The sequence below is a fragment of the Pyxicephalus adspersus genome, chromosome 6, assembly GCF_032062135.1.
Source record: "Pyxicephalus adspersus chromosome 6, UCB_Pads_2.0, whole genome shotgun sequence".
Lineage (NCBI taxonomy): Eukaryota > Metazoa > Chordata > Amphibia > Anura > Pyxicephalidae > Pyxicephalus > Pyxicephalus adspersus.
Window position 1 is genome coordinate 75,075,714 of NC_092863.1, and position 144,179 is coordinate 75,219,892.

At 36.7% G+C, this 144,179-nt stretch overlaps 3 protein-coding genes across 11 annotated transcripts; 1 reads left to right on the plus strand and 2 right to left on the minus strand.

The window, feature by feature from the left end:
* Positions 1–2,350: 2,350 nt before the first annotated feature.
* Positions 2,351–33,311, minus strand: LOC140334086 (V-type proton ATPase subunit S1-like protein). Of its 9 annotated transcripts, XM_072416194.1 has the most exons (9): positions 27,760–33,116; positions 20,519–21,063; positions 15,428–15,585; positions 13,615–13,661; positions 12,766–12,827; positions 11,679–11,923; positions 8,377–8,427; positions 4,575–4,818; positions 2,351–2,951 (listed from the first exon to the last, which is right to left on the minus strand). In XM_072416194.1, coding segments are annotated over exons 3-9 (978 nt in total). In that variant the 5' UTR covers positions 15,430–15,585; positions 20,519–21,063; positions 27,760–33,116; the 3' UTR covers positions 2,351–2,624. The 9 variants fall into 9 exon arrangements, with proteins under 9 accessions (XP_072272295.1, XP_072272294.1, XP_072272297.1 ...); XM_072416193.1 differs by lacking the exons at positions 15,428–15,585; positions 20,519–21,063 and having other exon boundaries at positions 27,760–29,788; positions 30,985–33,116; XM_072416196.1 differs by lacking the exon at positions 20,519–21,063.
* Positions 33,312–33,428: 117 nt separating this feature from the next.
* Positions 33,429–37,788, plus strand: RPS23 (ribosomal protein S23). Its single transcript, XM_072416203.1, has 4 exons — positions 33,429–33,563; positions 35,457–35,616; positions 36,468–36,588; positions 37,596–37,788. The coding sequence occupies exons 1-4, from the start codon at positions 33,560–33,562 to the stop codon at positions 37,740–37,742; spliced, it is 432 nt and encodes a 143-aa protein (XP_072272304.1). The 5' UTR covers positions 33,429–33,559; the 3' UTR covers positions 37,743–37,788.
* On the minus strand, positions 37,609–112,994 carry ATG10 (autophagy related 10). The gene is given in 8 exon segments (XM_072416202.1): positions 37,609–38,000; positions 49,581–49,670; positions 50,872–50,960; positions 68,283–68,380; positions 72,318–72,456; positions 91,318–91,434; positions 106,220–106,350; positions 112,914–112,994. Coding segments are annotated over 6 exon segments (651 nt in total). The 5' UTR covers positions 106,340–106,350; positions 112,914–112,994; the 3' UTR covers positions 37,609–38,000; positions 49,581–49,582.
* Positions 112,995–144,179: the final 31,185 nt, after the last annotated feature.

Sequence of the window (144,179 nt, forward strand, 5' to 3'; positions counted from 1 at the left end):
TTCTGGAGGTTATTAGGTATTTCTCAGAAGGAGACATGTTAGGCTGTCTACTGAATCCTGTATGGTGCCATATCCATCAACCCAGGCCATACGCTCATTCATAGCAGCTACACATACCATCTTGTTCCTTATGTTAGGGTGCAGAGGATGGCCAGAAGGAAAGTAAGGAGAATCACATAATAGATAAATAGGAACAAAAAAATCAACCATGTGAATACAAACTTTTAATTTTTAACTATTAAACTAATAAACGAATGTAGAAACTATACCTAGCATATCAATGAGTCACTGCGAGAATGCAAGTCTCCTTTCCCTCATCTTCCCATAAACTTGCTACTCAATACTTTTCTTTGACAAAATCTGTATAAAAGTGGTGTTTTGTGGCTTCCAGCATCATCAAAACTGCCTTTATAAATGACTCAGTTTTATATCTTTTTCACTTTCTGCTTTACTTTTGTGCGTGTCCTGAGTTTTTTTCCCAATAATAGTGCTTGAATCCATTTCTTGGTAATAAAAGAGTTTTAGCTTTTACAATAAAATAGGAAAGACTAATTCAACAATGTCAGTGGCTCTGTAATTGAAAGAACATTCTAACACTTGCATGCTATTGCCATCTTGTGGTGTCATTTTATAAAGTGTCTTCAGCATGGAGGAAGCTGAAATGATATTATAAGAAAAAGTTCTCAGTAAATACATGTTCTAATAGTAGACTAAACCTGAATGGTAGGTACATATAAAAGATACAAATGAATGCAGTTTTCTCATCATTTATACATTCCTAATTATCCTATTTTACTACAGACAATGGATTTGACCTGATATCAGCCTCTTGCAAATACTTGTATACAGGTTTAAAAAATGGAAGGAAAAAGCAATACAGTTCATGCACTGACAAGAAGCATGCTGATTGGAAGAGAAAGCAGAGTGACATAAATGAGCTCCTCACTGTGCTGCTTCTCCTTTTACTGTCCACTAAGCACTGGGGCAGATCAAGGAGAAAATGGGCTCAAATGAATATGTTTACATGACACTGACCATCAGACATTTAGTGGCTGAAAATGTACTGTAATGCAGGTCTCTGGATCAAAGCTAGACCTAAAAAGCTAAAATATTTCTCTTTAATAATTAAACAAACCCTCTATTTGTGTGTTAGTATAATTTTCATTATTAGTTTGATTGCAGCAGATGTGAGACTCTTGTTAAGGAAGGAACAGAAGAAATCTTGCAAGGAAGTGGCAGTCAGAAATTATGGTGGGGGCATCTTCTGTATTCCATGGGTCTATTGCTGTCTACTGTGCAATCTGTACAGCAGAGCTCAGCGATTGAAAGGGATTCAGCACAGGAAGCCAATCAGGTGTGCTGCAGAGTAAGAAACATGTTGCCCTATTAAATGTACAACGTTGCGTAATATGTTGGCACTCTATAAATACGGTTTATTATTAAAATAGGGGAAGTGACATGAATTACAGATGAATTCAGGGATGATTACACTCAGGTATATTTTATGTCATTGACATAAAAAAAAATATATAGTGAGTGAAGCCAGAACTCCTTATCTGCATTCTTTGTTTGGAGTTAAAGTTTTTGATTGATAATCAAGCATTTTTAAAAGGAGGTTAACAATGGTAGTCAACACAATTCTTACAACAACACAGTTCTTCATAAAGGAAGTCACCATTGACTTTTCCCCACATAAATACACAGATGATACACCAGCCCACCATGCTTTGATAGCATATAACTAAAAGATTCGTATTTGTATGGTAAGCATGATATCCTCTCTCCTTACCTGGTAGGTGGCGTAAACAGGTAGAGGGGTTTCATACCCCATTGTGAGTTATGCAAGCAAGTATATTTACCAAAGTTACTGGATGAAGGGAGATTATTGATCAAGTACCCCTGAAATATAACTCCCAGTACAGGAAGTGGCCGTATGGAAGGTATGCTGAGCAATATTAACATTGTCAAAAGATTTAACCCTTCCTTTAAATAAAGAAATGAGTTTTTGTCTGTGTCCTCATTGTAGGTATCTCCTACAAGTTCTCCTTGTAGCAAGACAGGACAACAGGTTCACAGATGGCAATAAAACTTGGCAGAGGCCCTGCTCTTTCCCTGCTGTATACAAACTAAATATTAAGCTGGGTTTGGCTTTAATGTCAATCCTACAACAATAATTCTAAGAAAGGCAAAAGTTTTTTTTTATGGGAAATAGTCTTGTTTAGGGATACAGACACAGATGCTGCGGAATTGTAACTGCATGTCTGATCGTACTGTAATGTCCATGGCTAGCTTTATTAGTGAAACAGTTTGAATGCTGAGATTAACTGAAACAAAAAACATGAGGTCTGTGTCAGACTTGATTACCTTTACTGTTAATGACTCACAGCCTAACACATCCACTACATACATTGGCCAACAATTATTCAACATGTTTTGGTGACAGAACCCTCTGCAGTTTCACAAGACTGTTCTAGGGTCGCGGGTCTCTGGAGTGACGGTGTTGCACAAGAGTTTATTTTATAATGTCTTTATCGGAGGGGGGGGAGTCATTTCTTGGAAACTGTGTTTAATGTGAAATCAAAATAACATAAATACACAAAGGGAAACAATGGTCAATTATAAAGCTAATGAGAAACAGATGCACAGTGCTGATTGCTTAGTCTACAGTACTCTGGCTGCCTTAGTTCATAGAACTCTTGTCCGCAGCCTCTGAGGGGCTCCCTCTCGTCTTCCAGATAACTGTCTTTTGTTTTAGGGAAATAGGTGGCAGAACATTTCCTCTGGTAATGTCTGTCCATAGATTTTAGATAAATGAGCATGTGTAGAGCATAGGCAAGGACTAATAGAAGAATAAGTGACATGACTAAGCCCATAAGAATAGCTGGAGAAAAGTAAGTCATACAATCTTTGGCATAAGAAAACTCTCCTTCTTCAATGTGAAATCCTTGTATCTGCAATAAAACACACGCAATATTATAATATTTTTATACATGTACCCGTCAACAGAAAGAAAGTACTATCATAGGGTAGATTTTTCTTTAATGTGTCTAATAGCTGCAATGTATATGAGCAAAATATAAGTGCTTATTCTTGTATTTGGCTGCTTCTTTTCTGCAGGTCACACCTGAGCAAACCTAAGATAGGAAAACAAAAATCTCACAGGATATCATGGGAGCCTTCTGATTCTGATGATGCATGAGTTGGGCAGCCAATCAGTTTATTTAGTGAAATGTTTGGGAACAGACCTATATCTGATAAATGATCATTTTCAATTTAGTTGCTCATTCATTGCAAGTTAGTTGCATCACTCACCAAAGTGGTAAAATTTATATTTTGTGATATCCAGTTTTGTTAAGAAATGTGCAGTTCCACACCCTACCCTTCCAGGTAAACTTTATATATTGAAAGGTTTTTAGCAACATTTATTGCAGATACTTACCTGCTTCTCTTCTGGAATACTAAGCTAGTGTATAACATTGCATGTTAAAGTGCATGAATGGTAAAGTATTTGTTGTAAAAATATTAAATTGTTTTCAAAATGAACTATTGTAAGCACCCAAATCTGAATATTACCTGATTACAATCTGTTGTAATCAACACAAGAAGTCAAGTCAGGTGTGCTGTGTGAGTATGTGCTAACAAGAAACATTTTGACAGATGGAGAGAGCATATTAGCCCACTGCTTTTTCTTTAAGAAAGAAGCTCTGTTTTCAAAAAAGAATTTAAAAAAAGAAGTCAGTTCTGGCACAAATGTATCTTAGAAATGAATAGACAGAAATACAAACTTCTTTACTTACATTTTATATATATGTTGTTATTTTACATTTTCTTTTCACTTTTCAAGCACTGCTTTATCATGTGATCACTGTTTTATGATAGCAGTTCCCATCAGGGTGATTGATATGTTTAGTTCCAGCACCTTTTCCTTGACCACAGCTGACACCAGCCAGTAGAAGTTTATCCTATGACCAACTCTTTATGCATAGCCAAGTTTATCTTTGATGGCACATTGAGTTTCTCTTTTCTTTCTTTTGGTGCAGGTCATATGCATGTTACTAAATAATGCCTTCAACATGTCTTATTGCAAAGAACTGCCCTGTTGACTCATTTCTCTGTTACTGTAATCCAGCTACACATAACCAATTAAACTATAAGTGATGTACACATGTGTTTCATTGTACAAGGGAAAGGAGGCTTAGACTGACAAGCATCAATGATTGTCATTTCCTGAAGAAATGGTACAGCAGCAATCAAGGTAATAAAAGACGTGGAGGCTGTAGCAGAAATGTCCGTCATTCATGATATAATTAATCTGAAACTCCCAGGTCATTTAGCTTTTACAAAAGAAAGTACATATTACCCAAACCTACACTTTCTTTTTACTATTACCGAAAAAATGTATACGTCTATAAACATAACCCAACCATCTTGTGTTATTATTTTTATTAAACAGTATTTATATATAGCGCCAACATATTACACAGAGCTGTAGAATAAATATGGGTTGCAAATGACAAACAGATACAGACAATGACACAGAAGGAGGAGAGGACCCTGCCCTAAAGAACTGTTACCTGAAAATCCAGGAAGGTGACATCCCAAAGTGCCAAGCTGTTATCTTCAGAGGTGGGAACTAACAGAGCGTCATATTTCTGCAGGCTGCTCACATGGCGACAATGGTAAGAATAGCTGATTGGAGCAAATATTTTGGTGCTGTTGAATGTGGCTTGGACAGTATGATTGATAAGGATCTGAATGCTTTGCAACTTATACCAATTTTGTACTGACAGTTTGTAGTAACTTTTCACCATTACAAATCTTGAAAGATAAGTGAGAAAAAACATTTAATCAAACACAACAAAAAACAAATGTACCATAATAAATTAGACAAGTCGGTCTTTAGTGTGTACCTTTGACCAGAACATAGACATTTTAGTATAATATATTCTTAACAAGAAATAAAAGGCGTTATACAAGCTTACCCTGGCCTTGCTAGGTGCTTTTATTGTGACGTTTTTGAATTGCTAAGATCCTCAAAATAAACAATCTAAAGTAGGGGTGGGCAAACTTTTTGACTCAGGGGCCACAATGGGTTTTAAAATTCTACAGAGGGGCCAGTTTCAGCTGAAGGGTGAGTGTTTGTATGAACTGATAAAAAGACGTGTAAAAGAGGGCTGGATTAAAAAGCCAAACGGGCCGTATATAGTCCACGGGTAGTAGTTTGCCCATGCCTGATCTAAAGTCAGGTTTAACAGATTTCTAGCAACATGTTGCATTAAAGTTGGAACTTGATGCAAACAAACTCATGGCCTGCTTCTACCAGTGCACACCAATGCATTGTGTTGCTGTGTAATGAATGTAAAGGGTGTCAGGTAAACTAGCTTGTGCTTGTGTTAGGACTGCATTTGGCAATGCTGCTCTGCTGGTGTGAACAAGTTTTAACTGTGTTCTTAATATTGAAAACTACATTTCTCCACAATGCCTACAGATACAGAGGTTATGGCTTGTTTTTAAGGGCTTTTACTTCTTGCCATTATGACTGGTAGTACTTCTAATTGCAAGACCAATGAAATACTAAATGATTGTTTAAAATCTGACTAACGTCAGGTCTAACCTCGATGCCATTCCTGGTTACCCACAAGGCAAAAGTTTATAGCCAACATGCTACAAGCATGGTTTATTATTGTTATTTTAATTATTTTTATGTTTTTATTTTTTAATGTTATGGTAAATATTGATGATTTCATGAGCACTAGGAGTGCTATGCTATTTGCTTAATGGGCAGAGCTTTTTGCTGGGCTATACAAACCCTGGGATAATGGTCATAGGACTTTTCCAAAGTCATTCTCTCCCCCCACCTTCAGTTCTGATGCTGTAATTTGCAGTGACCTGTAATATTTACTTTGCTTTAATAGAGAAATATTAGTACCTCTGATAAGTATTATTGTTGGCTCTTGAGATGCAATCTTTCTAATTGTTCTGGTGGTTACTGTGATGAAGACTGAATGGGACAGCTAATCCAGAGTTTTGAGTTGTCACCAGGACAACTACCCTTACACCCCTTGCTATGGCCTGTGTAGGTGGCTGCAAAGGCCTCCAGTGTCTCTCAAATGCTAACCATTCCTGTGCTTCTCAATGTCTCTGCCATTGGTGGCTGCAGACTATAGTCAATGCATCTTCTCCCTGCCACCTTCAATGTTCAACCTTTACAGAGAAAGGAAGCAGGTATAATACAATGTGAGGACATCAGTTTGCTGGTAATGGTGCTGACAGAGTCATGGAGCAATACAAGAATGCTTGGCACCCAATCCTCTCCTGCCCATTCCTGGGTCCCCCTGTAGGTGTTGGCAGTGTTCATTATGCTTCTGGGGAGTAAAAATCTACCAATGGGACTCAAATTCCAGTGAAAACTGCCAAAGAGGGCCTTTTACCATACGTAGGAAAAATTTCTTTCACTTTCTGTTAAAAAAAACGAAGGGATTTTAACAGTTCTATGTGCTAACCAACATTTTTTGGCTTCACATATATTTTAAACCTAGAGATTTACATCTAGGAAAACAAGGAGATCTGCATGATATAACATCGAATATAAAAAAATGTAAAAGTAAAAGACAGCCTTAACTAGTAGGTCACAATTTACAATGAAATTAGAGCAGTTACAATTATTTGGCAGCAAAATGTCACAGCAAGCTTTTTCCAGCATTAAAATCTCAAGAAATTTATAATATATTAGATTAATTAAATATTGAGTTGTTATAAGATTGGCAGAAGCAGTGTTCTCAGATCCAATAATAATATCATAGCCTCAAAACCATGCAAAACAAAATTGGCAGTTAGCTGCTCATTAAAGCTTGCTGTGCTACAACTGAAATCACTTGAAGAAAAATGTCATAGAAATATGATGAATTATTGCCTAAAAGTCTTCTGAAACATAAAAAATTATGAAGCTAGTTATATATGTCAAGTGAAAAAACGAAAACCTCAGGCTTCCGTTACATTTCTGACTTATCAGTGGGCTAAAGCAGAATTTATACTTATTTATGTAACTATCCATGTAACATGGGGTTCATACTTTTCAATTGCAATCCTGCTGCTTTAGCATTCTTGTAGTGAATCAGCAGTAATCTAGGTTACTGTACAGTGCTGCGTAATATGTTGGCGCTATGGAAATCCTGTTTATTAATAATATTAATATTAATAATAATAATCATGAATAAAACCTGATGTTGGCTAATCCTGATTCTGGAAATAAACAGGGAAAGAGAGTCTGCCTCAGTATCTGATGAGGTAGGCCATGCCAATACAGACAATTCAGATGGGGTGCTTTTTCTGTGCATATCAATATCAGTCAAAGGGATGTGAGTGAAAAGCTGCTTCCTTGCCCAGGGAATGCATTGTTTTATTTTTGCAGACTCCAGAGAGTCCAGAAATTACAATAATTGCTTCTGATTCCACAGCCCTAGCTGTGTTTCCTTTACAGTTTTAACTGTAAGATAAAAAATGGTGTCATGCACTTTGCAGTTCTGTTCGAAAGGACTATATCAATCTCGGGTGTAATGAAGTGTTCATATACTAACAAGAGACATGCTAACAGATGTAGAGTGCACTTTGGCAGATGAGCATATCAGGCCAACATAAGCAAGGAAAATACCAAACTCTATTACTGTATCACAAAGCGATATGTCCAAAACGCAACGGGTGTAAACAGTCCTGTATGTTCAGCAAAATAGTTTAAAATATATTATATAAATAAAAGAATAATATAATTATTTGGTTCTTTTCATGGTAGTACATGATACCTTATCCAGCTCCTCCCATAGCAATTCCCATTTGCCCATCATTGGGGCTTTACCTATACAACTAATTATTTAGTGACTTTGATTCTACATCATTGAGTAGTTTTCTTTAGTCCCCAGAAGTAATGAAAAGTTGCGAGAGGGGCAAATAAATTTATCACACCACTATAGTTTTCACTTTGAATATCACACAAGTTACAATCATATCAAATCATATAAGCTGCCATTTCTGACTTGGATCTGAAATATGCAGCTTGCCTGGTTGATGTTCAGATCCTCTGCCTTTAATACCTTCTAAACTACTAAATGAAAAAGATCAACTTTACACCCAGGAAATTATTACTCAGAGTGAGTTGAGCGATGGGGGATTCAATCCCTCCCATCCATTCCTTTGGTGAGGTCCACTTTAAGAAGTATTTTCTAAATTACAGTTTTTATTAGCTTTTTTCATTTTTTTCCCAGCACAACGACTAAATATTTGCCATTGTTTATTGTCATTAAAGCTACGATAATATTAAATATCATTATAATTACAGTGTAAATGTTTTGCCTGTCATGTCTTCTATTTTGTAAAACGTACCTTAAAGTAAGCTGCTTCAAATGTTCAGTGTTACGAAATGTCAATGAAAGTCTACAGACAGAAAAAAAACATGAATAATGCATAACCTTGTTATTCCAATCATTACCATTTTTCAACTGTCACATAATCCTAAAAGACAAGCTTGTAACAGTGGTATGTGTATTGGTGAAGAGTTATACTAATAAGAGAACAGCTGCTGCTCTTGCAAGTCAATGGTGCATCATTACAATGGCATCTCCTTCATAATGACTTTGTTAAAGCAATGGTATTTTAAAATGAAACATATTTGTTGCTGATAAGAAATAAAAATCAATGGTACTTGCAGTCAGAGGCAACAGTTACAGCTGTGCATTACACAGGTAAAGATCTTACCCTCTTACATAATGCAGCACAGTACGGTTGGACGCATGCTGCAGGGTTTTAAAATAACTGTAATATAGTTTAATATTATCTGCAAAGTACAACTAAAACCTCTTGTATTAAAGCTCTTAGAGTGGGTGTAGAAATCAACAGATTCTTCAAAATGTTCACATTTTGTTGCTTTGCAGCCTGGAATAAGGACACACACAATGCAACTGAAAGATATCCCCTCTCCTAAATAAATGTAAACTCAGTCAGGTGTAGCTACTCTCTCTTTGCCCACCAGGCTACATAATTGGCTCTCATCTGTGATCATTTGTAATTATTTTGATGGTTCAGCATTAGAACAGCTATTCCTGGAGCATTGCAGTGCTTGGTAGTGCGACTTAGGCAAACAGTTAGCTAAGGATGGTAAGCTCAAAAGAACTCAGAAATAAAGTTGTGGGCAAGCAGAAGTCAGAAAATTGATAACAAAAAATTTCAAGGCTTTACCAATACCTAGGTGCACAGTAAAGCCTATATTTTAAGTGGACAGTGACTAACTGGATAAAAGAGTAAAGTAGAAACTAGTCATAGGCCACCAAAAGGCATATGACAAATTTGAAGCAGTTATCGAAATTTATGGCAAATCATTGTGTTCAGGTGACAACATGTGTGGTTTGTATGGCTGGGTTGCAAGAAAAAAGCTACTCCTCAAGAATGGCCATATATTGTGTCTTGCCAAAACGTACCTTGAACACTCTAAAGGCAAGTGGAAAAAGGGGTCAAATAAGTACAAAATCAAAGTAATTGGCCCTAATACCAAATGGTACATCTGGTGGAAAGCCAATTCAGCTCACCATCCACAGAACACTGTACCTACAGCAAAGCATAGAGGTGGCAGATACTGTTTGGATAGAACAAAAATAGATGGGGCAAAATACCAACAGATTCTTCTAAAAAGTTATCAGTGGGACGAAGTTTCAACTTACAGCAAGACAATCACTGAAAGTACACAACAAAAAAAAACACACATTGGCTTACAAAGATAAGTGAAAGTCCTTACTTGGCCTAGCCATAACCAAGGCTTGAATCCAAATCCTTGAAAAATTGTGGAGTGACTTTGTGGACCACCAATGGTAATAACCATCCAATTTTAGGCTAATTTCAGACTTGTGGTTGACTGCATGGGGCTGATGTGGGCTTAACTGTTCTCCCAAATGCTTCCATTCAACTGAGATGAACCAAAATTTGTCTTTATCCATCAACTTTGTTAAAACCACCCTCCACCACATGACACAGAGGTTGTATGTGGTTGAACTGCAGTTGACATAGGAGTTATTACAGGGATATAGCACATAGTACTGTAGCTGTGGGAGGTTTTCAATCACCAGTTAAAAGGGACCTTATTTTGCTTGAACAGTTTTGTAAAGAAAAATGAGCAAATTTTGCAGTCTAGATATGAAATATCTCAACAGATTCAAAGCTGTACTTTCACAAAAGTAATGCTTTCACAAAATAATGACATTATCTATTCCTTTATCTATTCCAAGGATTCTGTTTTATTTTTTTTTTTTTAACTGTAGTTATTATACTTTTTATTTTGATGTGATAAGTTGCACCAAGTAACTACAGCAGAATAAATTACTTTGTGTGTCTTTATTTTAGGCTGCAAAGCAACAAAATGAGAATATTTTAAAGGAGACATTTTTTCTATACCCAATGTAATTATAAGGTAATTTGCATTATCAGTCTTTTCCCCACAAAGTTCCGCTGTCCTCCCTGCTGATTCACAAGCCTGAAGCTTGTCAATCAGCTTCTGGCCATAGCTAATACCACCCACTGCTTTTTAGATTGGTAGTACTGTCTTTGATGCTTTATGTTTTTTATCCTGTGTTTTGGTGCATTTTTTTCAATTTTAGTTGCACTTTTGACCTTCATTATACTAAGTTAACTATTTAATGTCCTTATGTACTTTTATACCACTTATAGACAAGAGCAATATTTCATTGCTCTACCGTATTATTTTTGCTAAAAAAAACAAATAATAACAAAGTAACAATATAATACATTTTCTGGGTGTGGTGGAGGGCAAACTAGGCTTTTATTTTTGTTAGTACTGTTTTGCAACAATGTTTACATGTCTATAAAAAATATAGTCAATAGTCTGTTTTTGTTTTTTTTTTAACGATTAGGTTATTACAGTGTGCAGCCTGTCATATTCCTTTGTGCATGTTTGTGGGGATTAGATGAGAACCGCAATCAAGCTTACATCCAACACTAGTTTTAAAGCTGCAAACTGTGGAGAGTTCAGCTGTTCTGTCACTAAATAAAGTTATAAATTACATTCCTGGAACAAAGCAGTTATTTGTAAACAGATGAAAAAATATGAGGTCTGTTTTTCAATATTTTTTTACACTTTCTTTTTTTATAAAAGAAAAGTTACTAACAAGCAAACAAACAAAAAAGGGGAGATAATGGTAAAAAAAATTACAGCAAAAAATAAAGCTAAATGCAAAAGGGTTAGAAATAATTGTGCAGGATTAATTAGGGTTAACTAAAAACTAAGAAGGGTTTAAATACTAATACATGTTATTTTTTTTTTTTTTTTTTTTTTAAATTAACTTTCTAAGTCCAGCAGCCCTTTTTTAAATTTCAGTAAATAAATACTGCAAGTAGCAGCAGTGATCATTCAAGGAAAAGTCAAAAGCTACAGCCCACATGCAGGGGAGCATGCATCCACATATGCTTTATTACAGAAGTTCTGTTGTCTAAAGCTTAAATATTCACGTAGCTGAAGCTTAAATAAAGTCTCAGGCACATGAATATACTGTACCTGGACATGGGATTTTTAGGCCCATGTCACAAGAATGTACTATATATGTATATATACCAATGTTAGTGAATAAAAAAAATTGGCATGTGTCTTCAATTCACAGTAACAATAATTCATACTTGCTTACGTGGTATATTCTTCATTACAGCTTGAGTCTTCTATGTCCACCGTATCATACAGACTGAAGTTTGAATTTGTTAAATCCAGCTGAGTCTGATTCTTGAATTTGATTATAATTCTTTTAAATGCAAAGAGAATACAAGTGCTGCCACCTATGGTGACATTAACAGTGTTCCTCTGAAGCAAGTTATTTTCATGGATTACTTCTTCTTTGGTAATTGTTTCCTTTTTTACTATGTTGTAATATAATTCCTGCAAAAGAAAATTAAATACATTTCATAAAATATTATACCATATTATTTTAAAAATATGTATTAGAGATACCAGACAACATGACTGCATAAAACATTCATAGTATTCAACAAAATTTGTGTTTAAGATCTCTACTTGGGATTATTTACACTATACTGCAGTATTTCTCAACCAGGCTTCCTACAGAGGTTATTATTATTATTATTATTATTATTAATAAACAGGATTTATATAGCGCCAACATATTACGCAGCGCTGTACATTAAATATGTTGCGAGGTTTATTGAGCAAGGAGCACTTTCCAACTCTCAAGTCAGTTTTACTGACAACAATATTTTTTGGTGACATTTTTCCCACTTCCAACTGACCACCACACTAATGTACTGTGAGCTGTGGATATAGTAATTATAGCAAGGGTTCCCTGAAGACCTGAAAGTTTTTATCAAGAGTTCCCATATGTTAAAGGCCAAGAAACACTACTATACATTAATTACGGCAGTGTATCTTTTCACGTGCTGAGTCGCATTGCAGAACCTTGCAGTTAAGGTGGTTTTTAAAGGTGCATTGGGTGTCTGTCAAACTGAATCAATGAGCATACCACCAGACCCAGCTACATGACTCCAATTAGTTTTGAATAGTTTTTTTTAGTGATATTCTAATACTCCACTGGCCTCCAAGTGGTATTCTAGCATTCTTTTGATTGGTCACCAATTTAGGAGTTTTTTCAAGGGTTCCAAAGGGGTAATAAGGTTGAGAAAGGCGTCATCAGATGGTATGCCCCCTACTGCATATTCATTAGTTTATTGTCTGAAGATATGAGAATGTAGTATAGACATGCCTACCTTTTTCAGCCCTGCTTGCTGTAAATTCAAATCTTGTCCCATATTATGATTATTGGGGTATCCTGAAATGACAAAATAAATGACACTTTAAATAAATATTCATCTAACTACTAATAAGGTAATGTCCAAGCAAACAGCTAAATACAGATAAAATACATATGGGCCCTGATTTATTAAAGTTCTCCAAGGCTGGAGAGAATACACGTTCATCAGTTAAGCTGGTTGATCCAACAAACCTGGAATGGATCTGGTCCAGAATTGAAAACATTTGCTAACAAATAGCTTGACTTTTAAGAAATTCATTCATAGTTTTGCTGGATTACCCAGCTTCACTGATGAAAGTGTATTTTCTCCAGCTTTGGAGAACTTTATTAAATCAGCGCCATAGTGTATGGGAGCCTGTATTTCTGTCCATTTATAACCATTTATAACACCATCAGATGACCTGTGACTACATCATTACTTGATGCATTTAAGTAACATTGCTTGGTCACCAAACAACACCCGACAGCAAGGAAGTAGCAACAAACTGTTGTGTTTTATTTTAGTGAAATTTGTATGAACATGAACATATATTATCATGGGAGACCCTGGTTGATCCAGCAAACATGGAATCGATTAAAACATTTGCTATATAATAAATTAGATGTGGAAAGAGCATGGTTTAGCAGGCAGGGTTTACTTCTGCTACTTCTAAAATCTTTGCATTACATGTATATAATTCACATGGTGAAGATTTGTTTCCCAACATTACTTAGATACACTTTATGATAATTAGCTTAATATAAAGCAACCTAATGCTCTGGTCTAGGCTGAATTTTGTGGATATTTTTACACAACCAAACTTACCAAAACTCCACACATATTCTTCACTTGAAGCTGATTGTAAATGATACCTGCCATGAAATACATAAAAGGATAAAATTACAAATATGTACATTTTTGTGTTACTTACATAATTAGTGACTCTCAGGAATAAACAGGGTATACAAAGCTTTGTCACAAAATATCTATATACACAGCGCTGTACAGATCTGTCCTCTCCTCCTGTATCATTGTCTTTATTAGTCTGTCATTTGCAATCCCTATTTAATGTACTGCGCTGTGTAATATGTTGGCGCTATATAAATCCTGTTTATTAATAATAATAATAATAATAATAATAATACAAATACCTAACTGTAAAATGAACATGTATTTGTACTTTATTGAAATCCGTCCCAGCTTTCACATATTATAGTCTAAACTTTGTGTCACTCTATATTCTGCCTTACAATCAGCTTCAGATCTGCAGACTATTCCACTTGTACTATTAGACAGCAATCCTAACATGTGATTATGTCCTGTAGCGGGAAACATATCCAGGCATTTGTCACAGTGAAGCCTGAATAAAAGCCTCGGGATGTTTTCATCATATGTGTAATCTCCTGCTTTTCTTTTATTAATTTTAGAGACAATGCTGAATTAAAGCATCTGTGCTTACAAAATTAACCTAAAAAGTATGAAAAAAGTGCTTTTCATGTCTATTTTGTACAACGTAATTAGTTGATTGCTACTGAATCTGTTAGTGGATCCTGTTTCCCAAAATCCATAAATTATATTACACCTATGCTACACAGCCATTTGACAAGGAAGCTGGTAAACCTACCAATATATATATATATATATATATATATATATATATATATATATATATATATATATATATATATATATATATATATATTATATATATATATATATATATTGGTCCTGAAAAGAAACACATGAAAACATGCAAAGAGCATAGAAACTCGATGATCATTGTGTATTTAACATGAATCAAACCCCCAGTACTAGGGCAAACATACAGCCACACTGGTTTAATACCAAGTGTCATCCCTAATGTATCCACTAGGTGGTGTTGTGTTTGTCTTCTTACACAAGCCTTAAAGCAGAACTAAAGCCTTTTTACACTCATCTGTCCCTGTTCTGTTGCCAGCGCTGCCATTTTTATCTATTTTGTGTTCAGTTTTGATCTTTTACGATCTTGATTGGAAGGTAAGTATGTTTTATCATACTGTCCCTTTCCCCAATAAAGCCCTGCTTGGCAGACCTAAACTCAAAGTAAACAAAACTCACTAGGAGGTAGTGCTAATTGACAAAAGACACTGCAACTTCTCTGTTCTCAAAAAAAAAAAAAAAAACCCTGGGTCCTAATGGCTTTTTGCTTTAGGTCTACGTGTAGTGGTGCCACATACGGGGCCAGCTGCTGGGGACTCCTGTGCAAGCGCTCTGCATTCTGACCATGTTGAAACAAAAAAAAAGTCTTAAAATCTATTAAAGACATTGAACTGTCATAACACTATGTGGCCAGCCTTTTTTAGAGGAGGTTTGCAATAGCATTCACTTTAAATGAATAAAAAGTAACATGTTTTTTTTTTTTTTTTTTTTTTTTAAATGCCCTACCCCAACCAAAAAAGGTAATAACTGGTACTTCCAGGTATGGAAGAGCATGTAACTCTCACCCTGAGCTGGTGTTTGGCCCTAAACATGCAACAATACATTGACCATAAGAGGTATTGAGATGAAAACATTCAGTAGCATCATTCAAGCACATATTCACTTTATTAGTCTTTTTTATATATAATCTGCTTCAGTTTCTGTAGATAAAAACAATTACATTATTTGGTGGGTGAGGAGGCCACACACATGGTGTCAGAGAGTCTCAAATCTTCATATCAAATGCTCTTCATCAAAAGTTAAATGTTTATGTGAAGGTCCACATTATAATTCTTCATTTTAATTTCATGGAGTTCCACTTTTGCACGTAAATATTTCCTGATCATAAAGTAAATATTGCATTTTTTATTAACAACAATTTGTGATATATATTAAACAAGTTATTTACTTTAAAGAAGGTTCTATACAAACAGATCTCTTGATTATATATTAGTGCCAGCCCTTTTCTATCAAATTCAAATATATAATGGAAATTTGCATAATCAGAAAGACCCAGCAAAGAATACCAAACTGCAGTGGGAGGTATATGAAGGAACCTTTGGGTACCTATGCTGAGTATTATTACATTTTCTTTTAAGGTTTTACAGGCAGCCATCTATTTTACAGACAAAACATATGATGGAAGAATGGTCATAATTTACCTGAACTGACACACAATGCTATAGTCTCACATTTCCTGCAAAACGTCCTGGAGCTTCCTTGTAATATAGGGTCCCTAATAGTCAGAGTGTAGGAACATCTCAGCCCCTCACCCAAATTCTACAGTGTGCACAGACACATGAGATTTAGGAGTAGAGGGTGTGTTCCTTTGCTGTGTCTTTCATAATATCAGTATTTGCACTGAAGTATTGGGATTAGGGGTGCACTGCAGTGACAGATATGAAATTAAATTCATCCAGGTTAGCCATAAATGTTTCTTGCATAATTAAACTCTATTCAAACTTGTGGAAGATAAATGGTATATGCTTTACAGCCAGGTATCTGCCATGTATAAATAATAATGTGATTACTATTGCTAGTCTTGTTTATTGCTAATTAGTGTTTATAGAGGTGTTAGGCTCCAGGTTTGAAGATTACAAAGCGGCTGTTATTTAAATTTATAGTTAAAATATTTCTCAAAGCAATTGAATATCATTCTTTAGTTTGTTTTTTAGAATGGGTGGACAGCCTTTAGATTAGGAAGTAATGAATTTGAAAACATTTAGTCTTTGGCTTAAATAGAAGCAGGACTTCACTTCATCAGGACGTAATTTTTTCACTGAATTTTAGATATATTTGGATGTTTCTTTTACTTTTATATTTGATTTTTTGACTGCTGCTGAACTTGAGATGTTGTTATCCTTTATTCTTCAGGCTCTTTTTAGGGATTATATCTTCATCTCAATTAGTGTCAACAGAAGCAGACCTACAAAATAACTTTATTAGCTGACCCTTAGTTTCGTAAGTTTGATTTCGTAAAAATAATTTTATGTTTACATGTATCAATCAGTTATAAATAATATATGTGTAAATCATTTTATGTATACAGTTAAAGCAACTTAGTTACTCATGAAGCATAACACATTAAAGTAGAATAAACTAAAATATGCAAAATGAAGTTTAATTTTTAACAAAATTAGAAGAAAATCTTCTGTATGTTTCTGGCTCCTTTACCATGGAACCAATGTATACTGCTGCTACACATAAAAACCATGGTTCCCCCTATCATTCCACACCGCAGTGCATAATGTCAAGGCCCAGGGGTCAGTCACCAGGCCTAAGAGATATTTAACAGCTTTCATTTCCAAACAAATTGCATAAGAATCTAAGATCTCAAACTGATCTCAGATGAAAGCCAAATTAACCTGTTGTAGTCACATATCTATACAATAAAAAGTATATCTATACCCCAAACTTTTTTCAACTGCAGATAGAATAGATAACGTTTAGAACCCTTCTAGGGCTTTACTATTATATGGGGCTTCATTAGAGACATTTCACTCTCATCCTTAGCTAATGGTAACACAACAACCTTTTTAAAAATCCTGAAAACACCATAAAGGAAGTGAATGAATCTCTCTAATAGAGCCTCCTACAATAGGTAAATGCTTTCTTACAAGGTATAATATACCAAGACATTGCTAACAGTGATAGTCAATATATTTTGACTATTTTGTCTTTCTTTAAATCATTAACAAAATAACTGGAGAAAAAATATGTCTGGACTCCAAACATTGAGCCTGTATATTTATTAAGACATAGAAGCAGTAATAAAAATACATTATTTATATGTAATTTATACATATTTATTTAGAAAGCACTGCAATGTGCCGTAGAGAAAAAAAAAACACAACAGCTCTTTCTGGCAAACAAAGCATAAAAACTTCATGATTTTTGGAAAGCCTGATCATGTAGCCTGTCAAATCACGTCTGGCTTTCCTCTAATTATGCCACTCATGAAGCTCTTTTTGTTAGTTTCAGCACTGGTCATCATTGGTACTGTTTGCACCAGCAGTCTTCTGTATGTAGACTGTACCAAATATGCATTGAGAGTTAACTTTAGAATAGTTCTTTTGGATTCGTCAAACAAAGTTCCAGAGACGAAGGGGCTTCGGAATAAAGGCAGAGGGCCCTGATATCAACTTAAGTAAAATAAAAGAAGGAACAAGAGACTTCTGCAGACTATCGATTTTCCTCTCAAGCAGTCCTTTTTGGCCAAAATAAAATATGTTTGTGACAACCAGGGGTGATAATCATGAAAACAAGCAACTGACTTCCACCATGTTCAAATGTTATCATAAGAATTTCACTGCAGAATGTTTTTAAAAGAGTAGTAAATCACTAACTGAATTTCTTTTAAACATTCTTCTATACGTTGTTAGCTATTTTTTAAACGCGGTAATAATTTCTTCTTTAGAAATGTGCCTAAACATAGTCATTCAGAGTTATTCCTGATGATGGCTATTCTTTCAGTTGGACCATTTTTGTTTTGGTTCTGTACTTGGGCCCATTTTACTGATGGGAAAGTAATTATCAACATTAAAAACCCTACAGCTCTTCTTACCGTTCATTACTATTATGCTGCTTTAACCGTTATTAACAATCATTTCCGTTTATTACTATTCTGGAACTCATCCCTTTAATAACAATATTATTACTGCTTACTAATATTGAACAACTTTCCCATGTATTAACAAACAAACTACTACTTACTGTTATTAAGCTACTTTCCTCTTTTAATACCATGCCTATTAAAAGTATGAGTGTTTATTAATATTGAGCTACTTTCCCCTTTATTAACAAACCAATATTCTTTAACAATATTTTGCCACTTTACTTTATTAACAATCTTATCACTGTTTGGTAATATTGAGGTTCTTTGCCTTTTTAACAATCCTAATTCTGTTTAAAAGTAAAGATCTACATTACCCTTTATTAACAACTTTAATTCTCACTATAATTATCAAGCTACATTGCACTTTATTAACAATCCTATTACTGTTTTTTGAGCCACATTACCCTTTATTACCAATCCTAATCCTGTTTATTAACTTTGAGCTACTTTCACCTTAAACATTCCTATTATTGTAATTTACTATTAAAGAGGTTTCTCTTAATTAACTTTTTTACTACTGTTTATTAAAGCTGACCATCCCTGAAAATGGAAGGTCTGCTTTGCTTTTAGTCAGTCGTTATCCAAACAAATAAAGGTACAAATATTGTTATAATAAAAATGTTACAAAAAATACAACTCAGCTTGGTTCCAGCTTTTAATGCTGCCTCCTGGGATAGCTAAACACTCTAAATTGTGCATGAATATGCCCGATGCCCATTGCAGGAGTGAACACTTGTGGGATTCCAAGTGCCAGGCTAGCAGGAAACTGGACCTTCCTTTTACATATAAAAGTGGACCTAGCACTAAGAAATTTTGTAAGTTGCAAATGCAGACCTGGTTCTAATACTGCTTATCTGGTTAGTTTTCTGAACCTTGCCTTTGATCCTTTCTGAATCACAAACATGAATAAGTATGCAGCTCAGGGGTTCAGCTAATTGTCACACAGTATCTGCAAACTTGTTTAAGGTGGGTCACTAAAATACAGATACCCAAAGATCAGTTTCACGTCCAGGCGATTAGCATTTTTTAGAATAGGTTTAGCAATAGCTGCTTCCTTAAGATATGAAAAATAGATCCTCTTTAACCTTTTTGAAGTACATAGGACCCTTCAACTTTGTGTATCTATATAAATGCCCCTTTAAACTGCCTGGAGTCAGCACCACAATGATTAATCCTACAGAATAATTTCTTTGTTAAATAGCCCTGTACATTTCAAACTTTAAACAGAGCCATAAAAATTGGCCTCGTTAGATCCCTATTCTAATCCTAGTAGTAAAAGCAAAACAGAGAAAGCTTTTAAAAAGCTAATTTTTGGCTCCCTCCCATTTACCTCTATGTGATCGCTGACACAAAGGGCCTGGTTTATTAAAGATCTCCTGGACTAGAGAAGATACACTTTTATTAGTGAACCCGGTTGATTCAGGAAACCTGGGATGTATATGATCCAGGATTTAGAAATTTTGCTACAAATAGCAAATAACTTTTATGAAATGCAATCCAGGGTTACCCAAGTTTAAGTGCATCTTCTCCAGCCTTGGGAAGCTTTAATAAATCATGCCAAGAGTGTTTATGTCCCTGGCTGAGTGATGTGGACATTTCTTATTGGCTGTCCAATTATGGAGGGTCCTATCAGGATCAGGTGACTGCAGCTTTCATTAGTGTGATAGGGTTGTCAGGAAATGGGTAATGTGGACACATCTGCAAGGGCTTTGTATTTTTTAAGTGGACAGTACAATGTTAAAAAAATGTCAAAGAAAATAAAACATAAAATCCATTTGTCGATCTAAAATAATAGATCTGTGCAAGAATGAAGAAGGATTAGCACTTGGGGAATTAATGGTGTACTGTAATTAGGTGAAATGTATGCATGGAGGCACTGCTTGACACAAACCTGTAATTTTAAAAAATATAATTACTTTATGATATGTAACAAATGTCTGTTACATTTTCTTACATATTGTACTGTAAATTTAGTAATAAAAAATAGGTAAAGCAGACCATATCTTAAGCTTGGATAGAATAGGGAAAAATTAGAACCTAAAGGTTTTATTACAGTCAGACGTTCCATTGGAGAGATGAAACTAAAACAAAAAGAATTGCAAATATACTTTGAATATTGGTTAGTTAATCTTCAAAACAAATGTAAAGCTTAAGTACCTTTGTCACCGTACTCATCACTGTCCAGTTTTTGCTAGTTCTTGTAGACAGCGCTGCATCAATCTTCCCAATTGTCTTCCACAAACTTGTTTCAATACACTAGAGATTTGAGATCAGAGCCCTGGTGTGGCCTGGATCTCAGCAATTAACGTGTCTACATCCACATGAACAGGTAAATAGGCTCATTTGCTGAATTGTATCTTGTTTTTAGAAAGTTCTAAATGATTGCAGACAGGATACTTTGTTGTCAGAGGATTTATTACCGTAGGTAGAGTTTGCAGACTGGTGAAAGTTCCATAAATCCAGATTATAGATGTAGTTTGTAGAAATGCCAACCAAACTATTTATGTTGGTTGAGGATTAGTCGAATTTTGCAACGTAAATGAGTTGAATGTCAGCAGAAATTGTGGATTGTCTGGAACTGATGATTTGTTCCATGCCAACTCTTTGGGGTTTGTTTATAAAGCAGTGAATCTGACATTTATTGAAACATTGCCTGCTGGATAACCTGCCACGTCCACGTGTTTCAATGGCTGTAACTGATTCTTCATCAGTTTCAGAGAATGTAAGATTGTAAGAATGTAAGACAAAAAAGAATAAGACATGGCATATTTAGCTTACAGTGCTCAGTGGTGTCCCCTGTTCGAGCTGAAATATACACAAGTATTTTTGGAAAAAGTAGTAAGTAATAGCACTGTTTGCCAAAAATTGGCAAGGTATAGGGAAATAATTAGGAAGTGAAAATCTAAAACATAATGAGCCACACGTAACATGTAAAATTGAACTAATAGATTTATTAGACACATGCTCATTAATGGACTGCAAAAAGGAAAAAAATAGGAAAAAAAAAATAGGAAAACAAAATCATGACAGAAAAACATATACAGTAATTTTTACATTGTTCTGAACATTCCATGGCTTGAAATGTACTGTAGCAAAAGGGTTAGCATAATAGCTGGATAACTTGTATTAGGAAACAGCAGCTTCTTTATTTCTCTCATGATCCCAATCAATACTAATTAACAAGAATGCAGTCCCATGCACATTTGCTTCCCCAGCAAACAGTTTATGCCCCATCTCACATCCAACACATAGCAATAAATGTAATAAATGATAATTGTATATTATAAGAACACAGAGTCTTCCAGCAGATGGTGCAGCCGAAACACAATATATAATAGCTGAAAGCTGAATAGCTGAAGTGTGGGTCTTATCCAAATCACCCTAATCGCTACACCGAATCTGGTTAGGAAGGCTTATTAGTCCTATTAAGTGTCAAGTCGTACTAATTAGGCTGTGTTATCCATTAAGCAGGTTGGTTTTGTAGCTTATCTTATTTCTGAACTAGAAACCCTTTAAGAACAAGAGGATTTAATTTTTTTATTGAAGTGTTTCTAAAACACTCCTCAATAACACAGTAAATACAAGATTGAACCAAATGTACTCCTAAAGCATGATATAAGTTTATGATCTGGTTAAGGTTATTTTTTTTTATGGAACTTATTTGTAATAGGTTCACACTATCCTACAGTTACACACTATCTCCCGTATCTGCAAAGCAATGATGTCCTAATAAAGTCCTAAATAAAGTCCTAATGAGGTGACTGCTCAACACAAGAGGGACTGAACCTGTTGCTGATCCTGAATTCTATGAGATATGAAAATATCTTACAACTAGATAGTGAGCATTTACCAAATACAATCATATACTCCTAAGCATAAAGTGTATGTCAATACATAACCAATTGTCATGGGTTATCCCTTTACAGATCCTGCAAATATGGAAAAGAAATGCCAAAAATGAACTGAGCTCCTCAGTACGATTGTAGGCTGACAACACTCAGAATGTTTGTGAATTGGCATGGAATCACTCCTGACCAGTTGTCTTTTTTAAAACTGTTGAAAGCCTCCCAATCTCCTCACCTTTACAACATAGAAACAAATTATTCTGTAGTCAAAAAGAAGTACTAAGCAGGGTACTAAGATAACACAGGAGGTGTAACCAGAATTTCTGACCATAGCAGGTATTATTATTTAACTTATTGCACTGATATAACACATACTTTTTTATTGGTAAGGGGATGTTTTTTCTCAACTAAAAAAATATAGTCATGGGAACAATAAGGCACATTCTTCTTCAATTCTAAGGCTTTACATATCAGGACATAATAAAAAAAATGATCTGATCCTTCCTTCCAAAATTATTTAAGGTTAACCTCGGGAGTAAAACAACACACATAACAGATTCCACCATGTCATTATTTGTAGGCCAATTATCAAGACGTGCGAAAAGCAAAGTACACCTCATGATTTATTAGCTTGTAGAACCACTTTTAGTAGCCATAACTACATGCACTTGTTTTCTGTATGACTTTATCTCGCATAATTGTGGAGAAATGATGGCTCAATCTTCTTTACAACATTAATCGCAGTTTTTCATGCGTAGTCGTTTATGCATAACCCATGCTAGAATTTCGATCACTTTAAGGTCTGGATTTTGACTGGGCCACTGCAACTTTGATACTTTAGCAGCAAATCCGGTGTAGTTTTGTTGGTGTGTTTGGGTTCTTTGTCATGTTTGCATGAACCAGTTTTGGTCAAGCTATGGTTAAGGAACAGATGGCCTCACATTTGAATTTAGAATACTTTGGTATACAGAGGAGTTCTTTGCTGACTCAATGACTGCAAGGTGCCAGGTCCTAGCACTACCTCCCACTACCTATGTATCATCTTTCAGAAATACATGATAAAGTGTAGTATATCAAGTGTTGATGTTCATCTAACGTATTTGCCCAATTGTAAGACCTGCTGAAGACCAGATGATTTTTTTTATGATATGCAAAACCTTGAAATTGAAAGATGGTGTTTTTTTTTTCTGTATGTATATGATCTTCCCAGGAGCAAGATTTTTCACATGTATACCTTTTCACGCTCTCTCGATAGTCTCAATCAGCAGAGTCTGTGCTAGTAGATAAGCACAAAATGATTCCCTACGCCTGTCCCCCTCCTTTCTGTATTTGGTAGTTGTTCCCCTTTTACCAACCACATGAATAAACATTCCTTTTAAACAGAGGTGGGAGCTGTGGCTGGGATGGCTGTGCACATGTTTGGCCCATCCTCAAGCTACAGGAAAAAGTAAAGATTGAGGTGCCCACTTTAGGAATCCAGTAGTTTGTTCCGGAGATGAATCAAAGCACACTTTAATAGTCCTCCTAATTCAGAGGAGTATAGGAGATAAAACGGGTAGTTAAGATTGGGGTTTCCAAAGTTCAATTTTGCTTTGAACATTACAATTTCAACTGTCATGGAAATATACTTTGCTAATAACTCAGGGAAACATTTTTGATGTTCTACAATAAGTACAAAGGTTATGGTATCTATTGCTAAAGATTTCCAGAATATTGATTCAACATTGCTTTGATGTACTTGTACAATAAAAATTGTTAATTTTAATTTTACTGTATCATTAGTTTTATGACTTCCACAAAATGTAACAATGTTAATATGGGAAACCCAAATAAATGTCATATAAACCTGATCAATGTTTAGGATTTATTAAGTTGCAATTGTTCCTTCATCTATATTAGACAATGATCCATTTAAGTATATTAATATATAAGGAATAAATTAAAAAATAAAAATTACCAAACATATATAAAAATTTAATATAGGCATATTGCTTACGTGCTTTAAAATGCAGGTTAGTAGATCTTCAATTTTCTCAATGTAGCAGGGTGGATGACAGCTCTGAGGCTGTATTTGACGTGCTTTTTGTGCTGTTTTTGTAAGAGTAGCAAGTTCTAATGTGAATTTTGGATAAAGGCAAACTAGTTTAAAAATGTTATATTTGTAGAACCTGTATCCTTTCTTACTAGAAGCAGAATCACCATCACCATTTTCCTTTCAGTGCCCCAAGATCCCAGAAACATAACCAAAATAGTACTTGACTCCCACATCACCATGAAGAACAGTACAGAAAAATCAGGTTTTCTGGTTGATGGAGTTTACCAACTCAGAGGCTCTTAAAGCATTACTCCTGGACTAAATCTTACTCTTCTGTTAATCAAATTGGCATGTGAACCAGTGGTTCACAACTAGGCCTCATTTAAATCTGTCAAATACAGGCTGCCTAATGTTCTGCTTGTTAGATAACTCTTGGAATAACTATTTCAGATGTCTTTTACTTTCTGTACGTGGTTGACTTGGCATTCTACATATTGTATGCCTTCTTTTTTGTGAAACTACTGCATAGCTCACTTGTTAGGATCTTGGTATGGTTTGTATGTTTACTTGCACTTTTTCTTGTACCTGTACAACAAATGTATTTCTATGTTGTATGGAAATAGTTGAAATGGAAATTATTCATACCACTGAATGTAATATTTTTAAAGCAAGCAGTGTATTTGGTTTTTAACTGGTATCTTTCTTTTGCACTCCGTGTAATTCAAAGCACAGTCAGAGATTAAGGAATGTAAGAGAGCACAGTGAACATAAGTTGAGGTTATGCCAGGAGGCTCCTTCCATTGTTTTCATGGATGTGAAGGTACATTTCTCCATATATGGCAGCATTGTTCCATAGTCAAACACTTTTTGATTAAAGTGTATAACCATTTGCAGTTAAAGCATACATTGGGGAAAGATTCTTGGGAAGCCCTTTTGCACTGGCCCGTCTCCCCCCTTCCCAAATTTTCCCATAAATTGGCCTCCTCTGTTTTTTCTCTACAGAGCAAACGATAGTGGCAACATGGAAAAGGCACTCCCTAATTTCAAGTCGAGTTACTGAGATTATGGTTTTGGAAAGAATGACTACTATATTACGTGACCCTGTCACTTTTTTGTAAAGTTTTGGTCTCCTTGGTTGCAAAACCATAGCTCCCCAGGCATTGACCAAAGATTTTGTATTTGTAGATTCACATTGAAGATACTATACTTTTGTGGGAGTTTCTTACACTAATGAGACCAAGGGTTTACTTCTTAGTACAATTTTCTTCCTTACCTGAATTTTCATGGTCAGTTTCACATATGACACCGATAAGATAAGTGTCTGTTTACTCCTTCAACCTAAATCCAAGTTTATATGACTTATGGCTTCTCCTTTTGTTGCCCATTGAGAAAAAGGGCAATACTTGTTATTGTAATTTAATTGCAGCAGAAAAAAATAGGTCTCGTGTGACAAAGGGATGTGCTGTGTGGAAATGCTGTGGAAATGTCTTGCCTAGATGGACAAAAATATAAATCTTTAGGCCAGGAACGAAGTTCATCTGTATATTTGGCTGTCTGCATGGAGTTCAACTTCAGAGGCTAATTCCCCTAATACATATATTTAACTTTGAAAACTCCACACAGTTCCACACATTCTGCTTACATAATTGTTTTTATACAATTATAGAACTGGCTCCCTGGATGCAATGTCCAGGTCAACTAGAAAAGGCCCCTGGTAAGCAAAGCATTCTGTCTATAAGCTTCAACACTAGAAGACCTACTTCTTAGTAGGACCTATCTTACCCTGCACCATATGCTATGTGATTTGTGGTCAACTTCCTATCACAAGGTAGCTGTGGACTAACCACCAGCAAATAGGATAAAAACCAAAGGTTTTAAAAGAACTATATTAGAGATGGTTATTTCCCAGTGTCTTTCCCAGGCCTTAATATTTTAGCAAGTTCTTGTGATTGATCGAGCTTGTAGGTGTGAAATTGTGTAGTTTATAATAAATTCTGATGATTGTAGTGTGATTTCTGATGGATCAAAAGTGGAAACTGACTAAATATTTCCATGTGCATGGCCAGGTCTAGGTATATCCAATATAGATATATATAAAAAGAATTGCATACTTCCCACACTTGTTAGCAGATTTGCTCTCTTGTGGGGATTTAACCAATTGTTCAGGTTTACAATCTTTTCTAACATTACTAGAAATCAGCCTGAATCTGCTTTAGTCCTCCAACTCTAGAACTGGAAACAAATGAACACAGTGTAATAAATCACTACACATCGAACAAACTAATAAAACAATTGAGAATTATTAGCCAACAGATCCAGTGCTCTCTTCTCATATACTTCCTGCCCCACACCTTTCTGATTCCTAGCAAATAGTAGCAAGGCAGACAAGAATGAGCACAGTGTGGTTGATGCAAAATCCAACATGGCGATATGTCTGACTGACGTCAGAAAACTTTGGCTACGTACCGTACACATGGAGATGTTAGAGTGAGCCTTACTGTAATGTAATCATGTAAGAAGCTTTTCTTTATTAACTTTAGAATAATCATCTTAGAAGTCTCAGCTTCATGCTTCAATATGATCATGGGATTCTGATGTGACCTCTAATATTCTTTTAGCTTATAACACGAGGACTGGATAAAGAGGAATCATTTCTATAAATAGATGTATATTTGAAACCAGCATCATTGTCACTGTAGTGAAGTGATACTCAAAAAATGTTTAACAACCATGAAAGCTCATCATGGAATACTTACCAAATGTTACATTTTTCAGTACTCCGACCGCTAGTGTGATGATGTAAGTTGGAGAATAACTGTATATATTCATGTTACTTGTGCATCATACAAAATAAAAAGCTACAATGTCACCATTAAACTACCAGTAAATAGATGCCGCAAGCTCTCCACACTTCCTTGCTCTTACATGTCTATTAAGCAGGTTTAAACAAACGCTAATTAAAACTGTGCTGGATACGCAGCGGCAAACATACTGAAGCTTTTATCCGTTATTGACCCAAAGTCGTCTTAATAGAGGATTAAACAAATCACCACATGTCCACTCTGCCCTATATCTACAGCTCTGACTCCGTGCTGTCTGTTTCTATGAACACATATTCCAATATACACATAAAAGAACCTTGTGAACTGTAATTCAACACAAAGAAGAGATGTGACCTAAGCTAATGCAGCAGAAACATTACGTACATCAGCTGGTGTTAAATTCAAAAACTGTGTGTTACAAATGAAGCAAACCTGTACAAAACTTATAAAATATTCAATGGTTCGGGAAAACTGCTATCCTTTAATCCCACATAATACAGCTATATTTTAATTAAATGAAACTACCAGAAGGCAATTATGAAGATAAGTAATATATCTGCTAGCTGCAGTGAAACAGTTCCCAGAGACACATTCACAAGTCTTTACACGTGAACTCTGTTCTCTTAATAAAAAATCTAATATCTACCACAGCCTTAGAGCAGAACACATTATCACAAGATGATTTCTGCTGCTCACCTGTCCTCCAGTCCTGCAGATACCCATGCAATGGAGCGAAAAAAACCCATCGCGATAATAGCTACAATAAAACACAGCCGATTCCTTTCCATTGAAGAAAAGCAGATCTTGTCAGATCACGTACATTTGTTAATCTGTGGTAGCAGAATGAAAGAAGTGACCTTCCTATCACGTGTGACAACACACACACCAATAGGAGGCAGTGTGTGACAGGAGTATGACATAAAACTTCTAATCCTCATTAGTGCCACCCCCACACTTCTTCACAGCTACACCGAATTCACTTAGCACTTTTCAGTCGCACTTCTGTTCTGCCATCATCACTGTGTTCATCTTTATTTATCTTTACAGATTTCATTAATCTTTTCGGAGAAAAGAAACTTGGCTATCCTAAAAAATCCTAACTGGTATGTTTCATGTCTTGCCTAGGTTGGCTATACATTTTACCAGGATATTGCAAGTCAACAAACACAAACCAAGTGCACCAGATATTGTTATTATTACACAGTATTTATATAGTGACGACACACAAACATGGGGAGAACCTGCAAACTCCATGCAGACAGCGTCCAGGCCGAAATTCAAAGCACTGCAAAGGCCAAAGTGCTAACCACTGAGCCACCATGCTGCCCCATAGGTGCATTTAAAATATGTATTTACCACAAACACATTCTGTTTCATCTTCTAAGAAGATTTTATGTACATTTTAAAAAATTGTAACTTTAACATACAACGACCCTGAAACTGCTGATTGGTGCCACCATCATGGATGGCTGCCACTCTGATTGTACTCTATAGCAGTGTTTTTCAACCTTTTTTGAGCCACGGCACATTTTTTACATTTGCGGCACACCACAAATCAAAAATGTTACAAAATGACACTCTATAGCTAATTCCCTTGTCTGGAGACAAGGAGAACATGACATGGAGAAGTATTGCATTACTCTGCCAGTCACTACAGCACAGACACTGGAAATTATAAATTTTCCCATGGTACACCTGACGATCCCCCATGGCACACTAGTGTGCCGCTACACAGTGGTTGAAAATCACTGCTCTATAGTATTCCTCTTCCCCCAAGCTTTACAGCTTCATAGGGGTTATGTAGGTAAGTAAATTGCAAATGAGTTGGGTCAGAAGATAGTAATTAGACAAAGAAAGAACAGAAACACAGAAAGACAAAGAAGAAAGAAACCTTGTGCTAGGTAATTGCCTTTTGATGTGGTCAAATTTCCTAGCAAGTTCAAAGGCAGATTGCAAGTAAATAAAGTAATTTATGGAAATAAAAGCCCCCTAACTTTTTAAAGCCTGCACTTTTATGTTAATAACAGTATATCTTTAAAGTGCAGAACACATTGGGGTCCATTTATAAAGCAGTAAGTCTGTGTAAGTTTACATTATTCAATAGTTACAACCAGGCTATTGTTTAACACTATTGTCACAATAAGGGAACTAAAAGTGAAATACAACAATTCCCAGTTGGTGATAACCATAATTTGATACTAATTACATGAAAAAGCAGTAATCAAGTACTATTCAGATTTATTGTAAGGAACAATCAATAACAATGAGGAAGAAAGTCAGATCCAACCACAGTAGAACCACAGATAGCAATGAAATAGGTCTGTTTAGTAGTGTGGGAAAAATATAAAAATGTCAGATTGTTATTCCTCTGTCCTCTTTGGGGATGTCTCTTGGCTTAGGAAAAGATGATGAATGTTGAATCCCTTCAACACAAAAAGACATAGAAACCCGATTCTTCCCTACTTTATCCAGAAAAAGAGAGAACTCCCTTATGTTAATAAATCTCAAAAGAAATGTCAGTTTAAATCAGCTAAATCCAGTCCAGGTGCAAAAATTGGATCTCCAAAATCCTATATTTTGCTTTTAGAAAGCAGCAAAAACCGAAGTAGAAAAGCCTGTCCCCTGCCAGTATTAGGACTGGAGTTTTCCAAACATCGGGGGAGAATGAACTTTGCAGATTGCAGAGATGTTAAACAGAAAAAACACTGTTTCCCCACAAAGTCTCCTAAATAAATTAAAAAAAAGTGTTAGCTGATTTAAACTGAACATAGTGATATTGTCTGCTGTCCATCTAAAAAACAAAAAGCAAAGCAAAGGGCTGTGTGAGGATAACTGTTTTCGTTTTGCCATTTTTTGGGGCTTATTAAAAACAGAGTTTCCTCATTGCCGGCCTGCCATTTGAAGCTAATTTTCACAGTTGAAAGAACTAAAATTGAATGGATGAAAGTGGACTAGGCTCATTTAGGCTAGGGAAAAAAATGCCAATCTCACCCATACAGTGAGATCGACAATCTTTTTTCCCTATCTACATCACCCAATCTGGCATCTGCACAGTTCATGATCAGGTGACGTACAAAGAAGGTAAAACACTAAAGATGGCGATGCCTGGCCCTTTGTCCACGCCTGACCGAAGGAGGGTACCGGGACGACACAGGACTGTATTGAAGAAACCACCTGATGGATTGACAGATCTGTGTGCTTTTTTTTAATTTTTCATTTAGTTCTAGTTTAATAACACTGAAATTATGAAATTGAGTAGTTCATTAAGAACAAATTATGTCACAATGGTCAATGGAAACCAAGATTTCAAAAATTTCACTGAAATCAAAGACAAAATTTTAAATCACAGAATGACCAAACTTGTGTGTTCTTAAACCGTACCTAAACTCAACATTTTTACTACGTCACCCGATCTCGCACCAGCACAGTGAATGATCGGATGATGAAGAAAGAAGACCGAAGAAGACAGAAACGAAGATGGCAGCAGAATGAAGAGAATTCCAGGACGATGCGGGACTGGATCGTAGGAAGGACCAGCACCATCGAGGGATGTTAGATTAAAGGTAAGTGTAATTTGTTTGTTTTTATTTTAGTTAAACTCTAAGTATTGTGTGTGATCCCCATGTGCCTGCATACACCCCATCAACTTCTGGGAACTGCTTCTGATGAGACAGCGGATGGGGCACTAGAAGATCTCCTCCAAGATCTGAATCAGATCATCAGTGTGATCTCAGACAGGTTACATAGTGAAATCAGTTGACTGATTCATGTCCCAGAGAGTCTCTCTTGGCTTCAGGTTTGAGAATGGCATCAATACCTTCCTCATTCAGAAACTGCCTACACAGGGGTGGGTTGTTATTGCTGACCTCCCCTGAGGATATTATTCACCTGAACAGCATCACAACATTTCGAGTTACTAACCTAGAAAGGGTGTGTAGACTTTTGTCTTCACCTTTATTTCACTTTGTTCTTCCAGGTGAAAAATAACCAAAGCCAGGTAACTAGCATTTGTGAACGAAGTCCATCAATGCACCAGTCTTATCACTGGGTACCTCCATCTTCTTCCTTCCTCTCTTGTAAATGATCTTCTTGCCAATCTTGATTGGCCGGATTGAGATGAGAACTCCTGTGCAGGTGCATGGAAGTTCCTTCATTACAGGCAAGTGCAGGTGAAGCCGGGATTTCCAGGTACTCTGGCAACCAAATTTGGGCTTCACATGCATAAAACAACTTTTTGAGTTTCTTTCAGAGATCAGGCAGGTAGGAGGAAGGGACACCACCTGTCCCTTTCTGCAATAATTTTTCCTGATTGAATTTCTAAATGTGAAACTTTAATTCAACTATAAGAGATCTATGTAGTAGATTTAGGTGTGTATATTTTTCTTCACAAGTAAAGAAAATGCTCATTCCTGTGGAATAAATTGGAGGGGTAGTCAAGATATACAACTTGTCCAAACATATTAAAGCAGGAGGGTTAGGCAGGAAGTATAAGTGTACTTTATACAATAAAAAACAAATTAGCAATGAAAGGGTCTAAATTTGTCTTCTTAAGAAAACCTCTACACTGTCATTCTTGTGACTTGCATTAAACAAAAGTTTCAACCCAGAGCTCCCTTTCATATCTTCGAAGAGCGTTAATAATCACCGCATTAAAGCAGGTGGTGGGTTTCCCTAAAATGCATGTTTACAAAATAATACATGGTGTATTGCAGCGGTCACCAACTCGTGGTCCAAGGACTTTTGAAAGAAAATTTTGGTAGTCCACAGAAAACCCACCCTTACCATTACACATACAATTACCCTTACACAATCCCCTTCCCTGGCACACCCACCTACATTCCGCTTACCCATTCACTTCTCCATTCCCCTCCTCTTTTTCTTCTCATTCATTATCATCTTTTTTCCATCCCTCTATTCATTCTTCAATTCCACACCCTCTTCATCAATACCATCATACTAGCTCTTCCATATTAAATCCTCACACATCCTTCTGGGCAGGACAGTGGCTCAGTGGTTAGCACTCCGGACTTTGCAGTACTATGTCCCAGGTTCAAATCTCGGCCATAGGTCCCAGGTTCAAATCTCGGCCAAGACAACTATCTGTATAGTGTTTCAGGTCGTTTGCGTGGCTTTCCTCCCACATTCCAAAAACATGCAGTTAGGATGTCTTCCTCCCAAAATTGACCTTAGACTGGAATAAAAACATGTGACTATGGTAGGGACATTAGATTGTTAGCTCGAGGGACAGTTAGTGACATGACTAAGGACTTTGTATTTTAAATAAATACTGTGTAATAATAATCCTGCATTTCTTATCCTGAAGCACATTCATTTAAGAACCCCCCAGTGATTATGTCTCCTGTATGGACAACTTTTGTTGTATCCCCAGACCTGCACTATTCTCACCCCAGGATGTTAAGCAAGCAGGTCTGAGCCTGCGATGGGAGATGCGGGTTCTTGCATCACGTCACTCTGGGGGACGTTTCTTCCCCTTTTAGTAACATATAGCTCAGCAATCATGCGCGGTCCACATTCTGGATCTGGTGCATGCACATTCACTTCTGCTAAATGATGTATTTAGTCGTCCATGAGGTACGAAAGGCTGCAACCACTGCTGTATTACAACATGATAAAACACAACACACATTAACATGCATTTCATTGGAAAATACATAACAGTGAATCCCGGCTGAATGGCCCATTCACAGTTTTCTGTTCCTGTAAATGGTGTTAATCCACATGTAATGTGTGTTAAGGTTCTCCAGCACACAAGTTGTGTTAGTGTGAATGCACAGGAATCAGAGAAGCTTTGCAGATGCGTTGGGTTGGCATTCCAAATAAACCTCAATGCATTAATGTGTCTACCCAACATAAACATAGGCCTTGGTACCTTTAACATATAATACTGTTGTCAGGGTAGCACATACGGATAGCCTGCTCACCACGTAGCTTCCAATGGAGTTTACAGGCTGGGCATAGGGATTTAACACAAGAGAGAGAACTGCACTGAGACCTCCCCGTCCACACAACTAACTGAGGACAACTAATGTACAGCGCTGCGTAACATGTTGGCGTTATATAAATCCTGTTTATTAATAATAATAATAACTCTCAGCTCCACATGCAGCACAAACACGCAAACATACCATGGAGCCCGCACAGTGGGCGGTGTCTCTATTAGGCCCCCAGGGACACAAAGCATGTCGGGATCTGTAGTTCCTTAAATGACCAGAGCAACTAAATGCCAGCGCCGCTCTAATCTAACTGCGGTAATTTAACAAATTAAGCACCCGATTTATATCTATATAGTGTTATATTCTCGGGAGTCCCAATATTTTCTTTCCAGTTTTATCCAGAAGGGACTAGCTGCGGTAGAAGCTGGTTTCTCTAAATCAGGCATGGAGTAAGGCAGTCTGGGCGGGGTCCTAGCAGTGGCTGTGTGTCTCGGTGGTTTCTGGGAGTCGGTCTTTCCGCAGTCGGCCCTGGGACAGACAAGATGGGTGAGTGAGGCTGTGTGGAGAAGGGAAGGTTCTAGGTTATGGGGACAGCCTCTGACGGAGCAGGAGGAAGCTCATTAGTCTCCCTTACAGCCAGCTTACACAGCCTGGCGCTACTTCAGCTGGGAATGGTGCGGGCGGCGACGTGAATGTAAAGCACGAGGCTGCTCTGTGGAAAGGCATGGCGCCATGACAGGCCCAGCTATTCTGCCGCGGCTTTCTTCACATTGTGCGGCCTCCTTATGGCTACTGATGGCCGCCCTGGTGCTTCTGCACTACCCAATGTGGGTATAACTGAGATCCGGAGTATACAATGTGCCCTGACCGTGTAGGGCCGATCAATCGAGGCAACAACCCGGGGCTGTGAGATCTCCATTCACCATGGGGGCAGCTATTATATTTCCTTATTATATTTCCAATATACTAAATGCATTTATAGTACATGTGTCTGCAACGTGCAGCTAAAAATAAAAAACAATCTAATGATGTTTAATGTGAAGGCAATCTGAGGCCAAAGCTTTAATTTAATAATATTGGATGGTGGGGAACTCAGCTTGGAATGTGGTCTGTGCCTGCCGGGGGTTGGGGTGCTCCCCCTCCGAATGTCTGCTGACCACCTGAAGGAAATAATGGGAAATACAAGTTTAGTTGTCACTGGGTAAAAAAGGACAAATCTTCTATTATGGACACAGTGACTTTTAGCAGTGTACACTTGTTCTTGGCACTTGCAAAATGTCTGAGATTAAAACAAGCTTATTATTTTCATAGTTGCTTTTGGTTTGCAGTATTAGATATCTACAAACTTGTGCAAATGTTGATGTGAAGTAGCTTAGGACTGGTTGTTGTTGGCAGACTTTGTATTGTCCTCAGAGGTGGATGTAAAATATCTGATAATTAAGTTTATCATGTGTAGAATTGCTAATTTAATCCTATTGGAAGCTTGTTATCTATAGAAATGGTTGTTGATCTTTCTTTGCACCTGTAGCATGGAATAATGAGCAGACTTTATGAAGGGGTGATCAGGATGTTCCCTGTTGCATCCTATTCATAGGACAATGTGTCAGATTGCTGATCTACACCATGGGGAACTGATGTACTAATGTTAGATGTCACCTGAGACTATTACATCTCAGACAACATTGTATCATCTGTATGGGGAGATGAACAATGACAGCTACTGGTCTGTACTGACAAATCTAGGCCCATGCTGGATACAGATGAGCAGAATCTACTTAGTTCAGGAAACTTTTTAGTGTGTGTAAAATTCAATGGGTTAAGGTAGCATATTTTTATTACATAGTAAGTAAACCCAACAAAATACACTTAGCTTCAATCCCACAGAGCAGTCGATCTGTCAGGAGGTTTCTTCCATTGGGTCCCGCATCATCCCGCTATCTGTCTTGGGGCCAGGCACCCCCATCTTCTCCTGTGTTTTCTTCCTACATCACCCGACGCAGGTGCAAGATTGGGTGACGTAGATTGGGGTAAATTGCCAGTCTCACTGAGCATATGTCATGGGAAGGGTCAGGACTTCTTTTAGCAGCCTGTACTTGGTTGAAGAAGTTTACCCGTTGCTTCCTGTCCAAAAGGCATATAGTAAATGTCACCCAGAAAGTTGTCCCTGAAACAGGTGTTGACTATTGCAAAGATGACCACAAAAATGTTAGATTTTCCCTCCTTTTGTTTTTGGTACAGCAGTCATCAGGGCAAATAAAGGAGATGAATTGCCCCATAGACTTGAATCAGTGCATTGCACCCACAGACAGTTACAGGTGGTCAGACTTGGTCTGTACAATGTTGGAGGTCTAATGCCAACACTGTACAGCCATAATACTTGTTTTTTCAGTTTTTTTGTATCTGGATCTTATTTACAAATATTTAATTTTCACAATACAGGCAAGTGCCGTGGTCTTCGTACAGCAAGAAAGCTCCGTAACCACCGACGTGAGCAGAAATGGCACGACAAGCAGTACAAGAAGGCCAACTTGGGTACCGCTCTGAAGGCTAACCCTTTTGGAGGTGCTTCCCATGCTAAGGGAATTGTCCTGGAAAAAGTGTAAGTTAATTTTCTTTGATAAGGAGTTACAAATCTGAATGGTTAACTGTAGATTTGCTCACTTTGGGAACCAATGGTTCTACTACCAACTTCATATTGGCTGAATATTCTGTCCATTGGCTGCAAAGATTTATCTTTTTCTTTATAACCTGTAATGGAGGAAGTGAACTTATTAACCTGTATGAAGACCATGTCTGTATTTGAGTCTATAAAGAGGAGCTGTGCAATTTGATGCACCAAGTGACGGGTCAGTGGGTGGTCTGAGGTTTTTAGTAAATGATGTACACAGGAAGGGAAGTGAGCTATCAGACTTTAAGTATTAATACACAATATAATATTGCATTGTTTATTTTGGCATAATCTAGTGTGAGGTATTAGGGCATTTTACTGTGTTTGATTGGCAAAATAAAACATTTAGATAAACTTGCACATTTCTTGGAACACTTAGGGTCTGCACCTCCACCTTTGGAGTAACATCATAACATAAAGTGACCAAAGATTCTTCCTCAGAATTGTCTTCTTTCCCTAACTTCATATTAGTGAGCTTTGTACATCTTGGGTCATAAAGGCAATATTTTAGTCTTGGCTAATCAGTCTTAAAAAACATAATTTTCAATAAATGTCTAAACATTCTTTCACGTTTTCCTTTCTTGCCTAGTGAAATATTTGACTGGACAGTGAGAAGAGGAAAGCTTTTGCAGAACCCTGCAAAATTAGAAATTAGCTTTAATCCTTTTCCACTAGTACATAACTTTACACACAAGATTCAGATAATCTGTGATTGTTGCCAAAATTAAACTTGATTATCTTTCTATATTCCTTTTAAAATAAACAAATATTACTTTTTGCAGTGGCGTTGAGGCTAAGCAGCCAAACTCTGCCATCAGGAAGTGCGTCAGAGTGCAGTTGATCAAGAACGGCAAGAAAATCACAGCTTTCGTACCAAACGACGGTTGTCTGAACTTCATTGAGGTAAATATAAATTAGATGTCGGATGTACCAAAGCTTTGTGGGTGCATTGATTAAAAGATTTGATAAACGGATTGCATCGGGCGCTGCCATTTTCCTTCTATTATTCCGCTTTATTTGGTCATTTGATTGGCCATGCTAAGATGACATTACTATACGCTATCCTGGCACACGAATGGGAATGCCGAGTTTCTCTGGCAACTAAAGCCGACGCTTCTCAGCTTTTAGCCTGAAACACCTGGTAGTAAGTTGCATTATTGCAGATGGGACTTTGCTGGTTGCTTTAAAGGGCAATGTTTATAAAAATTAATATATTGATTTTAAGTAGACATCAACAAGTGCCTACAAACACAATAGTTATGCTTGTGTTAGTTGAGCCTATGGTGGTGCTTTTATATCTTGTGCAGCAACTAATTCAAAGCTGCCAAAAGCACAGAAGAGAGCTGGGCACCTTGGTGATGGTTTTTTGATACATGGATTAAGGTACATTTAACTTGACAATTCTTGATATTAGTTCATTCCAGTGTGTATGATGATATAAAAGTAGACTTTTTAGAATGGATAATGGCATTTATATATAAGATAAAAAAAATAACTTTTAGATGGGGGGGGGGGGGTTAACATAGACTTCACTCTTCTTGTCACCTGCCTGATTAGGTTTCCTATCACTTTCATGTAAACTGCATGAGTCATGGCCAGTGTGGGGGAAATTTTCTCCATTGGATGATTTCTATTCTGTCCCTTTGTTACTACAAAAATAAATTTGATTTACCCTCACTTATTAGGACTAAACCTGACAGATAGTGAAACATTCTGTTCTAGTTCTTCACTATGTTTTTAGCTGTAGTTGATAAGCAGAATTTTTAGTCTGCACAGATAGTTAACAATAAGACTGTAAAGTGTTTACATTGCACATATTGTTTGGACTCACAAAATTCTAAGCACAGGTTTTGGTTTTCCTCTGGTTTTGGAAAACTTGCATTTAAAACTCCTTACCTTTTTCATTTTAGGAAAACGATGAAGTGTTGGTTGCTGGATTTGGTCGTGCTGGTCATGCCGTTGGTGACATTCCTGGTGTGCGATTCAAGGTTGTCAAAGTAGCTAATGTTTCCCTGTTGGCCTTGTACAAAGGCAAGAAGGAGAGACCAAGATCATAAATATTTTCATGTAGGTCAAAGTTTAATAAATCCAGTTCACAAATTATATTGTCTGCAAGTCCTTTCTCCTTTAAAACTGCATAACATTCCTGGTCATCTGTAGTGTACAGGCTACAAAAGTTGAATACAGAAAGGGTTGATCAGCTTCATTTTGGAATGTCTAGGAATGCCATCTGTGTCTAAGAAGTTCTCTGAAAAATAAGTCATTTGGTTTGGAGTTCCTTTGGTGCCTTCAGTCTTTCAGCGCAAGAAGCACTGCTAAGGAAGAAAGAATCAACAACTAGCACAGATAGAAAAAGCAGCAAAAAGTGGAAGTGTTTTAATCATGGGAGATTTCAACTACCCTGACATTGACTAGAGTAATGGCACTACAGGAACAGCGAAAGGGAGGACATTCTTGAATTTTATACAAGATAATTTTATGGTACAGTTTAAAGAAGCCCCAACTAGAAATGATACCCTGCTGGACCCAGTTCTTTCTGACAATGCAGAGCTTATAACAAATGTGCATATAAAAGAGAATCTGGGTAGCAGTGACCATAATATGATTTCATTTAATATAGGTTGTAAACAGGAAAGAAAAAAACATTTTGAGAGCTGGGAGACAATATTATCCTCAAAGAACAGTCTGTTCTACAAAAGCACACTGAAAAATATATTCCAATGGGTAAAAAGTTTGAGGTTAAAATTAAAACCTATGTGGCTCACAGCTGATGGTAAAAAAAGCCATAAGGAACATGAAAAGGGCATTCCAAAAAAGGAAGGATCACCTTCATAGTTTGAAAACTATGAAGAATATAACAAAATCTGTAAAAAGGAGATACAATGTACAAAACTTAAAAGTGAAAGACATTGCAAACGAAATAAAGGCAAACCTCCAAAAAAATGTTTAAATTATTAATAGCAAAAAGATCAGATCTGAGCATGTAGGCCCCTTAAAGGATGTTTCTGGGTTGGTAACTGGGGATAAAGAAAAGGCAGATTTTCTAAACACTTTTTTAGCTCTATACACAGAGGAAATTATGGAGCCCAAGTCCAAATTCACAATAGGAATGTCACTGCCTTAAATGAGTCACAATTGCTCAGAATGGATAAGATTGAGAAACAGTTGGGCAAAATTAAGGTTGACAAAGCACCAGGACCTGTTGGATTACACCCATCCATGTGTCCTCAAAGAGCTGAGCTTGGTTATTTCAAAGCCATTATTTCTAATTTTTAGAGACTCTTTAGTCACTGACAAGGTACCGATGGATTGGCGTAAGGCCAATGTGGTTCACATCTTCAAAAAGGGAGCAAAAATACCAGGTAACTACAGAGCTGTTAGTTTAACATCCATAGTTGGAAAGGTACTAGACAGTTTGATAAAGAACCACATTGAGGAGTTTCTGCTAGAAATAGTATTACAAGTGATAGTATGGCTTCAAGAAAGACCGAAGTTGTCAATTTTACTCTTTTTTTATGAGGAAGTAAGTAAACGGGTAGACAATGGAATAGCAGTTGATATAGTGTACTTGGACTTTGCTAAAGCATTTGACACTACCCCACAGACGGTTAGTATGCAAGTTGGTGTCATTGGGTTTAGAAAAGTGAATCTGTAAATGGATAGAGAACTGGCTTAAAGACCGCATCTAGAGTTGTAATTAATGATTCATACTCTGAATGGTCTAAGGTTATTAGTGGTGTACCCCAGGATTCAGTGTTGGGACCTTTACTGTTTAACATCTTCATAAATGATATAGAGTTTGGGATTAAAAGTACCATTTCTGTGTTTGCAGATGACACCAAACTATGTAATGGAATTAAGTCCATACAGAATTTCTATAGTCTACAAGCAGACCTGGATGTACGGTTTGATTGGGGAGCCAAGTGACAAATGACATTTAATATAGATAAATGTAAAATTATGTACTTGGGGGCTAACAACATGCATGCTTCATACTGTCTAGGGGGAATACATTTGGGGGAGTTAGAAATGGAAAGGGTTCTGGTAGATCATAGACTTAACAGCTTTCTTGTATTAAAAGAGGAATAGACTGCAGAGATGGACACATTATCCTGCCTCTGTGCAAAGCATTGGTCAGACCACATCTGGAATATGCAGTCCAGTTTTGGTCACCAGTTCACAAAAAGGACATTGTGGAATTGGAGAGAGTGCAGAGAATGGCAACTAAACTAATAAAAGGAATGGAGGTGCTCAGCTATGAGGAGAGATTAGCTGAACTGAATTTATTCTCCCTTGGGAAGGGTCGGGGGGATATGATCACCCTGTATAAATGGTCCATATAGAGAACTCTCTTCCCAATTATTCACTTTGAGGTCATTACAAAGAACAAGAGGGCACTTTTTGTGTCTGGTGGAAAAGAAGTTTAAGCTCCAGGTAAGGAAGGGATTCTTCACTGTAAGGTCTGTGAAAATGTGGAATCGGCTCCCTCAGGAAGTAGTTTCAGCAACTACCGTATTTTTCGCCCTATAAGACGCTCCGGAATATAAGACGCAACCAATTTTAAAGGAGGAAAATCTAGAAAAAAAGATTCTGAAAGATTATTCCCCTTCTGATCACTTATGTGCCATTCATACCGGTATTCCCCTTCTGATCACTCATGTGCCATTCAAATTCCCATTCTGATCACACTATGCCATTCAAACTCCCCTTCTGATCACTCTGTGCTTTTTTTCCACTGTACGGCAGTTAGGACAGGGAACAGCAGGTGGCGCTGTGCCAGCTTCTTTCGCTCTGCTTTACAGACAGGAGAAGACACGTGCTGCTGCCAGAGAGAAGAGACAGACGCTGCTGCAGCCAGAGACACACGCAGGATCGGGTATCGGGCGAGTATATTATTTTAGTTATTTTATCACACCTTTGTCGTATAGGACGCACTAACTTTCCCCCCCCCAGTTTTGGGGAAGAAAAAGTGCATCTTATACTGCAAAAAATACGGTACTATAGATTGCTGGATGCTTTTCTAGAAATACCGAATATAACTGGGTATTAAGAATTTAAAGTAAAGATAACAGACGGTTGATCCAGGGAACATCCAATGGCCTCATGGAATCAGGAAGGAATTTTTTTTCCCTGTTAAAGAAAATTGTACCAGGTTTTTTTGCCTTCCTCTGGACCAGCTATGTCTTACAGGGTTTTATATCTGGCATATGTTTATTGCCCTAGTGGTTGAACTTGATAGACTTATGTCTTTTTTCAACCTAACCTACTATGTAACTATTTGAGGTCTTACTGCTCTAACACAGTGATTCTCAACCAGGATTTTGTGGAACCTCAGGGTTCCTTCAAAAGTTACTATCAGTTTCTTGAACACTGAGCATCTCCTAATTTTAATTAAAAAAAGGTTAGCAAAAATTTGATTTGACAGTTCTCAAGTGTTGGTAAACACACATTTTATATTTCTTGTTAAAAATATCAGTTTTAAGGTACACAGGCTTAGGGAAGTGGCCAAAATATCTGCCAATTGTATAAAATTTTAAAGGACTGTTAGTGCTGGAGGCTTATGCAAAGAGGTTTTGTACTGTTATGGCCTTTTCAGTTTTTTTTATATGATCTAGTGAGACTTAAGTTTTCAAAATGGGGCATACACACCTTAACCTTGCACCCGGTATCCTATCATGCTGTGCAATTCCAGCACAAACTTTCATTTTACAGGACTATAGTGACTATGATGTGTACATTGTTTACTGTGGACTCAAGTGTTTAAAGTCCATTTTGATTTGTGTGATAATCAAAATTGACCCAAATGTTTAGAAAAGACAGAAAATTTGTTATATGGGACAAAGTGTGATAACTACTGCAATAATCTTGTAGGAGCCTTTTTTTAGTTTTGGATAGAGTAGTCGTTCAACACAAAAACTCTGATTATGGTCAGATTGGTCCTTTGTATTTTTTTTAAATGAGACATATACTTCTAAAGTATAGTACAGCTGAGCCTATCCAGTCGCCTGATAATGACCACTTTCCTGCTTACACTGGAAAATCAATTGTCCAGAGAAAAAGTGAACACTACCATGAGTCCTGTTTCATGCCAACATTGAAGAATCCTGAGACAATTCATGTGTGTGGTTGCTTCTTGTCCAATGGAGTGGACTCACAATTCTACCCATGATTACCTTCTCCCAACAGTCCTGGTTATCCAGCATGATGAAGCACTGTCACAGGGCAAAAGTAATTAAGTGGCTCAGCGATTCTAACTGAAACAAAAGTACTCCCCAGTTCTTTATCCAATTGAGAACCTGTGGAAGCAGGAGCCCACAAATTCTGATTCATTCCAAACATTACCATGGCAAGAATGGATCACCATCAGACAGGATTTGGCACAGAAGAGCAAACTGCAGAAGTTGTATGTAAATACTGACTGCAAAAATTGTATGTATATAAGCCCTTAAAACTTATGAAATGGTTATAATTGTTCTTCAGTATACCAAAGAAATATGTAAACAATCCAAAAATTCTGAAACAACAATTTTTGCAAAATGTCACTGCCAATACTGTAATGGCTGATGGGAACTTGCATTGCAGAAATTACTAAATTCAATCCAAGTTGAAATTAACACCAATCAGAACTATCCAACCACCAGTGGTACTGCTGTCGTATTATTCTACTCCATAGGGTTACTTTATGTCCAGTAGAAAAAAAGTCCTAAAAAGTATTGGCTTTAATTCAAAATGACCCAATTATTTAGACAATCATAGCTTTACTGGTAGACGGATAGGTCTTGTTTGATGGAAATGAAAAATAAATGATCTTATTCTGCTGCTGCTCCCCATTATGTTACAAGCAGACTTTGATGTTGACCAAATTGTTCTGGTACCACAGTAAAGGGAAACTACAAAGGTGGCTACAAAAACTTCAACTTAAATGTGGAAGTGTTAGACATAAAACCCGGTATAGCTATTGTATTTTTTTGCCATGCCTGCTTTAGACTTTCTTAGAACCTATCATTAATGCTGCAGCCAGTCTCATCCATCCTTCCCTCCGCTCCTCTTCTGCTACATCTCTTTGTAGTTCTCTCCATTGGCTTACATTTCACCTTAGAATCAAATTCAAGCTCCTGTGCTTTGCGTTCAAATCCCTGCACAGTTATTGTCCCACTTACATTTCTGACTTGGTAAAAAATACTCCCCCAGCCGCTCTCTCCGCTCCTCCAATGACCTCCTAATGTCTTCTCAGTCATAACGTCATCATACGCACGGATACAAGACTTTTCTAGAGCTGCCCCAACTCTCTGGAATGGTCTTCCTCATCCTATTCGGCTTGCTCCTACTTTCTGCTCATTTAAAATAGCAATCAAAATGCATTTTTTCAAAATTGCCTACTCATCTTCTTCTGTCTTTTGAAACCATCACTACTTCCCACCACTACATATCTCCCATCCTTTTGTGTGTGACATTCCCCCACCTACTAGATTGTAAGCTCTTCGGGGCAGGGTCCTCTCCTCCTCCTGTGTGACTGTCTGTCATTTTCAACCCATATTTAATGTACAGTGCTGCATATTATGTTTGTGCTATATAAATCCTGTTTCATAAAAATAATAATAAAGAACCTAATATGATGCCTGCATGTTTTCTTCCTCCACCTATACTGAGTATTTTAATTCTGAATTGCAGAAGCAACCAATGATTTCTTATTACATTATGGTTTTCTGGGCTAAAAGTTTAAGCAATGGTCTGAAAGTTTTAAACCTAAAGAGGGGAGAAAAGTAACATCTAATACCCTTATTGAACACAAAACATTACTAATTACTTTCATCAACCCATCAGTAGGAGAAATGTGATGTACTACCTTGAACAGACAGCTTGTTGATATGATATCTGCCTATACGAGTTACAAACGTACACAAATAAAAGATTTTTCCATTTCAGCAAGGGAATGATTTCCAGGAAATGTAGTTCAGGGAGGCCATGCTGACAAGAAAATATAATGATTTAACACATTTCAAATACCCTCCTACTGTCAGGAAGATTGGATGGAAACAATAGGAAAGCATCTGTACAGAATAAATGAAAACACTCAGTGATTTCAGGGTAAATGCATATAGGATATATACAAGAGTCATGTTGATAGTAAAACTCATAAACCTCTTTAATGCCAGATCTTAAGATTCCAAACAAGCCGAGCAATAAAGTCTCTGACACAGGACATGAGAAATGATCACAGTCCTACATTAAATGCAGGTTAGATTTATGGGGATTAGAAGGTTAAAGGTGAAGTTTTAACTAAACGGTAGCTGTGATAAGATGAAGAGGTGAATACTTCACAGATATTGAGAATACGATGTGTGAGAAAAATGTAAATGTGCTAAATCCATAAAGCTGCAAGTAAAATCATAAAACAACTTTTAGATCAGAGTACACATTTTCTAAGGTGAATAAAAGACTCTAACAGGGGGCCTATAAAGAGCTTTCAGAGACTTAAAAACCAAGAATAGTCATGGTTATGACTTTATCATAGGATAGGTATGTGACTGACCTATATTTATAGTACATTGTTTGTCGGACATTCGCAAGGTTTTCATCGTTTATAACAAATGGAATGTGGACGCTGGTAAAGCACCAGTAAATTAAACTGTTTCCTTAATCTGAAACCCAGCAAGGACTGAATAGGATGTGCCTTGTACCTGCTAAACCTGATTTTAGGGGTACAATGCCTGCGGGCAAGAAAAAAATTCATCAATCAGCACTGCTGTTTTTAAAAGAGCATTTACCTTTTAGGATCAAATGGTATTTAAACCAGTGCAGATCCAAGTGGTATCATACCCAAAATATCCCTTCTGTTAAAGTTATGTTAGGATTTTAGGACTACAGGGGAGGGTGAAGAGTTTTCCTAGCCCAGCCAATGAAGATGGCCAAAGATCGTAACCAGGAAGAGAAGAAGAAAACAGATGGTGGCACCCATGGCAGGACAAGGTGAGTGCATTTAAAACATTTCAATCAGGCAGATAAGTTTATTTTATTGAAAAAAGGACATTGCCTGCTCCTTCTGCAATAAATGACCTGGTTGCGATTTTTTATTTTTAGATTTGAATTCCACTTTAATGTCTTTTTTTGCAGTATTGCAAGTATTGTCAGTATGCACTAATAAATCGTTATTTATAATTACACAATTAGACAATACATTCTTTTCACTACAAGATCCTGCCAAACCCTTAGCAGTGTTTTCAATGGGCCACATTTTTGGTAGATGATAAACCTAATATAACCTAGCCATTACGTTTAATTGACATCCATGGTAAATTATAGGTAGCTTATCGTGGAGCCACCAGGATTACTGCATGCCAGTGAGAAGGCTACATCATCTGCATTTAAAATTTCTAGTTATACTTAACTACAAGAGGCTAACTTTTTCAAGAGTACAGTTTTGAGGTACCCATAGGCACTAAAACACTATTGAAATTGAATCAGACACCTTCAGATCCTTGCAGACATCCCCAGCGGCAACCCTTAACAGGAGGCAGCTACCAGCTATATTGGATATCCTGGCCACCAGATATTCTAAGGTTATAGCTGTTGAAGAAAGAGGATTTTACAGTACAACATACTGGACCTGATCTGATTATGTAAATGTGCATGATAATCCACTAATCGGTAAAAACAATAATAATTTAGCAGGCAGATAATGCAAGCGCACCATTATGTCCCCTAGGACAACTTAAAAGTAGCAGTAAATGTGATAACTTATAAACATTTTATGTCCAATAATTATCCAGCACTAAATTCTATTTAATCAATCGGTTTAATTCCTGTTTATTCAGGATGATGAATATAACATAATAGATGTTTGCATGGCTCTGGAGTCTACATCATAACATCTGTTGTACTTCATTTAGGTTTAATCCATTGTTAAGAGTCCAGAGTGGCCAAGTTTTTTTCACAGCTCTGTTTGCAGTTTTCTGTAAAAACATCCACAGTACTCTTATCAACATGCTGTACGATGATATGGTATACAGTGTGAGCTGATTTCCCAGGAGTTGGGTTTAGGCGTAGAAGGATGAGCAGTCTTTTAAGTGTACATGGATGGCGGACCCTGGAACAAACATTGGGGTAATGTTAGGATATGTACAAAATGTACAAGAACAAACTGAATGTAGTCATATACTGTAAAGCCAATATAGGAAAGAAATACTGAATATGCCTTGTATTCTGCAATGGTAAACAATATCCAAAGGAAACTGGGTTTATTAGTTCCATATGTTCTGGCAAAACATGGCCCCAGACTTTGCCAAGATAACTTCAGAGAAAAGCTCTGCAACTCTTAGCAGGAGAAATAAGGCTAATTGAATCCATTATGTTATGTTTACACTTTTACTCACAAAGTCTATCAATTAGGCTAATAGGATCTAAAACCTAAAGGCTAAGGTAGGAGAGAATTCAGATCCATAAAGTCTATAGAACAAACGTCAACAAATTGTTTCCTACGAAAGAACAAAGCAAATATCCACACAAACACTGGAAGCAAATCAAAGAACAGAATCTCTCATTTGACAATAAAGAGTAGAGAAACCGCACAACCAAGTGGCATTTATTAGTAAATTATAGCAGATAATAAAAAGAACGTTTATGGTTTTAATTTTAACTAAAGTGCAGTGATTGAAAGGTTAACTCATCAGAAATTGATATATTAGGTCTCATTTTGAGCAAATGTGTTGTTATTTGTTTGGCTTCAAGACTGGAAAAAGTATGGACATCCCATTTTATTATTTTTTGGTGCCTTTTACAGCTAGTGCATCCCTTGTGTATTGAATCCCAGGCCATACTGATGTCCACAGGTTGCTGATACCCCTATGTTACTATTGAACCACTACAATGGACCACTTCACTAATCAATAGGAATGTGCAGGGGTCAGTAAAGGGTGAACGGTTCTTGTCAATGTTGCCCCGTGTTGGGCTGTAAGGACAAAGTTTTGGTGGCTATTCCAGGTATGTGCATTCATTTAAGTAAATATGGCCATAAAAAGGCCAGACTAGAGAGCAACTTTCTGGGGGGTAAGCAATGAGAAGAATATCTGCAACCTGTTATGATCAACTAATAAACTTTTATTTTTAATAAGAAGCTCGCAGCCTCCTGGAATGCTCCACACAGGAGTGTGCATGCATCATAAGAGGCTTTATTATAATGTAAAAAAGAAGTTCTGATCTCATGCATGCACAGTGAGATTGGCACTTTTATTTTTACATTTTCAGGAAGAGACGTCACCCAATCTTGCACCTATGCAGTTCGAACTTGACAAGAGCAGGTGCCGGAAAAAGAAAAAAGATGACCATGTTCACTGTCCCATCTAAGCTAGAAAGAAGGAAAGCGGGCACGGCTCAGGACCTACTGGATTTGGTTTGCCGAGGGATTGAGGGCTTGTCCCCAGAAAAAAGAAGTGTTATTTCTGCTTTACCATAGCAAGGTAGGAAGTGCAGGTTCAGCTTCACTGATGAAAGTGTATCCTCTCCGGCCATGGAGAGCTTTAATAAATCAGGCCCATTACATCAGACATTAGAGAGTAAATGACCAAAATCTTAGTCATTTACTTTATTACAGCAAAGGAAAGGCTAGTTTAATCCATGGTTTTTCTTTACACCAATAGCTATAGTTCATAATACACTTTAGTAAAGAATATTGGAGAAGCATTAGAAAGAACAAGCTAGCCTGGATCCTACAACTTCAATGTAGCCATTTGTGAACCATCGCCACATAATCTAAACAAGTTCTAAACATATATTATTACACATATTAAATATATAAACATGAATATACTGTAAAAATAGAAACATGTGTTTGCACAGAAGCAACAATCTGACATGCCGATCTACTACCAGCTGCCAATATATACCTTGCATTGAAATACTGTATTTGACAGAAGGTAACTTTCCCAGGCTGAATAACTCTAAAGTGGTCTCTGGAACAGAAGTGCAGGCTTCATCTCAATGACCCCAGACTCCTGTGGAGCACCTTTCATTTTTTCCTCTGTAAATTTCATTAAGTTAGATTTTGGGCTCCTCAAGTAAGAGGCTGCAAATTTAATTATCACTGAGCCACTCTTCTGATTTGCTGCCAATCATTTCTGGAGTTATAGGTCTGTAATCTGAAGCATCTCTTCTACTATTTCAAAGGGAGGTAAAGGAATGTGGTAGTACTGAATCAAAGAGGAATATTTAGTCAGGCTTATTTATTACGCCAGACAGCAAAAATCAGAGTAAAGTAACCTTTAGCAGCCAATGAAACTTCAATAATTTAGATCAAACTTCATTCACATATTGATTGGTTACTAGAGAACTATTACTTTCTGTACAATACTGTATTATAAAACACTTCTTTATATTTTTGAAAAACTAGCCCCTATTTATTGTACAGCGCTGTGAAATATGTTGGTGATATTTAAATGCTGTTTATTATTATTATTATTATTATTATTATTATTAATAATAAAAAAATAATAATAATAGCCATGTGTTTTGATAATGTGCTATAATAATCTGCAATAAAACTAAAGGAATTATAGTTAAATAATACTGTAAAAAATACACTAGTATATGATAATTAAATGGATGTAGTTAAGAATAAATTCTGTAAATATTGCATCTTAAAATAGTCAGTAGATCCAAAGATATAGGAATCTCTGTCTTCTTATTGGTTGTTTAAGAAGACCTTGTATGAAAACTCTAAACGGAAGAGTTTAAAACTGAAGCTAAGAAGCAAGTTTATGTACAAATTTATGCTTTTAATTATGTACAGATATTTATTTTTCTTGCTGTCAGCACCCTGCTAAAGAAATTTCTCCTTATTTTCTGTCCCAAAGACAGTAGAAAACAGAACATCTTTCTGACGTAGGGTGGACATGAAGTGTTGCAAAGTGTGGCACTCACCAGGGCCCTAGACCCTCTTCAGCCAGCAGGGCCCCCCAAGAAAGTTCGTATGGGGGGGTCTAGTCAGTTTTGTACATTGGCTATGACTGCCACTGTTCCAAAGTGAATACTTTTTTTTATCTAGGAGTCTCCAAAACAGGTGTCCTAACTGGAGAACTTCCCCTCAACTATTGCTCTGAGGACAGAAAAAAGTGCTGTTTTTTTCTATTTTCTATTTCCTAACTTTCTATTTTAGGGACAATGGTCACAAAAAAATAAAGAAGGTGAATCTCCCTAGCTGGGACAAAGAAAATGCTCTGGTGTGGACTGGAGTATTGGAAATACTATAGAATATTACTTGAATGACAGCTCTGAGTCTGCTCTAGGACATTGCATCCAAGATAGCAGTGTCCAACAGGGCTTTGGGATGTCTACACTTAGGAGGTTTTAACAAACGACATACATTAAATATGTGATTGTGTTAAAGTCAATAGTCAGATGATGATCTTGGGCATGCACAGAAGGAGCTTCTTATTCAATGGAGGAAAAATGCCAATCCCACACATGTGCAGTGAGATCGGCACTCTTTTTTCCTATTTAGATCAGGCTCCATCACCTGATCTGGACTGTACAGGCGCAAGATAGGTAGGAGCCGGAAAAAGAAGAAAGAAGATGGCTGTGCTCAGCTTACTATGTGCCGGGACAAATACATATTACAGGACACATTCCAGAAAAGCCCTGAAGGCTCACTGAAAAAGTGGACAATGTATACTTGGTCACATAGGTAAATGTAAGCATTATTTTTGACCATAATTGAAAATGTTTAAGGACTAGGAAATAATAGAGAGTTTGGTTTAGTGTCTGAGACAAACCAGAACTACATTGTGTTTGTGTTCTCTGTGTTTATGGAAAAAAAGCACTTCTTAGTAAAATTACATATTAGGCTTGACATTCATAAAGTTTGGTATATTGAAAGAAAATCCATAATAAAAAAGATTTACCTTTACACAGTTTTTCCATAACTTAATGGTAAAGATAATCCAACAACAGGTCCTACTGTACTTAACCATGTTGTGATGTAATTTCCTTGTCTGGAAAATAAAAATGAGATATTTTAACCCCCAGTGTATACATAACAAAGGCATCATGCCTGACAAAAAACAAACACAGTAGGGCTTTCTTGAAACATGGGGCATTTTCAGCTCTTCCTTATATCACAGGACTAAAAAACACTTTGTTTAAACAGAATAGCAAAGCGTTAAAACCTGTCAAATGTTTGGACACATCTTCTCATTGAATGGATTTTCTTTATCCTTATTATGTTCTACATTAAAGATTGTTATTGAAGATATAATTCAAACTACGAGGAAACACATATGGAATTATGTTTTAAACAAAAAAGTGTTTAACAACCAGAAAATATAAAAATAGTTTTATATTTTAGATTCTTCAAAGTAGCTACCCTCTCCTTTAATTTCAGTTTTTGGATGACAACAGTTCTGGACTTCCCGCAATGTTTGCAACTTTGCAAACCCATGGAATGTTTCCATGATCTTTTTAGAAGGCTTTCTTCTGGCAACCCTTCCAAACAACCCACAATTTTTAATTCTTTTTTAACTTTAGGCCTGTACAATAGGAGCTGTAGCTCTTAGGTTTTTCATAATTTCTCTCAGCATTACATGATCTGACCTTGGTCTGCTGAGACAATCTTTCTTGCAGTAGAATGTTGTACATCAGATTGTTCGGACAAGGCCTTTTATCTTCTTAGATTATTGATAAAATCACTGCTAATGTCTTTCCTCTTAGGCGTTGAGTTAACACACATCTATCTGAATGCTCCAGACCAGCAAACTAGCAAAACTTCAGCTTTTGTACAAGTAGTCATACTAACTGATGATCAGTTAATCAAATGTAATTGCATTTGGCTGCTATTTATTTTCTTAATTCCTATATAAGTAGTAAGGGTTTATTCTATTTTAAACGGCCACTCACTGGATATTTTTCACTTTTTTAGCCCATTTTCTGTAAACCCTAGAGATGGTTGTGCTTAAAAATACCAGCAGATCAGCAGTGTGATTGGCTAATTAGACATTTGTGATATCAAACAGTTGAACAGGTGTACCTCATGATTGGTGGTAAGTGTGTGTGTGTTATATATATATATATATATATACACAAGTATATGATTACCTGATGTGTCTTGAACAATGTGAAGTTTATTTCCATTATATATACAAACACCAACATATATACAAACACAACACATTGATGGTGGTCCAGTTCATTCCTTACCTGTCTGAGGCTCCTTTAACAGAAGTCATGAATTTATTGGTCCGACATGGGTGAAGCATAAAAAATGGCTGTCCAAGTATTGGATGTTCCTAAAAAGAATGTATATAGTTCACCAACATTTAGTATTGTTTCAAAAAATTCTATTAACAAATATATAGAAGAAAAAAAAAGAAATATTGCCTAATATTCCAATCTGATGTTGGGTTTCAACCTGCAGTAAATTTAAAAATTGTAAGTTAATTACTTTTAAATGCATTCAGACATTATAACTTTCCTTAACGCAGAAAATCTTTCCTGTGATTATGAGTGCAGACTTCATTCAGGAATCAGTTTGAAGAGGACTTGGTAAAACAAATGACTTCTCTCTTTGAACAGAGAAAGGTATAAAGTGGCTACAATTTAACATTTAATGGAGCTGGATCTATGGGCCATCTTAGACCTTACACATGTGGAGAACTTAAGGGTTTGGGTGCCAGTTAAACAGGCAGATTCCAAACCAACTATTCTCAACCAGAGATTCATGGAACCTTAGAGTTCCTTTATTACTTATTATTACACAGTATTTTTTTAGCACCATCATATTACACAGCGCTGTACAAAGTCCATAGTCATGTCACTAACTATCCCTCAAAGGAGCTCACAATCTAATGTCCCTACTATAGTCATATGTCAATAATATAGTCTAAGGTCAATTTAGGGGGAAGACAATTAACCTAACTGCATGTTTTTGGGATGTGGGAGGAAACCAGAGTACCCAGGGGAAACCCACGCAGACACAGGGAGAACCTGCAAACTCCATGCAGATTGGCAGTAAGTTCCTTAGGTGTGTCTAGGGGTTCCTTGTGCAGTGGTTGATTGACCTCCCAACCAATGGTGCCTGCATAATTCTAGATCTAACATAACTCGTCAGAGATAACATGATAACTGAACTTTTTTTCCTACCTGCAGGTGTAGCATTTTTTAAAATATTTCAAGAATCATTTTTGGAATGATAAGACTGAGAAAACTGTTCTAAACCTCAGAAACCTAAAATATAGAAAAGGTACAAATGATCATCTTTTATTTTGTGTTGAGCCAAAGTGTTTCAGGGATACCAAAACCACCCTTATGCAGAGCTTGTACACAAGACGGGGCTGTGTAAAGTACTGCTACTGCAAGAATAGGAGTGTGTCTGCATTTCTCTCACTAAAGTCTTGGTTTTATTGTGATTGCAGTGCCAACAATAATCTATATTAGATTGTTACCTTGTCATAATATTAATTTGAGGCTTTAATACCAGAACCACAGACATACACCATGACATTTGCTATAGCAGCTTCTCCTAACACTATTCTGTACGTGTAAAGCAGGGGTGTCCTGCTCTCCCAAAATATGTTGACCAATAACTTTTGACAAAAGAAGCTCATTTTTACTTAACTTGTTTATTGACTCTTTCTTTCTGGCAGTGCTTTTGTTCTACACTTTATGCTAGACGTACATGCAGCAAAATATTTGTCAAGTTGTCAGCAGCTAGAAAGTGTTATCAGTCAGTAAAATTGCTTTAATGACATAAGATACTCAAATAAGGTTGATGTTAACAAATAACTAGTGTACAACAGGTAAGAACATTAAAGGAATCTCACTGGATAGTGCTTATCATTGAGTGAGTGATAGTCATTGAAAAAAATGGGAAACAAAATCTTATAGGCAAAGAAGTTTTGCCAGACAACAAATAAAAAACATTCCTCAGTATCTGCTCTTAGGACTTTTTTTAAACTTACTTAATATTTCCTCTGGAATAATTATTCCCAGCCAACTTACTTGTTACTAACTTCGTTTTATTAATCAGTGTTAAAAATAGTACTCAGAATGTGTGTTGTCTATAGTTTTATCTAAAAAAATTTCCTAGCCTAGAAAAAAGTCTAGTTATACATGGAAGAAATGTTCAAGTGATGCAATTAGTTCAGGTCAAATCAGGCAATGCATAAATTAATCCCACAGCAATAATATGCACGGCTGAATGTTAAAAGCACACAAAGATTTTCCAACATGATGAAAAATCTCTTTTTGTTCTTTTTCCCACTGAAAAAAAAAATAATGTCTTCTGTATGTTTGCCATTTTTAAATAGGACTCAATAAATTGTATATTTCACCTGAATTATTATATATATATATATATATATATATATATATATATAAATATATATATATATATACACACACACACACACACACCAAATATCATGTGTTTTTGTAAATGAGAATGCCCATTTTCTGGCATGAATAAAAGAACTGCTGCTCTAAGATTGCTCTGCCTGGGGAATGTGGACTACTAGGAGCACTATTGTTTAATTGCTTGTCATTAGTGACTACAAAGAGTATGTACATTTACACATCTTCCAAAGGGGACAATATGGCAACAACTAAGGGAAAATGAATCCCACTTTGGATAGATTTCACTTAATCCTTCACTTTTTACTGGACAGTAAATTTACGCAATGGGGCACAGATAGCAAACAAAATGCCCTGGCATGGGTTGTAACCAGCCCGTTTTAGCTATAGATATATATTGTCATGTTAGGGAAATCAGCACATTTCAGGACATTGTAGGATGTTTACAAAGTCCATTTATTGTGTAACAGGCATAAATAAAAAATGGCTTCATTTCAAAATAACGTAACAAAAAACAGGTTAGTCAAGCAACACTTAACATAAGGCCCAGATGGTCAGCAAAATCAAATCCTGCTGCCCAGGCTGCCACACCGAGATTGGACCTGGCACTCACAGGTAGCAAATGTTGCAGCTTCCAAGTCTTTGTTCCAAACAACATGGGCTGCTCAGTATTACTGCCTTAAGCTTCATTGCTTGCACTCAGACTGATCTACCCATTTCCTGACAGCCTCAGGCATACCCGTTAGTCAAGTCTAAAAACCTGGCCTGTACTGCAGTGGGATAGGAAGGCCCACCCAGAGTCTTCCCTCCTATCCCAGAGCCTGTAATAATTTACCAGCCACCGGCCGCTTGTCACCAAGCCAAACTTCCTGGCCTATTTTTGTAGTTATAAAGGTATAAAACTGAATGTGACATTACTTACTATCTTAGCTAACAGACCTATATGGTGATCATGTTTGTGAAGCAAGGCAAGTAGACATATTCCCAAAACTCAGGAAATGTAGGGAAATTTGTTTAGTATATCTTAATTTATCATCAGGGTTGAACCTGAGAACTTTAAATGAGGGCATTTTGGTAGTGCTAATATTACGTTTACATATAAAATATACATTAAAAAAAGTAACATTTTTTGTTTTTATAGGATAGAGATGGAGGAATGGGAATACAAACAAGAAACAAAACAAGTAAGATTTGCCAGGTTGGGATTATTTCTGTAATATAACAGTTACATTTTTTGGGAACCCAGAGTTTAATTTGCACAGGAAATAGGTAAATATGGTAATATAGAGCACCCTGGTCTGTGCAGCTTTATCATCGGGTTCAAGGTTGGAAAGATAGTAAATAGTTAAAATGAAAAGTGAGATTGGTATTTAATCATGAATGTAAAATATGTAAAACGTGAAGATGTTTATCCTCTAGGATAGTCATCCGTTTCTCATCATTCAATCTCCAGCTGAGACTCTGACAGTATATTCCCTGTAGGTCTTAATCAAGTTTTTGAACACTGAATTTGGCTGAGAAAGCCAATTTAATTAAGTTAAATGTTTTCCTAGTTTGTATATCGTAACAGGCATTAACACAGAACACTATCAACTTTTAATTCAAATTTAGTAAATAAAGCATCCACCTTGTTCAAACATCCTTCCATTGTGATTCAGAGTACTGAAATAGGCAGTTTTGTAATCAGGCTTCATTTTCTATATCGTTTCATCATTGCCATAAAAGTGATGGATGTTTCAAAGATTCTAGTGCAAAACATTTGCATTTCTTGGCTTCTTGTTACTGGGAGACTAGAAACCAATTTCTATAAAATACTCATGCAATAGGATATAGGTAGTTTTATGTAGATGTGTTTAGGTATGGCAAAGTATATTAATGTGAACAAACTCACAATTTGCAATAATTATTCATTTTATGATGATGCTGATCTAAATGAATAGATATATATTATATTGTCATCATGTGTGATGTTCTACTGAGGACATTGTGTATGTGCAATGTAATAGTGCACTCCCATCCTCATCTTCATTAATTTCACTTATCAAATAAATGAATTCACACTGGTATCTGATGTCTTGGTGAAATTAAAAACTGCTACATGCAACATTCCCTTAGTTACAATAGGTTTGTAGATTTTTTTTTCCTATGAATTGCTTATTAAATTTCCCCCAACATTACTATTTGATTTCTTTTTTTTGGACATTGCATGGACTTGGTAGTGAACATTGGGCTCATTTTTGAGCAGAAAGACCCACTTTTGGACAGATAGTCTCATATTCTCATGGAGTCCCATTGGGCATTCATACTTTTTTTTAAATAACTTCATATTTCTGTGGTGGCATGCAGCATGTACCTTTTTCAGCCAGGACACCACAACCCAATGCATGGGTATGAACTGAGACTCTTGAAATTCATTTTGTCTTGTTTCTGCATTTGGGTCCATTAGTATCCTGTTTTGAGAATGTGATCCGAGGTGAACCTAGGCATTTATGAGGTTAAGGAACCTAATGATGTAAGCAGAGATGATACATGGCACAAGGAGAAAGTCACTAATCTGAGTAAGCATTCTTCATTACTGACTATAAACTACAAGTCAAAGAGTCATCTAAACAGTAGAACAGATGCATGTACAAACGTTTTTGTATAAGATTATGAAAATAATAAAAGAAAAACATCACTTACCTTTACTGATGATCCCTCCACTAACCGAGCCGAGCAAGTCCTGCGTTGTCTTCTTTCTACCACGCAACTGTGAACGCAACCATCTTCTTTCTTCCCAGTTGCAGGTTCTTCTACATGTCACTCAAACTCACACAGGGCGGGTGCATGATCGGGCGATCTGTTCCTGCAATTTTGTTTTTCACATATTTAGAAGCAGCCCACAGCCTCCTGGTATATAGGGCACAAGTATCCCAGTAGGCTGCGGATTTCCCCTACAGTTTTTACCACCGAGGGGTTAAAGACAGAAGGGGAGGAGACCTTCTCAAAAAAAAGGGATAGACGCCCTTTTATATAATGTTAAAAATGTGATGAGGGTCTGCTTTAAAAATAATATTCAAGAGAACACTCAGTACTTGGAACAAAAACATCCAAAGCACTAATACAAACAGGGTCAACTAAAAACATAAAGGAAAACCTATACAACTAGTCAAAAAAAGGAAAAGCCAAACGGTTTAGTCTGGAAAAAAAACTGACAAGTATTGTGCATCAACTATGCAATTCTCATGTCATGGTTGAAGCAGCTGTCCAAATAGTAAAGATAAATTTTCCATCCTAATGTTAATAAGCATTTGGAAAAAAGGCCAAACCAGTCTCATGTGTTGTAAAATGTGCTTAGCAAATCGAGACTCAAGGCTTGTTGATGCTAGACATCTGAATGAAGACACGGACCTCTTGTGCAATTGGATTTGGAATAATCAACCAACACTTCATATCTGTGCAATGCAGTGCTGTAGGCTCAATCATAATATTAAAATCAGAAAAAAAAGTAGCCTAGAGTGCCAATAGTACATGGCCTGCTGCCCTGATCTATAAAGACCTATTTTAATAAACACATCATTTCCAGGGAATAATGGTTTTGCAAAATAATAAACATAACAGAATAAGCAAAGTTTTCATCTATAATACAGAACAACTGAATGATTATACTACCATCTGCTGTTCACAGCACAACATCTCCACCTCCTGAGAACAATCATCTTCAATACATCATGTAAAGATATATAGGAGTCATGGTGCTATATGGACCACTGGAAAGTATGTTCATCCTCTCTGGTTTACCAGAAATAGCACGTACATTGGATTATGGGGGATCATGCATAGTATATCTGGAGGCCTTGCTAATCAATCAATAATGAGGTAAAGACAGCTCAACTGCTATGTGAACATTAAAGACATAGGCCCTGATTTAATAAAGCTCCCAAGGCTGGAGAGAATACACTTTCACCAGTGAAGCTGGGTGATCCAACAAACCTGGGATGAATCTGGTCCAGGATTCAAAGCATTTGCTAGCAAATAGAAAATGACATTGAAGAAATCCATTCCAGGTTTGCTTGATCACCTAGCTTCACTGGTGAAAGTGTATCCTCTCCAGCCTTGGAGAGCTTTAATAAATCAGGTCCATAATTGTATACCGACGAATGAGATTCCTTAAGAATGCATTCAAATTATTGGGGAATAATTTGTTATTTTAGAACATATCAACTAAAATTGAAAGTTTATACCCTACATTTTAACAGGAACTTTTTTGCAAAATTTTTTTAATGGCTTTTGAGAGTTTAAGCTGCTTACAACTATCTTGAACATGTTCTTGGGCCTAAATTTTTTAAATTTAACAATAGTTGAAAAATTGAATTAAAGCTATTAAAAAATAAAATAAACTACTCTTATTACAGCCCCCAAAAATATTCCCTAAATTAAAATAAAAGTAGTGCAGGTTGACATTCAAAAATCCGGAAACCTCGGGACCTGAGTGTCGGATTTTAGAAAATTACAGATTTTTTTCATACTTACCAACAGACGGGCCAGTCTTCCTCTCGCAGCACCGCGGATATCTGGCACAGTTCCAGGGAGCAGGCAGCAGGGACGTCTCAAGGTGTATTTAGTTTAGCAAACAAGACGCTGTTTCTGCAGAACAGCACCATGAAAACATTAGTGGCCAAACAGTGTATTGCAGTCCCTGTATTGAAATTCGATCCGAAATTCATGCCAGGAAACTGAAGGATCCGGATTATCAATAAGCCAGATTTTAGATTGTCAACCTGTATTCTCAAATTCAGATAAGCAACTTCGAGAGTTAAGCAATTCGAGAGTCAAAATCAGCAATTGAAAAACTTTTGTACATTCAATTTTGCTAAAAATTACTCCACTCATCTCTATTAGTAAGTATGTATACTGTCAAATTTCATTCAATGCATTTCATTCGAACTCTACAAGGCTGGAGGGGATACACTTTCATCAGTGAACCTGGGTGATCCAGCAAACCTGCAACTTCAAAGTCATTTGCTATTTGCTAGTAAATGTTTTGAATCCTGGATAAGAACCATTCCTGGTTTGCTAGATCACCCAGTGTCACTGATGAAAGTGTATCCTCTCCAGCATTGAAGAGCTTTAATAAAGCAGGCCCATTGACTCAATGAACGTTATTCACATGTTAAACAACATCTGATCTTTGCCCATTTAACAGGAAAGCACATTTTTTACGTCAAATGAAGCCAATGTTTTATTTACTTTTAAAAGGTAATTAAAAAGTGACTCTCTATGCAGATTCAAAATGGGCATTCACTAATTCACTTTCACGTTAAAAAAAAAAAAATGGGTTTTGGAAAATATTAGCTGTCAATGTAGGTATATATAAAGCAAATGATTATGGATGCGTAATGTGTCTTAATTAACTCAATCTCTAGGAAATTTAATTATTAATTACCTAATAATAATTATATCATTTATTATAGCAAATTAGATCATAATATTATACTTGATTAGTATATAGTACAAGAGATAAAGGTTTATTTGTGTCTTTAATACACTCTATATAGTGGTGGCTATATTAAACTTAGCTATAAGCAGGTACTACAAAAATGATTTGTGGTAACATGCATTATGTTAATTATTGTTTTGTTGTAACATGTAGTTTAAGTGTGTGTACAGTAACATATAAAACAGTACAGTGCTCCCTACATTTTAATGAGGTAAAGAAGAGAAAAACACTTTAATTACAGAACGATAAGATTTGCCATCTGTCTATTGTAGTATGTGGTGTTGTAAAAAGGTCTTCATGTCTGTAAAAATATTTTACAAGATAACGAATATCACCACAAGTGTTTTAATGCACCATACCAGTCCAATAGGGCATCAGGTGCAGATAACTATAATATTACTATTGTTTTACACATGATTCACTAGAGCAAACTTGAAAATTAATGAAAAAAATGTAACACTAAAAAAAAAAATATTGCTAGAACATAGTGTTTAACCTGCCCAATACAATTAAGCAGGCGCTCTAAAAAGATATATATTACAATTAAAAAGTCTCATAGTCAAATTTAATCTTCTACAATCCGACCACTGAAGAATATTAAAAATTCTATCAGCATGGCACATCTTCAATTCCAAAAACTTAAGTTTTTTGCTATTAAAGCCATTATTTTCCTGAATTGCAATGGTCCACCCAGAGCTCAAACCTTAATGGAAAATCTGTGAGGCGACCTGAAGAGGACAGATTTGGAAAACTTTTGTAAGGAAGGGTGGGCAACTATTGCCAAGTTGAGATGAGCCATACTGAGTTCTACCCAAGAAGACTGAATGGCGTAAATAAAACAAAAAGGTGCTTAACCAAAGTATTAGTTTAAGGGTGTGCAACCAGCTTATCATATCATATCATTTATTATATCCACTGTAAATTCCTAAAGATGTACGAATCGAGGAGGTTTGGGATTTAATTGTAAGACTGAGCTTTCCGGTTAGCTGTATTAGAGAATGGTATCCACAGCTCTGCCAGACATACCAGTTTCCTGTGGGTATTGGTACAATAATGGTGTCAGGATTTCTACCAACGGGAATAAGGAGACCAGCATTGGCAGTATAAACTGAATAGCCAAGCCTAGAATAAGCGTTTATTGTACGTACACAGCATTAGTGTTGGTGTTCGAATTCGGGTTGTCCTTTTATTCGACCCGAATATTGCTGTTCGAATTGGGATAGACCTGACCCGAAAAACACGAGATTCGACTTTGCAAATTTGTGTGTAAAAATATGTTACAAAAAGAGGCTTTAATGTTAAAGTAATGTATTGAATGTGTGTGATTTGTGTAACTTTTATTTTTTTACAGGTTATCAAATCTATTCCTGATTTCCTGGATCACACAGGCTCTCCCATGATAGTGTATCTTCTCTAGTTTTGGAGAGCTTTATTAAATCAGGCCCATTATGCCATATATGTACGTATTATAATATTAAACTTCAAGGTAGCAATTTACACGTTAGGTTGAATTCCCCAAAATGTTTTGTTTTTAATTTTTGTAGTATTATTTCCTTGATACCGCACCATATATACAACACAAAGACCAATCATACTCTACAAATAGTGGTATTTTATCTCCAATATGGTATTATATCACTCCTATTTTATTGGTCCTAATGAAAAATTCTATGTAAACATCAATTCATAAGGATCACTATGCACGTTACTACCCCAGCTTCATTATAATTGGGAGTTTTATTAGCTGAAAGAGAAAGTAATAGGGGTTTGCTTGTGGTAGTGATAAAATAAAGCATTACAAGATCAAAAAACAAACAAGGAAATAGGGCTCTGACAGATTGATGTTCATTTTACGTGAAACGATATAGATTACACATCTAGGTGACATTGTTTTAGTGAATCAAACATCTGTAGTAAAACTGATCATAAGATAAAAGTTAGTGATGTTGGAAGAACACATGCATCTTTGGGTATTGAAGCTTTTGAGATGTAATGCAATGTTCTATAACCTTTCTTTTCTAGATATTTACAACACTGAAGACATTAAGGGTCTGGTGAATGAGTTTATTTTTACAAAATATAGAAGATTGTACATCATCCTACCAATTACATCAGAATCAAACCAGCCTTATTGTTTCAAAAAGCACTCAAGAGTCCCTTTAGTGAAGAGGTTTTTCGGGGCAGAATATCATAGAAGTGTGTTGTGTTTTAAAACTTCTGTTCAAGCAATTAATAATTGGATCAGTCTATCATATCAGTTAGGTGCAAAACTGGCAGCTGATTTGCTGATATGTACTAGAGCTTATTGCACACCTATAGGAGGTTTAAAAAAATAAAAAAAAACATTGTTATTTCTGATGTTTATAAACCTATTGGAAGCAAAGTGGTGAAATGCCCAAATCACCATAAATGCAAAAGCACATGCACATTCATATTTATTTAAAATGCAAAAATATTAAGCGACGTGTAATCCATAATCTTATTAGATAAAATGCTATAAGAATAGACAAACATAATAAATAACGATATTCATATACTATCACAGTCTCATCACATATACTTCATGTGATTTCATTATAAAACCTCTAGGTGGCGTTAAGGATACAGCGTACTTATCCTGAAGATTGTCACAATTTTGTTTTTCAATAGGATAATTTCATAGTTAGATAAAAAATGCTATAAAAAGTCATCATAATTACATACAAATTCTATAACAACCTTTCTCAGACTTTTGTAATATGGGGGAACCCTTGGAATACCTTTCAGGTCCAAGGGGACCCCCTGCTAATAATTAGCATATCCACAGCCCACTACGATTGTTTAAGTGAACAGAAAAGAAAAAAGAATGTGGTGTACTAATCTGACACCCAGCTCTGTTTGTTATTTTTGGAATATGTTTCATAATAACAATAATATTAATAATAATAATAAATTGAAACAATAATAATAATGTCCAGGAAAAAAAACACAGTAAAAATTGTAGTGTTCCTTTACATCAGTGCCCTCCTAGAATAGTGGTTAGTGTAGAAAGGTCCTCTTAGTTTGGTGGTCATTGGACATGTGCCCACAAGATTGGAGTTGTAGAGAAGTGCCCCATAGGATGGTGGTTAGTGGAGAAGTAAACTCTTAGACAGGTGGTCGGCAGGAATGTTGTTCATTGAATTGGTGGTTGTTGGGAAGAATGCTCCCCAAAGAGATAATTACAATGATCATTGGTTACTTATTTAAGTGAAAGAATTTTTTTATTGCTTAACCCCCCGCAAACTGTGGAGGAAGCCTGATTAGGTGCGTCTGCTCTATACTAGATTAGTAAAAAACTATAAACCCTACACAGAATTAAAAATTATTACAACCAGGAATAAAATCCTCTGTATGGGAGCTGTCCAACACACAGTCCATGGGCCAGAACCCACACCTGAGACACTGCAGCTGTTCACGGCTGTAACATTACCCAAAGCCAGCACAGGAAGCCGCACATTACTCACAGGCCATGCAATATTAGCAGAAGGAAGGATTTCAGAATACAATCGTCTATATCTGGGCTGTTAAATGCACAGCCAATTTAATAAGTGTCCTAGGCTCATTACAATAATAATTTTTAAAACCAAGGTGTGATTGTACCTGCCTATCCTGGAACTAAACAGCAAAGGAAGCAGAGGTAGTCTGTCCTAAGCCAACCATGTCACCTCATTGCCACTGTATTAACCAATTACTGGAACTGGTTTGTTTTTAAAGCATTATAAAGCATTTAAAATTAAAAGGACAATACGTGTTTCCACTTTCTTTACTCCTCCATGCTGAAAAAATACATTTGTTATCAGATGTTTTATAGATGTCAGTAACAACTTGTTAATCTCTTTGAGCAACCACCATGCAACCGGAATGTTTAAAAGTTCATTTTGGGCACCTGAAAAGTGGTCATTTTCTAGCAATTCTTTTACCTATGTGAACAAGCCCTAAGTATTTTAAAATAAAGAATAATACCATAAATGTCCAATTTCTTGTGCACATGGAAAGAATATAAAGAAGCCAGTATGTGGCAAGTATGCCAAATTGGTTATGTTTTTTTTTTAGATTATACAAAGATGCATCTTTTATGAACAAATAGCACATCTTACACATATGAGGTTACAAATGTAAACTAAATATTACTAAAAAGATCAAAAGAATTTTTTTTTAGGGTTGTAAATATTTAAAGAAAACCTGTGCTTTGTATTTAAGTGTAAAAAGCTTTAATGCCCATCCAGCAGTACAAACTCACATTTCCTTCACTCCCCAGTCACTCTGTTCATCCGATAAAACTTGGCGATTGGCTTACTCCTGTCACATTTGGGTAAGCTTCAACTGGATGGTGGGTGAACAGAGAGGTGAAGTAATAAAGGCAAATAAGTATGCAGTTGGGAAGGAAAGAATTAAAGTCTTTCTTTGGGCCAAGCACAAATTAAAGCAGAATTAAAATAAGAAAAACTCACGCACCCTTCAGAGGTTTCTTGGATCAGTTCCCGAGTCATATTGTAATCCGTCTTCGTCCTGGCATGGAGGAAGCGTGGGACACCATCATCTTCTTTCCTCTTCTCCTGCCTCTTTCCTCTGCCTATATCACCCACTACGTCACGCACTGCGCAGGTGTGTGATCAGGTGACGTAACCTGCTGTAATTTATGGGAAAAAAAGATTGCCAATCCCACTGTGTATGTGTGAGATCAGCATTTTTTCCCCCATTGAAGAAAAGGCTCCTCTTGCTCATGCCCAAGCTTGAGCATGCGCAGATGGAGCAGCCAGAAACACTCTGGGATGGGAGATCTCTGGCAGGCCTCCTGGGAGACTGGTCTCTTTTTTTTTTTTTTTTTTTTTTTTAGTGAACAGTCATTCTTTATTTTTTTTATTCTGCCCCATTTCCACTAACTCCTCTTAACAAATTTCTGTTGCTTCCTAACCTTTGATTTGCTCTTCAAGCAGTGCATGTATGCTAGGTTTATTGCCAAATGCACCTATCAATTACCATTAGGCACTGCATCAGGACTGTTATCTGGTTAGTAAGCCTGCACTAAGTAGAGGATCTATCTAGGAATGCACAAAGTAGAGTGACATTTACATTTCAGAAGAGCATGGAAGTGAGATGTAACTACCCTCCAAACAAAGTGTCCAGTGAGCTTTTAGGATCTACATTTTTCTACCATCATAATGGGTCACTGCTGAAACAGTGATTCTGGATCACAATAAAAGATAACAACAGTAACAAGTTGTGACCCACCAATGGTCAGGAACACACTTACATTTCACTTTCCACGTACATTCTGCAGTTATGCCATGTCCCTTGTAGTTCTTTACGATTAAGCACTTAAACCTGTACAGCTAATCAAGGTTGCTGTAGCTCCAGAATGCAAAATCCCTCAGATGCTGGCTTGTTCACTGCACACTGCGGGGTCTTTTCTGGGCCAGTGGCAAGAGTTTTGTATGTGCATTAACAGAATAATCATTCTCATGGCAGATATCTCACTTCAGCATGTGCTACATGAAGAGTGTCAAGTGCTTCACAGCAGATTCACTGGCTGAATATCACATTTTATTTCCTTCTTACATTTCCCAGGACTCACACATTTTATTGTTCCTCTAAGGAGCAGGGCAGAAATGGAAGCCATGCTTGGTACATCTAAAAAAGTGATACATTTCCAGAATAGGTAGAAATATCCAGGAAGATCTGGAGTCTGTGAACTTCCACCTTTGTTGCAGATAAAAAGCCAATGGATTTTTCTTCAAACTCTTGCCTTTGAGTCCATTTTTGAATGCATCTAACTAAAATATTTAGTAAGTTCAATTCTGAACTAACCCTGAAAATGTAGGGTTCATTTTTCTGTGGGACCCTGCCCCTCAAATAAAGAGAATGCCATAGGAGAATGTGAAACGTAATTTGGAGTATGAGCATGTTAACATGCACATGCTTCAAAACCTGCACATGTGATTTGGTAATCTAAAGCTGCATACACACTTGCAATTTTTGTCGTTGGAAAGGATCTTTCACATTCCTTTCCAACGACAAGGGAGTGCACGATGCATGAACGGTGCTGTACATACAGCACCGTTCATGCTCTATGGAGAGGGGGGGGGGAGAGCGACGGAGCAGCACCCTGCTGCGCGCTCTCCCCTTCCCTTTCATTAGGATCGGTTGTCGTCCATCGTCCGTGGATCCGGCAGGACGGTCTTTCGGACGATGGACGACAACGACTGTACACACGGCAGATTTTCGCCCAATAATTGGGCGATGCCGATTATCGGGCGATAAAAATCTGACGTGTGTACGTAGCTTTATTATTATTATTATTATTATTATTAAACAGGATTTATATAGCGCCAACATATACTCTGCATTCTAGGATATGAAAGGAAAAAACAAACAATATTTTTTTGCAACTTAATATATGCACTTGTCTTGATATGAGTGTCCTGTAATCAGACTGGGAGAAGGGAGTTTAGTACCAGGAACTAAGTGCTGGTAGACTCACCATGCTACTATTTCTTCATTATTCAACCATCAGGTTAGGGAAATGTTTAAAACTTTTACAAACTTTTTCATTATGATAAAAAAAAACATGTATTAAAGTCTCATTAATAATGTACAAGATGTGCAGTCCACTACTCAGAGTAAGCTGCAGCATTTCCCAATGGGATAAATGTTATGCCACAGTTGCATAGACTGCACACTTGGACAGGTCCATATGAGGTATTTCAGGATTTTCTGAGGAAACTTAATTCTAATGAACAAAACCTAAATGACAAACCAGAGACAAGAACCTGCATTACTGAATGTGTTGATTCCACTTGAATGAGATGTCCAATTACCATCACTTGGCCCTAATTACGGGAAATTCCACATGAATAATATCTGGCAGTACACAGAAACTGTTCTGTTGATGACAAATTCTAAATTTAGGCCCAAAATCTAAGAATATAAGGATAGAGGCCACAAGCAAATATGCCTCAAACAATCCTATTAGCACACAAAAACTAGTGATAGACAAAGCTCCTTGTTAAAAGAAAAGGTCTAAAAGTACTGAAACTGATAATAGAAAAGATTTAGGATAAGGCTGGTTTCAGTACTTAGGTGAATTTTAAAGTAAGGAAAATACTGCAGAAACACTGGTACATTTAGCAAAAGTAGATACAGCGGTATACTTGTACTTTTAATAACTCTATATACCTTTCCAAGGTATTGTAAATCCATTAATACCACTTAGATGTATAACCAGTCCCAAGGCGGCTATCTACTTTTATACAAAATGCTCTTTATAAGTTCTGTTATCTAGATGTACTGATTGCTTTTTTTCCCTGAAATCTCCATTGCTTCTCAGTAATCCTATGTATGTTCAGGGCTTGTGTTTGCAAACAATGCGCAGTTTAAGCATCACTCTCCTGATAATGCCAGGCTCTTTATTAACATATTACCCTTTCACGGTGTCATCTTTAAAAACAGGAGCCATGCTTTCCGCTGACATGCATTCAGAGGTAACAATAAATACAATTACATTTTCTTGTCTGTTCTGATTTCAGCACAGCCTGTGTACATTTTTCCAGGTGCAGAAAATTGATGTTGCTACAAGCTATCAAGGAATACCCAAGGAGACTGCAGAGACATTTCAAAGTTTTGCTAAGCAGCTGTGTGCTTGTAATTGATTTTGTGCAATTTAAAACAGATGCAGATAAAGGGAAAGCTGGATGTTAGCGTGCAGCCGGATGAATGAAAAGGGGAGGTTGATGTTAGGGAACGTTTCAATCACTCCTGCTAAGTGTATTGTTCATCTGAAGTACCATCAATGCGGGCATTAGTGAAATTAGTGCTACCATGAGAGACATTGTTGCGACTTCATTTCAAATCAAATTCAGTAAACTGTACAGGTAAATGCTTTTAAAGGAGTTTTTCTGTTAAAGAATGAGACAGGTCTAATGGAAAAAGCAGAATAATGTTTTAAAATGAGATTCTGTTAAAAATCACATAATTTAACCATTTAATACTTTGAAGGAGGGGACGCTTGTATGGACCCCCAAGGAACTGGCATAGTGAAAATGTTAAATAAATTTACAGAACGACATTGGGGGACTGCTCCCCGATCATGTCAGGTAAGAATTATAGCACGTGAACATTACTTAATGTGTCTGATAAGAACATTGTTGTTAATCAATCCTTACTTAGCTTTATCAGAAGCCCATTTAAAAGAAGTCAATAATTGAATTCTGACTTGAAATCTAATAAATAGGACCTTTTACAAATAAACTTAAATGTAAAGTCAATTCAAGAGGTGATTTAAGTTTCCTTTTTTATTTTAATAAAAGTAACCCAACTATTGCAGATAACTTCAAATTGTATGAATTATTTTTTTTACATTTTGCAGTTCTGCAAAGCAAAATTAAAGGGCAACTTCTAAGAAAGATCGGAGAAATGTTGAGGTTTTTATTTTTCTTAAAAGATATTTTTTTTTTCCCTCCATCTGAAACCTTAAAAAAAAACACTGCTTCCTTTATCCCGCCAACAGATAAGCTGTAACTCCTAAGGATGGAGAAGAAGAAGTGGAACTAAATAGGTGATTGGTGCTTATTGTGGAAAGCAATGTCTCTTCTATTATACCTATTCTTACCTGCCTGATCGCCTCCCAGTTGTCAAATTTCTCATTTGAAGCTCAGCATTTGTTTTTACTGAATAAAGCTCCTACAACATATTTTAAAAAATACAAACAAAAGGCCACCTGAGTTGGGTTGGAGAGCAGCTGCGCTGCTCTCAAGAGTTATTACATTATTGATGTCCTAATGTTAAATTGGGCTCGATTTTAGGTAATACAAATGTTTCTATTGGATGTTCACCTCCTGTGTTATTCTCCCTATCTACTTTACCCCATCTTGTTTTTCCATACAGGTGACCCCATTTTATTTTCAGTATTGTTATTTCTAATATTGCAATGTTATTATAAAATGACACTTTTTGTACCACAGGACTTTGTGATTGCAGGCCGTGTGGCCCTGTGTTTCTGTATGTGCCATTTTATGTATGAGCCTTGTTATGTCGTTATTACACAATAAAAAAGGATTGCAACAAAAAAAAAATACAAACAAAAGAACCTATAAGGGTTTATCACATTTTTCAAAAGTCATAATGCAATGATTGCTGGAGTTGGATAAAAAATGCAGTATCTTAGTGTCCCTATACAACAGGGCTGAACTGTGACAGTATGAAGCAGTACAAGGAAACAGTCAGTTCATGCAATGACATAAACTACAATAAAAGCAGTATGGGACCTTTAAGGTATTGTATATAAACAAATACATGAAGTTTTAATTATTAGAATACATAATTTTGTTAGAACAATCAAATCAAGAAAACAAAACAATACAAATTTTCAATTCCAAAACATAGTCAAAAAAGGCAATTGTGGTCACAAGTGTTAGATCATCCAGTCACAAAAGCTCTCTCAAGAAGGAGACTGGATTCTTGTTTGTAGTGAAATACTAATCATTCACATGACTAGACTGTGCATATGATGATGTACCCCTGGTGTTTCAGTATCTTGAAGCATCATCTGTTCTTTCCAAGCAAATACGTTTCACCCAGCAGATCTCAATCCATTCTTTCCCTAGAGCAATGATTTTGTTTGTCCCATGTTTCCAACACTGTCTAATTCTAATAAAACTTCATGATATGAGGAAGACAGTTGTACCTTAAAAACTGACCAATAAGTGTGATCCAGTACAGCAGAGCAGCTATCAAGGAACTGAATAAAAAGGAATCATCTTACCTGCTGTGTGATGGTTTCCCAAGGTCCATGCAGTAGTCGAGGTCTATAGCAGGTATGAACTCTGCTCCAAATGTCTTCAAGTGTCAGAGGGCTTCCATCTATATGAATGAAACAGGAAGGAATGTCAGATTTCCTGTTATATTTTCTTTTTTTATAATTATTTTGCAATTTTAGTAACTTATACCCCTCTCACCACTACACCCCCTGCCTGTCCTCTGTAAGCTTTTACTTTGATTATTTTATAGCTCCCAGGTTCACCGCTGGGTGACATTCTACTTCCTCTTTCTTGTCCTCTTCTCTGCCTCATATACCTTCAGCTCCACCATTGGTTTACACTCAGTATCTTCTGTCCCTTACAAAAACTATTTGGATGAAATGTCAGACCTGAACTAATAATACACATTCAACCAAAATATAATCTTATTGGTTAGTAATGTGCATCAGTCCATTATAAGTTACTTGGAGGCCAACAAACTTTCAGCCTAATAACCCATCCATGATCTGGCTCACATGTGTTAGTTTATTTCAAAAAGTTAAAATAGAAGATGTGAAAAATTCTACACTTTACATCCATGTAGTACATTATATATGCTGATATTATAGTAAAAAAAAATATGCTCCAGTCAAATGAGAACATGTTATATTAATACTATTTCAGATGGATGTCCTGCTCACCCAAAATATAATTTTCAACCTGATGCAACGGCTGTGCCATTAAACCTTATGGCTGTCAGTGCCTGAATAGTCTTGAATCTTCCCTATTTAATGTACAGCGCTGCGTAATATGTTGGCGCTATATAAATCCTGTTTATTAATAATAATAAACATTCAAAAATACAAAATTGTTCTGAAGTCCCAGGCACCTTCTTGTAAAGTTGCAGTCTAATCCAGAAGCACTGTGAAAAAGTTGAGTCTGTCCCCATGAATTATGTAGGGTAAACCGAGTTCACTTTCTCACATTCACATCGCAGTGTTTGCTGAATAGATTCACTATCTGGCTTTGCTTGTTGCCTGAAGTTTCCTTTTTACATACTGAGGCAGGTGGTAGAAATCTGAACCTATTTCTAAAAATCCAACCTATTTTCTTTTTACTTTTTGCTGCTGCACACTGGGAAACAAGGTTTATTTAGCTTTTGATGCGAAATTGGCACTTGCTTTTACCTCAGCAGGTACGTGTTTTACAAAATAAAATTCAAAGCCAGCCAATCAGCACCTGTCACAACAAGGAGCGCCAGCCATTTCTCTAAAGCAAGCTTGCTGCATCCTTTTGGCCTCCAGATGTCTATAATTAAATCTATGTGTAAACATTAATGTTGTGCATCTTCCACAGGGAGTCTCGCTTGCCATGCTAGAAAGGTGTATTCCGGGAAGAACTGCTCGGTTATAGAAGCAGCAAACAGAAAGGACTAACAATTGCTGGACTGTACAGTAAGTGGAGCTGTTGGCACACCATAGACAGACAGGGATACGCTTCTGGGATCCATACTTTCCAAGCCTGGATACCAGCAGTCATGTTTCAACACCTCTGACTGCCCAATGCTGACAAACTAAACAAGTTGTTTTGTCTCTGAGAGCTTTTCAGTCATGATTAACTGCTTCTAGTGTACACTAATTATATAAAAGAATCCCGCTTCCATAGAATTTGTTTTTTGTAGACTTTTTTATTATTTATTATGCTTTAAATTTTTTATGATCTTTGCACTGATTTACTATATGTTTAGATGGCTGTTGTACTTTACATCCTTTACATCCCATTGTTTTTTTTTTTTTAATTACCTCTTACCATCTGCAGAGTGTGGAATCAGAAAGAATGTATAATAACGTCTGCATTTCATAAATTATAAACTTGACATTCAGTTACTTAATGGTTGTTAATATGACTGAAGTACCATTAATCTACACACATAAGGCAAAAAACAGCTTAGGGTATAGACAGGCAGCATGCAATCATTAGTACATTGGTTTTTTCTCACACAAGTCAATGTATATGCAAAAGCAGAAGAAAAGTTAGGAGTAGCTAAAATTAAAGCAATCCATAAGCAACTACAATATGAGCTGCTCAAATCAAAACTATTCCACAAGTAGTTAAAATCAAAGTCATTTAGAAGCAGCTTCAAGCTAATCCTTAGGCAACTCAAACCAAAGCAACCCTGAATGAGCTGAAAGGTACTTCTTGGGCAGCTCAAATCAAAGCAACTCACAAGCAGCTGGAGGCATGCTGCATTTGGCTCACTTTGGAGTACAAGAGCTTTCAAAGGGTTAGTCTATTTAAAAAGTCATATTTAGGGTATATGATGGGGTTTTACCACCCTCTGGCATTTATATATCCATGTGATATCCAATGCCAAGATTTCTAGGCCATAAACAGCCTTTACACTACAGCATTATAAAACATTGTTTTGCCAGAGATTATCCTGTGTTTTGCAGCACTTTCCTTTGTTTTAGTGCACATTTTGCTGATTTTTGTTCCAATATAGTGTAACAAGTCAGGAAATTACACAAAACGTGTATACATGCAGTGCCTAACTCAGAAATTTTTTAAAGCTGGGTGGGAAGAAATTGTAGGCGGGTGGAAGCCCATGATTGTGACCCAACGCTTCAGTAACCACACAAAAACAGCTGGGTGGTTGCTGAAAAGTGCCGGGTGGTGTGCCCAGCTAAAATGGGCTGGGGAGCACACTGACATGCATGCAGCAAAGTCCACAAAACCCACCTTAATATTATGAGCCTGATTTATTAAAGGCCTACAAGACTGCAGAAGATACACTTTTTATCAGTGAACCTGGTTGATCCAGCAAATCTAGAATGTATTTCTTAAAAGTAATTTGCTTGCTATTTGCTAGCAAATCTTTTGAATCCTGGAGCAGATCCATTCCAGGTTTGCTGGATCTCCCAGATATCCTCTCCAGCCTTGGAGAGCATTCATAAATCAGGGCAATTGGGTCAAAGCAAAGTATCATTAAAATGCTATTGTGTGAACTCACCCCTAGTCTTTGTTTCTCCTTCTGCCCAGAAATATATGTCCCCATGTCTGTTGTTATTCTCCATAATAAAAAAATAAATTTAATAAATAAGAAAAGGAATAGGAACGTTCTATAATGGCCACCTCGGAGTGCACACCCAGGAACTCCATTCCAGCGAATCATAAATCTTATCATTAGAGTCTGTGACAGATACAACAATATATTAAGTGGTTTACCACCTAAACATATATCAAGACACAAATGTCATGGTGTAGTGAGACTTAAAGCCCCTTTTACAAATCTCAACTGAAGTGTGTTGCAATGCCTAGATGTAAAGCCAGGATTAAGGCTGAACTCCTGATATATAGGCAGATGAAATACAGATATGACAGTTGAGCTCCCATCCAGAGGAATTGTATTTCTATTTATTCAGTCCTGGAAATAACACAACTTCTGACCTACAGCAGAGCCCTGTGATGCAGCTTCACATTCACTTATAGGTCTTCTTACCCCTTTCCATTAACAGGACAAGGAAAGGAGTAGCACCATTCTGAAAAGGTCAGTTCCCTGTCAATACTATTTCCTGCTATCAGCATTCCTCTTGTACTGCAGCTTGTTTGGCTTATTGTTGTTTCTGCCTCCTCTTTACTGAGCTCTGCTGTACAGAATGCAAATTGGACTGCAATTTGCTGTACCAAGTCATATTCAGGACCTTATACTAGTTGCAAAAAGTACAGTGAAAGATGGTGAAGACAAAGCTGCCTTCATTGGTGCAAATTATTTATGTCTGGAGTCAGCTTCAAAGTTTTTGTAAACTCGGTCACTAAAATCTCACGAAAACTTTGAATTTTAAAGTAATTTGAAAAGTATTTTTCAATATTTTATAAATCTGTAGTTTTTAATATATATATAATATTTGGTGATCATGATATGAAGTGTTCTGGCACTTCCTGCCATCACATGACAACATTCTTGTCCCTATCTCCCAACTGTGGTGTCAACCATAACACACTATGGTGACTACAATATATGTTATTATTAGCAGCAGCATTATTATAAAACAGCAAAATACCCAATAAGCTGGCTCTGAAGTAGAGTACAGGGGCTTGGTAGCTGATGGAGTATAGGACTTGATATTCCTAGTGAATCACTTCTGTTTCCTGAACTTCCTGTGGTATAACTAGGCTCTCATCCTCTTCCTCATGGAAACCCTGCAAAACAGAATGAAGAACATATTCAATTACATTCATTCAGAAGCATTTTTCTGACATTTCATAAGCACAGCATGATTTCAGAATCCCCATGAATTCCAGCAACGCAATTGATTTTTCAGCAGAGCACAAAGGAATTTACACAACCAGCAGTGTTTACTTGGAAAGCTGTAAGTTTTTCTAAGATATTTAGCAGTAAATGCTGATGACGATGCAGGGGTGGATTTTGAATACTGGAGCCTGAAGGCAAAAAAAAAAAACCCTGGCACCCAAACAGCACCCATGGCTAGAGTTACTTTTACAAAGAACATTCTGTGGTTTTAGTGGTCCTAATAGTTAGCTCCAGACTTGACCCGAATTTGAGCATATACAAGTATGATATTTGTCTTTAACCTTGTTCCTGTAGTAAAAAACAGCTTTCCTACTACATAATATGTCATCACCAGATAATTGAGAGTCTTGTAGGGGCAGCTGCTGGAGGAGGGATCAACAGGATGTCTAGGTTTGTTCCTATTGATGTAGTAGCGTTGACACTTCCCCAGAACTACAACTCTCATCATTCCTTTCCATACAAAGATTTCTTTCTGCATCAGATCTGCAGATATCCAGGATTTTGTTGCCCACCATGCTTTTGGGCCCAGCAAACCATTGCCATCCACCCAGGAGCATCAGATTCAACAGTGAGCAAAGTGCAAATCTTTAAACAACAACTATGCAGTGACATGTTGCTTTTGATAACAACCCCGTGATCCGCGTGCAAAAAAAAAAGATTCCCAACCTATATAATTCACCTAAATGGAAGAGGTTGGGACCGGGGTTGAGTCTGCAACAGAACACTGTGACTCACTTTGGTTCCGAAATGGCCCTTAGGATCATTGACAAACGCAGTGTATCTGTACCAGACCCAATCAGCTATAAGGACCGGTGCAGGGAGAATAGCTACTCATAGACGGCAGTCATCATCTGGCGTCTGGATTGGCTGAATGGTAATATACCTGTCATTGAAAGATATAGTACATTTAATTAAAAAAATACCAGTTCCAGTTTGGAATTTCCAAATGCAGTTGGGTTTTCTAAACAATCCAACAAGATTCGATCCAAGTTAGACTTTTACTGCTCTATTTATGACTAATAAAACCTTAGGATCCCATAAGCGGTACATGTTTTTTTTTTACAGATTACATTTTGCTGAATTTGCACAGGTTTAATGTTGTCGGTTTAAATGCAAGCAATAATTGGCAGAAATCTTTAATAAAGAGTCAGTTCACCCTAAAGGCAAAGGATTATGTAATTGTTATCTATTTAGCCATCTTCCATTAACTGGGTTTTTTTTTTCTATTGTCATAATACAGCTTTTCTGCTATAACTCCAAAGCCAGCTAACAAGGCACATGGCGGTAGTTTAGGTCAGAGAAATAAATTTAATACAATAATTTTAATTTACAATGTTCCCTAACACTCCAGAGTTAATTAAGTCTAATCACTTTTAGTGTACACAGTTTCTTCTAACAATCATTTCCCACAGAGCAACTTATATACTTACATTGACTATAGATGACTTCAAGTCGCTATATAAACAGTCTTATATCATTATTATACGTGGACTCACTGCTCTTTCACCATGCACAGCCAGAAATCAAGTGTAAACTATAATAGTCAAGTAGAACCTACTGCTGACACTGTGTTCAGAGTCCATCATTAGGACAGTAATTTCACTCTGCAGGTGAGAAATAGATATAATTGGCAGCTGACATGAGGCGCAGTCAATACATTTAACTCACTGCCCATAAAAAAGGACCTGGGGAGAAAACTGCTGGTAAAAACAGCACTTTAAGCAAAATCAATGCTCTAACTATTTAATCTGCAATTGATAAGGGCTTGCAAAATACTAATTTTAGGGATATTATCTTTCAGGCAGGGAATCGCAGTAACCTATAGGTACCAAACAAAAAGGATGTTTTATTAATCAGAGAATTCTACAACACTGAATATTGCACGGCTGTGCTGCTAATGATTGCTGCAATCTAGATAGTGTTCATTACTTTTAAGTGAATCTATCATGGAATAATATCTATGTATAGTTATTCCCATTTCCAAATGCAGAATTATACTTAAAAGTATAGATAAAATGTAGCATAAAGGAACCAGAATCTAAGAATGAGTCATGCATAGACTCCCAATTGTAAACTACCTTTTAAAATTCTATTTCTCTTTCTTTACTTGTAAAAGCAATAAAGCCATACCATGTGATCTGCACATGTTCCCCAAGCCTTAGAAAGTAGTAAAGCCACAAAATCAGAATGCCACAAATTCAGCATGATTTTAAAGATTAACTATTACTGCCACCATTAAAGGCTTATCCAAACTGAAGTTTGGATGCAGGAGTACATCCCTGGGTCACTAAAAAGTTGCAAAGTGTTGAGAACTGGTACTGCAGCCTCCTTTTACATTTATGGTAAATAGCTCAAACTCCAAGAGGATGTAAAGGAATGCCATTGCAAGCAGAATGCTGTATTCCTGATCCCAGGCAATCAGTGTTCTGTTGTCTTGGGAGTAAAGAGTCTAACTGTGCATACAATGAACATATGAATTGTATGCAGGCAGGCTCTTGGTTGCAAAAGGGGCAATAACATAAACTTGCCTGCCTGTTCAAAATTTTTAGAGTAAACTTTCCTCTCCTTGTTTCATCATGGGCTCTGCCATCTTCACCCACCCTCTTACAGGGTTGGTTCTTTGGCTAGTCAGAATGACACCCTGTTCACATGTTAATATATTTCCAACAGCGAAGGGTTTGTATAAATGCCTGGCATCATTCAATGAGGTGTGCATGCACAGCTTAGTGTACCTTACCGAAAAGTTTGTGAACAGGCAGGTAAGTATGTTTTATTGCAGAAGAGACATTGCCCCTTCCTTCTTCATTAAACAACCTGCTTGCAATTTTTTATTTTTAAACCTATAGTTTCAATTCAGTAGTAAATATTACCTACACTGCCTTTTGACCCATACTGGGCTGTTACTGATCCTTGACTAGTGCCTAAATGATCTATCCTGCCATCTGAATTGCCAGATTTCTCATTAATAGGAACTGGTCTGTCTGTGCCTAAAAGAGGTTTTCACAATGTATTTACAGGTCCAGCTGCTGTTAGCTAGGTCTTTTCATACACCTATATTTACCAGCACTGACAATTATTCCATTAGTTCCTTAGAGATATTCAATTTACTGCTTGTAGCTGGTTTGTACCTGCATAATGAATCCTATACTGACACTAATGGAAAGCTTGTTTCACCTATATGTATCTTACTATCACATTAACTATTGTTAATTTGTTCTTAAAGACTGCTAACCCCTTCAGTAAGGCCAATACATTGAGTTTATGGTTCGGATTTGCATACACTTGAACCCTTTGGCTTTCTTCTTGGACCCCTAATATTTGGGGCTCCATACACTGATCTTAAAGCAGTTAAAGTTTTGTATATTAGGACTATTTCAGATGACACTCGTGGCCAAAAAATGCCCAGTATTTTATTATAATAGCATTTATATTGGAAAGTATGATATACAAGTAAAGCAGACTAAGTAGTAAGTAAAATGCTATTGCTGCCCAGGTTCTAAAATTAATTCATTGAATGGTTGGTGTTCTGATCCCCAGCCTTTCACAGTTTCAGAATCACTTGCCCAGAATATTTCTATACTTGTCATGCAGTTCTCTGTATGCTTGTTCCAAGTATGTGATCAACAATATCCAAAAGATCAGCTTTTAATGCAGAAAATTAGCAATTTCAATAAATTCTCAGTACAGGTCCACTTTAAATATAATTTATTTTGGAAGCTTATTACCTGGTTTGATACAATTTGTGTGTATGAGATTAGATATGTATAAATATACACATAGGTATGTATTAAGACATCATATTATGTACTAGGAAGTTAATTAGACTGATGTTTGCATTATCAATTACAGGTTTACTGTAAACATTGTATCTTATGGAGTTAATGTTTCTATCTCACCATTGCTCCATGCAGTAAATGGGCTATATAGAGCTCTTGTTTACTTCTTAAGCAGCTTCACGCTAGACAATCCCAAGGTCAGCCATAATGATTGCTCAATGCTGCAATGACCTCCCGCATGCTCGACAATTCTACTCCTTCTTGCAAAAAGTCAAGTGCACTCTTCAAATCAGTTCACAGTGGATTGAAGATGATTTGAATTGTATCCAAGAAAAACAAAACACATTTATTCACAAGCTTGAAAATGCCAATTCAAAGAGGGTATTATTAGAAGATTGGAAGGGGTCAACTTGGGTAAATTTCTTTGAAAATTTTATGTGCTGACTGTTTTTTTTTTTTTGTCTAAAACAAAAAAGAGCAAAAATAACAAAAGCAGCTTAATATTCTCCAAGCAGTGTAGAAGAAATAAAGATGGCAGCCCAGGACCCTGCACCTTTAAGATCATGTCAGCAAAGCAGATTGTCTATTTCTATCCTGATGTTCCTTTTAAGTTATAATAAGTCCATGGTTTTTCAACTTTAAAATATATTTAAGAAAAGGAACATCATGCAGGTATTAGAATAAAATAGTTAAAGAAAGTAAGATGGTATTGAGAAATCTTTCCAAAGCTTAAGTGGCGTTTGCAGGAATGGTCTTTCCAGACAGAAAAATGACATAAAATTGTCAGGCAGTGCCACGTCAGAACAGAACATTGTAAAAAGATTTTAAACATTCCTTTACTCCTGAACCTGCAATCCATTATTATAGTTCTGGTATAACATTTCACACTTCATGTTCAACCATGTCACTTCTGACCTGTGACAGAAGATGCCACCTAGACTTCTACTTGCAAAAACCTGTGCCTGGGCCACCAAAAATTTGTCCACATGATTTTTTTTATCGTGGCCGCTATTGATAGAATAAAACCTATGGTGGTTTTTGCTCAATTTTATTTATAGGTTCTGAATGTTTGTAATTTTTTTATATTTATACACCATACACAATATGACCAAATGTTTGCGCACACCTGACCACAACACCTATTCTATTCCATAAACACTGACATTAATATGGAGTTGATCCCCGTCTTTCTGGCTATATTACCATCTACTTTTTGGAAAGGAACATAAAATGTGGCTATGGAAATGTGTGCGTGTTGAGCCAACAAAGCTATGAGGTTAGGTACTGATGTTAGTTGAGAAGTCCTGGCTCACAATTTGAGCTCCAATTCATCCCAAAGGTTTTAAATAGTTATGACATCAGGGTTCCTTCCAGGCCACATCATTTCATCCACACCAAACTTGTCATATCATGTTTTTATGGACTTGGTTCTGTAAACAGTCATGTTGGAACATAAAAAGTCCAATCAATGATCCAACCAGGAATAAAGTTTATTGTTGCCTGTAACATAATGAATTCATAATCTCGCCATGAATTTCCTATTATAGGGTAACAACCCTCTGTCTATGTCTCCCAGCTGTGCTCCGGTGAAGGCAAAGTCTACTTTTGTCACCATTAGGAAAGCCTAACTGAAAAATCCGAGAATTGGTGATCTTACAATAAACTAGTACTGCTGCAAACAGACTTCAAGAGATCAGCAGTATTGAGATCCCACAAAGGATAAAGAATAGGTGAAAAAAAGTAAAATACAGTGGTTTATGATATGCTCTTCCTTATTAAACTAAATGTCAATTAGGATTTATATCTACTTTATTGTCTAGATTGTAAATTCTTGCACTAAAAAAAGCCAAGTGACACATGGAAGAGTTATGGGTTCAACCCACTTAAGAAAAATACAAGATTTTGTTTCAGCATACTTAGGAGTTTCTTGTTTACACTACTTTCTCAACATCTCTAAATTCCATTTTAAATCCAGTGCAATTGCAGTGGCAGCCAAACAATATGACTCACTTTACAAAGACCAAGGAACTGTCTCCATAAAAAATGCCAGAGGTTTTGAGAAGTCAAGAGAAAAAATTCATAGCCTGGGGACTGGTGTGTACTGTCAAAAACCACAAACCCCAAAACTCATCATTATGTCTTCAGTGTGGCATCCAACAGGGGCATCCTTCAGAAGAAGGGGATACACTTTTCATGATCATTTGGGTTTTTACATAGGGACTGAATTGAAATGGAGGAGGGCCCAAAAAAAGATTTATTACACTAAGTAAACATTCAGCTTCCTCTTTCTGCTAAAACAGGAACAAGATGTATGTAGCCTTATAATGGGCACGAAATGAACATTTTCCAATTAGAGAACATTCATTGCATATTAAAAGAATTCAGTGAAGGCTTGTAGAATAAGTGACCTTTACTTATACTTGCCATATAAATTAACAAAAGTGAATAACAAAAGTGAGTGAATAAGTGAATAATAAAAGTGAAGTACCGGTATGTAAAGTGAATTTATGCCAAAACCTTTCTTTTAGATTTTTGAGTTTGGGGAGGGGGTTTCAGGAACCTTTTGATCGTTGTCTATAACCCTATTGAAATGAAAACTGACAGGTTCTAACAAATCAATCTTTATCCATAATTATCCAGAGTATCGGCTTGTGTTTATATTTTAAACAAAAACTTGACATGATCTACCATATAACTGTTTACACAAGACATGATTTAAGAATAAAGTTATTAGGGATTTCCTTCCCATTTCAGTTTTTAGCTGGCTATGTAGTTATAAACTGCCAAAAAAAAAAAAAAAGTCCTTATAACCACAATAAGGACATACTGTATACTGTTTATATACACAGTGCCCCTAGAAAGATCATTTTGATGTTAGGAGGAAGTCTGTCTTTTATGATAACACTTGGAACGATCATATCATAACAGCACACATGCCACCCAATTGAGTAGCCCCACTTTTGGAATTGGGAGACATTGGAACAGCATATCTCATGCCTTTGTACAGGTATGGTCAAACTAATTCTCCCCTACCTAAACACCTAACCTGACCCTAAACCCTGTTCCCCACCCCAAGTGTTCATCTGTGGGACCCTAAAAGTGAATCTTCTCCCCTTATACTTAACTTTTATCCTGGTACATAGTCACTTTCTCCTAACCTTGGTGTCTGGTTGGTGAGATCCACAAAATGATGGCTTTTTAAAATCTCCTGCCACTTCTAGGACTTATGTTTATTGACTTTTATGTTAATTACACACAACCTATTATCACAGAATTAAAAAAGGTAATTAAAAGTGTGCTTCTTTTTGTCCAATAATGGGGGCTTCATGATATGTTACAACAGGAGGCAAGAATCAGAATTACACTTGCATATCAAAATAGAGCAATCTTTGCACTTAGCATGTCCATCGCAAAGGGCTTTAGATTCTTAGCTTGTCCCTGGCAAACTACGCCATAAGCTTTGCATATCCATCATGTATTCAGTATTTACGGTACACAAAGCAAAAGTCAGGTGCTCATTATGTCTCTGGCAATGTGCCAGTTATGGTTAGCATGCTCCTGGACAATTGCTTCACTTATTATGTACCATACACCTCAAGTACAGTACATAAAGTAGGTAAAGTTGATCTAATCTCAATCACTATAATCTTAAATAAGCTATATATTGTTAATGTAATATTAACTCTTACTGGTAATACAATGGGCAATGCCTGGTTGACCAATTTGTTTTTTTCACTCATTGGGCTTGATTTAATATTGCTGGAGTGTATACACTTCATCAGTAATGCTGGGTGATCCAGCAAGTAAGGTTTGTGATCTACTTTCTGTGGCTGTTGAGTGTCTCATGCTCAGTAAAACGCTGGCAGATCGTACCCAGTGCTCAGCATGACCTTCACCATGGCACTGAGCTTCCATGCCATGCACAGCAGCATATTGTATCTGAAAATATCACTCTTTCTATCCTCAGTTCATCGCATATGTATGATATATGAAAAGTGCGCATGTGTGGACCCTACAAAGTGAGACAGGAGAAGGCATTTATAAACTGTATGTTTAGTGTATGTCCCTACATATAGGGCCTGATTTATTAAAGATGTCCAAGACTAGAGAAGAAAATAGGCTATCATGGGTAATCCAACAAACCTAGAATGGATTCAGTCAATGATTGAAAACATTTTCCAAATAATAGGAAATTATTTTATGAAATTCATTCCATACTCTAGATAGTCTATCTTCTCCAGTCTTGTAGAGCTTTAATAAATCAGACCCATGATGTAGTAGGTTCTGTAGCTTATATGTGTTCATAACATGTGGATAATGTGGCAGGTTTGCATGTGCACATTTTGTATGGACACTTGTGTGGAAATGCATTGTCCCTAAACTGAGTGGCCATACTATTAGACTAAATCATTTCATTGTCTGTGAGTCTTCAGATGCAACTGAGATTCTCCTTTAATATTTAAAAATATTTTGATTAGGTGACATATGAATTTAAACAGGGGAGCTACCAAATTAGAAATGAAAAACTAAATAGTTTAAGTTAGTCTAATCTAGGAGCTGAGGACTATGTCTATTTATTAGCAATCACGGAAAATAGAAGCTGCTGTTAGTTTGTTAACAAGTTGGACTAATCTATCTCCTAAAGCTGCATACACACTTCAAATTATAATCATTGGAAAGGATCTTTCATGATCCTTTCCAATGACTATGCACTGCAGTATGCATGAATGAGTGCTGTACATACAGCACCATTCTGCTCTATGCAGAGGGGAAAGCGATGGAGCGGCACCCTGCTGCGCCCTCCGCCCCTTCTCTTGCATTAGGATCGTTCGTTGTTCATTGTCCGTGGATCTGCCGGGACGGTTGTTCAGACGATGCACAACCTGTGATGTACACACTCCAGATTCTCGCCCGATATCGGCCCTCAGCCATTGGAAGTGTGTACCTAGCTTAAGTTTTGCTCAGATGTAGATCCATGGCCTCTATACACGTTTTATCAAGCAGGACATTGTATGCTGCAGAATAAAGCAATAGTGCTTCCTTCTTCAGGATATTGTGCATATTCAATATAGGGAACACTGGTCAAACTGGTCAGAGTTGTATACTAAAATCAAAAAAAGTGATTTTTGTATTTATACAGTGACAGTATGCTTTTGCTGTATTTACACAGTGACAGTGCCTTAGCTTTTCTTTAAAATGGTAGGCTCACTTTTCAAATACATTTGTCCATTTAATATACAACAATCTAAGCAAATCAAACAAATTTGTAAATATAAACTCCAATTTTCTTTTTTTTGAGATCTGCTCTGAGGTAATTTAAGTGTATCAGTTAAAGTTTTCTTCTATTTTCTGTATATTCAAACAAATCCATATCCCCAGCCTTTCAATGAACATATTGCAAGCGATACAGACAACACTTCTTACCAGGTGCAGCACAATAGAAACATAAGCAGATATCAATTTTAAATAAATTCGCATTACACATTTATTTAACACAAGAACAGGGCAAAGTTCTGCATCCTGCTAATGCATTTTAGTAAATCCTAGCTATAGTTATATGTAAGTATGGTTTGATCCCTGCACCCAATTATAACTGAAATAGAGGCAGGCAAAGGGAACCAACATCAGAACAGGATTATTGCCGAGATTAAAAAAAAAAAAAACACAGAATGACAGCAATTTTTATACTATAATAAAATCTAAGATCATTATTCCTGACTTTATCATTTTTTTCATGACAGATTCTGTTTAATCCATGTGTGCTCCCCATTGCACATTAATATACATCTAGCAAGTTGCCTTGTCAGAACGGCATTAATTAAAATATTGCTCCCTGTAGAATGATGATTATTTTTTCACATTTTTGTTAATTTCTCTGCTGATTATAAAATATATTCAGGGTAATTTGAAAAACCCTTAAAGTGCGGGTAGAAAGTTATATTAGTCCAGTGACCTGATACCAAAAGTTCAATATTTGTTCTGGTCACAAGGCTTTGATTACCCCTGGACACAAAAGGATTACACTAGTCAAAGTAAAAAGAAGGACTGATACTGCCACCCCACTAATGCCTGTGAGTTTGGAAAGTGAGCTGATACATGGGTTACAGGAAACCATTATAATTGAGAGATTTTGTGAATATACTGGGTCATCATGACTCATGATGGGGTGAGCCATATCCACTTTAACAGATAACATAGCCAAGTCAGGACAGAAGCAGAAATCAGAAATGTATTTGCGTAGTAATGTTATAAAATTAATATTAGTTCATCAAAGTGAATAAAGCATTAAAAAAAGCATATGTATTCGGCTTGAAATAGGATTGTTAAAAACAACACTCAAAAGTTCATTTTTAACATTAGTTTAAGATTTGTTTTTTCATTTGTCATATCAACTAAGATTTGAAAAAAAAAAATTAAATATCTTTACTTTTTTGCTAGGAAGCCTCTAAAATAGATGCCTGATGTTAGGTAAAATGAAAGAAATCAATATACATCCTTCATTTTATATATTCTTGGGAAACTTGTATCAATGTTATAAGAAGTCTTGAAATAATTATCATGCACTTGTTATGTTATTATAATTTAGTCATTTTAATGAAAAAGTATATTCTTTTCAATGTTTGGGAAGATAATTATATAAAAGAGATCTGCTTGATGCAAATAATCATCAATATCTTATATTTTCTATGAATTGTAATGAATTTTTTACGAGGGGTCAGTGAGTAATAAATAAAAATATTTGTATGAGAGGTTTAAAAAAAGTCCTTTTAATCTACTGTGATGTTAACAACATAGTTTGGCAAACAATTTGCCATGCAATTCAGTAGGTTGCATGTGGTTCTTTATCCAGAGAAGAAAAGGCATCTGACAGTACTGGAAGTATTAGATTCCTGCAGCGGCCATAGTGCTACAAGAAAGGGAAAATTTGAGTTGCCTCCCATCAGAATAAGAACAAGGAATTTTTGCAGGCTGATCTGTTTGAGTTTAACGCTATGTACACACCCTGGATGATTGTTACCTGAGACAAATGATTGTGGTAGTCTTTAGTGTGTGTATTGTGGTAAAGCCACAGCATATCACCGGCTGAGCAGGGAAGACTGCTTGTGCTTCCTGCTTGTCCTCTTCTCTCCATAGAACTGAACAGCACCAGCTTGTTCTACTGTTACTGGAAACAATCAAGAAAGATTGTTTCCAGTTACTCAAATTTACTGTCTGCATGCATTTTAAATTCTCTTTAAAAAATAAAAATCTTTTGGAAGAGCAAGCATGTAAACATGTGAGGCATATAAAATTATATAAAGGTAAATACGCAATTTAGAATGTGCTTAATGATAATTCACTTTGCTTTCTCTTTAATAAAGCTGTATGACAAAATAAATAAATAAATAAATATTTTGTGGAATTTCATTGGGCTTTAAATTGACAACACTGTCAACCTTGATTATATGACAAACTGATTTAATCAGCCTGCTTAGCGCAGAATCATTCCTGGCAGCAAGAAATATATAACTAGAGCCAGACCTTATAAATACAACAACCCATTTTGGGCATCTGGATTTTATACAGTTAGAAAACTATTTTTTTTTTTGCTTTTTTTTATGTTTGGTTGTTGGGATTACTCTCAGGTTCTGCTGTTTGTGTCTACGTTGCTGGATTTTCTTCTCTCATTTTATCTAGGTACATAACAGAAGGACATGAGGTGTGGACATACCAAAAGGTATATAACCCATTACCGAAGCTTTACATCCTAAATTCATTCTCATTTTTATCTTTATAATATCATCAGGTTTGCTGCCTATAATAATTCTGTACTATGTGACTTCGTGATACTTAGTTCTAATGACAATCCATGTTCTGGTTGACCTCTATCAAATAAATAATATTAAAAATTGTTGGATCTCTATTTTTTTAATCTGTACTTTCATCTTTGCATTTTCCTCCAATTTTCATTACATAGCGCAAAGTCATTATTAAAACAGCAGGCCCAACTGGCAATGTGGAAAACCTAGAAAAGCTGCTTGTACTGAAAACATCTTTAGACAAGTGGTAGCTGCTCATCCTTAACAACCCTATATAACTTGAACTTGGCCACCAATATTTTACTGAGTCAACAGAGGTTTGTGTATATAAACATTGGGATTAACTTTGCTTGATCACCCACACAGATGTGGATCGGCATGCCTTATATACCAGGGCTACTTGTTATTCCCAGGCTAGCAATGATGTCTAGTGTGCCCTAGCAGCTTTGGGGTATAGTCCTAGCTCTACTGCTTCTACAACCACTCTCACTGCTTCAGCTATAGCCACTTATTCTTATGAGGCAATCATGAAAGCTCCAACAGCATGGTTTCTATAAATATTCACATTCCAGGCTGCTGAAAGACTAATGTATTTTGACAATAAAGATGACTGTGTTACGTATTTTACATGATGTAACATTTGCATATGTGTGATCTCTTGTCAAAAGTAAAAGGTTTCTGAATGAAAACAGCAAATTAAAAATAAAAAGACACATTTACTCAATTATATATGACTTATTTATAGTTCATACTGGAAACAATTGCTTGTTATCCTCAGTAGGCACACTAGGCAGCCTGGAGATCACTCATACACAAACGCAAGCTGTGAAAAAAAAAATCAACTTACTGCCACTTGTCATGGCTTCAGATAATCTTTTTCATAGAACTCAGGAAACTGCATGCTTTACTAACCCCCAGGGTCAGCCTGGGTAACTGACATGCACAGGATCTCATTGTGGACAAGGGGCACCAGGAGAATAGGAGAGCTTTAGTGCATACATCTGACACAGTTACAAATACAAACAAAGATGGCTATGCACAAGACTTACAAACTTTGTCTTTGTAACTCAAATGTCAACAAGGCTGAATAACTATGTAGATGAATTTTACCTTGATAAAATAAAGTGGTATAGTTTTAATTATTTCACCAATTTGGGACATTCAGAATATGCATTTTAGGAAATTATTGAAGAAAATTCTAATCCACCCCAAGCCTGCAGTCTCCAATTAATAGACTGTATTCTGTAAATCAGAAAACACTACCACTATGAATATGTAAAAAAGAGTTTCAATCCTTCTCTGTGCTCCATGACCATCAAATAAACATAGCCAATGTAAAACAATTAGCAGCAGAAGTTATATTAAATTATATGTTAAGAAGGCTTTAGGAAAGATCTCTGAACACCAACTTTTTATTCTCACGAAGTAATCCCCAAGTTAGTTTTAGTAGCCCCTTTTACTTATTTAAATCTCGGTTTATGGGACAGGACAGTCTCAGATGTTCTAGATTGCAAGGTGGGTGGATCCTTCTTTAACATCTCATGTCATTGCTTGGGTGATGTGACTGCCAATTTGCAAGGTCCCCACAGGCTCCTTAAGACACCAACAATGAGATTATGTAACAACGTGACAAATTGGTATTGGGAGCAGATTAAAACAGTCTGCATGCCTAGAAGAGCCAGTGAATGACATTTTGGTGGTAAACTAAGGCTTAGTCTACACGGACAGTTTCCCCAGCGTTTAACCTGAGGCTTTTAAAGCCCTTGTTTGAAATCCTCATGCATTCCAATGGGCTAATCTACACCGGGACATTTCCTTGAGGCACGTTTATGAGCTTAATCTCAAACATTGCTTGCAACGTTTAAAAAATTAAAACGCAGAGATAAAGCTGGTAAACGCCCCAAAACCCGGGTAAACGCTTCCATTGACTTGAATAGGACGTTTTCCTGCTTTTTCAAGCACTAAAAACGTAAACGCAATAAAAACGCGGGAAAACATGAAAAGACACAGCATAGGCGTTTTCCAGTGTTTTAAAGACAAGCTTTAAACCGCTAATAAAAGTGTTTAAAAACGTATATAAACCAAAAAGGAACGTTTACACGTGTTTTCAAAAACGTCCATGTAGACCCAGCCTAAACAGAAAACAAAAAAAAAACTTTTACTTCCTATTCCATAAATAGGTGGGGGAATGGAGGGGGTTTAAATCTGAACTCTCAAATAACTTAACATGTCTTTCATACTAAAGAAGTTATTTTTTTTAGAAATTCAGAAGTTGACCTTTACAACATCTTGATACATTGTAATGTCTGTTTCTGAATTGTTTGTTCACAATAATGACATCGTTCTTGTTGAAGAGGAGCTATTAAACAGATCCAGAACAGTACTTTTTGACAAAATAACAAAAACAGCTGAAGGCAATACCTTTAATGTCTGACCACAGTGGAAAACATAGAACATTTCCAAGGCACATGGCTAGAATCAGGGGTCCTGTGCCTTGAAAATTTGTTGTGATTTCAACTGAAGTTAGGCAGTTAGACAGATATAAAATACACAAAATATTTCAGCTGTGTATTTATTCAAAGGCATTTTTTTAAGTAATTAGTGAAAGTATCAGAATTTGACTTGGTATCACCTCGTTACCATCTCCTATACATCAGTACACAGACTGAAAGACGGAGGGCAGTAGCCAAATGTGTAGCATTCAACAGAGCATGCTAAAGGAGAAAGTAAAGTAAACCAAGAAATAATCTCATCAACTTGCTATTGCTCTTTCGCTATCCAATCAGCAGGCTGGGGTTGGTGAAAAGACACCACCGCTTTTCTATATTCTATAGCTGTACGTGATGTCACCTAGCTGTGCTGTGCATTCTCAGAACTGAGTGGCCATTTTACAAATAATTTGGCTAATACAGCCACCTTTGTAAGTATTTTATCCGTGTAATTAGCTTTTTACAAAAAATTCAGCTTTACGGTATTACCGTCCATTATTTTTTGTTATTTTGACCCAAAAAATTACCTTTCCAAACATCTTTTTAGTAATAATGATAATGATGAAAATGATTATATTTCCAACCAGTGGCAATGTTTTGGCCAGTATGCGCTCAGTCGGCAGACATCAGAAGCCACAGTTAACAGAACATTTTGTAGTGGTTTATCTTCCATCTCTCACCCAGATAACAGATGAGACGCTTAGCTTTCTATTTTATGCATCCATCCTAGACATCATCATGGATTCATCCTCTGAGGACTGGTTGTACAGTCATTACCCTATCTCATTCAGGAGAAAAGAAAACAATTTCAGATTGAACATTACAGCAAGGTACTGATGAAGAAACATGACTCATGTCCTCATATTTCTATTGATTGACTGTCACTACTGAGCACCGCTCGTGTCTCACTCCGAGTTAATCTAAGAAACATCGATAGAAAATGTGAAAGTAACAAATCTATGGCTGCAGTTTTACATTAGGCTATGCTCTGCTGCACCTGGTACAAACATGTCGTCTCCAAAAGTAAGGCAATGTGTCATTATTTACTGCATGATGGCTTATATTAACTTACCATAGGCATCAACAACTAGGATAATGAATGCCATCAAAACACTGTGATGTACAAGGGGCTGAAAAAGTATTTACCCTACGCAAAGTTCTATAGATTGACAATTGCTGAATTTAGCTTGTGTGTCATTTTATACTTGCAGAAAAATGACACAAGAAAAAAAAATTGAGGAAAAAAGAATGAAATTTTGAAAACATAAACTGAGCCCTAGTAGACATGCAATTCTAACATGCATTCATTAACATGCAATTTCTAGAAAAGTAAAAAAACGTTTGTCTGAGGGGATTTCACCACTCATACACGGGCCTATTTATCAGAAAGGGGAGAAGAGAATTTGTTATCCACTTTTGGAAGCCTGGTCCCTAGATTTATCAAAGTATTAGACCATGGAATTTTCCACCTAACGTATTCACTTTTCTTGGCATAAATGCAACATGTTGATATGTTTAAAAATGGTGTTAAATAAAGGCCTGACAAAAGCTATAGGAAACCTCAATATTTTTAAGCAACTCAACCGTTTGTGAATGTGTTGATTAAAAAAAATGCCAATATTATTGCCAAAATAAGAAACGGAAAAAAAAGAACAGATTCATAGTGCTTGCTTGGATAAAGCCCAGAGATAATGTAGGTAAAATTAGAAAGTTACAGGCACTCTGTTCTTAGTTTGAATTAGAAAATTACTGAATCGCTGCAGGAGGCAGCAGAGCCAGCTGAGCTGCTGATATATTCTATATTGTTTCTACTGTAAATTTTGAAGATGAATTGCTCCACAGTATTTGCAACTACAGAGGTCACCAACAGTTTGTTTTATTGCTATTCCTACCTAGCTTCCTTGATATCATGCAATTGTTTACAGAACTGAATAGCTCAAACTGAATTTAAAGCAGCTAAACATGCTCAGAGAATGGAGGAAATCAAGGGGAAGTGTGCTATGTCTGTATCTTAAGAAGTCTATCTCAACTACATTGAGCATCACTGAATATATTATTGACATATTAAAAACTTTCGTGATAGTTCATCTGGTTTTGTATGTACTTTGAGAGCTCTCCCATAAGTATTCCCCTTTTTCAAAATCTTCACCTATCAGGCTGATAATAAAGTTATGAGCACAGTACTGGCAGTAGCCCAATTTTCTGCTAGGGTTTTCAGTACATGGAGAAGATAATTTGAAAAAAACATCACGCATTCATATCACTGAGTGGTGATTGGAGCACTGTTTTGTTCTTATTAATATACTTTATATCTAAGCATAGGCTACATTCCAACTCTTTAAATCCTTTAATGGAACACTTTGGCCACAAAGCCATATTTTTAAATTCAGAGGCAAAGAGTGTAGAGTGTATTTGTTAGCAATCCATAACAAAACCAATTTCACTGACACAGATAATCAGCTCTGTAAGGTTACAATGCAACAAGAAGGGACAGAGAAATAGATTTGCGAGAGGTCAAGCAAGTCATCTTTTAAGCTCTCCCTGCAGCTTCCTTATAAATTTGGTTTGATTTACTTATTGTAGTAACAGTCAATCAAACATATTCTTTAGGGGATATAAAACAGAATTTGAGGAGAGATCAAAGACCGCGTCAATGCAAGATCATCGCTTTCTCCTCAGAGGAGCAGCCAAGAAGGAGAAGAGAATGAACGAATTCATGAATGCACTTATGTAGTGTATGTTTATATGACAAAACTTCCAATAGCAAACAAAGCACAGAACAACAATAGCTACAAGGAAAGCACAATCCATATCTGTTATCAATTATTGTTTCCTGGCTGGAACTTCTATGATTAAGCACCACTACGAGGGCAAAATACATCTGTGTATGCCTGTCCTATGATCACATTGCTTCACCTGGGTTTACTAAAATGTTGAGCTTGTCACAGATTCACAACATGCATGTGGGACCTGTAGTCAAGTCTGCATTTTTTGCTGATTTCACATCTACCTACTGTGGATGCCGGAATTCAGTTGATTTGCCATTGAATCTTCCGTGGCTACTTATAAAGGGAGACATTAACTCTCTATGAAAATATATTAGGAGAACGCTACTAAAATTATCTGTATATGGACTGGTTACATAGCAGTGCCCATGCCTGTAAAAGTCACCCACATAGCAACAGTATAGGGTGGCCATTATTGTTGCTCTTAAATTTGGGTTGATCACAAATTCCATCTGGACATCAGTCATCCAGTCTGGTTCCAATATAACTAGAGAGTATTATTTATCTGTAAGGAGACACTTATATGGCTAGCGATCCCGAGCTGTGTGCCACTGCTGCATCACACCCTGTTTGGCGGAATAGCTTGCAACAGCAAGAAGAACAAGGAAATAGCAGCATCTCCTACTTCCCTTTGACCGTGCAGCCTGAGATTTACCTTCTTGGCATCCAAAGCACATATTCTGAGGCTGTGCACAACTGAAGGGGACTTTAGGAGATTAGTCAGTGGCCTACTATTGCCTGCTAGGACTTATAGCCATTCTGTTCACAGTCCCCAGTTACCTGCTGTAGCGTTAACCTGGTCTGACCTGCTGCTGATGTGTTTATCTCTTGAATTTATTGTTGCAGACTCTGTCACCCTTTTGCCTGTGACCCCAGCTCTGCTTTGCCTCTACCTTTGGATACCTCCTTTGGCAGACTGATTTCTGTGTATGACCTCTGGCTTTGTTTTTTTTAACTGGCCTTTGATGGAATCCATTGTACTGGGTTATCATTGGCTTCTGGTCCTCTCTCATGCCTTCCCCAGGTGCCATCCTTTGTGCAGAGAAGTCCTGAGGGCAGCCGTGTGCTGGAAAGGTGCAGCCAACCTCCCAAGTAGGGGCTTGCTATAGGTGAGGAGTACGATGCTAGACTGTGGGACTGGAGTCTGGTGAGCACTGGCGCCAATAAGATGGACAGAGAGTGGCAGTGGCAACCATGTTTGGACCTGGCAGCGGCAACCATGTTTGGACCTGGCAGCAGTCCTATTGATCACATGTTGTTTGCCCCACACAAACCCTAAAAAAAAACACACTCCAGCAGCCATTTCAGTTTTGAATACTGCTAGTTACCTGTGCACTGCCCCACTTGGTGTGATAAATGGGGTCAGCATCACAAAAGATAATACTGCATCCTTTGGATTTTCAGTTTGTAGAGTTTTAAGCAATTTTGTTTAGCGTGTAACATTTAATGTGCTTCATTTTGCAAAATACATATATATATATATATATATATATATATATATATTGTATCTTTATATCACCCCTAGTTCACCCCAATCAGATTTAATAATGCCTTCTTCCTTTTCTACCTCAACATAGTTTTTATTGATTCATGTTTTTCAGTTCATTAATATTCCATTTTTTCATACTGCACAATATTAGCCATGTAGATATAATGTAATAACAGTGTGCTCACTTATACTTAGTCCTTGTAAGGTTCAGAATATTTGAGTCATTAGACTAAGAAGTATGCAAGGAACTTTAGTCACACAGTGGCAGTATGGAAACAGAAGGATCAAAAATTCTAAAACTACCTACATTTTCAAAGCTCAGCCCAACATGTGGTCACAGCAGTACAACTGACTGCACATATAAATGGATATCTTTTAACAAGTAGAGTAGAATGAACTAAGAAACTCACATCATTGGTAACACAAGTTTTCTCATCCTCTTCATCACTCTTCTTCCATTGGATGCTTTCTGAACTGATAGATCTTGTTTGGTAGCAAGTTTTACTCAAAAATCCATCATCACTTCCCTGCATCCAAAATAACAAGACAAATATGAAGTGTCACAAACATGTTCACATACATTTAGCTACCGGTAGATTGCTGTTTCGGTTGGCTACACATCAGGTATCTCAATGCAAGTGTAATGTATAGATATTTTAGTAAGAAACTCTCATTTTATAGATGAATATTACTAAAAGATAAATATTGTATGCAGCATATTTAGAAAGATTTAGGTTTCAGAAAAATAAGTAAAATTGGAGTGTGGGAGTGGGAGTAAAATGAATAAATAAAATTGATTTTTTAAACCAAAAAATGCTACCTAGAAATACCATGGAATTATCAACACAATTCACAATCACATATGTAGTCTTTTTTGTTTTCTCCTGTAAAATACTTTTATCACCTACAGGTCTTTCCAGCAGGTCCTTTATTGTTCCATTTTCCCTAACAGGTGACAATGCTGTTTGTTCTGCAGTGAAATTGCACGGCAATGTTGCCACGGTGAACGAACCTTTCTATAGTCAAGTCGATTTAAATGGAGCAAAAAAAAAAACCCTTTATATTTATGTTTTTTTTTTTAAATTATTTTGGAAAACCTTGTGAAGCCATATGAACAAATCTGACCATTTTTTTAACCCCATCTATTCCTAAATGGTTGGAGCCCGTAGCTGCAGCTTTTCCAGGACACCTTGGCTGTTAAGGAACAGGTAATACAGTTATGTTATGGAGGGTATCAGAAAAAGAAAAACTGTTGTATTCCAGGCTACAGTATAATTGTAATTTTTTATTTTGCTAGTTTTGCCACTGTAATTGGTAAACAGCATATTAAGTATGAATAAACTTGTTTAAAAAAAGTGTAAATACTCCACCTGTATAGGACACGTTCCTGTGCCTGTTTTCCTGGAGGTATAGGTCCTGGGTTTTGCTGGAACAAAAATCTGCTTACTGTATAGTAAGTTATCGTCTGATGTCTTGAAAAAGTTTAGACTCCTTCACGTTTGGTTAGGTAGCACAGCTTACTCTGCACTTCAGACCCTTCCCCACATCAGCTCTACATGATAGACACCAATGCTGCTGTCATATCTATAGTACCATTTATAGATGACCATTCAAAAAATGCAGAGAATGACACTCGGGCCATGTGTTTTACGAATGGTTAGGAATTGTCAAGAGCAAAGACAGGACACTAACACCAGTGTCTATCATACATGCACCAACAAGTGGGCGTTGGAAGGACAGAGGGAGTTGTAATATTTGGTGAAATGAAAATTGCTCTTATGAAACTAATACTAAAATAAATCACACATATTAGGACTATGTTCTGACTGGAAGGAAAGTTGTGTTGAGGTTACTGTTTCTTCGACTTAACTACTTCCTTGTGAGACGATACATATAGCATCTTACCTATGGCCGTCCATTACTGCCACCTAATAAATGTGCAAATACTGGTACTTAAAAAAACCTGAGCAGCAATATGGGCAGCTGAGCAGCCCACCACAGGTCTGAAGCTACTACACCATCAAGGTACTAAATAATAGTAAACACAGTGGCCCTGGTTTATTACAGCTCTTCAAGGCTGGAGAGGATACACTTTCATCAGTGAACCTGGGTGATCCAGCAAACCTGGAATGGATTTCTTTAGCTTTAATAAATCAGGACCATATTAGTAAAGAGGTTCCATGCTTTCTTCTTTTGAAGAAAAAAAAAAAGTTTAGCTGGGGTTAAACTTTAAATTCAGAGTAACAGCAACAGATAGTATATTTACATTTTCCACAGGTCTTAAACTACAAAGATCCAACACAAGACCCATATTATTCACAAACAACATGACACCGAACCTATTACAAAATAACACAGCTGTCTAGATCTAGCTTCTTGTTTTGTGCAGACATGACTCTAATCCTGAAAAGTGATATGTTGAAAGGTTTGTAAATGAAACATAAGCAAAAGAACAGAATAGGCCAGTTTAGAAAAATTGATGTGAAAACTGTATGATGGTTGGAATTATAGAATAAATCTCGTCTTTTTTTTGTGTTGTGTCTAAAACTATTAGTTACAAAGTTGTGCGAGTTTGAGCTAGTTTTTCATTAACAATTTGCTAGCCATAGATTTGAAAGCTGACTGTACAATTTCCTTTAGATCTGCATACAAATATGTAGAACCATGCCAACCTGATAAAATAAAGGATTAATTGATTGTTTACATAGGCCTAAAGCTACTTTAGACTTTCTGTAGCTGGAAATGATCTATTGTAATTATTTTATGAGTGAATGAGCACTATACACACAAACTGTTTTTTTCTATAAAGAAGGGATGGTGAGTGGGAGGTACCCCGCTGTGTCCCCTTCTATAGGAACTTGCCTTTCCTGAACATACCAAATCCTCTTTGTGTCTCACATGCTTCCCCTCCCAGACTCTGCTGCTCATGGTGGAAGGGACAACAGAAGCAGGGCTGTCATTTCAGCAAGCAGTGGGTAGGACTAGGTGTGGCCAGCGGCTGAGACTGGAGAGAATACACTTTTATTAGTAAAGCTCAGTGATGCAGCAAACCTGGAATGGATCTCTCAAAAGTCAGTTGCTATTTGTTTGCAAATCCTTTCGATCCTGAACCAGGTCCATTCCAGGTTTGCTGGATCACCAGCTTCACTGATGAAAGTGTATTCTCTCCAGCCTTGGAGAAATTTAATAAATCAGGGCCATTTTCTCATTCTATTGTATTGGAATTGAGCACCACCTACATGAGCTTGGCAGCACTTTTATCATGCATGGAACTGTGCAGCGTTTTGCCACAGTATCATAGGACTTTGCATTTGCTAAATTTGTGGGACTTTGTAGGGCAACTAAGAGAAAACAGTCAGTGCAGATTCACTGATAATTAAATGCAGCAGCATTTAGTATGTTAATGTAAATTCAAGAGCTACTTTTTTTTTTACTTTTTACAATTAATGCCTTGTGGTCGTGTAATGAATGTCTTTGTTCAGATACGTCCTTTGATAAGGTGACAATGGCTCTGCATCGTTACCCTATCACAGGGTTTTTTTTAAGCCTCGTACAAATGTCCAGAGGATTGTCACTAGAAACAATTGTTTGTGGTTGTTCTCAGTGACAGATTAATGAATGAGCACTGTACACACCATACCATTCTGTTCTATGGAGAGGGTATGGAGAGGGAAGGAGAACGATGTGCGAGACCTGCTATGCTCTCCTCCATGAACAGCGGTCCTCCCGATAAGGGGAAAAGACAAGCATGACTATTCATGACTATTCACCCCAGGTAACAATTTTATGGCGTGTGCATGTGGCTTTAAGGACTATAAATCAGATACTCTGCCCCAAGCAATCACATGCCAATAAATTCAGAGTATACTGACAGAAGGGGGCTTCTTAAAAAAAAAAAAAAAAAAAAAAAAAAAAAAATTTGTAGCACATTCCTAATAAAGCAAGTAAAGGCTTAAAATTATACACTTTCATCAGTGAAGCTGGGTGATCCAGCAAACCTGGAATGGATATGGTTCAGGATTCAAAACATTTGCTAACGAATAGCAAATGACTTTTAAGAAAACCCATTCCAGGTTTGCTGGATCACCCAGCTTTACTGATGAAAGTGTATCCTGTCCAGCCTTAGAGAGCTTTAATAAATCTGTCACGATAAGTCCTGAAAAGGGATGTCTTAGGCTACATTTTCTGTTCCACCTGTGCTTAGCTTTGCTACATAGAACATTAATATAAAAAATTTATAGAAGTAATAAAAAATTATCTTCAACAGCTTCTGTGCCTTTTTTATTCTTATCTAATATAAATCTGGTATAATATCTTATTGTACTGACATTCATTGTCAAATAAAACTGTTAAAACTGTGTTGTCTGCTCAACAAAAATTCACTTAGATATAGACTAATAAGCCACAATGAAAGGATTGTAATATTTATATATCAAATTAGCTGACATCAGACTGAGTTTATGTTGACAATGACTGTCCACACACGGCTCTACTGAAAGATTTCCTCTTACTTCCTCTAAAAGCTATCTAGTCTTTGTAAAGCATGCTGTAACCTTTTCAAGCAGAACATTGTGTGCCCTTCATCTGTCTTTCATAACTAATTGGCCATTTTAGACAATATTTATGGCTCAGGGCTGGTCATCTTGGTTGTGATAGCATCTCCTTATATTGGGTCTTGTGACAGATGAGATGAAAGTAAAATTGCTGCATGGGGGAGATATTGTTCATGTCTTTTTTTATTAATTAGTCTTTTTTACAGTGATGTTTACAGCAATAATAAAGGAGTCAAAACACAGATCTCTGAAAATATGTTAAAAGATGGCTTACGTAGTGTAGTTTATGTTTTTGTATGTGCTGTACTGGCAGAAAGTTCCAGGCCATTACACAGCACCAATGTTCAACTGATTATGTACAATGGAATTCCAGAAGGATTCTCCTCCTAGTCCATTCATAGATGACAGGTAATGGAAATGGATTTACCTTTCAATAAGAAGTATTCTGAAGTTCATGTTTTAATAATATATTAGGGTCATAGACAACTTACTTGCAAGTTTGATCCCGACCCTAATTTAGTTGCTTTTGAGTTACTAGAGGCTAAAGCTCTGATTGCTGTCCCTGAAAACAACTTTTAGTGATCATGGCCAGAAGCAGAAGTTTGAACTACCATGAAATGCCATTGTACATGCAGTGCCATTCTGATCTAGGGAAAGTGGCTCCCTGTTGTGCTCTTTTCTATTGATCCACTAGGGTGGATTGATAAAAGATATTGGGGAACTGCTGTACACATGCTAGATTTTCCATCCAAGATGAACACGACCATTCATCTCAGACAACAATCATAGTGTGTGTATGTAGCTTGACTTATCAAACTTTTAGAATAAGCCCCATACAGGTGCCATTACTTTGGCTAATAGTAACATTTCATGGTGGGCTAAGATCTCTAATATCAGACAAGTACAAGTAAGAAAAAAAGGGAGGTTTACATCAATTCAAGTCCATTGTATAGAAAGGCAACATAATCAGAGAGGCATAGAGATGAGGGATTTCAATCCATTAAAGGTAATGTAAAATATCTTAACTATACCTAGGTAGACAGTTTATGTTTGATTATCTAATCTTAGATTATAAGCTCTTCGGGGCAGGGTACTCTTTTCCTACTGTGTCACTGTCTATATCTCTCATTTGCAACCCCTAATAAATGTACAGTTCTGCATAACATGTTGGTGCTATAAATAAATATATACTGTTATTAATATTGCAACACAAAACATAAGTATATTCTGCTATATTACATATATTATTTTATACATTCTCTATGTGCCTTTGTATGCAATGAAACAGACAGATCATGGTGGGAGGAGCTGGCAGGGTGCTGTATAAAACTTCCACAAAATATGAAGCTGCAGAAATGCCTGCAAATAATGCAGAGCCTTCATGGCCAAAGAAACTAAAATTCAATGAAGGAAAGAAGTGTGCCGAGACATGCCATCTGACATGCTGTGACCTATAATCCACATGGTGAGAAACTCACTGTGTGCTGTGAAATGCAATCAGAGTAAGCAACTCAATTACAGGAGTGGAGCCTGTACAACTTGTATGCTTGAAAGTTAAAAAGTTAAGCCTTCATGCAATACAGGTTCTACACTTTTGCAAGTTTCCCCATGGTAAATGTTATCACTGAATTTCTTCTTCATCTTCTTTCTGTGACCATATATATACTATATTGTACAGGTTCACTGCAGTTATATTTTATGTCTGATAATATTTGAGATTTTTTATATATTCCACACATACTGAATGAATGTGAGGATAATCTGGTGTGTCATTAGTTTCTCTTTGGGGTTGAAGAAATATGCCACAGTCTGAGAAAAAAAAGTAGAAGGAGAATATGATCTTGGAGGTAAATCCTAGTTTTCAGTTGATCAAAAGTTAGTAAGATCTCATTAGATACCACAAGCAGGAGAATTTGACTTGGAGGCCTACAACTCAGTGTCAGGAATAGAAATAAATGTGTGCTGCTTCAAGCAAAACTACTAAATTCTTCTCAGACTTACAATGTACATTTAAAGGTAAAACCACACACACATACCGGTATATTGAAAGATGCTACAGTTCTCTAAACATATGAGCACAGTAATAGTGAGATAACAGTAATATAAAAAAATAACAGTGATATATTAGTAATAGTGAGAACCTGGGTAAGCCACAGACTCATTTAAAACAATAGAGGTTGTTTTGCTAACATATACTTAGGACAGCCAGAAATTCAATCAAAATCAAGCCAATTTTTTTTTTACCTATTTTGATGCAACCTAACAGACATGTGGAGAGATGTAAATGCTCAGCAGTGCCATGACAGGGAGAAGTATTCTATATAACAAGCATTACTTTTGGATGGCCAAAATCCAATTTAGGACATTTGGAAGCAGAGGTCTAAGCACTAGAACAAATGTGAATTTCACTGTGAGCACCAACAGCCTCCCACCCAAACTATCCCTCAAACTTTATCTATTATTATCATCCAGTCCATGAATGACTAACGATTGCAATACATGTAAAGTAGAGAGAGCATAGCGGGGTGCCGCTTGTTTTCACCCTCTCCATAGAGCCGAATGGCACTATATGTACAGTGCTATTTCATGCATCTTTTGCGTCTTTTGTTGTTAGGAAGGTTCGTGAAAGATCCTTTCCAATGACAAAAGTCTAACGTGTGTATGTAGCCTTAAAAACTGCCAGAGCGGTAAATGTAGATGGGCATCTTTTACTGGGTTGGTGTTGGCACATCGATCTAGATTATACTTTTGAGATAGTACAGTTTTTTCCATAACTCATAAAGGAGTTGCATTACAAAGCTGCAAAACTACACCACAACCTTATGAACAGTTTTACTAATGAGAGCTAAGTATTTGACAAAGTCTGTTATATAAGGCCAAAACAGATATCAGCAATCGCTGACCATTTGCTATTTAGGAGAACATCTAATCAAAATGATTTACAAGGGTGCAAAAATTTTGAAAACTCTTAATTGTTAAAATAAAACAATTAGTAAGAAATAACACCAGTTAAGTAAATGCTGTCACAAATACAACAGTGCTGGGACATGCTGTAAGTCACTAATTAGAGTAAATAACATGTTTCCACCAAGTCTGTCAGTGTTCATCTTACAATGTAATACAAATTTCACACTGGATTGCAACCAACTTATTTATTTATTACCAACCTTTTTATTTTTTTAAAGAGTTTGGCTAATCCATTTTCATCAGTCAACCATGTAGAATATTATGTATATTTATCTGCACTAACAAGTGCCAAGCCAAGCCTAAAGAGTCAACTCTGTAGCTTTAGTACCACTTATAAAAGATAGTCATAAAGTTCTAATTGGTAAGAACTGGAAGCATGAGTTAAAAAAAAATCCTTGAGATGACTGAATAACTAAACATGCCTTACAGCACCATGTATTTGCCAAGCGGTGTTCAGACAACAAAGCAATGAGCAACTGGCAGCTTCTAGCTGAAGGCCTTCTAGCTTCTAGCTGAACTTCTAACTTCTAGCTGAAGGCCCATCCAAACGTGTCCATTTTCCTGCAGTAGAATGCATACTCCATGAACTGCAATACTTTATCAAAAGGCACTTCAAGTAGAAATCCTATTGGTTACTATGGGTCTGATTTATTAAAGCTCTCCAAGACTGGAGAGGATACACTTTCATCCGTGAACTCAGGTGATCCAAATAATTTGGAATGGATCTGGTCCAGGACTAAAAACATTTGCTAACAAATTGCAAATTACTTTTAAGAAATCAACTCCTTGCTGGATCACCCAGGTTCACTGATAAAAGTGTATCTTCCCCAGTCTTGGAGACCATTATAAAATCAGGCCCTAGTTCATACCTATGTTCTACAGCTTAAAATGTTCAGCCACTTCAGCATTATCATAACCCTTACATACCAGAGAAATATTTGCAGTTCCACTTTGTTTACTTGGCAACAACTTTCCCACATTGTAAATGTATCTTCAGTTTTACAATCAGCAGAGAATGGTAAGGCCTATATCAGGTAATTTTTTGCGCCAACCCCCTAGGGAAAGTTCCCTTAACTTCCCATCATTAGGTGCAACAAGAATTTAAGGAAATCATTTGAAAGTGATCTTCATTCCAAAGAGCTGGTCCAGAAACAGGTGTTCCCATTAGAGGATTTTCATCAGATTTCTGATGACTAAAAATGTTAAAAAAACTAAAAAACTAAAAAAAATAGAAATGCCTTAAGAGGTTATTCCTAACACTTATACTAAATGGGCAAAGAACTTCAAAGAAAATAGGGATCGAGTTTTCGGTAACGGCAACATAGTATGCAAAAATAATGCAAAAGCATGTACTAGAAATTCTAAAATTTGGCTCTAGGCAAGTGGCACTGCAAAAAAAAAGATGGCAGGGATACTGTAGAAAATATAAGCCAGAGTTATTCCTGTTTTTCACTGGACCCATTAATTTTTAAAAATGTGCAGAATTCATATAAGAGGCAGATTTCAAAATCTGTCAAAAGATATTAGTGCACAGACCAAACAAAGATAAACAGGAAACAGAGAAAAAACTGGACCAAACTTTCCAAAACACTTCAAAAAATATTAGCGGATGACTTTAATGACATCAAGAAGATTATCTGCATGGAATAGCTGGTAAATACTCTTTACATGAGGAAAGTATTGAGAATGGAAAATTGTTCAGCCAATTTGCAAGTAAGAATAAATTTAAATACTTCTTTAAATTATTAAAAGTACATGGTTTCCTCATAAAAATACATTTGGAAGCTTGGAAAATGCAAGGACTGGAAGTTTAAACCACATACATCATTTGCTAGTAAGCACATGTAATTCTTCATCCATCCATATATATAGTTACCAGAAGTTGCAAAGGACCTAACCCCTGTACAGATGTCAGATTTATGTCACTGGAAATGATCTTCCATGTTTTCAATGACTGGAGAAAGAACAAAACGCTCAGAGGGAAGGGTGGGGAGCATGAGCGGGTGACCATTGTTTTGGTCTCCTCCATAAGAAGATACAACTGTCACCCCTGCTCAGTAGTTCATAAACCCACCAGGGTAGATTGATGAATGATGTTGGGAGACTGTTGTACGCTATATTTTTGCCCGAGTCGATCACAACTGTTCAACCCAGGTGACAATAACTTATCGTGTGTACATAGCTCTAATTGTGCATTAAAATCACTATCTGCCTTGAATAGTGGAAAGAGAAAAATGATTTAAAGTTCCCAGAAAAAAGTGAACAATATCAAAGAAATGGGATATGAAAACAAAATAAAGAAGAGTTGAATCTAGTAGGTCAATACAAAAAAAAACATACTGACTGCCAAAAACTAGAAGATATAGGAGAATAGTGTAAGAGGATATAGACAACAATCAAAAAACACAGGAAAATATGAAAAAAGGAGGTTATAGAGGAAAATAACGAGGAGTGAAATGAAGACTGTTGGGTAGCAAGAGAAAGAAAGAAACAAGAAAGCAAAGTGTGTTGCAGAGAGAAACAGGGAAATAATGAATGTATGTAAGTTTGCTCAAAATGCAAGAAAGCAGACCAATCAAATAAATAATTAAAAGTTTGTAAAAAATGTTTTGAGGAAAGGTTACTAACCAAGACTAAAAGGATGTAAAGACATACTAAATTATTAAGGTCAGGATGTATTGAATATATGTAGCAGATATTTTGAGGAACTACTTGCAGAAGGAAAACAAGAAATAAAAACAAGATCGGGAAAAACAGAAGAAAAAGAGGACAAAGAAAAATCAACTAAACATGAGGCACATTACATTATAAAAAAACAATAAAGCACTAGGGAGATAATTCGGTCACTGAATTTATTAAAATATGAGAGAATATGCTGACTGAAGCCATTTTCAATATCATCTTAAAAATATAGGAAAGTGAAACTTCCAAAAAGCTTGAGTGTGGACACCATATGCCCAATATACAAAAAGGTGACCCTCCAGTAAGAGAAAAATGCAGAGGAATAACTAAATAGTGTATATAGGGTGCTGAGTGGAGTCTAACAAAAACTCTAACACAAAAAAATCTTAGAATAGTATCAGTATTGCATCTTACCAAACAAAAGTACAACAAATTGGGTATATTTTTAATTAGGCAGATGATAGAGAAGCTCAATGAACACAACTAAGAACTGCGTATACTATTCATGGACTTTAGGCAGACATTTAATAGAGCAAATAGGGGGAAACTCTGTGATTTACTCAACTTGAAAGATCTGAAATATCACAAAAAAAATAAACTTTTTTTCAAATGATCTAGGTTAGCACAAGGGCCAAAGTAAAAACATGCAAAATAAAAGAAATAAAAGTTTGAATTTAAAAGTTCAAGTGAATGGAATTTCTACAGGGTTATTTATTCTTTTCCAACACTATGTCATTCAGAAAATTGAAAAAAGAGAAACAATATTTAATATGTCTAGTCTTAGACTATGTTAGTGACATATGACTATGGTGGGGCCATTAGATTGTGAGCATCTAAATGTGCCATATAAATACAAGTAATATTATAATATGACTAAACAGCATGGTGACTCAGTGGTTAGCACTCTTGTCATTGCAGCGCTAGGTCCCAGGTTTGAATCTCAGCCAGGACACTATCTGCATGGAGTTTGTATGTTCTCCCCATGTTTGTGTTGGTTTGCTCTGGGTACTCCTGTTTCCTCCCACATTCCAAAAACATGCAGTTAGGTTAATTGGCTTCCCCCCAAAATTGACTATAAACTGTATTAAAGACATGACTATGGTAGGACATTAGATTATGAGCCCCTTTGAGGGACAGCTAGTGACATGACTATGGACTTTTTAAGCGCTATAAAAATACTGGGTACTCATGATAATAATAGTTAAATATGTGCCTATGCAGATAAAAGAGTGGGATGATTGAATACTAATATCATGAGAATAGTAAAAAAGCATTTAAGAATATATACCTAAAACTGAAATAGGTGTTATAGGTGATAAAAGTTTTAAAGGGCTCCTCGCTTACTACTAAACATAAAAAGTCAATTTATTGGGGAGAGGATACAAGCAGGATTGAGGATACAAGAAAACATACCTTTTAGAAATTATCAAAATTAAATCTATAGAGCACTGATTTGATCAGTTGCATCAAAAATGTGGACATAGAAAAAGTAGAGAGTGAGCGCTAAAAATGTTTGAAGGAAAGATACCAAGAATCACTGGACAAGTAAAAAGAAACTGCAGAATACACTATAATAACCATGAGCTAGTGGAAATAATAAAGGCACAAAACATTGTAAGGCTTATAAAAGCACAGCACATTAAATGGCTGAAATACAGCATGTGAAAAGAATGGATAAAAGGAAATATTGCTGAAAGAATAATGAAAGAAAGATTGTACTCAATAAGGAGGAGGGGAAGACCATGTGCAAGAAGGATGAAAAACATACCATATGTCCTAGCCAAGATGGGGATAACAGAATGGTGATAAAGCAGGCGGGAGAGAAAAATAGAGGCGGGTTGGAGGCCAAAGACCACCCAGGGCTGTAGCACCAGAAAAATAATTTTCTGCTATACCTTTTCCTGTCAAAATGAAAATAAAATGACTACTGGAAAAGTTGTTTGTAATGTGGCTCTAAAAAAGTTCAGAACATAACAAATGCAAACAAAAAAAAGTAGTGTTAACAAAAATCTGTGAAACAATAGCTACAGGGAGAAAGTAATTTAAGTCAGTGGACAGACAGAAAAATTCACTTTTTCTGAATTAAAAAAAATCCCCTTTTCGGGGGCTACAAAAATACATATATACTTCAAAAATACACAGCATTTCAATAAACTTCATTAGGAGTGGCTCAACTTCACCAACAGTTCTGGTGAAGAAAATTTGGTGTATTCTTGTATATATTTGTGAAGAATTTCGATTAACTTTGACACATGTTTGACTTTCCCAGTTAATGCACAACAATCACACCAAACAGCTACAAAAGACTGTTCATGCAGCTGAGTGCAAGTGGAGGAAATCTGGCCTCAGCACTGACTTCATGTACTACAAAGCCACTGAGCTTACTGTCACCAAGCAAAATTATTTCTCCGCTGTCATTTCCTACCAAGCTTCAAACCCACGCAGCCCCTTCTCAACAATTGACTCCCTCCTAAACCCCACACCTGATCCCCTCACAATAACCTTCACTGCCCAAGATATAGCCACTTACTTTAGAGAGAAAATTGACACAATCAGACATGATGTCTCTGCTGTCCAGGCCACTCCAACCATACCCACCCCTTCCACCTGTAAATCATCACTGGCCTCCCCCAGCCCTGTTACTGTGAATGAAGCCTACTCTCTCCTTTCATCATCTCCATCTACTACCTGTCTGCTTGACCTATTTCTCTCTGATCCACTCCGCGCCCATTCCTCCACCCTGGCCCCTGCCCTAACCAAACTATTCAAACACTCCCTTTCTACTGGTATATACCCCGCCGCTTTCAAACATGCCATAATTCACCCTATCCTGAAGAAACCCTCACTAGACCCCTAACTTTCTTCCATCTACCGTCCTATCTCCTTTCTCCCATGTTTCCAAACTTCTTGAGCACCTTGTCTACAAAAGACTCACTGATTACCTGAGCACCAACTCCCTTCTTGACCCTCCCCAGTCTGGCTTTTGAACCGGCCAGTCCACTGAAACAGCCCTTACTAAAGTGGCCAATGACCTCATCAGAGCCAAGTCTCAACTTTTCCCTTCTCCTTGATCTTTCCTCTGCTTTTGACACTGTTGATCAGCCCCTTCTAATACAAATCATGCGCTCCATTGGTATCTGTGACACTGCTCTCTCTTGGTTTGCTTCCTATCTGTCTGACCGCTCCTTTCAAGTTTCTTTTAATGATAACTCCTCCTCACCCACTCTCCTCCCTGTTAGTGTTCCCCTAGGGTCAGTCCTTGGACCGGTTTTCTTTTCTCTGTACACCTCCTCTCTCGGTAGTCTCATATCCTCCTTTGGCTTGCAGTACCATCTGTATGCTGATGACACTCAAATCTATCTGTCTACCCCTGACCTGTCCCCCTCAGTCCTGGATAAGGTCTCATGCTGCCTGTCAGCCATCTCCTCATGGATGTCTGACCGATTCCTGAAACACAACCTGGATAAAACAGAACTCATTATCTTCCCCCCTTTAAATTCCAAATCTCCCTCTGACATATTCCTAGCTTTTAACAACACTGTTATTCGGCCCTCCCCTCAGGCACGTTGTCTTGGTGTCACCTTTGGTTCTGCCCTCTCATTTACCCCCCATATTCAGAACATTTCCAGGTCCCGTCACTTTCACCTGCACATGTCCAAAATCCGCCCCTACCTGTCCCCTGAGACCACCAAACTCCTTGTACACACTCTCAGCATCTCTGGTCTGGACTACTGTAACATCCTCCTCTCTGGTATTCCACTAACCCGACTCTCTCCTCTACAATCTATTATGAAGGCTGCATCCATCCTTCCCTCCGCTCCTCTTCCGCTGCATCTCTTTGTAGTTCTCCTCATTGGCTTCCATTTCACCTTAGAATGAAATTCAAGCTCCTGTGCTTTGCCTTTAAATCCCTCCACAGTTCTTGTCCCACTTACATTTCTGACCTGGTAAAAAAAAAAATTTCTCTCACTCATAACCTTGTCATACGCACGGCTACAAGACATTTCTAGAGCTGCTCCAACTCTCTGGAATGGTCTTCCTTGTCCTTTTCGGCTTGCTCCTACTTTTGCTCATTTAAAAGAGCACTCAAAACCCATTTTTTCAAACTTGCCTACCCATCTTCTTCTGTCAGGGGCAGGGTCCTCTCCTCCTGTGTCACTGTGTGTATTCGTCTGTCATTTGCAACCCCTAATTATTGGACAGCGCTACGTAATATGTTGGCGCTATATAAATCCTGTTTATTTATAATAATAATAATATTCTGAGCTTTACAAGTGGAGCTATCCTGCCTATCAGTTTCCTCATATACCCACCAGATGTTAAATAGAGTTGCCTAATTTAGATTAAAATACCACAGTTCTGGTGAAAACATCAACCCACCAAGTGCTTAATACCATTGACATAATATAAGTTCCCCACATCAGCTAACATTTATTTTTTTAAACCCTAGGAACAACAATGAATTATGTTGCAGTTTATCAATCCTTAGAGGTGTTGGATATTTTCATTGTTTTCTGGCTTTTAAACTAATACACTTCTTGTCCTACAGTATCAATTTTTTTTTACCCTACTGTGTCTAATATGAATGAGCGGTTTGTCAACCGTGGACTACAGAATCACCAGTCAATACAGGTAAACAGCACATGATGTTATTAGTTCACTAGATTAAAATAGGATTAGGTATTATTTTTACCCCTTGAATAGATATGGTATCTTTACCACACAGGCAGTGCACAAATAAAAGATTCTCTGGGTTTACATGAGTGGTAAATCAATGATTTAATACAACAAACATAATTTAATACAATAATTTAATACAATAAAACATAAAAAAATACAAAGCACACAGAATACAGCAGAAGGGTAGAAAATAGCACCATATGACCCATTTGCCCCGTTATATATAGCACCCCTTGTTTTTAGCTGTATGTTTTAGATTACCTTTTCAGACCTGAGACAAGTAAAACAGTAATTACCAAATTATGTGGTGAAAGAATAATTCATTTCAGTAGTGCAAGTACAAAAAAATTCAATGCAGACTACAGAAAATGCTGACTTCCAGCATACACTTTAATGATATAATATATAGACTGTGACTCACACACATTACCTGGACATTTTTCCACTCCCAGCCATCCCCTACACTTTGGGAATGCTTCACAAATTCTAAACAGAAGTATCGGAATTTCTCCTCTCCCAGGACAATGTTGTCTTTGTTTTCAGGATCCATCCTTGGACAACCTATAAGGTTGGAAATGGGTAACGTTAAATACAATTTTGTATATGTAATTTGGACATCCCAGTTCTGAAATACTATCCAGTTTTCTCCTTTTTCATAATTTTTTCCAAACCAAGCAGACTAGCTGTATAATGTGGAACTTGTTAAGGCAATCACTTTAACTGATAACATGTGGCAGTCTGTTTTACAGGAAAAAATAATGTTGCTCCTTTCCTTCCACAATTTCCATTATTGCAAAATTAAATTCATAAAGTTCATAAAGGCCAGGAATGATCTAAAAAGTATTACTATGTGAACAATACCTAACGGGTCCGACAGCTGAGCATAAAAGTGTAAGCTGTGAAGCAGACCTACAATAAGGCTAGGTTTTGGGTCAGGCTTGGGTTTTGAGTAGAACTGTTTGCTATGGAACTTTGCATACGACTCTGGCAGAATAAACTATAATTGCATTTTCATAAAACATACGATTGCCTAGGCAGACTATGAGAATACCCAAAATGATGTATGAGAGATCAAACCACTAGCATGGCCTGCATCTATTTGGCTTTTATTGAGGGTATTTGTAGGGGAAATATAATATGCTTTTATTGGGTGAACTGCAGTTTACTCTGTTATTTTTGCAGATTCCCCATGCTAGGACATGTAGAAATTAAAGATACTTCTTCCTTTCTTCCCCCTTGGTGAGTGAGGTTGCAGAGAGCAATCTTAGTGATAATGTTACTGAAAAATCAAAAAAACTACAACAATTTACTACTTTACTTCACTTAAGAGATAAGGTTTCCACTTTGTAACAAGAGCAATTGCTGATTTGAACAGGGTTGCCTGGCACAAAGAGAGAACTAAGCCCATGGAACTCTGCAGGTGGAGTTATTGGGCCTGATTTGTTTAAGCTCTCCAAAACTGGAGAGGATACATTTTTATCAGTGAAGCTGAGTGATCCAGCAAACCTGGAATTGAATTCTTTAAAGTAATTTGCTATTTGCTAGCAAATGTTTTGAATCCTTGACCAGATCCATTCCAGGTTTGCTGGATAACCCAGCTTCACTGATGAAAGTGTATTCTCTCCAGCATTGGAGAGCTTTAATAAATCAGGCCCAATGTCACTTGGCTACAAACCACCCAAAGATACACTCAAAAAATACAGATGTCTCCTTGAAGGACAGGCCAACACTCAATGCCTAACATACAAAGCCATTACATGCCCCTTACTCTTACTTTCAAGGGACAACTTTGCAGAACGTCTGTGTGGACATTCAGGAGAGAGTGTCCACTCAAAGTTTTGTAAAGGAGGCCAGAACAATTATTCTTCAATCAGGGTAGTTCACCCAATACGATTTCCAACATATTCAACACAACTTCAAACAGGTGTCTTCTGGGGTACCCCTTTAACCAAATTCACACAGAAGTTCATGGTCACATGTAACCATCCCCCATTGGGCAAAAAGTGATTATCTAATGTACTTGAGGGATTGCAGCAACAGTAATGGCCAGTCTGTGTTCTACCGCCCACAGTGAAAAAATATTTTGTCTTCTCCACTCCTTCCCTTTCTTTCTTACTTCTATCTCACCCTGAAGAACCCGCTAACCAGTCAGGGCAATGCAGCTGTCTACCATTGGCATGGTCCTCTCCTCCTCCTGTGTCACTATCTATATTCGTCTGTCATTTGAAACCCCTATTTATTGTACAGGGCTGTGCAATATGTTGGCGCTATATAAATCCTGTTTATGAATAATAACAATTGCCATAACATTTTAAAAGAGGAATCAAAGAAAAATAACTAATTTGCTGAACCAAAAAGTCAAACTTCTCAATAAGGCAGAATTTAATTTTTTAACCTTACTTATTTTTGTCTTGTGAGGTTTAGAACAAAATGTAGTTGCAAGAAGGGGAGCAAAGAGAAAGGTTTCTGATGTTTACCCAAATGTTCACCATGCAAGGGTAAAAGTTACAAAACATTCCAGAGCCTCCTTTGAGGCCAAAAGTCTAACAGGCTTCATGTAAAAACTGCACCTTCTATAAAAATCTATCGGAAGATATTTTACCCTTGTGTTCTGAATGATATGAAGTGTAAGAAAGCTGTGTACATACCTACTGAAAGAATAAACTTGGGTGGCCTTATAATTAGGGAGTTAATGGGGAGGGATTCATTAATTTTATGAGAGGCGAGAGCTACATCAGTTAAGGAACTATAATGCTTTAAAATATGAAATGGCATGTTTTTTTTCCTCATATAACAGTCTAACGCAGACAATAAAAGAGAACCTCAGACTGGTTGCTATGGTTACTGCACATGTGAATGTGACATTCTCTCCAACACTATCTATATTTCCATTGCATATCTCAATTCATTTCAGTAGTTATAGACAAGAATTCACTGGCAATACATCATCTACGGTAGATACATCTGGATTTTAATACTGACAAATCCTCACTGTGGCACTCATTTTTACCAACCTGCAATAGGTAGTGATGAGGCAAACAGGGCCTAAGTTTGGTAAAAAAAAATGGCAATTTACTATCACAAATTAATTATATCATCACATATTTATATAGTACAAACATAAAGAATTAAAAGGAGAGAAGAGGCAACACAGGGTAGGTCCAGGTCTGGGCTGAGGCAGAAGCGGAATCTGCCTTGGCACTGTGCATTGGAGGCTGGAGTCTCTCCTGCCTTTGCATCGCTTAGTTGTGCCCTGCACTGGGCAGAACTGTAGTACTGGGCAGAGCTGTCTAATAAATCGTTCAGCCCTGCAGATCATGACACTGGTGGCACTCCCATAGTTAATGTAAACATTGGATTCCAGCCAGTGATCAAGGTAAACAGCAGGCACACTCCTATAACATCCACCAATCAAAAAGAGCACACCCACTATTTACCTCGATTACTGGCTGAAAGCAATGAACTCTCTCCCTCTCCCTATACTGGGCCAGTTAGCTAATTACTAAGGCTTAAAGGGTGTCCTCAGTGACTGGATGGGTTGGGCTGCCTGATTGGTACGCTGTCACTAAAGGGTCTATTGCTGTAGTGTTACTATAGTGCATAGCGATGGGGGAGAGTAGAAATGAACGGATTACATACCAGGGGCTCTGGGTCCAGGTAGTAGAGATACAGAATATTCTTGTGAAAAAGAAGTTATCATTTTAGTTAATCCTTACTCTTTTTATTACCCCTTCACTTCCCTATCTTACAACTTTTGTTTTGGTTTGTGTTGCTAATTAAAGTCACTTTGAGTTGGTTTTTTATATATAAAGTAGTTTGATAACTTGGTACCAGAGGACCTTGTCCCTGGAATCAGGTAGATATCCTAATCTGACTTAATTATACAGGAGAGATTAGTGGTTGAGGTTCCTATGGGAATGTGCAGGTAACCCAAATTTTGTTAAAAAGGGCGTAGTCTGTATTAGGTCATATCCATTTCTTAGCATAGACAGAAGTACATTTCATGAAGTCAGATTTAACTGGTAGATTTTTATCAATAATGCATCTGACTGAACTAACTTGATAAAGGATTTGTTTGGTGTCCCATTAATGATTTAGATTTTCGCCCACATAATATCATACTATAATACTACAATGCAATAATATCCAATATTCAGGATGTCTGCATTCTATTTATTGGAGTTGGCTGCCTCTATTTTGATACAGATACTTATAATGAAATCCATCCAGTATGAACCTAAATAAGCTGTTTTACCACTTTTTTTCCAATGAGGAACCGTGGGGGGGTCAATACAAAAAGCCCTACAGTGGTGGCAAGAATATCACCTTTATAAATTACATAAGACATAATTAGAGTCATGCACATGGCTTCGGCCCCAGTACTAGGCAGGCATTATCAAAGTCAATCAGCCAAAGTTCAAAGAACCCCTGGCAAAATCCTGGTTGAGAATAGCTGCCCTAAACATTTGAAACATTTTCTATAGTTTAAAGTGAACCTAAATTAAAAAATAAGCTGAGGAATTTATGCACACAAAGCCCCTCTCTACATGAGATGTTGGGAGCTGGACCTGGGGATGGTTATTTCCCCATTGGATTGGGAAAAGGCGTTCATTATGACCCATAGAATGGCTCTCCCTTGCAAAGCTCAAGAGACCAACTAATAAATTTTCTCCAGGTGGTTTATAACGAGGTGACGGGATCTACTTTGAAGCTAACTCCTCAAATATCTCTACTGTCCATCCTTCCTGGGTCCCTCAAAGCATGTAAGAACGATGTGCTTCGCCACTTTCTTACTGCGGCCAGAGCGATTATCCCTCGTAAGTGGAAACAACCCTTAGTACCCACTATGAGGGATTGGTTGGCAGAAATGGAAAAAATACAACATATGGAGAGATTAATAGCTGAAGACGAGGATAAGCTGGAGCGATACAAACTGACATGGTCGACTTGGGATTGGTTCAAAGAATCGCCTCAGTCCAGACCACTTTGGCAATAAATGTGGTGGAATACATGGGAGTTGAAACCCCTGTTATGCTTGAGGGCTTCTTTAATAATACGAGAGTCTGTTCAGGTGAGAGGCCAGTCGGTTACTTATTCCCCCCCCCCGGCTAACTGTTTTATTTTAATATATGGTTAGGACTATATGCAGACATTCCCGGTGGCTTCCGGAGTTGGGTTGGAGGACAGCTGTGCTGCTCTCAAGCGTTACTATATTATTGATGTCCTAAAGTTACAATGGGCTCGAGTTTAGATAATACTAATGTTTGTTATTGGATGTTCACTCCCTGTGATATTCTTTCTACCTACTTTGCTCCATTTTGTTTTTCTACACAGGTGACTCCATTTTATTTTCGTTATTGTTATTCTAATATTGCACTGATATTATAAAATGACACTTTTTGTACCATGGAACTGTGTAATTGCAGGCCATGTGGCCTTATTTCTTTGTATGTGCCATTTTATGTATGAGCCTTGTTTTGTAATTATTACAACAATAAAAACGGATTGCAACAAAAAATAAGCTGAAACTCACCACTCACCATTTTAAAGTAAAGTGGAAGCAATGCTTGCTTTTGATCAAGCGTTGGACACAAAAACATTTTTTATTTTATTTTTTATACTAGTGGAAAAAAAGGTTTGAAGAAACAAAGATATTTAAAAAAAGGACCAAAAAGCAAATCAAATAATCTGATGGGACACTTTTTCTGTGGCCATTCTTCTATGTTTGTATATTTATTTGAATTTGGTGTAGGGATTCTAGTTTCTAAAAACTTTTTAGCAAAATTTATTTTACTTTTCACCATAAAGAAGATGTAAAATAATGAAGGGGGTTAGTAATGGCAGTTTACATATTTACTATCTTTAAAGCTTAACTTCAACTAAAATCACGATGTGAATTTTTTTTTTTATATTTGGGCATACTAAGTGAATTATCACTTTGCAAGGGATATTTCACATAGTGAATGTGGCAGCAAAGCAGTGGCTAGCACTCTGGCCTTTGCAACAATAAGTCCTAGGTTCTGATCTCAGCCAGGACTCTATCTGTAAGAACTTTGCATGTTTCTCCATGTGTGGGTTTCCTCCCACAACCCAAAAAGCATAAAGGTAGATAAAAGTGTACCTAAACTCAACATTTTTACTTTACATAAAAAGGTGGACAACCCTTCTAAATAAAATAAAATTGTTGTTGTTGTTTTTTGCAGCACCACCCCTTTAGGTCTTAATCGCACTGTATCATAGCACAGAGCCTCCCGGGATTGCATGACGTAGGTACGTCATGCATCCCGGGATGCTCTGGCTGCTGATCTTTGTCCACCAAGGAGAAAGAGATACTAATCTCACGCAAGCGCAGTGAGATTGTCTCTCTTTTCTTTCTCTCTTCTTTTCTCCATCACTTCCAAAGGACAAGTAGTGACATGACTAGAGTTATATATAAATAAATGTGGTAATAGCTGACATTGCAAGAATTCCCAATCACATGCAAGAAAAAACAGTTTTGCTTGCACATGATTGGATGATTAACGTCAACAGAGCTTCATCCCATCCACTAAGCTTGCGGGGGATGGACTTTGCTATGTGAACAGCCTATATTCCTTTAGTGAATCATCCTCAAAGTGTACAGCATCTATTAGAATTTTGTAATGTGAATAGGAGTGCTAACCATAGCACAATGATGTAGACAGAGCACTGCCAGCATTCAGTAGAAATAACACAGATAAGGGTGAGACCAGACAGGTAGTTTAAAATGCAGAGCTTTTATTTTTACTACATGCAAGATGTGTTGCAGTTAATGACTATAGATCACTCTTGTTTGATAGGCAGAGAACAATAATTAATTCTTCCTACATTGCACAGGTTCTCCTACAAATTAGAGCATAGAAAATCAATATATTTTTATATCAGGATCCTTCTGCTTTAGTAACTCTTCATAGGTTACATACAGCTCTAGCATTTGATATTTAGAATATTTGAAATGCCCTGTCTGATCTTCCCCTTCACAGACAACATTGGTTGTCACCCTTTCTGTATTATTCTATCCTATCATAGCATTGAAATAAAAGCCAGATTTTTATGGAGTGCCATCTAGCACCTCTCATCTGGAAACATAAACATGTACAACTCACATGTCTTCCTGCTCTAATCTCTCTGCCTGCAGCCCATGCTGCACCCCTACCATCTCCCAGCATCCTCCACTGCACTCTACCGTATTCTACAGCTTACTGCAGCATTCCAAGACCTCAATTACCGTGCTATCCAGAATACAAGCTCAGAGAGGCAGAGAGGACAATGAACTATGAAAAGCAGAAAGAGACAAAGATAGAGAGTTCGCCATAACAGTCAATGTAAAAGCAGCAGAAGTTGACTTTAACATAGACAACAAATATTTAGTTTTATTAGATATTTTAAATATTATTATTTCTATTTGTTTTTTGTTTTTTTTGCTCCAATAACTAAGGTCAAGTACAAACGTGCAATAAATGTCATTAAAAAACGAATGACTGACGACAGATTAACGATTATTTTGAATGATCGTATAGTGCACAATTCTGTACATGTTGTAACGATACAATTGTTAAATATAATCTACCAATAATGTACCCACGCTACATACCATCGTTTGAATGATGCAGGAAATGACGTGTACAGGAGAAAATCTACTGCAGAACAATCCACCATCACTACACGACCGTACACACAATAGATAGCAAACAATCGTCTCCCAAATGGATCCGCCAGAACGGTCATTCATTTCCAGCGACATTCCTTGTTTATCAGCCTCGTTGGCCTATCGTGCACTTGTTTGTTAACGATTATCAAACGATCAGTCGTTTCCAATGACAATTATAGCACGTGTATGTAGCCTAAGCCTAAGGAAACGGCATTAAGTATAAACAATAGAAACATTTATTACAAGCAAAACATTTACTTGCCCAAGATATTTATCAAAAAATAGAATGTACTGTCTGCAATCATACCACATACATTCATATGGCACCTTTTCATGAATGCAGAAAACACACATAATATAATTCTGAACTTCGGCATACTTATTGCAAGTCCATGAATTTGTATGAATTTGTTGCTCTGCAATACTAGCTTTCAGCCTGGAGATGTCCTCCTTAGTCTTTCCGTGCCACTAGATGTCCCAATTTTTCTCAGTTGAATAATGGCTGGAGTCATTCGAGTGCCTGTAAGCCTGAGCTGGTCACAGACCCATCCCCAGGGAAAGTGTCACCATGCTGGCCTGGACTCACAGTACCCCTGGGTTAGGCACTTACATCAGGTACCTGTATGCTGCTGCCAGTCCAAGTTATGTCACTAACTGTCCTTACAAGAATCACACCATTATCCCTACCATAGTCATATAGTCTATAGTCCCTTACAATTAACTGACCATTATGTATTTGCTCCATGGGTGACCCATAAACAGAAGTAGAGTTTTTTTCTCAATGCTATACCCGCATGTCATTGTGCTAAAGATAAATACAGATACCTTGGGGTAAGGACAAGTGTACTTCAACAAATTGGGTCTAAATATAGTCTTGTTCTAAGCAGGCTCATGCACGATTATTTGTAACGATCGTATTGTGCACAATTCTGTACATGCTGTAACGATACGATCCTTCAAATAATAATATAATCCATCAATAGTGTACACACGCTAGATACGATTGTTTGAACGGTGCAGGAAGTGAGATGTAAAGAAGAAAGTGTACTGCAGAACCATCCACGATCACTGAATGACCATACACACAATAGATTGCGAATGATCGCTGCCCAATTAGATTTGCCGAGAAAGTCGTTTATTTCCAGCGACAATCCTCGTTCATCGGCGTCGTTGTGCACTTTTTTTTTAATATTTATCGGACGATCGGTTGTTAGTCCTTTGTTTCCAACAATAATTATTGCACGTGTGTACGGGGCAGCCTAAGACATTCCGGGGATTTATCAAAGCTCTCCAAGACTGGAGAGGATACACTGGGTGATACAGCAAACCTGGAATGGATTTCTTAAAAGACCTTTGCTATTTGTTGGGAAATGTCTTCAATCCTGGACCAGATCTATTCCAAGGTTGCTGGATCGTCCAGGTTCGCTTAAGAAAAGTGTATCTTCACCAGTCTTGGAGAGCTTTGAAAAATTAGGCCTATTGTAGCAAACTCCAGTGCCAGCAATGAATCCACTACCTTCAACAGAGTAGGACATATAATTGAAGATCTCCTCAAACCCACTTACAGGCTGGAACACAGAAAATTACAGCTTTGAAGAGAAACTGTCAAAAAAGAACTTTGAAGCTGTTCTGTGACTTATTACTGAAGGTGCAGGTTCCAGAGTCCATGGCCCTGATTTTATAAAGCTCTCCAAGGTTAGGGAGGATACATTTTCATCAGTGAATCTGGGTGACTCAGCAAACCTGGAATGGAATTCTTAAAAGTCATTTGCTATTTGTTAGCAAATGTTTTTAATCCTGGACCGGATCCACCCCAGGTTTGCTGGATCTCCCAGCTTTACTGATGAAAGTGTATCCTCACCAGTCTTGGAGAGCTTTAATAAATCAGGGTCAATGAGTCACTGATCCAAAACTTGTAAAACCAAGTCATTCACAAATCCACCTAGACAGGATCATGGGCCCCTGGGACCTAATGGATGTTCAGGGGCTAAAGCTACAACCTTCAACAGTTTTAAGTCTTTTAAATGTCTATACAAGTGATCTGTTCAGCTGAATAACATGCATAAAATACTTTGGGGGGAATATATTCATATGAAGAGAATTCTTAGAAATGTGTGGTAATGATCTCTTTAAAGTCAAAATATCCATCTGCACTGCCCACTGTCCTGGGCTTTCTATAATTACCAAAGAGCAATGCATTAAGCATGAAGTATGTATATGGAAGTAAAATGACACTATCCCAAAATCCTGACCCATTCTTTGCCTTCGGGGACTGAAGATAAACACCTTGTTTTAAAGAGAGCAGTTGGCAACCTTGACATCCAGGGATTACCCAAACCCTTTGCCACCTGGACCAAAATTTCCCGCTGCTTTAGATGCAGAACGGGTTAAGCAAAGCTGGATAAATCCTACTCGAATGTCATAGGCAAGCAATGAGGTCATTGTTTTGACTTCATTGCATGCCACACATCAATCAAGAAATGTACTAAGAAAATATTTCTGTTTTTCTTCCTATTTTCCAGATCTGTTTTGCGAGAAATGCAAGACAGGAGACACTGATCAGTACATCATGTTGATTTTGTAGAAAAAGAAAGAGTCACAAAGAAGCCTCAGGATTTTATGTAATTATCTGAAGCAGGCTTTGGAATATGCCATTTAATGTGAATCAGTCAGCCATATTAATAATTGATACGTGTAAGGCTATTATATTTTGTTTCTAGGTTTGAAAAAGTGATCTATGTTTTATTTTAATGTAGAATGCATAGACAAATCTTATATTTTCTGCAATATGTATTTCAACTCTCCAATACCTGTATAATATTTACGTTGCTACTTTATGTTTTACATTTTTATTTATTTATTATATTTAATTCATGTCCTGAGGATTATAAATAACAGATGTATGGGATGCAGGTGTAAATTGTTTGTAAATACCAACATTACAAGCTACACATGATGGAACCCACCCTGTGCTCACTAGTGCAAAACCTTTAGCTTGCTACAATTACCTAGAATGGAATGCACTAGTTAATTTGCCACCTACTGTGCTAAGTAGTATGCATTTGAGGAGAAGAAATACAATGAGCGAAGGGCTTAATTAGAGGATAGGTACACTAAAAAGTGAAAAAATTTAGATATGGCTGGCTGCTGGCACATTAAAGCAAATGCTGATTGCCTGTATACCTGTGGCGATCCTTTTGTGATTTATGCTGGTTGCAGCTCTTTTATAGCTCCCCTGTTTTAGTCATCATAATGCTTTTTGACTTTGGGTCAAATGCTGCTACCAGGTTCTGCAACAAAAATCCAACAAATAAGGAGAGTGAAAAGGGGTTTGACTTGTAATCTAAAACTGACCCCTAGATATGATAATGAAAAATAGTTTTCAGAACTTGTTTAGCAGCATACATGTGGTAGTTACTCCATCTAGATTTAAACAACAAGACCAGTAAATACCTTTAAATCACAACTGCAACCACCCCTAGCCATTGTTAAACACTAGAATGAATAGGATGTATGTTCCTATTGGTTGGCTCCAGGAAAGGAAAATTATGGTAAATATTAAAAACTATTTACCATGCCCCAGAATAGTGGTAATTACATTTGTTTGACATGATAAAGAGATATATAATGTGTTATTTCCATACTCCATTGTGGTTAGTACCCTTTGGTCAATAGTGGTTCCAGGGGCAGACATAGGGAGGTGCAAAGAGTGACGCTGCACAAAGGCCCTGGAGACCCCCTAGCCAACAGGGGGGAAACAGGAGCCCCAAGTCAGTTCTGGACAGGGACCCACTCCTAAAAGGAAAACCTGGTGACTGTTTTCCCAGTTTTCACAGAGGACATCATCTATGAGGAGGATATTTTCCTGCTGGAATGCGCAGTTATTGCCTTTGAAGGAGAAAGAAATGGCGAGGCAGTCTATGATTTATAGGTATGCACCGGTCTTGTGGGCCTAAAGTGGGCAGAGCTACTATCCCATGTGTACTGCAATATTGGAAAAATTATTGATCAACCCAGACCTCGGGTCTACATTGGTTCTGACTGATGCATATAAAGAGCCTTCCTAACCTTGTAACCCCTGAGAAACCCTAAAATATCTTTCAGGTCTTAGGGTACCTCTGCTAAACCCATTTATTGAGGGTCAGTGGCAAGAACGCCTCCTAAATTGATGAGCCAGTAAAAAGAATGTCCCCTTTACAGTGTTGGCTTTATTGGCATTGACCCCAGAACTATGCAGGATATATCAAATAAGAGATCAACCAGATCAGCCATAGTTTGGGGGAAATTTTATGCTACTTATTAATTCTGTATAGCAGTCTTGTACTTTATACACATTTTCCACACTGCACAACCAGACAACACAATGGGCCTGATTTATTAAAGCTCCCCTGGACCGGAGAAGATAGACTACCATGGGTGAACCTGGGTGATCTAGCAAACCTATGATCTGATTTCCTTGCAGTTCAGGCGGTCTTGTTTATAATAGAGCTAAATGCTTTAGCTAAGAGGTTTTTTTACTTTGCTGCCTAAAAATGATATTTATGTATATTTTGTACTGCATATGTAATATTTCATTATTACCCAAGTGAAAATTAATTTTAAAAGTAGTACTAAACATAAATAAAGAATAGAATTTACAGAAACATTCAAAATTTTCACTTCATCTGCAAACTTATTACACATGTTCAATGCGAATAAACTGTATACTATACATTACCTATACCATAAAATACACTCACGTGTTTTCTGATCCTAGAATACATGCATATCTCTGATATTAATGAATAGGTGCACTGGTGCTGAAATGTGCTGAAAGTATGGGTTATGGATCAATGCTTGTGCATTTAATTATAAATTATTTAGCTTGGAGGTGACAATTGATTAATCGAAGAATGGAACCTCCCATTTAACATGCACAGTTTGAGTTCAGCTGTGCTGCCCTCTATAGGCTGTAAGCAGATCACAGCAAAGAAACAGGCACAGACCAATATTAAAAAAGATAACCAAAACAATTGCTGGTTAAAGAACACAAAATTATTAACTTTACATTCTCATTTTCAGCTTTATTTCTTTTCATTTTTTTTTCACATGCAATGTGCCTTTTAGTTACAAATTTAGATGTTTTCAGTATGATTGAATTTTATAGCACAACCCCTTTTTATTTTCTTGAGCGCCCTCTCCTTTTCTGGGAGTGTCTAATTATAGTTTGTGCTGGCCAAACTCTACTGCCCCTATTCCTAGCTCCATATATACTTTTTGCATACCATATATTTGAGGGGACCTTTATGCCTGGGAGGGAGGAGAAGTATGTCGGACTTAAAATTTTATGCTGCCCGTAAAGCAGACCTATCACCAGAATTTTTATTTTATTAAAGGATAGACAAATATTTTCTGTAAGGTTTTTGTGCATACCCAGTCTTGGGCAAAAAAACGCCGATCTCACGTATGCGCAGTGAGATTTGCATTCTTTGATCCCCATTTATGGCAAGTAGGGCACCTGATCTTACACCAGCGCAGTGCGAGATCGGGTGATGTAGCCAGATGAAGGGAGATGGCGGCACCGGGCACCAGGCCAAAGGTGGATTTCAGGATGGCGCAGGACCCAAACAAGAACAGCGCTGGAAAAATCAGGGGCTCCGCAGAAGGAAAGAAGAGTGAGTTTTTTGTTTTCGGAATGATGCACTTTTCTACGCTGCATAGTAAAAAATAATGCTAGATAATAATGTCATCATATGCTTTAAATTGAATTACTCAACAGATCACAAACAAGCTCCACTGATGAATTTAAAAACAAACTTTCAGAAGTGAACAGAAGGGTATTTAAAAGGGTATTGCATTTAAAAACAAATTAATAACGAATTTATTTTAAATGAAAGGGTTGTCTACCTTTTTATGTAAAGAAAAACTTTACGTTTAGGTACGCTTTAGGCTTCAATGTTGAGCAGTAGGCTGCTCAAGAACTAATTTGAGATCAGGAAGTCAATGAGGGCTGCTGAAGCGGGGGGCTATATGTGCTGGGTGTACAATGAAAACAGCTTTCTTTTAAATGACAGTTTTGGGTTTGAAGTCATTCTTTGTTTTGAAGAAACATATACCTGTTAAAATATATGAAAATGTTAAAATTAATCACATCTGGGTTCATACAGTTGTATTGTCATTTTTGAGTCCTGTACACGTAGAAGTGTACAAATGAGTGTTAAACTAGTCATGGCCTATTACTCCACAATTGGGTATAATTTTATGTAACCTGGAGATCCCAAGGTTGTGCATTGAAGGGGCCATAATTTGCCTAAATATGTTTTAAACATTTCTGTATTTATGTAGTTTTTTGTGTATCCCCAAACCAACTTAATTTATAGTGGTTGTGGGATATGACTTTCTAAAGCATAGCTAATACCATTTCTGACTGGCACCATGCCTTCGTTTAAAGCAATTTAGGATAGTGTTCCCTGCCAACAGGCTGATGCTAATTGCCCTTACAGCTTTGTCTACCATGACTCCTGTTTATAATTGTAACTATAGTGTCAGCTCAGTGACAGCACATCTTAGAGCTGTTAGGAAGTCAGCTGTTTGAAATTACTCTATCCAGACCTGTATGGCGCAGACACATTAGGGCTAAGCCTTCTCATTTTTTAGTATTTTTCACAATTTCAGCTTTTTATATTAGATAACATACTATTATTATAAAATAATGTTGATTTCAGTTTTCTTTTTTGTGACTCCAATGTGGGGTTTTGCATCATTTGTATCTGTCCTTGCATTCTATGTTTAAGAAGTGGGGTTGGGGCTGACACAGATGGGGTGACAGGCAGCAGTAAGTACATTGTCAGGAGATCCAGCCCATCATCCTACTAACTTTGCTCTGTGTGTCCTCACTGGAGACAGTTCCTATCACTTTCAGATATTGAGGTAGAAATTCTGATTGGAACATCCAAATTGACCGAGACCCTGTCTTATTTTCTCCAAAACACAAAAATTAAGTAGAAAAGAATTTTCTAGCTGGGTGTTTGCCTCATTTCTTTACCGACCATTACAGAGCAATTTCCCCAGTTAGGACCAAAAAGACAGTTAGACTAAAATAAAAACATGTTCTAATCCTTCTATTAAATTATTGTTGGAGTTGAGCTTTATTAACGTTGGCATCCATTTTACCAACATAACCAATATTATCTCAAAAGATGACACCTGGGTTTTAGGTAAAGAATAGGAATATAGAAATTTTGTTTGGACTAAAATCGTATTTAAAATGTTTTTTAAGATGAGGTCTTCTTGTACATTAATTAAGCTAAGCTGAAAATAGAATAATTGGATCAGTCTGTAAAGTCCTCATATGGGTATATTAGTCCAGAGTCAGGTAAATCAGCCCAACTCCTATACTGGTTTATTATTTAGTCTTCCCAGTCCTTAACCCCCAATACCGTTATATAAGTTATTTTGTCCAGTGCTAATACTGGTATATCAGTAAATCCACTCAGCTCTAATATTAGTATACTTATAAATTAGCTCAGTACTTTTACTGGTAGTTGACCTAGTCTGGATACATTGACAGGTACATCAATCATGTACCAACATCACCCTCTCAATTAAAAAACACTTCAATAACATCAGAACAACAGAATATGTGATTACAATAACTGCTGTGTATATAAAAGGAGAAAAGACTCAACCTACTTCCAGCTACTCCTAATCTTTGACATTTGTTCCCTACAATAATAAAGGCAATCAGTCTAAATCAGTGGTGCCCAACAGGTAGATCACAAAGCCAACGCGAGTAGATCGCAGAGCCCGGCTTTTCAAAACAAACTCGATCGCACACATTAGGTCCAAGTTTTTATTGTTGGTAGATCATTTTGACTTGGTGATTTTAAAAGTAGCTCCCAAGCCAAAAGTGTGGATACCCCTAATCTAAATGAATTCTGAAAACTGGGCAGCCATAGTAACTTGGGCAGAACATTTTAGCAATGGGTTAGGATAACTAACAGCTATAGATGAAAGTCTCAAATAGTATTAATTTGTTCATTCAAAGCTACCCATAAGATGAAAGGTGCCCAGTTCATCCATATTTACCCCATGATACACCCTCTGACTAATTGCCCTCCAGGGAAACTACCATTTGTATAATATAGAGGACTTGGCACAATTATTTCTGTTATCCATTAAGCATTCATCAGTTCCTCTATTCTTCTGCCCCGTCATTCACTATCAACATTGGTTCTGTATGTAACAGTACTCCAAAAAAGCATTGCCATAAAATTAAATAGTCTCATTTAATGAACTCCTCAAAACAAACACCGCCTCAAGAACTAGAATGTTTTAATGGACAAATTCTATTTTTCCAAAGATTACGCACAACTCATACTAAGTTTCTGCACCTGGATGCATTGGATCACTCTCTGGCACTGTTTTGCATTATAGTTTATTTTTAGCAGACATATTTTTTACCAACAATGGGATAATCTCTTGTATAAAGGTTTGTAGAGAAAATAATTTCCACAGTTTTGCACATGTGTGCATTAACACACATTACCACAATGCATGGCAGCATGGCAATGCACATGCTCTGTGTGCTTTGTGGTGTCTTTTATCTTGAATGGCAAGCCAACACATTGTACAACATTGCACCACAAATATACCAAATATACAATGCACGTTTTCTCATCCACTCTGGTGCAATTGGCAGACTAATTATATTGAATAGGCTCATTATACATAAATGGGTGCCATATAGTGCAGGCATTAACACACCACAACACAGCATTAAATTGCAAACCTACCCTCGCTTTTGTAGGCAGGATTGCCAGTTTCTTGGGCTCAGATTCCATCATTTGGGCACTTTAAGCCATACCTATTTTTTTTAAATCATAGGGGTGTATTTATAAAGCAGTGTGACATTTGCCAGATATTCACAAAGATCCCTGAACGGTTAGAAATGGCATCGATCTCAGCGGATTGTATTAAAAACACATTTTGGTATCCACAAATAATGAAAATGTGTCACATGGGGCTCAGGAAAATGTGAAATCCTAACATGAAGGTTTGCCACCTCTGCCTTGTGCCAAGACAACGATCCACAGAATGTCCCTATTTAAACACACTGTAAATACTTTTCTGTTTGCTGCTTGGACATGAGCTTAGTTTCAGTAACTTGGGAGCTTCTTCTTCCCACAGCCTATTGTTTGTCCTGAAATGAGTATTTTGCAATTTTATTAATAAAAACATATTTTATTTAGCAACATGTTTTTCTTCATTCTCTGCTTATTTTGTAAATACAAAGATAATACAAACAGTATGACATCCTTTGTTTGAATCAGATACATGACCTTCTCAGTGATGCCTTTCTGTTTTAGCTTACCTTCATAGCTTTTGTATGTACAATGCTGCAATGGCTAAACAATGTTCTCAAAGGGCAATGAGTGAACAATCTGGCATTACTTCCGCATTGCATCTGTATGGAATACACTATTTGCTTTGACAGTAACAAAAAACAAGGTCCTGAAAACTGAACTCCAGGCAGATAAAAGAACAACAATTAATGCATTCCTACAAATCTTAAAATGTTTACATTTGTATTTATATATACACTTTTCCAGAACAAGTTTGTTGGGTTTTCCAGTTTCTACATATTTCCTTGTGCAAAGCTCATAACAACACAAATTATAAATTGTAAATAGTTTCATTTTAAAAAACCTGGGGAGAAAACCTGTATCTAAATGCAACACCCAGACCCCATCGATAGTAAACATATATATCACTAGAAATGGTTTCCTTGACTAGTTTTAGGAACCCTGGGTCAGCATGGGGGCCCTTTTTTTGTTCTCTTCACCTGCTAATTGTGCTGGGAGAAAAAGCAAAATTTTCCACTGCAATGGAGAAAATTGCCTGTGTATAACTTAAATTAAATGCTGTGATTTCACTTTGTTAACAGTCATATACTATAGACTATATTTTTATTGTATTAAGATGGTTAGCTGTTATTATAACAATATATTATAATTGTGACAATATTATAACTGTGACTTCTAATTTATTATTGGAGGGCTGCATTATAACAATATATTATAATTGTGACAATATTATAACTGTGACTATCTGCTTTAATATTAGAGAGCTGCTCTGAGTTCATTTATGACATGGAATGCATTCCTCTGTAAAAGACAGAAACAGGGACGCCAACACGGAAGCCATTGGATGATCCTGAGAATGGAATATCCAAAATCAGAAGCTCAAACTGCATAAATATTCTGATTTAAGGTCAGAATAGCTGAAGTCATTTAAGAATCATCTAAACCAGAAAATGTATTTATTGGGGAAAAAAAAATGGAGATGGTGATGCATGAGCAGGAAGATCGGCATTCTTTTTTCCCAATTTACCGCAGGCTATGTCACCTGAAGCAGCACCTGTGCAGTGCGAAATTGGGTGATGTAGGCAGAAAGCGGAAGGATGGGAAAGAAGATGCTTGGGCAAAAGAGAATTCAAGATCAACACAGGACCTGATCCAGGAAACCTCCAGAGGGATTGACAAAACTGTGTAAAGGTGAGGGTTTATTTTTAGTTTACTTCTTAAGCTTCTCCCATTCTGCACCTTAGCCTTAGCTAGCAGTGATTATATTTTACATTTTTTTATAAAATATATTTTTTGCTTGTAACAATCATAAGTAATTAAATCTGTCTTCTTGTCAGCTCCTTATACCCACCACAGAGTAAGGGGATGATAGGACAGTCAGGCCTTGTTACATTGCATAATGCTGTTAGTTTTTGAAACATGATTTCAGCAGTCACTTTTGTCCCTCTTTCTCCAATCAGCAGGCAGGTGACCGAGTGGGATTGCTTAACTGATGTTAAAAAAATAAGGTCAACAAAGTAGCTATAAAATCTAGCCAAAAGATATACAAAAAAAAAAATATTTTAATATGCAAAACAAATATTTAGTTTTAATATGCAAAACAACTGAATAATTAGTTGTTTGCTCACCATTAAGCCTCCTACGAAATAAATATACCTGGGATAAAATTAAATTGACAACTTTTTTCTTGTTACCTCCTCAATGCAGCTATACATGCTATATCAGCATTAAACAGAAATTATAATATTAGCACTGTTGATGATAATGATTATGATGATGTAAATGAGGACAATAACATGTCCTGTCAAGCTGCCAATTTTCTAAATGACAAAAACAGTTTCATTATAGCACAATGCTGGGATGATCAGGCACCTTATGGATACTGAATAATCAATGATCAGTGTTTGTAACGATACAATCTGCAGAACGAGGTATAGAGAAAAGTGTCACTTTTGTTGAAAAATGTTTACATATTTACGGTTGTAGCGGTTACATAAGCAATCTGTAACAACGTTTTGTTACAATGCTTTTAGAATTCCTATCTCTTTGCTTATGTAATTGGTATTCTGCTTTTCCCAGGTTTATGAACAGAGCAGAGCTTAAAGTTACATTTCTGACATACAGAAAAGTAAAGAGTGGAATGGAAAAATTCTTAGTCAGATCAAGAAATTCAGATTAAAAAAAAAGTATATATATATATATTTATCACTAAAAATGGTTTTCTTGGCTAGTTTTAGGAACCTTGGTCAGCATGGGGGCCCTTTTTTTGTTCCATTCACCCGCTAATGCTGGGAGAATAAGCACATTTTTCCACTACAATGGATATAATTGCCTGTGTATAACTTTTTGAATTAAATGCTGTGATTTCACTTGGTTAACAGTCATATAGTGACTATATTTTTATTGTATTAAAGCTGGTTAGCTGGTATTATAACAATATATTATAATTGTGTCAATATTATAACTGTGACTATCTGCTTTAATATTAGAGAGCTGCTCTGAGTTCATTTATGACATGGAATGCATTCCATAAAAGACGGAAACAGGGACGCCAACGCGGAAGCCTATTATTGGACGATCCTGAGAATGGAATATCCAAACTCTGAAGCTCAAACTGCATAAATATTCTGATTTGAGGTCAGAATAGCTGAAATCTATTCAGAATCATCTAAGCCAGAAAATCCACTGATTAGAACTACTTTAAAATGTTTTTTTTTCTGTCCCGTTTTTCTATAGACTGACTAAGGTTTAGTAATATCTGCAGTGCTGCCAGGGAACCATTGTCTCTTCATGAAATATATTTTTTAAAGTAGCTTTTATGTATTTTACCTGCATACTGCTGTTAATCTGAAGTTCATCTTTAGGAACTTACATAGTGCTTTATTTATGTATTTGCCATGCATTTACATTCACCAGTAACTGGCCCTACAATTTGGGTTGACTAGTTTTCAACCAATCATTATTTATTAGGTTTATTTATGTGCCTAACAGGATATTAAAATATCTCATTTTATTTGTGGTTTAACAAATACAGGGATACAACTTCTTGGAATTATAATTATGCCTAGAAACTCAACTTGCAAATTGGTCCCCCATGTATAGACATCTTGTAAATATATACAGACATAAATAGTATAAAGTATATAGATATAGTAAATATAAATTCGTAAATAGTATTAAGCATCTGCAACAAAAGCACCTATAAACCCCACACAGACCCCTGGTAAAATCTGAGCCTCCGCAATGAAATATATTGGTCTTTTGGCATATGATCATGTATGCTAAACAGCTTCTACGCTTGATTCACTTGGTGAGGAAATTATAAATAATACAGCTGAGAAGATATTCTAAATATAGCAAACCTCCTAACATACAGTGAGAAATAAATATATCAGAAGCTGATCATTTTAGATCATTGATTTTAATGCACTAAAAGTGCTATAGGAAGGTAATTAGCAATAATATAGCCCGCTGAATTCTTATTCTCCTTTATCTACTGCTGCATTTCTGGCTCTTGCATTTCAAGATCTTATATAAAAATTCTGTTCACGCTTTCTCTGTGAAACACAGGCTATCTGCAATCCCTGTGCTCTCACTGGAACCAGCTCTCTGTTAAAATGTTAAAAAAGCAGCCCTAATGATGTTTAGACCATAGAGAAATTCAGACTTCGAAAGTAACTTGCATTGTATTGATCTGGTAAAAACAAGCAAATAAAGTCAATGCTTTATAACGATCATAGTCCATTAATTAACAGCATTACATGGTAATACACATATGATTGGTAGACAAAAAAAAATGAATATTCCATCCATTGATTTTTAGCAATTAGTGAACATATATCACCAAACTGACAAAAATACAGGTAGTGTACTATACAAGAACCACGTCTTTGTATTCAATGATCGGTCAGTATGTCTCCATACCTCTATGTAACAACTAAAACAGAAGATCTGTTTTAATTTAGCATAAATTGGAAAGGTAAGGAAATGGTGCCCAGGATAAGGATAACTTACAATTTTTATGTGTTATACACCCCTAAATATTATAGCATCCTACACACCTGCTAACTGAGCCAAAACTATTTTGATTGAAGTGAGGTCACTGTGCAATTGTGAGTGAATGCATAACAGCTTTTAAACCTTTGTCGGTTCTGGTGACTGCTAAGTTTTGTCATGATGTATAACAGGCATTTACATGCACGGATACAAGACTTCTCTAGAGCTGCCCCAACTCTCTGGAATGGTCTTTCTCATCCTATTCTGCTTGCTCCTACTTTCTGCTCATTTAAAGGAGCACTCAAAACCCATTTTGTTAAACTTGCCTACCCATCTTCTTCTGTCTTTTGAAACCATTACTACTTCCCACCACTACATATCTCCCATCCTATTGTGTGTAAATTCCCCCATATATATATATATATATATATAACATTTTATTGTGCCAGTTTTTATTTTGCTATTAATTTAGGATAAGTTTTATGTATTCATAAGATTATGTATTCATATGTCTACCCTAACTCTTTACAGCGTCCCTACAAAACATGTCATTGACATAGTCTTAAACCAATGCACGGGAAGGCCAATAACCTACTAGTATTCTTGTTTTGACATGGGACAAAACCACAAAAGGAAATCCATTCAAATGCTGGGACAACATACAAACCTTGTGCAGATTCTGTCAAGGCTAAAACCATGTGTTGCAAGGCAAAAGTGCTGCCCACCATGCCATTCATATCAATCCTTATTGACATTATAGGTAACATTGTTTTGAATTTCCACAAATCTATGATTTTAAATTACATATTTATACTGTCAATGCACAATAGAGTTATGTTATGTTCAAGAGTATACAACTGAATTCTAAACAATATCACCATTTAGACCAGTGTTTCTCAAGCAGGGTTCTGAGGAACTCTAGATCAGGGGTTGGCAAACTTTTTGGACTACTAGGCCATTTCAGGAGGCCAAGAAAGCACACTAGGCCAGAAGAAACAAGGTGTCCAGAGAAAGTTTTTTTCCAACCGTGACTGCAAGCGAGCAGCCTCAGTTCTTCTGCTCATCCGCGGTGTAGTCTCTGTATGTGTGCGTAGGCTTGGCATCAAAATACCCCTTGAGATTTGACCGCTTTAAAGTGCTGTTGGTGTCATTGCACACTAAACACAGGGATTTGTTGCCACGTTGGACAAACAATAATTCGTCAGTCCATTAGGAGTTGAAGACAGGACGTTCGAGGTCAACCTTCCAGAGACTGGTATTGATGATATGGCAGGAACTCACGATAATGCGACAATTCAATTAGGCCGGATCCAACAATAAATAACTAGGGGGGCGTTAGGCCGGACTGGAATACTGGTTAGGCCATACCCGGCCTAAAGGCCACAGTTTGCCTACCTCTGCTCTAGAAGTTGCTAGGGGTTCCTTGAGCAATGAGCAATTTGTGCCTCTCAGGTCAGGTTAGGTGACACCAAAGGTCGTTTTGGCTATCTGTAAGGGTGACATTCTTCACACTGGCCAGCAACAGAAGAGGCATTCATTCTACTGGCCACCATGCTAATGTACTGTGAGCTGTGGATATTGTAATTATAGCTGGGATTCCCTAAAACCTGAAAGTTTTTTCAAGGGTTCCCCTATGTTAAAAAGGTTGAGTAAAACATAATTATAAATTGTCCATTAACTCATCAGTAACATTAGGCTGAGGAATGTGTTTCACCAATGTAAAGAGTAAAACAGGAAAAATATGGGTAAGGAAAGTGCTGCAGGGAATATCATACAGATGGTAATCTGAAGAAGAGTACTGTAAATGAATTTGAATGATATAATTTCCTTACTGGAAATGCATAATATGTATAATATGTATGACATCTGTTACACACTCAGCTAACGTCTTCTATGCCACGGCATAATACATCACCTCTTAAACTTCTTCTAAAATCTGCAGTGATAACATTCTTATGTGAGTTTCTATAAACTTATCTCAGAGCACTATTGGCTAATAGAGAACATGATCTTGACATCTGTTGACTCTTCCCCTTCCAGGAAAACCAACCTTAACATCTTTTTGGCATCCAAGGCCAGAGGGAGGAGGGGGTGCTAAAAAGAAATATGACTATTGTTGACTACTGCTTTTCCCACCTCCTGATGGACTTGGCGAGAGATTTGCTTCATCAGAAGCCTAAATCCCGCTGACAGGCATGATGACAGCTGTTGTAACCGATACTGTGCTGTTGCTTGGGTGGAATGTCAGCATAGTGCTTGCAGTAACTGGACAGCCAGTCCGACACCCCAGGGGAAAAAAAAGTCAATAGATACTTTTAGTGTTGCAGAATGCCTACTGGAAAGTGCATTGGTTTTACTGCTGTGTTTTTTTACTTAAGGTCAAAAGTTAGGTCAACTGCTCCCACTGCTCATATCTTCCACTAGCTGCTACTCATTGGATACAGGAATTCATCACACTCTAAATAAGATACAAATCTTTTTGAAGACTTGGAATGCTTTATAAGGAGCCTGCTGCAAATATATCACTATGCAATTCTCAAAACATTTATATTTAGTCAGGACAGGCCAAACTGATTAATGTATTTTGTCAACTATTTAATTAAATACAGCTACATTTTTAAGCTAAATGCAAAGCCCCTGAACACTGTAAAGTTGGGGAGGGGGGTATTATAAATAAGAACATTTCCGAAGTAAAATAAAAAAAAGTATTTTTTTTTTTAAATCAAAATAAAATGTTTCAGTAATTTCACCATAAAAAATTGCTTCTTCTGGTGGCTATGCCATTGTTCATGCCTCTGTAGAAACAACATACCCAGTTTAGTGCCAATGCTAGAAGTACAGCAGAGCTTTCTGTTAGTGACAATAGTAGACAATGCCTGTGCAATTTAAGTTTTTATTCTCCGCTAGAAACAGATATTTGGGGTGTTGCAGCCACATGTGAAAGACTAAAGGTTTTATATGAGATAGTGGTACCATTTACCCCTACTTTAAGGGTATTATGGAAGAAACATCTGTCAGTGAACCAAAAAAATTCAAACTTTGCATTCACTTACAAAAATACCTAAATAGGTTTTCTTAAAGGTAAGAAGACCTATCTCCCACTAGAAAACAAGTGGTCCAACAATGCTGTGGTTCCAAACCACCTGACGTTACATGTTCAGCTTTATGACATGGTGCAGCTCTGGAGCAACTGATACTGGGGTATACTTTTACTAAATTTTTACCCAGCAATCACCCAACATTTAATATACCAATGTGACATATCCACTGTGGGGGAGTATTTGGGGAAATCAAAAAGTGAGAGCACACCAATTTCTGTGTCCTTTCAAACTGTGAATCTGTTTTTTAACCTTTTTTGGAGTCCTAGCGACCTATTGGAGAGGTTAAATGACTGTCTCTTCCGATTTACTATGCTTAGTATATAATTATACTAATGTTTTTATTTTTAATTAAATAAGTTAGATTAGCCTATTTTTATGTGAAAACAGACCAAAAGCTTTATTAGTCCAGAACATATATATGTATATATTTATAAACTATATAAACCAACTATATAAACTATATATATATATATATATATATATATATATATATATATATATATTCTAGTTATTTTTGTAACTGGACCCCATAATGAATGCAGAAAGTTTTTTTTTAAGCAGCTTCAGTCAGCAAACTACACGTTACTCTTTTCTAGAAGACAGCATCATGATGACATTCACAAAGTCACAGATATACCTGTAAATTGTCAATAGCAGTCAGACTGACTGCTGATTCAAGGTTAGGCATAAATTTCATGCTTGATGGATCCATCACTGATGTTACTGATTTTTTTACCCTAACTGCTGATACTGAGGACAATTACCGATAGGAAAAAGTTTAAACACATCAGCCTGGTACTTGACTGCAAGTTTAAAGTAATGCTTGAAAAACTTCTCCAATATTCAAATTGCACATGGAAAAGTAGGTTATACTGCAGCAAATGTCTTCTTCTCCCAGTAGTTTCTCCTTCACGTCCTAAAGGAACTTAATTACACTGCTATCACAAATCGGATTTTTTCTTCTTCATCTTCATTGGCTAATCCTGACAGTAATTTACTTCCTGTCCTACTGTAACAAAACTCACTGGCTGTACTTTATTCATGAAGGAAAAGTGTTGTTAACCCAAATGGCAGAGTGTCCATTTTGTCCATTCTTGTAAACTATTCAAAATGAATGGGGTGACTTAATGAAATACGCGTTACCCATGACCCTATGCATGAAACTGCATGGGAGCTAATGTAATGCACAACAGCAAAGTTTGAATGGCCATTTAAAGTATATTACCTAACGGAAATAAATTTAGTTTGCAAAAGCACTGTGGTATAAAATACTATTCTCTCTACAGATGCTCTCCTATAGGATGCAGTGTAGATGCATTTACATCAGCAATTCCTGTAGGACTAGGGGAGAGTTTACTAAAGGTTACAATAGTGGTGCATGCTGAAACGGCAACTTGTAGTCCCCATCAGAAGCCCACAAGATGGAGTCAGGACACCCATCAGAAATTACTGGGTCTCATCGCCATACAACGTAAATATTCCTGGGCCCCCTGCCTCAGGTCTAAAAGTTGGTACAGATTTACCCCTGCCCCCCCTGAAAGCAGTCCTGGATGGGGTGACAACACAGGAGCACAACTGGGAGACAGGGAAAGAGTGTTTAACAATGACCTTTATGGCATGAGCACCAGGTTAAATTTTAAACAAAATCTGCACATTTTTAAAGATTTATATACATTAAGATGTTAAAGCTTGTATGAGAGTTCAGTGGTTGGGTTTACGTCTACCTTAGACAACAGGGAGATCAGGCTGCATCGTGTTTTAGCAGTCACACCTAATTATATGTAAAGAGCTAATTTTCCAGTTTCTTTTCACAATTGTATATATTTGTATTCTCTTTAGTTCTCTATTAATATCCTTTGGTACATTTTAGATATTCCTTTTTATGCTTGATGCCTATTTTGTTTGTTTTTTTTATTTTATTCTTTATTTAAATAACTGTGAATTATCATCCTGTTGCTTTTCTGTTTTGAAGCTTTACTTTTTTATTTTTTATTTTCAGCACCATTTTAATAAAACTGTAAGGAAGATTTGGTGCCTGCAATTAGTTTACCTATTTTGCATGTTTATCTCCGCTCTGCGCATACTAAAATGACAGCACGCATTCTCTGAAACATCGCTTTAGCCCACAAAAATGGTTTTATAAATTTTGAATCCATGTTTATAATAATCTATAATCCCCAAACTATGAATGCCTAATAAGAATTACTTCTAACACAATTGTTTTTATTTTAAAGATATACTATAGGTTGTATTTAACAAAAAAAAGATTTGATTTTTTTACATCCCCTCTATTGCAGTACTTTTTATCTATTTTCAAGCAAGTTTTATTAAAAAAAAATTTGCCCAACACCTGTCAATCAATGCAAATGTGCTTAAAACTGCAGCAAGTAAGAACCTGCCTCATTTCCTGGCTGATGGACATCCAGCATCATCTCCAGTTTTTCCTGGATATTCACATGTTTTGGAGGCAGTGTTAAGTTATAATTAAGTTCCCTACATCTGAAACAAAGTGGCCTGTTATTAATATTTTGTGTTTGCACTATGTGTATTTCAGACATTACTAACATAATGAGAACAAGACAACCACCCCAACATTCCCCCACCCACTTTCTGCTGTTGGACCAAGACCACCACATTCTCTGCATCGAATTCTACCCAGGTTACCACCTCCTGTTAAAGTGGCCTAAGTTACTAACAAGAGAATGCCATAGATACCTTTATTTCCAATTTGGCCAAGAATTTAGTAGGAGTATTAACAATAGTTTAAAATGAAAGAAATTTGCATTAATTTCAGGTTATGACTTCAGATTATAATTTTACCATTTAACTACACTATTTATAATTTAACTACATAGATTGCCAAACTACACTAAAGCTACATACACACATCCAATGCTTCTTTTCCGATAATCGGCTCAGGGCCGTTATCGGACGAGAATCTAGCGTGTGTACAGCGCCCATCTTCCATCGTCCGAACGACTGTCCTGGCGGATCCACAGATGATGGACGACGAACGATCGTAATGGAAGTGCAGGGGGAAAGAGCAGAGCAGGGTGCCACTCCGTCGTTCTCCCCCTTCCCTCTCCATAGAGCAGAACTGTGTATTCATGCATTGTGCAGTCCTTTGTCGTTGGAAAGGATCGTGAAAGATCCTTTCCAATGACAAATATTACATGTATGTACCCAGCTTAAGTGGGCCATCTATCAAAAAGTGGACAACAGATTTTCTTTGTTCGCCACATTTGAAAATCTTTTTGCCTCTTTAATAACGCCAGATTAATCAAAGTGAGAACAGATTTTATTCAACAATTTTTTGGTGAGAGGTGATGACAAATATGGTGATATGTTTAAAAGTAGCATCAAAATAAAATGTTTGGGGCGGATGGTAAAAACTCATGAAAATCAACAGTTAATAAATTTGTTGATTTAGAAAAATTTTAAAAAGTATTACAATAATAGCATAATAATAATAGCATAATAATAAATATTATTATATTATATTATAATAATAGCATAATAATTGTATTTGACAATACACGTGCCCTAAACTCTAAATTATTAGATCTTGTAATTTGAAAAAATAATATAAAAAATAATTTTTTTGCATATTACTTTTTCAGGGCCTGCTTGTCTGAGGTGTTATTTGTTTGCATAAAAAGTGTTCCTTCTTTCCTATTTAAATTTGGTAAACTTAAGTGGCCAATTTATGAATAGTGAGGTTTTGCTTTATTTACCTTTTTTTTATTATCAGCAGTACATGTTAGAACTATTATTTGGGAAGCTATGAACGGCAAACTCTTGTTTTGGGAAACTTGTAGAAAAAGATTGTAATAAATTTGTTGATATAATATATACATATCGGATCACATCAATATGTTAGGATTAAAAATGATGAAAAATACAATACTTATTAGGGGAACATATGCATGGCTTGATTGTAACCTGTATTGGATCTGTAAAGTAGTGTAACATTTTTGCTGCCTTAGTTGTCAGTGAAACCACAAGGGAGTTTAGTTTCCTGACACACCCCTCACATTCTGTGCTTTCACATTGACCGCTCAACAGCTGGATATTTCTGCAAAAGCATAAATAGAGGGGTTCTGCTTTCAGCAAGTGATAAACATGTTTTTCTTGGAAGTTTGAGGTTGATCCAGTGGAAACAACACCTAGAAAATGCTCTACATGTTATCGTCATATTCACGTGAACTACAGGGTATGTGTAAGCACTGTTAGCATCCTGACTTATGGAAATGTTCACAGACTTTGTGCTATGTCAAATAATTTGTAATATACTTGGCAAATATTTAGTTATGTTGATAGTCAAAAAGATGCAAGCACACCCTATAATAATTGTTGACTTTTTTATCATATTTAAACTATCACACATTAGTTCATCTTAGCAGTGCCTACAGGTAAAGGTAACATACTGAACATAAAAAAACACAAGGTACAGTTGTCTTTTCAATAATCTATTCAGCAAAAATAACAAGAAGCTAGCATTGGCCCTTTTAGCAGAAATTAATTCTTGTAGGTGTTTTGCATAGCTGCCCACCACTTTTTTTTACATCAATGTGTAATTTTTTGACTACTTTAATGTAAAATTCATTTGCACGATATTTGTAATTTCTTACATGACCTGCCAATTTCAAATCCCCCACAAGATTTCCATGGGACTAAAGTCAAGACTCCTATTATTAATCAGTCAAAGGCCCTCCGCTTCTTTTCCTAGGCCAATCTGTAACCTCCTATTTTCATGTAAATTATCCATTTCCACCTAAACTGTTGGACAGATGATCAAAACTTTCTTTTAAAGCATATTTTTACAAAATGCAGGCTTCATTGCTGACTTGATTACTGTAAAGCTGCCCAGGAGAAGGAGCAGCAGAGCAACATCAACCATCACAATTCCATCTTCCTGTTTCAAATGTTGTCTTTAGTTTGCACCAAACATGTTCACTGCTTCGCTGTATTTATTATATATCTGCATCCAATTATTACAATTGGTCACAGCAAATTCTAATCTGGTTCTAATGTTCTGTTTTGGACCCCAAAATGGTGGAATCTTTTTCTGATTGTAGTTGCCTATTTTTTGACAGCAACTGTTGCAAGAGTTATCTGCAGATCCTTCAATTACATTTTGATGTATCCTACTTTTGAAAATGGCAAAGAAATGGCGTTCAGGATGTTTGAAAAAATACCGCTATTCTCAACTACTCCCTATGATGATCGCCTCTGATTTCCACTTTACAAATTGAAACTAGCAAAAGGGCTAACCAGCATTACCAGGCTTGGTATTAGGTCTCCAATTGTTTGCTTATTTTTTATGAAAGAAAAGCCTTGTTAAAGAACGTTTTCACGCACAGGGAAATAACTAGGCTTTTTCAAATGCAATTTTTAAAAGCATTTTTAATCTCTTAGAATCACTATAATTGCAAGAATTTGCAGGTGGGAAAGAGAAGAACATCAATAAAGTTATCAAGAGGATCCTAGTATGACAAAAGGTTGAAGAGCACTGGTTAGGATTACAGTTATGGTACATAATATGCATTAGAATAGGTCTTGTACACAATATGCACTGGAAATAAAAGTGTTTCATGTTACAATTCATTTGCTGTTCTGGGTAAGTTAATGAGATCTAAAAGTCATTGTTTTAAAGCTCACTTTCCTTCCAAATCAAATAACATGTGACTTCAGAAAATCTGACTTGTGCATAACTCAAGTCTAGGTCAATTGCACATTCAAGAGGTTAATAAGGCTGAAATTCAAATCAAAAACAGGTCTTAAAACAGACACTTGGAGATGATTCTCTCTGTTAATTAGAGGTTAGCATTTCAATATGGTAGTCAGAGACCTAAGCATGGCCACCTTGGATGGGTGATCATATACGTGTCCATACCTTTCTGTTTGTCATATCTTCAGAGTATAATGAGTTTGTTTTTTCTGTTAACTTTTTTATGTCTGTGTTGAACAATGGGGCCCTTATCATATAAGAAGCACACTTCCATGCAAAGCATATGCCCAGGGGCAAGGCTTAATACCTCCAAGTGCAACATATCAGCCAGAGCCCCTAGGGTTTAGTCAAGTAAATATTGCTCTAGATATAACATAATTTACCCTTGTAACATTCCCCAGGCAGCCAAATACCCCACTTTATTAATTCCTATATATGCCACTTTTTTTCAGTCTTCTCATGTCCAATTTTGGTGGGCCTGTGTGGATTGTAGCCGGTTCTTAGCTGGCAGGAGAGGCACCGGTGTGCTCTATTGCTGCTGTAGCCCATCTGCTTCAAGATTTGACCAGCCTGGTTATTCTCCTCTGACCTCTGGCACAACAAGGTATTTTTGCCTGGAAACTGCTGCTTACTGGTTATTTTTCCGTTATCTGTCTTTTTTTCCCCCCTCAAAAAAACCCCTAGTGATGCTTGTGTGTGCAAATCCCAGTAGATCAGCAGTTTCTGAAATACTTAGACCAGCCCACCTGGCATCAACAACCATACCACATTCAATGTCACTTAAATCACCTTTTTTCTATATTCTGATGATCAGTTTGAACTTCAGCAGGTTGTCTTAAAAATGTCTACATGCCAAAATGCATTGGGTTGCTGCCATGTGGATTGCTGATTAGATATTTATGCAGTTGAACAGGTGGATCTAATACAGTGGCTGGTGATTGTATATAGACAGATAAATAGATGAATAGACAGTACATAATACATTATTTATTCATTTATTAAAAATTATAAATATTAAATACACAACTCCGGATTATATCTTTTACCATAGAGAATTGCAGTGCAGTAACTATTAATCATCTGTCATTGGATTTACTGCTCTGGACTGATAAAGCGTGTAATCTGGTTATTGCACTTTTCACTATTATTACCATTACATAAGCCTGTATCATGCATGCATTTTTACAAGTGGATAATTCTTATGATCGATGCAGCTGGCCTCAGCAGCACGTGGCACGCTGATGCCCAGAAGCACAGGGGCTTGATTTAATCTGTGCACAAGAAAAGCAAAGTAGGACAGCAGAGATTATGAGAGGTTGAACAAATTAGCCTAATTTTTCATGTATATGGAATCTTGACCTTGATAATAGAAGGTTACATAAGCATTTACTGCAAACCAACCAGCTGGGGAAAAAACAAATGTTTATGCAGGAAATTGTTTTTAAAATAACAGTTGTATTTAAAAGTGATTAACAAAAATAAATGTAAAAATAACATTAAAAGCAAATATGTCCCCATATTGTGAGCAAAAATTTTTAGTACTTGTTTTTTAATTAAATGTTAAGGTATGTAGTTTTTACTTCTGAGGATTGTATACTTGATGCAGCATGCATCATTAAAGTGAACCTGTACGCCATATCATAAGCTTTGTTTTTGTAGTTTTTTTTTGTCTTTTCCTTACAAATTTGTTCTCTTAGATCTATAACATTTTGCTAAACCTTTCTGTGTCAGTACTGCTTGGACTTGAGAAAAGGTAGGCATAGCTGAAAATGTAACTGTTAGTGCAAATAAAAAAGTATCATGGGCGATACTTAATGTTGTCATATTTAATAGAGGAACACAATGACAATGAAAAATGTGTGTGCTCCAATTGGCCAGTGAGAAAAACTTTTTGGAAAATGGAATGGCATTGGATGGGGTTTAGCCTCTTTTGCAAGTACAAATCATCTGTACTACCATTTGATACTAACATTTGATAGGTATTGAAATTGCATTTCACTACCTTTCCTGCAAATTGTCAATATGGTTTTACTGATTGTTTATACAGAGCAATGGGACTTAAGTTTAATCACTCAAGTTGTGTCCAATAGTGTTATCCAGAGTTTGTGTTTAATTTCAGTTGTCAACTTCACTGGAAGGGTTAAGTCATTGAAATACAGTTGTCTACATAAAACACAGTAATGCCAAAAGCATCTGCTGCTTATTGGCATGCAACCACTGTGCCCAAATGTAAATCCAGCTTTGGAAGCAGGCATCAGTTTAACACAGGTACTTCTGTATGTTCTGTACACTTCCACACTCATGGAGGAACATGGAACATGTCAGTTCACTTTCAGGTCCATTTACAATATGGCAATTTAGTACCATATGCTAGAATGCATATTTAACTGTGAGCTTCTAAAACATGCAGCAACAGGTCACATACATTGTGGTGCAGTGGGCTTTCATTTTATTCCAATGATACATCAACACATCTAGCCAGGGAAGCATGGCACGCATTGTAGCACCATAAAAGTATTATTTTTTTCCCCAAACTGGTTGTGTTCACTTTAGAGAGGCAAATATGTGTAGCCAAGGTTTTGGTTTTCACAGAATACTGTTTTTGAAAGTGTTTTCAGTATACATTACAGGTCTCAAACTTGACTCGCATGCACCTTTCAAGATCCCTTTCAGGCAAAAGGAAAAAATGGTACCTAGGTAACACTGCAAATGGGGTAAGGCTAAAATGTCTTTTTAGCCACTTTACCATGCTAATGTCAAGATAAAGCATCATCCTGACATGTTAAGTTTCAAATGTATCAGTACTGAAATAGATCAGATATCATATGTTTTCATGTTACATGATAAGTAATGTGTAAACGCTTGCAGTGTTGCAGGATTAGAGTGTTTCTCTTGACAGTGGCACCATCTTTGTTCAGCAATTATCCAGGGTCAACACCTACTTCCAGTACCAAGATGGTGACACAGTCATGTTTTCCCGATCCCTATGGAGTTATTGCTAGATAATCTACTACTACAAGTCAAGTCAGTGTGATCACCTGGAATTGTATCCATTGACTGCACCAGACTTATGATATTATCTCTAGTTATTTAGAACTCATGAACTGGTTTTTAGTAAGTAAGGGCACTGTTATGTTGAAAAATAATCATGTTGCTATTTATTTGTCAGGTCAGGTATTTATTTATGTAGACTTGTAAAGTTACTGAAAAGTCTACATTAATTTGTGTAGACTGCATACACTTCTCATTGAAGTATATCTATTAACTGATTGACAGCCATTCTTTACAGTATGGTAATCCTCTTGGACCCTGATATGTTTACTTGAAAAATAGTTCCTCAAACCAGAAATGCTACTATGAAAACATACTCTTTACATTCCCTGGCCTCTTTTATCAGACTGCCAGCGGGAACCAGAGATTTATGAATAATTAAAATGAAGAAAAATATTGATTTCTCCTTACTTCATGACACAAACATGTTCAAGGCATTGTCTTTAACGTACACATAATACCCATGTTTACTTTTATTCTTAGTTTGTGATCCAGTGATCAAATAGCAAGTGTAATGTAATTATCCTGAAAATCTTGATCAGCAGTGGTCTCTCCAGAGAGGGCTTTGCTTTTGGGAAATCGGGACTCATCTGCACAACAGACACATGAAAGAAGATAGCTTTTTTCTCTTTGGGATTAAAACTTGACTTGTAATACGCAGTAGAGAAAAATATTTGAAAACTTCACCTGCATGTAAACACGCTCAGTACAAATGCTGGGATCCACGTCTAGAAAGTTTGGTTTCAAAGCCTTTTTGCAAAACAAAACTTTTATTCATTATTTGTGACTAGACATTGTATGTTCCTTCACCGAAGGAAGAGATCAACTTGTGTCATTCTGTTGTTATTTACAGTGACACCCTTATAACATAAAGGGGAGCATCCATCAAAACATGTGTTTCAGAATACATCTGGCACTTAAAAATAGATTATTTTTTTGGGTGAATCTTGCTTTAATCCTACAGAAAGATGATTAGTTCAAATATGCCATCATAGACTTTAATAACCTCCTGGGCAGTTTATTTCTTTCTGGATTTATATGTCAAAAAGCGGTACATGAAAATTTAATTTACATTGTAGGCCTGTAATTCTTAGGCATAACTCATCGAAAAATGTCCAATATTTAATAAATTTAATAATAAACTTTAAATAAAAAACACAAAAATCTGTCCAATTTCCAATATTTAATAAATTTAATAATAAACTTTAAATAAAAAACACAAAAATCTGGTAAAACAAGGGTGCATAGTTAAATCAAAATACTGAAACCTGTAATATAACTGTACAGTAGCATATATAATATATATTATAATGAATACTTTGTATTGGATTCAATACTTGTTTTTTGTATTGAATCCAATACAAAGTAATTTGAATTTCCCGCTACGCTTCCGCATGCACCAACGTCACCGGGAACTCCCGGTGGAACATCAGCACACTTGCTGGGGGACAGATCAAAGCAAAAGGACGCGGCCAGAGGATGGGATCAGACAGGCAGGACACTGGAGGATGCCAGTGGGACCAGGTAAATTTTATTCTTTATTTTTATAGCTACCCCGAGTGTGGCTCAGCTGTTTTTGTTTTTCTGCCAGGAGGTTAAAGAAGAGCTGTCACCAAAATTTTTACAAGATAACACTTAGGGTAAATAACACATTTATATAAGGTAAAAATTTGCTACCCCCCCCTCTTAATGTTTTCCCTATTTAAAAAAAAAAAAAAAGGAAGCCCCTTACCTCCTATGGGAGAAAAGAGCCTTTTGAGATACCTACGTCACGTATCCCAGGAGGCTTCGGTCTGCTCCTTCTGCACATGGCCAGAGCAAGCTCACTGTAAGATCGGAACTCTTTTTTATCTTTACAGTTACAACAGGCTACATCTTCCTCCTTCTGGCTATGTCTGCACAGGTGCAAGATTGGGTGGCATAGCCAGAAGGCAGACGGAGGAAGAAGACAGAAAAAGTTGAAAGTTCCTGTTGTTTCCTCCAGGCCAGGATAAAGGAGGAATCTGGGTCGGCGCAGGTTCGAATAGAGGCCAGGTATGAAGGGATCTGGGGCTCTGCGGAAGTAAAGGTGAGTAGTATTTAATTTTATTTTTTGACAGTTCCGTTTTAAGATTACAAGCAGTTATCTGTACATCTCAAGTTTATTGGGAAGTTTTAAAATAAAACTTTAATAAACTAAAATTAAACTTTGTAATTTTGAAATAACAGAACTTTAATTACCATTTTCATGGATGATTCTAAATGTATCCCTTTTTTAATAACCATCACCAAAGCCTAAAACGTTTCCTATTTGTGACATTGGGAATGTAGCACTTTCCATATCACAGATTTTCCCATAGTAATCATTTCAACTGGATATGGCTGACGAGTCAATTAGAAGGTAAAATTGGGGTGTTTTTAAGGGTGCAATTGACTTCAAATAGTTTGTGGGGAATACAGAAGCTATTTTATTCCACTTACACCACTACAGTTAACCTTGGAATCCCATGGATTATAATTGCGTGTTACTCAGGGCAACTGTTTTTACATAATAACATGTGTGATAAATGCCACATTTCGGGATGGTAAAGATGTTGTTTGTAGCTTTTCCCCCTGGCAGCCCAATAAAGAAAGAATGGGGGTGGCAGTGAGCAGTTCCAGTACTGCTCACTGCCACCAGCTTTCATATATGCAGATGCTTGTTCTTTAATAACCAGAGGTGACCAAATGGTTGGCAAAAGTGGCAGACACTGGGAGTTCCTGGGATTGCTCAATCCCAAAACCAGTCTGAACTTTGTTATAACCTCCAGTTATAGTTGGATAGTTAGGAATGAATGGATTCTGACTCAGAACAAAGCTATTTCAACCTTGGATTGGAACTCTGAATCTGGGCAAACTGAGTTTTAAGTCAAATGTAGAGTAAGAATAGCAATCCTTCCTTTGTATGTTAATGTTTGCCACCCCACAATATATAGGTAAATAAAGAGTAGTTTATATGATTAATCGAGTGAAATATACAATACAAATTTGTTTTGCCTAAAAACCCCAGCTTTCTTTTCTCTACTCTTCATTTACCTAATCTGAGTTTTAATCCAACATTACTGTACCTGTCATTGTGGACCTGTACCATTAAATGTACTGTGTGTCATACCATATGATAGTAATAAAAAAGGAAGAACAAAGAGTGAAAAATGTTACACTGAAAAAAAATTTTTTATATCATATTGCCCCAAACACATGCAGAGCATGAATGCACCCACTCAAGATGTTCAAAAATAAATAGAGAACAGGCAACACATATCACTGCAAATGCTAGAGAGAAAACAATTTATGTAACTCTAAACTGATGAGCTATAAACATTCTTTAAGCGTCATTTTGATTAAAGTCATTTTTTACAGGCACACGCAAATTTAAGACTTGATGTATCTATGATATTTTACTCCACACAGTCGAATCCTTTAAATTTAGCATACAACTTGTGAAATATTTTGCCATTATGTGCTTTAGCATTAATGTTATTTTTTATATTTAAAATACAGTACAATATAATTATAATACAATATATATTTTCAATGTAAAATTTTATTAAAAAGTTGCTTAAATATCTTGGACATGCAGCTTCTGCATCTTTGAAGGAACGTGCAGGCTTAACACATTCCTATTGGTTATTTCAAATGCAACTTTTTGAATATTTTCCTTGCAAAAAATGTTTTACAAAAACTGGCCCCTCATTAGCCTCATTATTTGCAGCTTTTTCTTTTCACAAGAATTAAAAGCTGTAAAAAGTAAAAATGTTAAAGCAACTTGGTATTCACATACATAGAAAATGAAAAAAAAAAAAAAAACACAAGAGCATCAAACAAGATAAACTAATAAACTAAACTAACCTTAAACACTAAAAAAATCCTCTAAAGAAAAATTTTAACTAAGCAAAGCAAAACAGAGTTTCTGCAAAATTCCCATCAGCTTGATTTATAGAAAAATCTTTTTTTCTGTTAGAAAGACATGCACCTAATTAAGCTATGCCTGTGCTTAAACACATGTGCAGGGATACATGTATACTGTTCTTTTAGCTCGGTTTTAAAGAAGTGAATCTAACATTCAGCAAACATTCTCTGCAGATGAATCTTCCAGGTGCATGTGTTTTAAATGGCAATGATAGGTTTACCACCACAAAATGTTTGCTGAATGTCAGATTCACTGCTTTATAAACAGACCGTTCAGAATACAAACCATGAAAATTAAAAATGAAAAAACACTATGCATTATATAAAGAAATTAACAAACATTATATGCACAACAGAGATATCTTGTTTTAATATGAATGGAAACCTTTTACATGTGCGCTGCTAAATCAAGCAATATTAAGTATTGCCAATTCTTTATGGGAAATAAGTCTCTCTATGCCACCTTCATTCAAGAGAAAAAAAATCCTGTCCTGATAATTCACAGAAATCTTTAGAATTTTGCTCTCAAATGTTATAAAAATGTACCATACATATGCATACTCATGGCCAAAATAACACATATCCTTGAGCTGTGACATGTTTTGTGCTTCTACTTGAACTTGATGTTGAAGTACCAGCAGATAACTATGAACCCTCCTAGCATTCCAAAGATCTGATGTGGTCATTTGCATCCAATATGCTGATTGCTAGTTCTCAAAATTGCAGGAATCAGACAATTGGTATCTAATCTCTAACAAAATAACAGAGCTAATGACTATTGTACATTAATTTAGACACATACTGGGCTACACAAAGTTGCCAAACAACAATGACTGTCCCAGTCTAGCTGACACTAGACATAAGCTAATACATAATGTATTGATGTGGTTTAGTGCCAAATTTTCAGCCAACTGCAGTTTGCTTCTTGAGCTTTGCTTTGTTCAAAACACCAAGACTACAGTAGTCTAAAATCTTCAGAATTCTTTTTTTTTACTTTTGAAAGTTACCATATACAAGCTATTTTGTTCTTTGTGAGAGCTGAAGAAAAACTCCAACCATAAGTATTGGAATCCTGAACTTGGTATGGAGTTGTTAACTAAATACTGTGTTCTTTGTTTCCCTGAAGCAGTCCTATTGCTTTGCAAAGATTTCTCAGTAAAAACACGATTTTACTGGATCATTCCTGGAAATGTCTGTTTCTCAACAGACTTTGGGAGACAGTTTCTTAATATCTGGTATTTGATGGTGCAGGCAGCAGAAAAGGAGAGTATACATGCTTTACAGACAGGTACGCATGCTGGAATTTTTTTTTTTTTCTCAGGACAAGGTTCATTTAAAAGGCATGTTGGTCTCAACATTTGTCCCTGTTTGTTTAATAAAGTGAACCTGTGACCTGTCTATGGATATACATGGGGTTATATTTTAAGTTTTAAGTTAGAAAAGTAGCTTTAAAATAACCCCTCACTGACCTCTAAAGTCAATTCATTGATCTCTCAGCAGCTGTTTACTCTGTTCCCTACTCCCAGTCATGGCTGAACAACCATTTAGTGCATATTATACAGATACTCCAA

What these genes read in the sequence shown, in the direction of transcription:
- LOC140334086 (XM_072416193.1), bottom strand. Translation starts at nt 27,851, where the DNA reads ATGGAAAGGAATCGGCTGTGTTTTATTGTAGCTATTATCGCGATGGGT. An exon ending in AGAATATGTGTGGAGTTTTG is followed by an intron (nt 12,828 to 13,614) that starts GTAAGTTTGGTT and finishes TTGTCATTTCAG; the next exon opens with GATACCCCAATAATCATAAT. An exon ending in AGCAAGCAGGGCTGAAAAAG is followed by an intron (nt 11,924 to 12,765) that starts GTAGGCATGTCT and finishes TTTCTTTTGCAG; the next exon opens with GAATTATATTACAACATAGT.
- RPS23 (XM_072416203.1), top strand. An exon ending in GGAATTGTCCTGGAAAAAGT is followed by an intron (nt 35,617 to 36,467) that starts GTAAGTTAATTT and finishes TACTTTTTGCAG; the next exon opens with TGGCGTTGAGGCTAAGCAGC. An exon ending in GTTGTCTGAACTTCATTGAG is followed by an intron (nt 36,589 to 37,595) that starts GTAAATATAAAT and finishes TTTTCATTTTAG; the next exon opens with GAAAACGATGAAGTGTTGGT.